At 44.6% G+C, this 121,896-nt stretch overlaps 2 protein-coding genes and 1 pseudogene across 4 annotated transcripts; 1 reads left to right on the top strand and 2 right to left on the bottom strand.

Moving 5' to 3' along the window:
• Nucleotides 1-506: 506 nt before the first annotated feature.
• On the bottom strand, nucleotides 507-24,039 carry LOC139234794 (uncharacterized). 3 transcript variants are annotated; one of them, XM_070865488.1, is made up of 7 exons: nucleotides 23,817-24,039; nucleotides 13,575-13,839; nucleotides 13,419-13,478; nucleotides 9,509-9,646; nucleotides 7,841-7,987; nucleotides 6,113-6,173; nucleotides 507-1,143 (listed from the first exon to the last, which is right to left on the bottom strand). In XM_070865488.1, the coding sequence occupies exons 2-7, from the start codon at nucleotides 13,737-13,739 to the stop codon at nucleotides 1,031-1,033; spliced, it is 684 nt and encodes a 227-aa protein (XP_070721589.1). In that variant the 5' UTR covers nucleotides 13,740-13,839; nucleotides 23,817-24,039; the 3' UTR covers nucleotides 507-1,030. The 3 variants fall into 3 exon arrangements, with proteins under 3 accessions (XP_070721589.1, XP_070721596.1, XP_070721604.1); XM_070865495.1 differs by having other exon boundaries at nucleotides 23,844-24,039; XM_070865503.1 differs by having other exon boundaries at nucleotides 23,912-24,039.
• A 13,603-nt stretch (nucleotides 24,040-37,642) lies between these two features.
• setd7 (SET domain containing 7, histone lysine methyltransferase) lies at nucleotides 37,643-72,795 on the bottom strand. Its single transcript, XM_070865478.1, has 8 exons — nucleotides 72,641-72,795; nucleotides 70,617-70,746; nucleotides 61,942-62,143; nucleotides 61,039-61,228; nucleotides 50,721-50,802; nucleotides 46,227-46,344; nucleotides 45,972-46,129; nucleotides 37,643-39,746 (listed from the first exon to the last, which is right to left on the bottom strand). Exons 1-8 carry the CDS (start codon nucleotides 72,678-72,680, stop codon nucleotides 39,566-39,568), a joined length of 1,101 nt encoding a protein of 366 aa, XP_070721579.1. The 5' UTR covers nucleotides 72,681-72,795; the 3' UTR covers nucleotides 37,643-39,565.
• Nucleotides 72,796-118,343: 45,548 nt separating this feature from the next.
• On the top strand, nucleotides 118,344-118,544 carry LOC139251940 (U2 spliceosomal RNA; annotated as a pseudogene).
• Nucleotides 118,545-121,896: the final 3,352 nt, after the last annotated feature.

Raw genomic sequence — 121,896 nt, 5'->3', positions numbered from 1 at the left:
TCTACCCCTCCAATTCTATGTCAAAAGGTCATTATTTTAGCTGTCCGATGACCAGTTAGATTAGCAATACCAACCAGGATGACCCAAGGTGCTTCCCGGTCTGGGCTAGCTGGAGCAGTGGTAGAATCACTTTAATTGGCCTCAGCGTCCTTTGTTTAGGGAACATGGCACCTTTCCACACCTGATACCTATCCAGTGACCTATGCCAGTAGTGTGCATGCAGTATCATCGAGAGAGAACAGCTGCGATGACATTGGCTGTTGAACACACTCCATCAAGGCTCATACAATGAATGACCATATGGGTCAGGTATTGGAGTGCAACATCTACCCCAATACTGTACTCTAGCATATAGTCATACCTTTGGGAAATCGGAAGGGGAGAGAAGAGATAGAGGGCAAAAGGAAAGCAAGATTAAAAATAATTTAAGAAATTGGATCACAGATTTTTTTTGTAGCAGGTTTTTTTTTAATATAAATGGTGCAGAACGCTGCATCTGATCACAGAATTTGGAGAAACAAAGCACAATAAAAAACAGTTCACTTATCAAATGCTGTAGCTTAGTTTATAAAAAATTGACGTAAAAACATCGACAGTACTGCAGCTTTAAACATCAAATTCACGAGACAGTTACTGCAGTTGTCAACATTCAAATGGTTCATTTTCACTGGACCGATTGCTCATTCCTCAGATTCATTTACTCACAACACTACTGCAGTTACATATTGCAAACCACACCATCATCCACAGCAATAACATGTTTATCTACAAAAGGATCAAAAATGGAATAAAATGTTATTCAACTGTTCTCTCCACTGCCTTATGTAATATACCCAGTATTGTTGAGAAGTAGCGATTATGACTGCTGGGGCATCACAACTGAAAACTATTCCAGTATCCCAATCTTTAGAGCTGATGAGTATTTTTCGCCAGTTTAAGACACTTTCCTCAAAGCCATAAAATTCATGTCAACATAGTCCGTCTCCTCGTAAATACAGCAAGCAAATTTGTCAGCAACTAAAAGTCTATTTTAAGCAAGTTGGATATAAGTTGCTGGCTTTGATGCAAACTCTTCCTCTTGTGTGTCGATATCCCAGTCGTTGTACCGCACTGGATCATTTAGAATTCGCTGATCACTGCCACCTTGTTTAAAAATAAATTCATATTAATTTGTTTAAACAAATTCATATAATTTCAACCATTCAGTTTAGTTCATTAGCTGGAAGGATATAATGTGACCAAAAGTTATGCAAAAGGATTGGTCTCAATGAATTTAACTCTAGTGGTTCAGTTGGACAAATGCACTGCACAGCAGGACATTGAGTTGTGTAGATAAAGGACTCACATTCAATCCTGGATATGTGGTGACTTGCCCAGTCAAGATCACAATGCAAGTGAGGGCACATAATTGGTTGGACATAGACAAACGAAGTGAGTGGGTAAAACTACGGTAAATAAAGTTCAATGTGGGGAAGTGGGAGGTCATCCACTTCGGATGCAAGACAGACAAATTGGAATATTTTCTTAATGGTGAGAGACTAGGAATGTGGTGACGCAAAGGGATTTGGGTGTATGTGTACACAAATCTCTGAAAACTGGTGCACAGGTTCAAAAAGACTAATGGAATGTTGGCCTTTACCTCAAGGAGGTTGGAATTCAAAAAACTGAAAAAGGGATGCTTTAGTTGTATAAAGCCTTGGTCAAACCCCATCTGGAGTACTGCGCTCAGTTTTGACCATCAAACCTCAGGAAAGATATATTGGCTTTGGAAGAGATGCAGTGCAGATTCATCAGAATGATACCAGGGCTTAAAAGGTTAAATTAGGAGGACAAGTTGCATAAACCTGGTTTGTATTTCCTCGCGTTTAGATGGTGGAGACGGTGATGTAATCAAGATCTTCAAAATGATAAGAGGATTTGAATGGGTAGATACAAAGAAACTATTTCATCTGGTGGAGGAATCCAGAACAAGGGGGCAGAATCTTAAAATTAGAGCTAAGCCATTTAGGAGTGAAATCAGGAAGCAGGATAGTGGAAATCAGGAACTCTCTACCCCCCCAAAAAAGATTGTGGATGCCAGGCCAATTCAAACTTAAGACAGAGATCAACAAACTTTTGTTAGGTGTGGGTATCAATGGATTTGAGGTACAGATCTGCCATGATCTCATTGAATGGTGGAATAGATTTGAGGGGCCGAATGGCTCACTGCTGTTCCCGTTTTTCAAAATTTGAGCTTGTATGGGAAGTGACTTAGCTCCACTGTGATGGTCCATATTTTTGAATGGCCTGCTGGGACTCTGTCAATCTCAGATGAATAATAGCCATGCAGGTGTGATACAAGGCAGCTGCCAGAATCCTTGGAAAATTGTTGTTTGCTGGAGTACTTTTCCAAGGAAAATGAGAGAGAGAGAGAGAGAGAGAGAGAGAGAGAGAGAGAGAGAGAGAGAGAGAGAGAGAGAGAGAGAGAGAGAGAGAGAGAGATTAAAGGGGAGACAGAATCAGTCATTAAACCAACCCTGGCAGTTGCTTGGAGAAAATCATATTGGGGTACCATCACAGATTTCCTATTGCTTAATGAACATTCCAATAACCCTGTTGATACTCTCCAATGGCTTAATGAATAAAAGCCATAAAAAGATAGCTGAAATGATATTGGACACAAGTTCCCAGGTTCAATACTTAAATCATAGAATCTTACAGCACAGGAGGCCATTTGGCAAATCATGCCAATGCTGCTCTTTGAAAGAGCTAGCTAATTAGTCCCATTCCCCTGTTCTTTCCTAATTGCCCCTGAATTTTTTCCTTTTCAAGTAGATATCCCAATTCCTTCTTGAAAATTACTATTGAATTTGCTTTACTAGTACATTCCACATCATAAACTCACTGCTCAAAAAACACTCATCTCCTAATCTCCATCAAGTTAGCTGATCTCCGTCAGGACAATAGGTGGAATACTATAGTTGGCTTTAACCAAGGAGGAAAATAAATCACCCAAGTTATCTGCTCAAATGACTCCTGCTGGTTAGTGCAAGTGTGTGGACAGGATCAGGCTCAGCTGTGATGGTTTCCATAAATCAAACAGGTTGCTGACACTTACTATCTGGACTAACACATGAAACATGGCTACTTCGGTGGGGTATTAGCACCCATGGAACTGTGACCCAGCAGCTTAATCAGAAGAGGAGAAGAAAAGAAGAAAGAAAAACAGGGGGAAAAGCAGCTGGTTACTGGCACCAGGCTTAGAATGCTGACCGATTGTCAAAAAATTTCTATTTTCAACATGGTAAAGGTTGTCATTCGTAAACCCTGATGGCAGCGTGGATTTAGTGCACTTACAAAGTAAAGGCAGGCAACCCTAGGATATTACACATTTAAAAAAAAATGTATTCATTCATGGGATATCAGAGTCACTGGCATCCCTAATTTATTGCCCGAGAGGGTGGTGGTAAGCTACCTTCTTGAACTGCTACAGTCCGTGTGGTGAAGGTACTCCCAGTGGTGTTAGGTAGGGAGTATCAGGATGTTGATGGTGGGGAATTAGGTGATGGCAATGCCATTGATGGTCAAGGGAAGGTGGTTGAACATTCCCTTGTTGGAGATGGTCATTGCCTGGCACTTATCACACAAATGTTACTTACCACTTATCAGCCCAAGCCTGGATGTTGTGCAGGTCTTGCTACATGCGGTTTCATTATCTGAGGAATTGTGAATGGAACTGAACACTGTGCAATCCTCAGTGAACATCCCCACTTCTAACCTTACGATGGAGGGAAGGTCATTGATGAAGCAGCTGAAGATGGCTGGGCCGAGGACACTGCACTGATGAACTCCTGCAGCAATGTCCTGGGGCGAGGATGATTGACCAACAATCACAACCATCTTCCTTTGTGCTAGGGATGACTCCAGCCAGTGGAGAGTTTTCCCCGATTCCCACTGACTTCAATTTTACTACGGTTCCTTGGTGCCAAATTCAACTGAATGCTGCCTTGATGTCAATGGCAGTCATTCACCTCTAGAATTCAGCTCGTCAATGCTTGGACCAAAGCTATAATGAGGTTTGGAGCGAAGTGGTCCTGGCAGAATCCAAATTGAGCATCGGTGAGCAGGTTATTGGTAAGTACCGCTTGATAGTTCTGTCAACGACACCTTCCATCACTTTGCTGATGATTGAGAGTAGGCTGCTGGGGCAGTAATTGGCTAGATTTGCCCTGCTACCTGGGCAGTTTTTCACATTGTCAGTGTTGTAGTTGTACTGGAACAGCTTGGCTAGAGGCGTGGCTAGTTCTGGAGCACAAGTCTTCAACACTACAGCTGGGATTTTATCAGGGCCAATATTTTTTGCTGTATCCAATGTGCTCAGTTGTTCTTGATATCACAATGAATCGAATTGGCTGAAGACTGGCATCTGTGATGGTGTGGACCTCATGAGGCCAAGATGGATCATCCATTTGGCATTTTTGGCTGAAGATGATTACGAACACTTCAGCCTTGTCTTTTGCACTCACGAGCAGGGCTCCGCCATTGCTGAGGATGGAGATGTTCATGGAAACACATCTTCCCATTACTTGTTTAATTGTCCATCACCATTCACGACTGGATGTGGCAGGACTGCAGAGCTTTGATCTGATCCACTGGTTGTGGAATCATTTAGCTCAGTTTATACTGCTTCTGTTGTTTAGCATGCATGTAGTCCTATGTTGCAACTTCACCAGATTGGCACCTCATTTTTCAGTATGCCTGGTGCTGCTCCTGGCATGCACCTCTACACTCCTCATTGAACTAGGGTTGGTTGCTTGGCTTGATGGTAATGGTAGAGTGAGGTAAATGCTGGGCCACGAGGTTATAGATTGTGGTGGAATACAATTCTGCTGCTGCTGATGACCCACAGTGCCTCATAAATGCTCAGTTTTGAGCTGCTCGATCTGTGCTGAATCTATCCCATTTAGAACGGTGGTAGTGCCACACAACACGATGGAGGGTGTCCTCAGTGTGAAGATGGGACTTCGTCTCCACAAAGACTGTGCTATGTTCACTCCTACCAATACAGTCACTGACTGATGCATCTGCAACAGGTAGATTGACGAGGGCAAGGTCAGGAAGGTTTTTCCCTTGTGTTGGTTTTCTCACCAACTGCCTCAAACCCAGTCTGGCAACTATATACTTCAGGACTTGACCAGCTCAGTCAGTAGTGGTGCTACCGAGCCACTCATTGAAGTCCCTCACACGGAATACATTCGGTGTCCCTTGTTACCCTTAGTGCTTCTTCCAAGTGGTGTTCAACATGGAGTACAGATTCATCGGTAGGTGATAATCAGCATAAGATTTCCTTGCCCATGTTTGACCTGATGACTTGAGTCCTCATGGGGTCCGGAGTCAATGTTGAGGACTCTCAAAGCCACTCCCTCTCCTGCCAGTATATCACTGAGCCACAACCTCTGGTGGATCTATCCTGCTGGTGGGAAAGGGGACATCCCTGGGATGGTGATGGAGTTTGGGACATTGGCTGATGGATATAATTCTGTGAGTATGACTATGTTGCGTGACTAGTCTGTGGGACAACTCTTCCAATTTTGGCAGCGTTCCCAGATGTTAGTGAGAAGGGTCAACTGGGCTGAGAGTGCCTTTGTCGTGTCAGAATTCGATGTACAGGTTAATGTTGGGTGGTAATGCTTAGTATGCTTTTTTGCAGTGGTATGATACAACAGAATGGCTTGCTAGGGCATTTCAGAGGGCAGTTAAGAATCAACCACAACATTGTGTGTCTAGAGGCACATATAGGCCAGAGCAGGTAAGGTTGGCAGGTTTCCTTCCCTAAAGAACATTAGTGAAATCATTGGGTTTGTATGACAATCCAATGGCTTCATGGTCATCATCATGGATACTAGCTTTTGGCTACATAGGTGAAGCGATTTCACAGATAAACAGCAGACAGACAACCTAAAATGAGCAAACTCCGACTAGTTTAACCAAGGAATCCAGGTCATAAATGGGCGCAGAAGCCTCATTTGAATATTTAAATCAGCCCTGTGCTCATTTCAGGCCCTGAATAAGCCCAGGTTAAAATTTACATTAAAAAATGCATACAACTTATAAATTGCATATAAAAATTTACCTTGCCAGGTACAGACCAACTCTATTGACTGAGGCTGCTGGTCCTCTGTCATCAATGACTGCTGCAAAACGAAATGGGATTATTCAGCTTCATCTCTACCACTCCATTTAAAGAAGAAACAATGCATTTATACAACATCTTAATGTACATCTCAAAAGGACAACATTTGAAGTGCAGTCACTGCTGATAAATGCAGCAGCCAAATATGTGCACAAGGTCCCACAAACAGCAAGACGAACAAACGACCAGATAACTATTTTTTGCCATTATTAGTCAAGGAAAGAATAATGACCAGGGCACAAATAGAACTCCCTCCTCTTCCTCAAATAGTTCTCCAGCACTATCCCCCTCCATTTAAAATCTGCTGTTGTCACCCTCTTTTCAAAAAAGTCACCCTTGAACACTGTCCTTGCACACCACATCTCATCTCCAACCTCCCTTACTTTTTCCATCTCCCTCAAAAGTTCATCGACCTGAAACATTATCTCGGTTTCTGTCTCCACACAGATACTGCTTGACCTGCTGAGTGTTTCCAGCATTTTCTGCTTTTATTTCTTAAGAGCAGCAGTCTGAATAAACTTTTAATGCACAAACTAGGACATTGAAGAAGAAAAAACTGGGAGGAGGGTCAACCATGGGACACTGAGGGCCATTATTAAGAGCATGAAATTCAGATGTGAAGTCTGTTTACCCTTCAATTTTTTGTTCTGATGAATCATAGAATATTACAGCACAGAAGGCCATTCGTTCCGTTATGCATCTTTGAAAGAACTATCCAATTTACTGCCACACTGCAGCTTTTTCTCCATAACTCTGCAAATTAGTCCTCTTCAATTACAGGTCCAATTGACTTTTGAAAGTTTGCTTCCATCACCCTTTCAGATGTACTCCCAAAACATTAACCTGACTGCTCTTTATAGATGCAAACTAACCTGTGTTTTTCCAGCAATTTGCTTTTATTAACATTGTTTCCTGGTGCACTAATAGAAAGATCAAACATATTGTTAATAAGCCCATTCCCATAGACCTAACTTTGTAAAACAAGATATGGAGTTGCTGTGAAAACAATTACTCTCCCTCCAGAAAATTTAAGTTTGAACCAAAAGACAAAGGAGAGGGAAATAGGTATAAAATCAAGAGGGATTTAAAAAAAATTGATTGAGAGGTACTTATAAAATGGAGACACGATTCCCAGGGGGTTCAACCGGATAAAGCAGTGCACAGCAGAGCTACGATTGACTTCAGTGGACTAGGTTTTTGAAAAATGTGTCAAGGTTGCCCCTTCTAATCACTATTCAAAAACCACTACTAGAAATGTGCACACGTGGGCATTGGGCAAAGGCAGGATGCCACCCAATTTTGATGTCCCCTGTTGTTGAATATCTAAGGAGCAATTGCGGTCCAGATTCGTACATCAAGTCACCCCTTGGGTAAGATACTAGAGGGCAACTGGTTCCATGGAGCCATATCCAAACACCTCAGAGGAAGAAAACTGGTGGGAAAAAAAAAAGAAAAGAAATTCTGCCATCATAGATTTTTCTAATACAAAGCAATTTACTAAATACCCCTGTAAAACACTCAATTTGTAGATTTTGAAATCAGGACATGATTCAGATAAAGAAAATCCACAAAATATGCATCCCACGCATCTAGCACTCTATACATCTCGAGTAACTTTAAACAGGAAGTGTATAATTAAGAACTGTGATTTTCAGACATTAAACTTACCATTCCAGTGGTACTGTCGTAGCAGCCACAAATGGGAAGGCTTCGACAACCAAGAAATGCTATGATGGTTGTCGTCATCATACCAATCACAGATGCGATTAATATGGCCATATTTGCCCCTTGGACAAACTTGGTGAGTATATACTCCTGCAAGAAAAGAAGTGGGCATTTTATTTCCAATTTTGGTAAAAGAGTAAGGTGTGCCCTGATGACCAGTAAATAAATACACTTCATGATGTAGTGTGGAACTATGCAGAGGAAAATCCCACATTCAAGACCGGTTGTGTCTTGAGTCAGCGAGCGCAGCAATGTCCACAGACTAAATAAACCAACCATGGCTCCACTCATTATTCAGTGGCCCTTTTTGGAAATCATCTTGTAAGTTTGTCAGATGAGAACAGTACTGTGATCTTCACTAAACAATCTACACACGCACACTTCCCGCAACAATTAATTCCAATATTTCACACAGAATTAAAGTAATTCTAATAAGTTGTAGTTGCCAGTGTCTGTTTTGTCACCTGCTGATGATGGGCACATTAGCTCGCTTCCAATCTAGTGGTACCTCTCCAGTGCCTAATGACTCCTTCATAAAAGGATAATCAGTGCCTCACAAATCTCTTTCCTAGCCCCTCAGTTCTCTGGAATAAATATCATCTACATTACAGGGATTTGGGGGTTTTAAGTCCTTTAAGCCTCAATCCTTCCATTTCATTTATATCAGTCATTAATTTTACCTTGGTTAACTGGGGAGCACATATTGCTCATGTCTTTCCCAATGAACACCTGGGGGAGATGTAATAATTCCAGAATATTTATTAATTAAAATCAATGAACTAAATGCATAAATTTGTATTTCCTTTTTCTTGCCTTACAGTCCCCGGATGACTGAATGTTTAAGTATGTATGTTGGTGTGAAATGGTCAAGCACATCATGATTTCATCTCTGGAGGATGTGTTTCCTCCCACCGCCCTCTCCCCCAGCAAAGTCAAATTTATGGATACATTCTAAACCACTGACTTAAAAAAAAAAATTCAGTACCTCTTTCTTGCTTTAATATAATTACTCCCAAGATTGAACCACCTTTCAATGCAATATCTACCTTTTGCTTTTCTATGACTTTTCATTTTCCCAGTTGACAACTGAACAAGTGGATTGATTAAATCAAGAAATTCACCAGTTTGATCTGCAGTGAATTTCTTTTCACCAAAGGAAGTAGTCAGATTATATATTTGGTCAGCTAGTTCTCTTCAACCATCCCAAAACAAAAAAAAACAAGAAGAAACTGAGCTAATCCTACAGACAACTTTTCTTTGAGAAAAGTAAAAAGATCTCAATTATGTTTAAATTTCTCTTAAAATACTTTATAATTTTAAAATAAAATATTTAAGAAGTTTCGTTCCTCCCCTCTACTTTTTGCAAGTCACTATTTTGTATTACTCAAGGACCAGACCGATTATATTACAGTGCTATATTTATAACGTACCACAGTGCAGTGTGGGAACTGCCTGCATAACAAAGCTACGTATTTTGTGAAGGAAATAAACCAGAAGGCACATAGTCTTATTACGCATCAGAATTCATATAAAACACTGAAGCTGGTCGTCTGCAGGAAAAGGAACAGCAAGTAAGCCAAAAAAGTTCCACTTAATTTCAAAAAAGCTTACCATGTGAATGACATAACTGGATTTATGTTGGAACACTTCATCATCATCCTCACCATAGTTCAATGTCAAAGCTGCATAGATTATCAAAATAGTTGTTGTAATCCAGGAAAATACAGCTAATGCAACCATACTGCTCACCTAGTGGTAGAATGCAAGGCATTTTGTATGAACAGCACAGCAAGTCTAAATACTGCTATTAAATACTGTATTACTAAAATTGATAGAATATGCATAACATACTTTGTAGCCTTAATACAAGGCTAGCATTTTAGAAATGTAAAACTCAATCTTTCTGAAACCTACTTCACTTCACCTTTTTCTGCTAGTTTTGTTTTTATCAGAAGTTACGGCAGAGTATGGTAGGACAGGGATCGATTCACAACACAATGAAAAAGGGTAATTTTAAAAACTGATTCAGAATTTACCATATTGATTTACAAACAAATACGATTTGTAAAGAGATTAGTTTCTAAATATTGGCTTCAACACCATCTTGTGTGCACAGTTTGCATAACACCTTAGTCTTGCATATTCATTTTCTCAAAGTAAAACAGAAGAATGACTTCATGCTCCTGCCAAATGTGGCAGTGTGTAGAGGATTTAAAAAGTTCTTCCATTGCAAGCCAGGAAAGTGCATGGGGTGGGGATTGGAAGCAGTTCTCTATATTCTTTAATTTTGAGAGTTTCACATTTCTTCAAACATCCTTGGAGGATGTAGGTAGCATCACTTGGTGCACAAATAAATTATTTGTAAAATACAGGAAGAGGAGACAAGTTCTCTTTGGCATTTAACATGCATAATTAGTCTTAATGCTGTAAACTTGAACGTCTATATAAAAAGTAACTTTGGAACCCAGCGAACTAGTCTACAGAGCTCTATATATTCAAGACTAATCATAGCTGCTTCAGGAAACATACACTTTTGTTGTTTCCTGCAATGCAAGGGATTATAATACCCCGAAGACAACAGCCAGAATATTGATTATTCTAAAACACGATATTAGACAGATCCAACAGACTGATGCAGAAGGCTTCAAATTTAATTGAGTGAGTTGAACACAGTAGCAATCTTGTCAGATGGGGGTGGGAGGAGAAATATTGCAAGAGCAGACATCGAAGACGAAGTCCAACACTGCCTTCAGTGTGCCAGTGCAGCCTTTGGCTGCCTGAGGAAAAAAAAAGTGTTCGAAAACCAGATCTCAAACCCAGCACCAAGCTCATAGTTTACAGAGCAGTAGTGATATCCGCCCTCCTATATGCTTCAGAGACATGGACTATCTACAGTAGGCACCTCAAAGCACTGGAGAAGTACCACCAACGCTGCCTCTGCAAATTCATTGGCAGGATAGGCACACCAATGTCAGCGTTCTTTCTCAGGCCAACATCCTCAGCATCAAGGCATTACATAAGAACATAAGAATTAGGAACAGGAGTAGGCCATCTAGCCCCTCGAGCCTGCTCCGCCATTCAACAAGATCATGGCTGATCTGGCCGTGGACTCAGCTCTACTTACCCGCCCGCTCCACATAACTCTTAATTCCCTTATTGGTTAAAAATCTATCTTTGACTTGAATACATTCAATGAGCTAGCCTCAACTGCTTCCTTGGTCAGAGAATTCCACAGATTCACAACCCTCTGGGAGAAGAAATTCCTTCTCAACTCGGTTTTAAATTGGCTCCCCCGTATTTTGAGGCTGTGCCCCCTAGTTCTAGTCTCCCCTACCAGTAGAAACAACCTCTCTGCCTCTATCTTGTCTATCCTTTTCATTATTTTAAATGTTTCTATAAGATCACCCCTCATCCTTCTGAACTCCAACGAGTAAAGACCCAGTCTACTCAATCTATCTTCACAAGGTAACCCCCTCATCTCTGGAATCAGCCTTGTGAATCATCGCTGTACCCCCTCCAAAGCTAGTATATCCTTCCTTAAGTAAGGCGACCAAAACTGCACGCAGTACTCCAGGTGCGGCCTCACAAATACCCTATACAGTTGCAGCAGGACCTCCCTGTTTTTGTACTCCATCCCTCTCACAATGAAGGCCAACATTCCATTCGCCTTCTTGATTACCTGCAGCACCTACAAATTAACTTTTTGGGATTCATGCACAAGGACCCCCAAGTCCCTCTGCACCGCAGCATGTTGTAATTTCTCCCCATTCAAATAATATTCCCTTTTACTGTTTTTTTTTCCCCTCCCAAGGTGGATGACCTCACACTTTCCGACATTGTATTCCATCTGCCAAACCTTAGCCCATTCGCTTAACCTATCTAAATCTCTTTGCAGCCTCTCTGTGTCCTCTACACAACCCACTTCCCCACTAATCTTTGTGTCATCTGCAAATTTTGTTATACTACACTCTGTCCCCTCATCCAGGTCATCTATGTATATTGTAAACAGTTGTGGTCCCAGCACCGATCTCTGTGGCACCCCACTAACCACCGATTTCCAACCCGAAAAGGACCCATTTATCCCGACTCTCTGCTTTCTGTTAGCCAGCCAATTCTCTATCCATGCTAATACATTTCCTCTGACTCCGCGTACCTCTATCTTCTGCAGTAACCTTTTGTGTGGCATCTTATCGAATGCCTTTTGGAAATCTAAATACACCACATCCATCGGTACACCTCTATCCACCATGCTAGTTATATCCTCAAAGAATTCCAGTAAATTAGTTAAACATGATTTCCCCTTCATGAATCCACGCTTGACCAGCTCCAGTGGGTGGGCCACATTGTTCACATGCCTGATGCTAGACTCATGGCAGGCAAGCCCCAGGACGGCAGAGAAAACACTTCAAGGACACCCTCAAAGCCTCTTTTAAAAAAATGCAACATCCCCACCAACTCTTGGAATCCCTGGCCCAAGACCGCTCAAAGTGGAGGAGGAGCATCCGAGAAGACACCGGACACTTAAGAGTCTCTTTGCCGGGAGCACGTGGAAACCAAGCACAAAAAGTGGAAGGAGCGTACAACAAATTAAGCAACCCATCCACTTGTCTCTCCAACCACCATCTGCCCCACCTGTGACAGAGACTGTAGATCCAACATTGGTCTCATCAGTCACCTTAGAACTCATTTTAGTGTGGAAGCAAGTCATCCTTGACTCCAGGGAACTGCCCAAGAAGGAGGATTGGTCCCCATCCCACCACCCCCACTCCAGTCGTCACCAGTTTTCTCATCCTACCCCTTTCAGACACCTTGTTGGGGTACAGAACCATAGATGCTGGTTGCTCACTAGTAGCTCATCTGTATGGCTTTTCATGAGCGAGCAGACTATGGGAGTAATTCAGCCATATGGATGGGAAATTACATTGTACCCAGAGATTCATCCCTCCCCCCATTCCCTCCACCTTCCAAAATAGACTGAATGAATCATTGTTTTCACAAAAGAGATCAGGAATTGAATGCCAAAGATCTGCAGAGCTACCTGACAAAAATTAAAGCCTTAGTATGTCCAAAGCAATCCCTGTGAAGGTGAATTTAGCAGACAGCATTATAGTCCATTTTGAATCTAATTTTAAAAAGGCAAAGAAAAAACAACTACTAGAGGAACAGATTAATTATTACTTTTGAAAAATATCCACTGAGTCAATATATCCACTAAACCCAATCTAAATACACTCAGTTCTTCAAATGGGGCAGGGGGGAGTGCGGTAGAAGAGAGATGGGGGAGTGAAAGTAACTATGAAAGTCTTAAGTGTCCAAGAACATTTGCAAACGTTAAATGAACAAGTCAGCCAATCATCCTCTCAGCCAAAGTATGCCAAGCGGCACTTAAAATGACAGATAAATAAATAAAAACAAAACTAGGCATGATGCTCTTCATGCTGTTTCAGTTAATAAATCATCCAGGATAGTTTTTTCCACATATGATGGCTTAGTGATTTTTTTTCCACTGCAAGAAACTTACAAGAATGGGATTCTTTTTCTGTGAAGAAAAAAGTGCCAGAACTCCTGGAAAGGCCATCGCCTGAAAATGCAAGCAAATGTTTCATCATTGGTTCATGGATTTAAAAAAAAAAACTAAAATCATGTTACATTTAAAATCAAATTCATTTGGATTTACCATGCCAGCCCAGACGGGTATTCTAGTTCTACTGAGCACTGAATTTTTCCTAAAAATTGTATCCATAAAGCCAGACACTACACAGATTGCAGCACAAGCTATCTGCACAATTCCCAGGATAATCATACCACGCTGATCAAATATGAAGTATCTGTAACGCGCCATTGTCTGAAGACATAAAGGTGGGGAAAACTACCCACAGTCTCACTGATAGTCAATAATCCCAATATCTGTAGGTTCAAATCAAAGTGGTCTTCGACTCAGCCTAGGAGGGGAAAAAAAAAAAAGGGGTTATATATCACACTTATCTATTTACAAACTAAATTCCTCTGCCTTCATTTGGAATCACCAGGATGATAGCTACAATCTACAACAATTTATCATAGAATAGTATACAGTACAGTACAGGAGTTGGCTATTCAGCTCATGAAAGAGCTGACAGACTCAAAGAGCAATCCAGTTATTCCTATACCCCGGCTCTTTCCCCATATCCCGGCAATTTTCTCTCATTCCAAATATTTATCAAATCCCTTTTGAAAGCTACTATTGCATCTGTTTTCACCACCCTATCAGATAATGCATTTCAAATCCTTGCATAAAAAGTTTTTCCTTACATTGGCAAAAGAACAAGAGGCAATCACCTTTAATCTATGCCTCTCATGATTTTAAACACAGCCATCAAATCTCCTCTTAGCCTTTCTGCTCTAAGGAGAACAACCCCAGTCTCTCCAAGTAACTGATTCCAGAGATGAGGGATTACATTCTAGTAAATATCTTCTATATCATCTGCAATGCCTTCAAGTCCTTCCTGAAGTGTAGTGCCCAGAATTGGACAACATACTCCAGCTGGGACTGAACTAGATAGGTTAGCATAACTTCCTTGCTTTTGTAGTTTATGCCTCTATTTATAAAGCCAAGGATCCATATGCTTTATTAACCTGTCCTACCACCTTCAAATATTTGTGCACAAACACTCCCAGGTCTCTGTTTTGGCACCTCCTTTAAAATTGTACCATTTAGTTTGCATCATCTCTCCTCATTCTTCCTACAAAAATGTATCAGCATTTTTCTGATTTGAATTTCATCTGCCATATGTCCACCCATTCCACCAGTCTGTCCATGTCCTCGTGAAGTCATCCTCACTGTTTACTACGTTTTGTGTCATCTGCAAATTTTGAAATTGCGCTCCGTAACCCCCAAGTCCAAGTCATTAAATGTACATCAAAAACAGCAGTAGTGCTAGTACTGAACCCTGGGGACCACCACTGTGTACCATCCTCCAGTCCGAAAAGCAGCCAGCCATTCACCACAACTTTGTTTTCTATCCCTTAGCCAATTTTGTATCCATGCTGTTACTGTCCCTTTTATCCCATAGGCTTCCATTTTGCCAACAAGCCCAGTATGTGGTACTTTATCAAACGCTATTTGAAAGTCCATCTACACATCATCAACAGCACTGCCCTCATCCACATGTTACCTCATCATTAAAAACTCAATTAAAAGGTAGTCAAACACGATTTGCCCATAACAAATTTGTGCTGGATCTCCTTTATTTATCTATACTTGCCCAAGTGGCTGTCAATTCTCCCTGATTATTGTTTCTAAAAACTTCCCCACCATGGAAATTAAACTGACTGGCTGTAACTGCCAGGCTCATCCTCCTCCCTTTTTGAACAAACGTGTAGATTTACAATCTTCCAGTCCTCTGCCCATATCTAAAAAGGAGGATTGGAAGATTGTAGCCAGCACTTCTGCAATTTCTATCCTTACTTCCCTCAGCAACCTAGGATGTATCCCACTCGGACCAGATGACTTATCCACTTTAAGTACTGCCAGTCTTTCTAGTAACTCCTCTATCTATTTTCTCATCCAGAATCCCAACAACCTCCTCGTTTACCATAGCTTTGGCAAAGTCCTTTTCCTTGGTTAAAAAAAAACTGATGCAAAGTGCACTAACTTGCACTTAGATAGCACTTTCAAAGTAGAAAAACATCTGAAAGTACTTGAGGCACAATCAAACAAAAGTACTTTAGAGGCACAAGCTAAAGAAGAAGGAGAGGTAATCAAAAGCTTATTCAAAGAGGTGGATTTCTAAGGAGGGTCTTAAAAGGGGAATAGAGGCGGAGAGGAGAGTCTAGGCAGCTAAAGGCATAGCCACCAACGGTGAGACAAGGGAGGGGATGCACAAGAGGAAAAGAGAATTCGGGAATGGGGCATGTTGGAGTTGTAAGGCTGGAGGAGGTTACAGACATAAGGAGGGATTTACACACGAGGATAAGAATTTAAAAATTTAAAATTCCAAAATTCCAGACTTTGTGGGACCAGGAGCCCATGTAGGCCAGAGTGGATAGGGGCGATATGGGAGCAGGACATAGTTTACGATAGGATTATGGATAGCAGAGTTTTAAATAAGCTGAAGTTAAGAGCGTAGAGGATAGGAGCCAGCCAGTTGGGGATTGGAATAGTTGAGTTTGGAGGTGACAAAGGCATGGATGTGGATTTCAGCAGCAGATGGGGGCAAGATAGGACAGAGGTGGGTGATTTTTCAAATATTATTCATTCCTGTGGGCATCGCTGGCAAGGCCAGTATTTATTGCCCATCCTAATTGCCCTTGAGATGGTGGTGGTGAGCCATCTTCTTGAGCCACTACAGTTCTTGTAGTGAAGGTATTCCCACAGTGCTGCTAGGGAGGGAGTTCCAGGATTTTGACCCAGTTACAATGAAGGAGCGGTGATATTTTTCCAGAATTCCTTTCCTAAAAAAGGACATTAGTGAACCAGATAGGCTTTTACGACAATCTGATAGTTTCATGGCCACCATTACCAATACTAGCTTTTTATTCCAGATTTATTTAATTGATTGAATTTAAATTCCCCAAGTGGGATTTGAACTTACGTCTCTGGATCATTAGTGCAGGCCTCTGGATTACTAGCCCAGTAACATAACCACTATACTACCATTCCCTACCAATGTGAGGTGTGGAAGTCTTTATGATGGACAGAATATATAAAATATCAGATCAAATAGGACACCAAGGTTACCAACAGTCAGGTTCAACCCAAGACTGTGCCCAAGGAGAGGGTTGGAATCGATGGCAAGGGAACTGAGTTTGTGGTGGTCACCAAATACAATGGCTTCAGCCTTCCCAATGTTTAACTGGAGGAAATTGCAGCTCATCTATGACTAGATATCAGACAAGCAATCTGACAGCATAGAGGCAATGGAGTGGTTTAAAGAGGTGGTGGCAAGTTAGAGCTAGGTGGTGTCAGCATACATGTGGAAACTGACCCCCATGTCTGTAGATCACATCGCAATGAGCAGCACGTAGATGAGGAAGAGGAAGGCACCAGTGATAGATCCTCTGGGGACTCCAGGTGTGACAGTACAGGGACAGGAAGAAATGTCATTGATGGAAATGTTCTGGCTATGGTTCAATAGGCAAAAGTGGAACCAACAAGGGCAATCTGGACAAGAGAGAAGAAGTGTTGGAGTAGGATAGTGTGGTCAACCATGTCAAAGACTGCAGAGAGGTCAAAGAGGATGAGGCAGAATAATGAATCAGTCACAGAAGATGTTGTTTGTGACTTTGGATAGGGCTGTTATGGTGCAAAAACATGATTGGAAATATTCAAACAGGAAGTTGTGGGAAATGTGAAAACGAAGTTAGGAGGCAACAACACATTCAAGGACACAAGAGGAAAGGGAAGTTGGAGATGGGGCAATAGTTTTCAAGGACAGAGGGATCAAGTGGGTTTTTTTGAAGATGGGGGTGATAATGGAATTTTTGAAAGTCGGGGGGGGGGGGGGGTGGGGGCGGCGGGGGGTAGTGCCAGAGGAAAGGAAACCATTTACAATGTCAGCTAATTTGGAGCCAGGAAGGGACATTAGTCAGTAGTTTAGTGGGAATAGGTCAAGGGAGCAGTAGGTGGACCTCATAAGACAAGACAAGATACTCTCAATTCTATGCTCCTCCAACTTGTGGGAAAAACATAGGGACCATACTGAGGGAATGACTGGGATGGGAAAGAGTAAAGGTTTTGCTGAGGACAAAGGTGGCGGTAAGGGAGTAATTAAGCAAATCAATGGTTGCAGAATTTCGTAGCAAATGGGGCAAAGGCTAAACAGTTTGGAGTTGTAACTAACTTGGATGCAGGGAAAATTAGAGTTTTTTTTTCCTGGGGTGGACACAAAGGGACATGGGGTTGAAGGGGATGGAGGCAGTGAGGGATACAAGGAAGTGGTCAGAGATAAAATTGTCAGTGATAGAGAACATGAGATTAGAAAGGTCATGGGAGATGACAAGGCCGAGGGGTGGCCATTAATGTGTTATATATGCAGACTATAGATATACTCTGTGTAGTCACTGTATATAGAAACATAGAAAATAGGTGCAGGAGTAGGCCATTTGGCCTTTCGAGCCTGCACCACCATTCAATATGATCATGGTTGATCAGTTGCATAAGATAGAGACTTGTTACCTGATGTACTATCAATAAGGTTTATACTGTGTATATACTATGCTAGCACCACTAGAGGGTGCAACTGATGGAGACCAGGGTTTCCTGCCCCTGTGGTAGAGGCTGTCCACCAGAGGGCACTACAGTGGGAGACCTGAGGGTCACCTGCATAGGTGTGCAGGGCCCAGTATAAAAGCCTGCCCACCATGCTTGTGCCTCACTCTGGAGTTACGAATAAAAGACCAAGGTCACTACAGTTTGAGTACAACACATTGACTCGTGGAGTCATTCAGAAGTACATTACAGACCTAACAATATCGATAGGAGAGTTTATTTAGGAGAGACTTAGAGGGGTCAGTGAATTCAGACAATAAAGATTTTAAAGGAGAAACAAAAGGCGGGGGGCGGTGGGGGGAGAAAAAGAGGGGAGAGGGATGGAGATCAAGGTGCAGTTTGGTAATAAAGGTCACACTGTCACCATAGCAGTTTGGGCAGGGCATGTGGTGGAAAGTATAGCCAGGCCAGAAGGCTACCGTAAGGGGTAATGTGTCGTCAAAATGTCAATCCAATCATCTGCAATAAATCTAGAGGATGACAAGTGTCTTGTTCATAAGTGAACAGATGCTCTGGAGGGTAGTGCAGGGGGCGTCAGGGGGGCCAAGACACACAGATTGTTAATCTGCTGGAACGCCCAAGAGGGCAAGGCGTGGGCGTAGTGTGCAGGACAGGAAGAATTTTAATTGAGGTTAATTCCCAGCAGGCACACTGGGTGGAAAAGTCGGCGAGAGAGAATGGGGGCAGTTGGGTTGCTGTTCGTAAAGAGATACCTGTACACAACAATGCTGATTTATCTCAGTGAAGCAACGACATTCCAATTAAAAAAAACAAGATGTAACACACAGGCCGTTACTGCTGTATTTCATAGGAGATCTGCGCTTCAGGTTTTTCAATTTCAATCATGAGATGCACAATAAGCAAGGCCATCAATTTAAGATTTTTCTGAGAAAAAGGTGGAAGGAACTACTGAATGCAATCCCCAAACACCAGTAATAATCCAAGAATCCTGTTTAATACAAGAGAATATGATATGGCGTCATTGTAAAGCAGTAGCTCTGCTCAGAACTTAAATGTTATTTGTCTCAAGTTATACTGTTGTTACATTTGTGACATCAAGCGTACAAAATCTCAATCAAGATTCAGAGTTGGTGTAATAGAGCTAAGTTGTTCTTCATTTTGGATTCACAAAGGAAGAAGGTAGGTTGTTGTAATTACTATATGCTTTTCAAATGTTACAGGCTCCAGTGTTTTTTATACAAGTTTAGGCTAGTTATTCAGACTACTATTGTTTGCATTAGCATGAGGTGGGAGCTTTGTATGTGCAGATGCAGTGAGTGCACATGCACCACAGACAGGTAATTTCCTCAGCACAGGGTTTCTATAATTTTTAGTGACCCACTGAAGCCATTTCAAAAGTTATTTTAAAAGTGAAATGGCAACTGTCAGAGCATGAAATCAAGATACAGTATCTGAAACAGATGGTAGAAACCGTACAGAGCAATATAAATTCTGAAGTCAGCACATTCATATGTCATGGGGCTGTGAACTGGTTATTAGAAAGCTTGAATTACAGCTCAACATCCACTGTTCAAAATTAGGACAGTGCCAAAAACCATTTCATTGCAATTACAGCAATATTAATTTAAATCGAAGAATGCTATAATTTAGTGATGTTTTTAAATAAATCTATTGTTTGTGTTGAATGACGGGTGACTTATAGGAAATACTCAAGGAGGGAGAAATTTTGGGTACTTGTACAAGGATATAGAACACCTTGCTCAGAATTTACCCAAATCTGTTTCTATTCCCGCCCGATATTTATACAGCAGATAACCAGAGAATTAAATGTCAGGCAAACAGATTTACTTACATTAAGTACATCTGAACTTGGTTTTGATTTAAAGTCTCCAGGTATTGTTTTGATGATGACTGTTAAATGTCAGTTTAAGTTTCTACTGGGTCCCTGGCTTTACCACCAAGCTCACACTTAATTTTCACTGAACAACAAAAATTTTGCAGCTGTAGCATGTGTGCTGATATTCCCATAGAATGGTGGAACATGGTTTAGCATAGCCGACTTCAGGAACTCACCATTTGGGGAAATTACGGCACACATCAGATTGCAACATTCTGTAGGAATACCAGAACACACAGTGCAGCTGTGACATTTGTGTAGTGAAATGCAAGATTATTTATCATTTTATATATTTGTTTTAAACACATCAACCCCTGCAAAATAGGGATTTTTCTTGTCTATTTTGTATAGATGGTTTGAAAACAGTTGGGATAAAATGGCGGTTGATTATTCTCCAAGTTTCAAAATGGAAAGAGGAAATCAACTGATAAAAGGATTCTTTTTAAAAGCTGGAAAAATGGGTTTTTAAAAAAAGGCATTAATTCAGAACCTTGACAGACAGGTGTAATTTATATGGCAATAACAATCATGGAATACAGAGCCGACTGCATCTAGCAGTTGTGAACTAACTGCTGGGTGCAGGCAGCTCTGTGTCCATAAATTGCCAAGTAATTAGAGCATCAGTTTTAAAAGCACAATTTGGAATTTGCATCATTGTCACAGGGTTAAGACATAAACTGTTGCTTTAACAAATAAATGTTACATTAAATCAAATATGGCCAATATCATCTGCAAGAATTGTACTTGAATGTCAAAAGCAAAAGACATCCTTATAATCCAAGGACTTCATGTTATACATGACAGGGTCGCAGAAATTTAATGAAAAACCAATTACCATGAGAGATGGTGTTTAGAAAGATGGTAAAACAGGAACAGGAGTAGCCCATTGAGCCCCTCGAGTCTGTTCCGCCATTTAATGAGATCATGGCTGATCTGCAAACGAACTTCATGTACCCATCTTTGACCCATATCCCTCAATACCTGTAGTTAACAAAATCTATCAATCTTTGATTTAAAATTAATGATTGATCTATCATCATTTGCCTTTTGTGGAAGAGAGCTCCAAACATCTCCCGCCCTGTGTGTTAGAAGTGTTTCCTAATTTCACTCCTGAAAAGGTCTAGCTCTAATTTTTAGACTATGCTCCCTAGTCCTAGAATCCCCAATCAAAGAGTTTCCCCTTTGTTCTTTCTTCCCCTCCCCCTTTCCGTGCTTGTTAAGAATCTGTTCTTTCCGAGCACTCTCCAGTTCAGACAAAAGGTCATTGACCCGAAATGTTAACTCTGCTTCTTCTCCACAGATGTTGCCTGACCTGCTGAGATTTCCAACATTTTCTGTTTTTATTCCAGATTCCAGCACCCACAGTATTTTGCTATTAAACCAATGGAAAGAGTTTCTCTCTATCTACCTGTGTTCTCTTTAATGGCCCAGAAATTCCTGCCTCCCGGGTCTGTACTGACCCGGGAAGGCATCGCAAAAGCCGGTTTTCAGCACACAATGGAAAAGCCAGCTTTCAGCGCATGCGCAAATCGGTCAAGCTGCTCACAGTACTCCAGGTGTGGTCTAACCAGGGTTTTATAGCTGCAGCATAACTTCTACCCCCTTGTATTCTAGTCCTCTAGATATAAAGGCTAGCATTCCATTATTTTCTGTACCTGTTCATGACATTTTAATGATCTATGTACCCAGACACCCAAGTCTCTTTAGACCTCCACTGTTTTTAGTTTTTCACTATTTAGAAAGTACCCTGTTCTATCCTTTTTAGGTCCAAATTAAACCACCTCACATTTGCCTACATTGAAATCCATTTGCCACAGTTTTGTCCATTTACTTAATCTATCAATATCCCTTTGTAATTTTATACTACAACGCACACTGCCCACAATTTGCCAAGAGGAACTGTAAAAACTATGCAATCTTTTCAACAGTTCACCAATTTGTAGTCGTGCTCTGTCCAATTTAAATCTATCTTTCTTTCTTTCTTTCTTTCTTTCCTTCCTTGCAAAAGCTTTCCAGGTTGTGTTCAAGCCTCACTTTAGATTTGAGCACACAATCTAGGCAGGATTGGTAGAAGTCAGATGAGACATTAAACCAAGGCCTTTACTGGCAGGCTGCGTGCTGCGTGCTTAAACCATTTCGGTATAAAGAAGCAGATAATAGTACTGTACCGTACAGCTTTTTGCATTAGTTTGGAAATGGTAATGTATAGCATTGTACAGGGCCAGAGTTAGGCTCCCAATATCACATGGAATCTACCTTTTTAGTGATGGCAATACTGAACATACACCACCCTAATCACACAAACTTTAAACAAAGTAATTGGGAAGGATTATATAGCACTGTCACACAAACATCTGAAGCACTTCATAAAATAAATAAATAAAATATTTTGAATGTGTACTGATTTATGTAGCTAAATACAAACATTTTGCAACCACATCCCAGAAACCAACAATTAAATGAATAAGCAGTTTTTTTTGTTGTTATTGGTTAAGGGAGTAATGTTGGCCAAAACACCTGGAATATTGTGTACAGTTCTGGTTTCCTAATCTGAGGAAATACATTCTTGCTATTGAAGGAGTGCAGCGAAGGTTCACCAGACTGATTTCCGGGATAGCAGGACTGACTTATGAAGAAAGACTGGATCGACTAGGCTTATATTCATTGGAATTTAGATGAATGAGAGGGGATCTCTTGGAACATATAAAAATTCTGACAGGATTGGACAGGTTAGATGCAGGAAGAATGTTCCCGATGTTGGGGGAAGTCCAGAATTAGGGGTCACAGTCTAAGGGTAAGGGGTAAGCCATTTAGGACCGAGATGAGGAGAAACTTCTTCATTCAGAGAGTTGTGAACCTGTGGAATTCTCTACCACAGAAAGTTGTTGAGGCCAGTTTGTTAGATATATTCAAGAGGGAGTTAGATGTGGCCCTTACAGCTAAATGGATCAAGGGGTATGGAGAGAAAGCAGGAATGGGGTATTAAAGTTGCAAAAATGATCAGCCATAATCATACTGAATAGTGGTGCAGGCTCAAAGAGCCGAATGGCCTACTCCTGCATCTATTTTCTATGTTTCTATGTTTCCTCAAATAGTACCATGGATGGAAAACACATTTGACACACAAAATCTTAAATGTTCAGATAATGTTTTTAAAATCCAATACATACTATTTCCTAAAATCGTACAATATATATTAAAAAGATCACATTAGACAAATAAGTTTGCTGTTTTATAAATATTCACAGTTAGACTGAATTGCTGAGATATGCTAATGTTGAATTTGGACTGCTCTATGCATTTACCAAGCGTTTAGAAATTTAGAGCGATTTCTTGAGCTACACAGCTGATAAAAGGTTTATAAATACACAGCTTTTGACTATTTACTGCAGAACACCCTGAAAAAAGGTGATTTCATTAAATTCGATGTTATTAGATCCATCCTGTTGTCACTAGATTCTTAAATTCAAAAAAGGAGGGACAACTCCTGCTGTTGCTTTAAAGCAGGCTTGGAACGGTGCACGAAGAAGTCACCGCCTCGGTTTTCAAAACAAAAGCAGCATTATAAAGCAAACAAATCCTATTCTTCAAAGCCTAGCCCAGCCTCACCCACCTTCGCTCCAATCCCGGTGAGGAGCGAATTGTCGACGATCACCCCGGGAGCGCGCGCGCCACCGCTACTCCTTCCCCCTCCTCCCGAAAACACACACCTGCAACACACTAAACTCGCCTCAAAACATCAACACACAACCCACTGCCGGGGCGCAACACTTCGAGCGAACCTTCATACTTATGTATCAAGAAGCAAGTACCTCACAATGAATGCACGAGCGGCTTACTTTTCCAGACTTATACTTTATTTCCTTCTAATGTTCACCAAATTATAGTTTTTTTTTAAAAAAATTGCCTGTTTCTCTTGTAGAAGCTGAAGAACTTTTTAAATCCCCTCCTTTCTGGCTACACCAAATGTCCCTCTCCATGCACTCGACACGCAAACTCTCTGGACTCCATTACCAGGTCCTTCCTCTGTTCACAGGTGCACTCAGCTCAGCAGGAACACCTCTTTAACCCTGTCCAACCCACTTCTGCCCACAGCCACACCTTTCCTTGCTGTTGCTGTCACTTTCTAATTCTCTGATTTCTAGGTTTTATTTCTTATTTTTTGGGGAGGGAAGCGTTTGTCACAATCTGTTACTAATAAATTAACTTAAAGGGTGCAGAAACATCATGTCCCAGTGATTTTTCACTCCTGTTAGTAGCACTGTTTTGCATTGAACTGATTTGCCTAGTTTCTCACAGATTAGTTAAGGTTGGGTCCTCCAAAGTAACGCCCACAGAAATGATCACAACATTTTTGCTAAAGTTTTTTTTAAACATTTTAAATAATGATTTAGTTTGTTTCCCCCTCTAGGTCTCCTGGATGAAATACCATTCCTGGGTGGAGTCAACTTCCTCCCAAGTCTCTGCAAACTACACGCTATTGTTCACCCAGATTCAATGATGTCACTGAATTTTATCTTCCTGTTCTTAAAGAGAGGGAAAAGATCATGCCCTCCATTCGATGTTGCTTCTGCCAATGTTAGGAACTATTCTGTGGGGAATCACAGGCTCAGACTCTTGCCCCAGTACCTCACTCCGCTGAATATTAAGTTCTTTTAAATCTGATACTATATTGGGCATCATAAACCATAATACTCCATTGGGGATCTGGGGTGGAGAGTGTTGCACGGAGCAGTTCCGTCAAACCATTTTTTAAGTCGCTTCACAGACTCCCAGGCCGCCTGTAACTTCTGGAACGGCATGAGTCTATTTTTCATATTTACATAAAGTGTGAGAGATTACAGCCTGTTTCACTATTTGAAGTGACTGCTCAACTTCTGCCTCCACTTTAGTCCCAAGCTACTGATTTTTGGCCAGTCAGTACAGAGGGGAGGGCCGGCGTCAGAGGATCTCCATGTGGGTCTGCTGCTGGGCCTGGCTAGGGTGGCCATACAAATGTGTCTGTGGGGGTGGTCGCTCTGTCGGGATAGCCTTGGAGAAGGAGCACATGGTGTCCAACGGTATGCTTGAGGCCTTCCGTGACTGGTGGGCGCCGCAGGGTCTGGAATGTATAGTAGACATGTAGAGTGTAATAGTATTATTTACGTTTGCTATGTCTTTTATGATTTAGTCTTCTATTAGTTGTACCCCTTTAAAAGGGGAACGTTTTTTTGTTTGCTTTGAGGACACTGAGGCAATCCAGTGTTTTCTTATCGTTTAAATTAAAAGAGCAAACCTATAATAGTAAATTACAGGCATTGTAGAAAACCATGACTTTGTCATGACAAATAATCAACAACTTTTTACTCAGCAGAGTCTTTAAATTGTTATTTCTTTTCATTATATCTAAATCTAGAATCAAAGGGGCCAAAATTGCCCCCTAAACAGGGTGCACTTACCGTTTTATAAGTGTTCTGTCTGCCCCAATGCATGGGGCGGTTAATCTGCCGAAATTCAGGACTTTATTTTTTCTGGTCGGAGTGGTATTGCAGTCGTCAGCGGGGCAGAAGTGTGGGCGGGTCAGAACGGCCGTCACTCCAAGTCAACAGCAAAACTGTCGCGTCGCGCTGACGCATCACATCCCTCCGGGGAGCGGGCGGGTAAGTGGAGCTGAGTCCACGGCCAGATCAGCCATGATCTTGTTGAATGGCGGAGCAGGCTCGAGGGGCTAGATGGCCTACTCCTGTTCCTAATTCTTAGGTTCTTATGTTCTCCCCTTCAGTTAAAAGGGGAGGGCTGCTGTGAATTCTGCAGCCATTTCACTGGCAAACACTGAGCCACCAGGGAGGATTTTGGCTGAGCCAGGGTCCTGGCACCCAAAAAGGGGGTGCCAGGCTGCCTGTTGCAGGCCCGGCCGAACCCGTGGGCATAATTGTCAGCCTGACCTGGTAGTCGGCCGACAATAAAAAAATAACCGAGTCGCCGGCAGCGTGATCTCCCCTTTAAGGGCGGATGCGCTGCCCAGCTACAGACAGCTCCCCGCTGGGGAAAGCTATCAGTGACACTGACCGGCGATAGCGCCGCTCCCGCAGGGCAATTTCCCGCGGGGATCGGAAAGGGGGTCACCACTGGTCGGTAAGGGGTCGGCGCGTACCCGATGCGGTTGGAAAATGGCCGGTGCGGAAACCCGTTCCTGACACTTCCGGTCCGGGGGCAATTTCGGAAGGGTCGGCCCGTTCCTGCCCCCGGTCAGTAAGGACTCTCCGCTCCATATAGAGGGGGGCAATTTGGGCCCCAAAGACTATATCTTCTTTGCAAGTCCTTAATGCAGCATTTTAAGTTATTTGAACTCCACTTTTTTTTTGGAGCATTTTTCCAATAATTTTCTCCAGGATTCATTCATGTTAACGTAGGAGTGTTTCTAACAAAATAAATTATCTTGCAGTCTTAACCAAGACTAGAGTTTAGAAGAATTTTTCCCCCGAAGTAGTAGATATGAAAAAATAAACAAAATAAAAAGGTTTCTGCTGATTTGATTAATTCTATTGAAAGTGAAACAAATAAATAGCTAATATGAATTAGATTGAAGGTGAAAAGGATTAGAGATACAAGTGATTAAAACACAGGAACCATAAATTCTACAGGGTACTTAGAGTCTATAGTCTCAGTGGAAAGTATCTGGTCAGAACAATGCAGATTGGTATCTCGGTTTTAATCAGATTACTTTGGAACACATACAGACAGAATGTCTTGGAAACTTCACCTGGTTATTCCTTTTTTTTCAGAGATTGGGCAAGAGTTAATTTAAGTGTGAGTCAGACAATTTATTGGAAGAAACCAGTTTGGAGGATAAGTAGCCTTTTCTTGTTCAATAGTTTGTTATAGCAATTGACTGAGTTACAAACTCATGCATATATTTATCAACGACTTCAACTGTGATCTCACACTGGATTTAGTCTACCGTTCAAATTCAAGGGCTTCAAGAGAGAGTTCAATCTACGGAACTTGGAAAAAGTAAAATTAAGTGCCAAGTGCAATTAAGTTTATCTTAGGATGAGTCAAGTCACCATCCCCCTCACACATGTTACTACACTTCACTGTCTTTGTTTAACCCCTAGTATGGAGCAAATCTAAATATTTTAATTTCAAATAATAGCTATCTTGAAAATCATTCATGATACAATATTTGCTACAATTCAAGGGACTAATGAGGGCAGGTAAGTTGAACACTGTCTTTTCAGCTCTAGGAGCTGCATTTAAAACTGTCCCCAAGAGATTAAACTTACCCTGTTCACAGTGGGCAGAACCGTATAAACTTTCCATAACCAGTCTTTCACCACTAATTTTGTCTCATGTAGAGAGGTTACAGGAATGGCTTGTTATTGGTGTACGCAGTTAATTTATTTCAAGGCACTCAGCATTTCAGACAGTAAGAATCGCTTCTTGATCTGGAGACTTGAGCACATAATGTAGGCTGACACTCCAGTGAATACTGAGGCAATGCTGCACTGACTGAAGTGCCGTCTTTCAGAGGAGACCCCGTCTGCCCTCTCAGATGGGCGTAAAAGATCCCAATGTACCACTCGAAGAGGAGTTGGGGAGTTCCCCTGGTGTCCTGGCCATCATTATTCCCTCAACCAACACCTAAAATAGATGATCAGGTAAGTTATTTATTTCACTGCTGTTTCTGGGAGCTTGCTGTGCACAAAATTGGCTGCACAGATCGGTGACAGCCTGTCTGGAGAAGTGCAGCCTCCGCGTACAGTGCTGCTCACACAATTCTAGGGAAGTGACTATGAGCTGGGTAAGGCCTTTTAGAAACCCCTTCACCTGTGGGCACGAGAGGCCCAATTAACATTCCTTGTGGTTGGCCAGCCTGCTGCTGCTCTTGTTGCTTCTCTTCATGCACTGAGTCAGGATAGAAACACAGAAACATAGAAAATAGGTGCCATTCGGCCCTTCGAGCCTGCACCGCCATTCAATGAGTTCATGGCTGAACATGCAACTTCAGTACCCCATTCCTGCTTTCTCGCCATACCCCTTGATCCCCCTCGTACTAAGGACTACATCTAACTCCTTTTTGAATATATTTAGTGAATTGGCCTCAACAACTTTCTGTGGTAGAGAATTCCACAGGTTCACCACTCTCTGGGTGAAGAAGTTTCTCCTCATCTCGGTCCTAAATGGCTTACCCCTTATCCTTACACCGTGACCCCTGGTTCTGGACATCCCCAACATTGGGAACATTCTTCCTGCATCTAACCTGTCTAACCCCGTCAGAATTTTAAACGTTTCGATGAGATCCCCTCTCATTCTTCTGAACTCCAGTGAATACAAGCCCAGTTGATCCAGTCTTTCTTGATATGTCAGTCCCGCCATCCCGGAAATCAGTCTGGTGAACCTTCGCTGCACTCCCTCAATAGCAAGAATGGCCTTCCTCAAGTTAGGAGACCAAAACTGTACACAATACTCCAGGTGTGGCCTCACCAAGGCCCAGTACAACTGTAGTAACACCTCCCTGCCCCTGTACTCAAATCCCCTCACTGTGAAGGCCAACATGCCATTTGCTTTCTTAAACGCCTGCTGTACCTGCATGCCAACCTTCAATGACTGATGTACCATGACACCCAGGTCTCGTTGCACCTCCCCTTTTCCTAATCTGTCACCATTCAGATAATAGTCTGTCTCTCTGTTTTTACCACCAAAGTGGATAACCTCACATTTATCCACATTATACTTCATCTGCCATGCATTTGCCCACTCACCTAACCTATTCAAGTCACTCTGCAGCCTCATAGCATCCTCCTCTCAACTCACACTGCCACCCAACTTAGTGTCATCCACAAATTTGGAGATACTACATTTAATCCCCTCATCTAAATCATTAATGTACAATGTAAACAGCTGGGGCCCCAGCACAGAACCTTGCGGTACCCCACTAGTCACTGCCTGCCATTCTGAAAAGTACCCATTTACTCCTACTCTTTGCTTCCTGTTTGCCAACCAGTTCTCAATCCACGTCAGCACCCTACCCCCAATCCCATGTGCTTTAACTTTGCACATTAATCTCTTGTGTGGGACCTTGTCGAAAGCCTTCTGAAAGTCCAAATACACCACATCAACTGATTCTCCCTTGTCCACTCTACTGGAAACATCCTCAAAAAATTCCAGAAGATTTGTCAAGCATGATTTCCCTTTCACAAATCCATGCTGACTTGGACCTATCATCTCACCTCTTTCCAAATGCGTTGCTATGACATCCTTAAGAATTGATTCCATCATTTTACCCACTACCGATGTCAGGCTGACTGGTCTATAATTCCCTGTTTTCTCTCTCCTTCCTTTTTTAAAAAAGTGGGGTTACATTGGCTACCCTCCACTCCATAGGAACTGATCCAGAGTCTATGGAATGTTGGAAAATGACCGTCAATGCATCCGCTATTTCCAAGGCCACCTCCTTAAGTACTCTGGGATACCGTCCATCAGGCCCTGGGGATTTATCGGCCTTCAATCCCATCAATTTCCCAACTAATAAGGATTTCCCTCAGTTCCTCCTTCTTACTAGACCCTCTGATCCCTTTTATATCCGGAAGGTTGTTTGTGTCCTCCTTAGTGAATACCGAACCAAAGTACTTGTTCAATTGGTCTGCCATTTCTTTGTTCCCCGTTATGACTTCCCCTGATTCTGACTGCAGGGGACCTATGTTTGTCTTTACTAACCTTTTTCTCTTTACATATCTATAGAAACCTTTGCAGTCCGTCTTAATGTTCCCTGCAAGCTTCCTCTCGTACTTTATTTTCCCTGCCCTAATCAAACCCTTTGTCCTCCTCTGCTGAGTTCTAAATTTCTCCCAGTCCCCGGGTTCGCTGCTATTTCTGGCCAATTTGTATGCCACTTCCTTGGCTTTAATACTATCCCTGATTTCCCTTAATAGCCACAGTTGAGCCAGCTTCCCTTTTTTATTTTTACGCCAGACAGGGATGTACAATTGTTGCAGTTCATCCATGCGGTCTCTAAATGTCTGCCATTGCCCATCCACAGTCAACCCCTTAAGTATCATTCGCCAATCTATCCTAGCCAATTCACACCTCATACCTTCAAAGTTACCCTACTTTAAGTTCTGGACCATGGTCTCTGAATTAACTGTTTCATTCTCCATCCTAATGTAGAATTCCACCATATTATGGTCACTCTATCCCAAGGGTCCTCGCACAACGAGCTTGCTAATTAATCCTCTCTCATTACACAACACCTAGTCTAAGATGGCCTCCCCCTTAGTTGGTTCCTCGACATATTGGTCTAGAAAACCATCCTTTATGCACTCCAGGAAATCCTCCTCCACCGTATTGCTTCCAGTTTGGTTAGCCCAATCTATATGCATATTAAAGTCACCCATGATAACTGGTGCACTTTTATTGCATGCACCCCTAATTTCCTGTTTGATGCCCTCCCCAACATCACTACTACTGTTTGGAGGTCTGTACACAACTCCCACTAACGTTTTTTGCCCTTTGGTGTTCTGCAGCTCTACCCATATAGATTCCACATCATCCAAGCTAATGTCCTTCCTAACTATTGCATTAATCTCCTCTTTAACCAGCAATGCTACCCCACCCCTTTGCCTTTTATTCTATCCTTCCTGAATGTTGAATACCCTTGGATGTTGAGTTCCCAGCCCTGATCATCCTGGAGCCACGTCTCTATAATCCCAATCACATCATATCTGTTAACATCTATTTGCACAGTTAATTCATCCACCTTATTACGGATACTCCTTACATTAAGACACAAAGCCTTCAGGCTTGTTTTTTTAACACCCTTTGTCCTTTTAGAATTATGATGTAGTGTGGCCCTTTTTGTTTCTTGCCTTTGTTTACTCGGCCTTCCACTATTGCTTTTTACCTTTCTACCATCTGTTTCTGACTCCATATTACTTCGCTTTATCTCGGATGAAGTGTAATTTCCAGATGAAGCACTGCTAGAGAGCCGAGGATAATTGGGCTAATAGGTTGATTCAACTCAATTTCCATTAAAAAAAATCATGAATTCTGCTCTCATTTTTATATACTTTGATTTGATATGGTTTATAATTAAATAGCAGAGAAATGGAGTTGGTTCAAACATAAGAGTTTCTGTACAGCAAAGGCTGAAGAGCTGAGAGTTGCAAAACCAAGATGCAATTGCACCACCACTGGCAGGAAGGTGTAATTACAGCGTGACAATTTCCACCGGCAGTTTCCATTATAAATGTGGACATAAGAATTTATTATGGTAAGAAGTCGACAAAAAGTGTGACATAGGAAATAAGGACAGAAAGTGGACATATGTAATTTTTTAATGTATTATAGATAGACAAAAAAAAAGTTATTCTTCTGCATTAAGTTAATTAGAGATCAACAATAGTATAAATCAATTTGTCAAAACCAAAACATGACTATATAATGCTTCTCCCACTCGCATCTTACAACCAAAACAATTTCCAACCTTACCCAGAAAAAGTGCACTCACTTAAAAATTACACACATCCACGTGGTTATTTTGTATAAAGGTGCTTATTTGTGGGTAGGTTAGAGCTGCACATCAACCTTTTTCAAAAGAAATCTCGCCTATTTCTGGCGTGGGTGGTAAAAATGGGTTTTCAAATCGCCGGCTTGTCACCCATTCTCAAAGACCCTTGTCTCCATTTTTGAAATTGGGCGTGTCAGCGAGCAATATGAAAGGGCAGTAGCATTAAATCTCTCTGACCTTCTGCCGTAAAGTGTCACCATCCTTAGCAACGGCATGGCAATGCTCGATTCTCACGATTCAGGAGGTCAAGGGTCATCATGACATGCGCAGAAGAGGAGACAGATAGAGAGGGAGCTGAGAGGGAGTGAAGGCGTGTGTGGGTATGGTGTGGCTACTTTGGGAGGAAGGAGGGAGAGTTGAGCTTTAAGCAAATTGGGAAAAAAAAGTTAGCTGTTACCAGCCAGATATTTTCCCGAATTTGGTGCCTATAATGGAGGGAGAGGAGGACGCTTTGGAGACTGATGCTGGTGAGAGCAGTGAGCTGGGAGAGGAGCACATTGGAGAGCGCAAAAGAGTGAGGAGGTTCTCAGATGAAGCAAATGCCTCCCTCCTGCAGGAGGTCGAGTTACGCTGGGGTGATTTGACCCAGGGAGGGTGTGGGAAGCCCACCCCAAAGGCTACCAGAAGATAGGGGCCAAGATAGCCGAGGTGTTCTCGTTGGCGACCAACGAGGTGCGTGAGGGCAACCAATGCCGCAAACAATGGAATGACCATGTCGGATCCGCAAGAGTATTACATTTATTTACATGTACTTATGTAGTTATAGAATTTGACTTGTAAGAGTCATCAGATGTGAGGTCTTTCACTTTTACCGGGAATGTTTTACTCAAAGCCTGCGGTCACGGTGTTCTTCTTTCGGTAAAGAATGATAATTATCACAATAATCATGATTACATCTGTCGGTTATATGTTGTATCAATCTCTGTGACAGTACTTAGCAGACCACCTATGATCTTGCAATGATATCACGCAATGATTTCATGCCATGTCAGCCTGTTACTTTTTGTAGAAGAAGCTATCGACGATGAGGTCCGTGCAGAGGCGAACGGGTGGGGGGGGGGGGCCACCAGTTCCCAGCGACATCACTGAGATGGAGGAGCGGGTGCTCACACTCGTGGAGAAGCACACCCGGATGACCACGCAAGCATCTGCAGACCCTGAAGTGATGCGACGTGAGTAAAGTTTACACCATTGCTTGATGTAAAGTCAATAGATACCACACCCTGTCATATCCAAACAATCATATGATAGATGATTTATAAAATTGTCATAGAAATAATGCTGGCCTAATGAAAATGATTGCAATGCACCATGTGTTGACGGTCATGAAATGTGATGTCTGTGATGATTTTGAGAGCGGTGGTGCTTTTGTCGTGCATATGCTGTGTGTAGTACTGGAATCACCTTCTGACCCTAGCACCCCCTTCTCCTCTAATAACCTAATTTGTGTTTTGCAGCTCAGCCAGCAGCGCTGCCTCAGGCAAGACCACAGAGGCCAGAAGGTGGGGGCATGTGGCTGGACTCGCCGGACAATCCTACATCTGGTGCTGAGGAGCTCCGATTCTCGGCCATCAATCTGCTGGATCTGTTCTCTATAGATGAGAGCACGGACTTCGAGGAACCTGCACTGCTACGCTCCAGAAGCCATTCCACCCCAAGGCCATCTAGTGTTCCTCCGGTCATTCCCGCCTCCACTCTGGAGTTACCGGGCCCAAGCACTTCGCCACAGGGCACCCAATTTGTCCCCGCGGAGGTTTCGTGGATGCGGCAGCTTTGTTCCATGAGTGCCACATGAGAGCGGAGAGATGATACAGTTGTCCAGGAGGACTGTAGACATTGGTGACCAGATCCTCGATGCATTGGAGGGCATATCCCGACAGCTGGCCACCAAGACTGAGTACATTCCGCGGATAGCGGAGGCCCTGGAGGCGATTGCCAGGAACACTGCTGCCACAGGCCTCCCAGAGCACGGCACTCCACCCTAGGTTCCGCACCATCACTACGAACGACAGATGAGAGGCAGGACCAAGATCCTGCTTCTGGATCCGAGAATGTTCCCACCTCGGCACCCCGCGCTCCTGTACCCGTCCAACCACCGCCTCTGCCTTCATCCCCCCCAATGAGGCACCGCCTGAGGAGCTCTTCAGCCAGGCACCGTGGAGTGAGGAGGGGAAGGGGTAGAGGTGGGGAGAAGGAAGGGGGGTGGGGGGGCGGGGGGGGAAGGAAAGTGAGGTGCATGTCCGCAGGTGATGGCTGTGATATATCTCCATCTGGGTGTATGCGATTTGTTGTAATGTTGTATGGGGGAGGGGCCACCCTCCTGTTTTGCATTTGTATTCTGTGTTGCTGGACATGTTGACCATTTGATTGATGTCAATGGTCGAAAAAGTGGGGTGGGGGCAGGGGTGGGGTGTTTTTGCCCACTTATGATTTCAGACCAATGGTCGTATAAAATGTTTTTTATTCAACATAACCTTGTTGCGCATTGTCTCAGATAGCAGGACCATTACACACTGTTGATTTCTTGACATGAAAGGGTTAAATAAAACTTAACTTCAATCAACTTAAACTTTAACTGGCACCAAGGTGATGCCCACCATTGATGTCTGAGCTGCACACACAGCAGTGTGTCAGCGTTGTCACTCACAGCAACGTTCTTTTAGGCAAATCGTTCAATTATGAGCTCCTGACTTAAGAATCTTGCAGCTATGTAGCCACCACGGGCCCTTTTCTGCAGTCTGGAGAGGGGCGTGGGCATGGTTGCATAGCCAGCCTGATTGTCTGGCCCTAACTCAGCGTCCAGCCCCTCTTGTCCTCCTCTTCCTCTCCTGATGTGGACCATCAGTCCCTTCTGGCAATTCTTGTCCCTTCCTGATAGCCAGTTTGTGCAGCATGGAGCACACAACCACGAATTTAGCTACTTGCTCAGGATTATATTGTAGCTCCCCTCCTGGGTGCTCTAGGCATCTAAAGCGCTGCTTAAGAACAGTTATTGTTTTCTGGACCAGATTGTGTGTGTCTCTGTGGCTCTGGTTGTATCGCTTCTCGGCCTCGGTGTGGGTGTCACGCAGGGGCGTCATCAGCCAGGTGGTTAGGCCATATCGGTTGTCACCAAGCATCCAGCATTGTCCTTGTGGCTGACTCTTAAACATGTCAGAGACAGCGCTCTCACGCAGGATGTGAGCCTCATCGAAGCTGCATGGACATTTGGCATTCACTGCTATTATGATCTAGTTGGACCTTCAGGGAGTGAAATCCTTTTCTGTTATGAAAAAGCTCTGGGTCCTGAGAAGGTGGCCACATGGTGATGTGAGTGCACTCTATTGCTTCCTGCACCCTGGGGAACTTAGCAACGCGGTAGAATGCTCAAGCCCTGTCAGTCTGAGCCTCCGTAATCATGAGGAAGCTGATAAAGTCCATCCTACGTGCGTACAGGACCTCCGTGACCTGTCTAATGCAGCGATGTGTGGCATGGTGAGACAGAGGGGAAATCTCGACAGCGGAGGCCCGAAAGGAACCAGATGCGTAGAAAGACAGTGCCACGGTGACCTTGACCTTTACCGACACTGATGTCCTGATGGCAGGCTACATATCTGGCCTGATGAGCTCACATATTTCATTGATCACCACCTTGTGGAAGTGCAGTCTCCGAAGACAAGTGTGCTTGGACACATTGAGATAAGACCGCTTCTCCTTGTAAGTGCGGGGTGTGTATGGTCTGGACCTCCTCCTCATTCTGGCACATCTTAAATTGGGAACATAATGATGTGCATTCGACGAGCCATTTGCACTCTGCAGCATCTGCGTATTAATCGATGCAGGCTGAGAAATGGCTGGCTCCATTCCAATGAAAGTATAATAGTGATTGATCAGATGCAATAATTTCCACACTAAAATACATCAACAGTAAACCCCAATCATCCAGAGTCTGAAAATATGTCACACCACTGTGATTCGTTCAGAATAGTTCCACTTTTTCTGAGCAGTGTTTTGGGCGAGCGATATTGTGGGCGAGATGTATGCGAGATGGTGAAAGTGACGCCGAGTGATATCCTGGCCGTTAGTTTCGGCAAATGTGATCTTTACGACCAAAAAAAGTGGGCGGTCGGTATTATTGAATCTCAGTGGTAATTACATACGGAAAGTAACGCTGGGCGATATTATGGGCGTTGGTTTCACCCATTCTGATGATTCCGCCCCAAAAAAGTGGGCGGGCGGTAATATTTTTTCCCGGTGTTACGTACATGGGGAAAGTAACACTCGACAATAAGTGTCCGAAAAATGGTCGTCAGTTTCCATTTTGTGGCTAAATGGGCGATATCTGGGCGTTCTACCTCATTTCAGCGGTAAAATGGACGTTAAATGGGCATTATGCATGCAAAAAAAGTGTAAAATCTAACCTTTAGTTTCTAGTGCCGTTTCTTGACTTCTGATTTTGCCATTCTGTAGGTAAATGTTATCCATAAGATGGTAGAAGTGTCATCCCAAGTATAATTGATATGCAAGAGATAAAAACAACACTTTCTCTCTCTGCCCCTTGCCAGTCCCTCTTAAATTGCTAACTAGATAGGCAGAGCTTTCTTCCCATTGAATCTCCCCATTACAGCAGAGAAGGCAGCCATTCGACCTGTCGTACCTGTGCCAGCTCTTTGAAAGAGCTGTCCAATTTTGTCCCACAAACCCAGCTTTTTCCCCACAACCCTGCAAATACATATTTTGAAATTTCCTATGGAATCTAATCCCACCACGCTTTCAGGTACTGCGTTCCAGATCATCATAACCCTGTTTGTGAAATAATTTCTAATTTCCCCTCTAGTTCTTTTGCCAATGATTTTAAATAAAATGACCTCTGTTTTTTTTTCTTCTCTCAGAGGGTCGTAAATCTGTGGAATTCTCTGCCCCTGCGAGCTGTGGAGGCTGGGTCATTGAATATATTTAAGGTGGAGATCGACAGATTTTTGAATGAAGGGAGTGAAGGGTTACAGAGGGCAGGGAAGTGGAGCTGAGCCCAAGATCAGATCAGCCATGATCTCATTGAATGGCGGAGCAGGCTCGAGGGGCCAAATGGCCTACTCCTGCTACTATTTCTTAGGTTCTATGTTCTTACTTGCTAGAGGAAACAGTTTCCTGCCTAATTGTTCTATCAAAACCCCTCATATTTTAATACACTATGAGGTCTCCCCTTAACCTTCTCTGCTCCAAGAATAATCCCAGCTTCTCCAATCTCTCCACATAACTGAAGTCCATCATCCCCGGTATCATCCTGGTAACCACCCCTGTACACTTTCCAAGCCCTTGACATTCTTCTTTAAGTGTGGTGCTCATAATTATACACAATACTCCAGCTGAGGCCTAACCATATTACAGACAATATTTAAGTTAGCAGTAGTGGAAAATGAAATGGACAACAATGTTATTTTCTTCACTTAAAGGCCATCTGATCTTACCACTGATTAAGCACCTGGGTTCCATTTGGTCTCTTCTCTGGAATGGCACAATTGAGTTTTAAAATGTCACTGTGAGAAAATTAAAGATACAATCCTATGTCAACATACCTGTGGCATCCTCTTGAATCCACATCCTCCCTTTTCTCTATTGAAGGTACTGATTTATCTTTGGTAGCATTTAGTGGCATTGACATCCCTCTTGCAGCTCACCCAAATGTTTATTCTTCATTTGTGAGCCAGACAGCAAATGGCAGCAGACCATTTGACCATCAGAAAGTAGACATTACAAACAAGCCCACTCATGGCTTTGCCTAATCTCCACATTAGGAGATTGGGTACTATAGCTGATTTTTTTTAATCCCTTCTCCTCAGGCTAGGGATGTTAAAACCAACTGTGTTACACCCACTTTTGCTTTATCTGAGATCAACTAACTTAGCACAGAACAGGGATTGAACTCTGGTCCTTTTTGGCCTGTATAACTCAGTACCACACCACACGGCTTATTTATCCAATGGGCTATTAAAATATCCCCAAACTATAGAATTAGTAGCTGATAAATCCACTTTGTAACTTACATTTTTTTAAAAACAGAGCACAGGATCAACAATGGCTTAGGTGGTGAAAATAGTGAATAGTCCAGTCAGTTGTTAGCTTTGAGCATTTATTGCCACTGACAACCTACTGCTATAATATGAATTCACTCAGTAATGCATAATTTCTGCACCAGGTTTTGATGTTCAATATGTTGACAAGTCCACAAAGACCATTAGTGATGTATACAGTACTACAATGCTGTAGAAATATCAAAATGTACATTATACTTATTCTGAAATACTGTAACCTTCATTTTCATTTCCAAATCAAATTAGACTGATCTGAAGCAGACGAATCAATTACAAAGGTGGGGTTTAAAATGAACAGGCATTTCATGTTTGAAAACACACCATGCACAATCATTGAAATATTGACATGTGTTATATTTTTTTCTTCACGATTTGTTCTTCACATGTTGTAATCTTCATGGTAAAAATCCATTTATTCACAATTTACCACTTTTGTGTTTAAAAGGACCATTAGAAAACAATTCTTCTTCTCCTATAGTTTTAACTTCATAGATTGACTACAGCATAATCCAGTTTGTTTAAACGAAAACATATTATCAATGCTTTCCCACTCCCAACAACCAAAACAATTCCCATGCTTACCCAGACACTCTTATAAAATGCACACATTTTCATTTACTACACTGAAGGAGGATACACACATCAAAAGATTTTAGGTGAATCTGTAAACTTTTGGCATAACTCCATTCTCTCATACTCTCACCAGTTAAGTTTTTTCGGTTTCATTAGCAAAACCATGTAATTCTAGTAAGGCTGCAAACGGCAGTTACAAAACACAATGGCTTAACTAGTCAAGTTTTCAGGAAATGGCACTGTACTAAAACACAAAAGTTTAGTTTGTGCTACTGTTCTTTAGAAAAAAATACTTGCGTGTGGCCAAGATTATAGTTTTACAACTAAAGCAAGATTAAATGTTACTTGAAGTGATATTGCCACAACACAAAAATGCTCTATTTGGATAATGCCTTGGTTGCTGGCTTTGTTTACTCAGTGTAATGAAGTGAACAACAGAAAATGGAAAATTGACATCTCGCACCTTATCAACTATGCCCACACCAATCACCATGAGTTAAGCTGCTGTATCTAAATGCCAAAGAGTGCAACAGTCAGTATTGCCAATAGCTGTATTTAATATATTGGTATTAAATACCATGTAAATGAGGGCAGAGGAAAAATCATATGTAAGCTAATACACTTCAACATTATTTAAAAATATTCTTAACTCATCACCGACTTCCACCAGTAAAAGACCTATAAGTACCAGTACTTCATCCTAGCGATGTGCAACTCAAAATGCTTTCTCCAGACACAAACTAACATTCAGAGGACAACATATATCGAATTGTACTAAGTGTTTTTCATAATTAAAGTAGACAGGGTACAAAAATTGCACAAGCCTGTGTTAAACTTCACTGAAACCCCAGTGACAACACTGAATGATGCTGATTGTGACTATTGGTTACTAAATCAGATTAGCTAAAAATGTAACAGCTTTAATTGATAGTATTTGGACAAAGTTTAGGAGATGAACACTGTAAACCCATAAACAGTACGCATAGTGTTAGTTTTGGCTAAAAGCCCGAGTAGAGCAGACCACATTAATTTGAAACAGTTAAAATGGCCAAAGAACAAATAGCTGTCTGTTAACCAATTTAGAAAAGTATTCGCTGCTCATAAGACTGCTAAGTATGACAAGCTACACTGTACAATTATTAGATTAATATTCGTGTTTACTTGCTACATCGCAAACTTATATGTGCTAATGGCAAGTGTCTTGTATATTGCATTTTGCAAAAAATAAGCCTTGAATAATTAAAAACAAGTTGAATGATACTTCATAGAACAGGGGATTTTAAAGATCCAAATCTGGCAGTTCCATGTAGCTTTAGTGCATAGCTTCTTCTGCTTTCGCTTCTTGCTTAAAGAGAAAGCTGCATAAATGTCATTTCTGCTGAACATGTTGGAAGGCCTGCAGCTCACGCTTGTACCAGTCGGGAACTCCTGGGCCACCCTTGCCTGCAGAATAGTGATCGTATCCATAAGCTACTGTCAGTTCTTCATCCCTCTGTACTGCCTGGATGGTGCGGATGCTTTTAACAGGCCCAAATCGAGGATGAATAAACCTTGACAGAAAAGTTTACAGTGATGTACCAAAAGTTATGTTTTTATCCTTTTATTAATAAAAAAGTCATTTAATTTAAGTATGCTGCACTTTAAAGCAACAGCTTCTCTATGCCAATTCCATTGAAAGGAAAATAATCATTTGTTGTGTTTCACAGTATCAGATTTGTAGTACAAGTATCACTGCCAATTGTCAGGAAGCTCTACAGCAACAAACATCAGCAAATGACCATTATGTAAGTGAGAATTAAGAGGTTTAAGTATATTTATGGAAAGGAAATGTTTTAAATTCTAAATTACGAATTATTAATTTTTCTTGTTTTTTTTTACTAGCATCATGCGTTTATTATTCATTATTGGATCCCATTTTAAAACATACAGGAAATCACAGCAGTTTCATTATTCAGATATCAAAACCTGCTGTTGAATGTTTTTGAGATCCTACAATTTTTAAAGCTTAGTATGCCCATATCTCAGAAACAATAATTCACCTTTTAAAGGTGATTAGGGAAACTCAGAACAGCATGTTGGTGCTCTAAGTTCCTACACAGAGACGGAGAAATTTGAGCAGCACAGGTCTCCGGCCTGAAATAGGCGGTGCAATTGCAACGCAGATTTGAAGATGTCGGATTTGGGCCTCATCTACATGAAACAGCCGATCAGCTTGCCAGTCAGGGCCTTAGAAATTTCAGATGTCTCACCGAGTTGGCCAACAGATAGATCCCGGAGAGGTAAGGAGTGGCATGAGCCAAGGCCAGCAGTGGTCTGCAGTGCTTTTGAGGAGCCAGGAGGAGAACTCCAGCTCCTCCAGAAATTAAACTGTACAAAACCTATTGTGTTCCTATTGCTGCACACAGGGAGGTTAAAGTAACAGTGACCTCAGTCTTTATTAAGACACTCCAGTGTGAGGAACAGGCCTTAGGGGCCGGCTTATATACAGTGCTCCCAAGGGATGCTGGGATCCCTTGAGACTTCAGGGGATGAGCTCCCTGGTGGTGGAACATGGGAGTGCATGCTTTACAGATACACAACATCACTCGCCCCCCCCCCCAAAGTCAAAGTGAAAACTATTTACAAGGTGAGGCGGTCGGGAGCCTTTCTTTCCCTGGTGGACCGCCTCGGTACAAATGTCTGTTCTGGTGTGTTGGCTGTGCCCTTGCTGGGCTGGCGTGTTGTTGGTCCTGCAGGGCTGCTGGGTGAGCCTGGCCATGCTGGGCTGTTGGGCGTGATGGGTTCGATTTCCTGGTCCGGCGTGGTGTTGTTGATCCTTTGGGTGTGTGTTGTGGGCTCGAAAAAGGTGGTGTCTGCTGTGGGTTGTTCAGGGCAGTCTGTGAACCGCAGCCTCGTTTGGTCCAGGTGCTTTCTGCAAATTTGTCCATTGTCTAGTTTGACGACAAACACCCGACTCCCTTCTTTAGCTATCACCGTGCCCGCGATCCACTTGGGACCATGTCCATAGTTTAGCACATACACAGGGCCATTCAGATCAATTTCCCGTGACACAGTGGCGCGACCATCGTTTACATTTTGTTGCTACCGCCTGCTCTCTACCTGATCATGCAGGTTGGGGTGAACCAGCGAGAATCTGGTTTTAAGTGTCCTTTTCATGAGCAGCTCAGCCAGGGGCACCCTTGTGAGCGAGTGGGGTCTCGTGCGGTAGCTGAGCAGTACTCGGGACAGGCGGGTTTGGAGTGAGCCTTCTGTGACTCGTTTAAGGCTCTGTTTGATGGTTTGTACTGCCCGCTCAGCCTGCCCATTGGAGGCTGGTTTAAACGGGGCCGAGGTGACATGTTGGATCCCATTGCGGGTCATGAATTCTTTAAATTTGGCACTGGTGAAACATGGCCCGTTGTCACTGATCAGTATGTCAGGCAGGCCGTGGGTGCCAAACATGGCCCTCAGGCTTTCAATGGTGTCGGTGGTGGTATTTCCCGACATTATTTCACATTCAATCCATTTTGAAAAAGCATCCACCACCACCAGGAACATTTTACAGAGAAACGGGCCCGCATAGTTGACGTGGACCCTCGAATATAGTCTGGAGGGCCAGGACCACAAACATAGCAGTGCCTCTCTGGGCGCGTTGCTCAACTGAGCACATACGCTGCATTGCCGTACACAGGACTCTAAGTCAGAGTCAATACCGGGCCACCACACGTGGGATCTGGCTATCACTTTCATCATTACTATACCTGGGTGTGTGCTGTGGAGATCCGAGATGAATGTCTCCCTGCCCTTTTTTGGTAGCACTACGCGGTTACCCCGCAACAGGCAGTCTGCCTGAATGGACAGCTCATCCTTTCGCCGCTGTAACGGCTTGATTGGCTTTTGCATTTCAACGGGGATGCTGGCCCAGCTCCCATGCAGTACAAGTTTTTTTTACTAGGGACAGCAGAGGATCTTGGCTGGTCCAAGTCCTAATCTGGCAGGCTGTGACAGGTGATTTATCATTTTCAAACGCTTCCATGACCATCAACAAGTCTGCGGGATGTGCCACCATCAACAAGTTTGCAGGCTGCGCCATTTCCACCCCCGTGGTGGGCAATGGTAACCGACTGAGAGCATCCGCACAGTTCTCGGTGCCTGGCCTGTGGCGGATGGTATAGTTATGCGCTGATAGCACGAGTGCCCACCTTTGTATGAGGGCTGAGGCATTAGTATTTATCCCCTTGTTTTCAGCGAACAGGGATGTGAGGGGCTTGTGATCGGGTTCAAGCTCAAATTTGAGGCCGAACAGGTACTGGTGCATTTTCTTTACCCCGAACACACACGCTAATGCCTCTTTCTCGATCATGCTGTAGGCCCTCTCGGCCTTAGACAAGCTCCTGGAGGCATAGGCGACAGGTTGCAACTTCCCCGTAATACACACCCGACTCTGTACGACGATGCGTCACATGCTAGCACAAGTCTTTTACATGGGTTATACAATACAAGCAGCTTGTTGGAGCATAAAATGTTTCTGGCTTTCTCAAAAGCAATTACTTGTTTTTTTTCCCATACCCAGTTCTCACCTTTGCGCAATAACACATGTAGGGGCTCTAAAAGGGTGCTTAACCCCGGTAGGAAGTTACCAAAATAGTTGAGGAGTCCCAGGAACGACAGCAGCTCCGTGATGTTCTGTGGCCTGGGCGCCTTCCTGATGGCCCACAGACGCCAAGACAGAGGCTGAATGCCGTCCGCCGCGATCTTTCTCCCCAAAAACTCCACTTTTGTTGCCATGAAGACGCATTTCGACTGCTTCAGCCACAGCCCTACGCGATCCAGTCGCTCGGCGGTGTCCCGACCCGTGAGCACTAGGTCATGCTGAAAGACCACTATGTGTGGTACTGACTTGAGTAGGCTCTCCATGTTTCTCTGGAAGATCGCTGTAGCCGACCGAATTCCAAACGGGCATCTGTTGTAGATGAACAGTCCCTTGTGCGTGTTGATGCAGGTGAGGCCCTTTGAAGACTCCTCCAGCTCCTGCGTCATGTAGGCCGAAGTCAGGTCGAGCTTGGTGAACGTCTTGCCTCCTGCCAGTGTCGCAAATAGGTCGTCTGCCTTAGGTAGCGGGTATTGGTCCTGTAGCGAGAAACGATTAATAGTTACTTTATAATCGCCGCAAATCCTGACCATGCCATCACTTTTGAGTACTGGAACAATCGGGCTGGCCCACTCGCTGAATTCCACTGGGGCAATGATGCCCTCGAGTTGCAGCCTGTCCATCATGTGAGGTGCCGCTTGCACCTTGTAGTGAATGGGTCGTGCCTCTGGGACCAAGTGGATCTGCACCTTCGCCCGGAAAAGTTTCCAATGCCTGGCTCAAAAAGGGAAGGAAATTTGTTAAGAACCTGGGTACATGAGGCCTTATCGACATGTAATAGCGCTCGGATGTCATCCCAGTTCCCGCGGATTTTGCCCAGCCAGCTCCTTCCAAGCAGTGTGGGGCCATCGCCCGGGACAATCCAGAGTGGCAGTTCATGCATCGTGCCCTCGTAGGTGACCTTGACCATGGCGCTGCCCAGGACAGTGATGAGCTCTTTGGTGTATGTTCTCAGTTTCGTGTGGATGGGGCTCATGGCTGGTCTGAATGCCTTGCTGCACCACAGTCTCTCAAACATTTTTTTACTCATGGTGGATTGGCTAGCGCCAGTGTCCAGTTCCATGGCTATGGGTAAGCCATTCCATTTTACATTTAGCATTATAGGTGGACGTTACATCAAAAATGTGTGCAGCCCATGTACTTCAGCATCTGCCTCCTCTCTCTGAGGCTCGAAATTGCTTTGATCCAATCGTCCTCTGCCACGTGATGGTTAGCGGGTTTTACGGAGCTTACAGCTCGTTTCCAAGCTCGTTGGAGGAGCCCCATTGTTCCACAGCTCTTGCAAACATACCCTTTGAAGCGGCATGAATAAGCTGAATGGAAGCCTCCACAACGCCAACAAGGTGTGAATTGCCTTGAATTCATCCTTTGTTGCGGACTCTGAGTCATCCGGGTCACCTGAGGCCTGCTGGCAGTTGCAGATTCATGGGTTCTGCCCTGTACATTTCTGCTCACAACACAGTTCCAGTTAATTTATGAACATTGCTAGCACTTGTGTGCTGAGAGATTTGTTTGTTGTTATCATTGGTGGACATAAATGCCTGTGCTATTGCAATGGCCTTACTGAGGGTCAGTATCTCTACAGTCAAAAGTTTTCGTAGGATGGTCTTGTGGCCAATGCCCAGTAAAAAAAAGTCTCTGAGCATTTGCTCCAGGTAGCCATCAAACTCACTTTGTTCTGCAAGCCGCCTTAGCTCGGCGACATAGCTCGCCACTTCTTGACCTTCAGATCGCTGGCACGTGTAGAACCGATACCTCGAGTTAAGATGCTCCTGAACCAGTGTACACAGCTCCTCATACGACTTATCTGTGGGTTTCACTGGAGCCAGAAGATTCTTCATGAGGCTGTAGGTCAGTGCCCCGCAGACTGTGAGGAGGACCGCTCTCCTTTTTTCAGCGCTTCCTTCTCCGTCCTAGTCATTGGCTACAAAGTACTGGTCTAGCCGTTCGACATAGGCTTCCCAGTCCTCACCCTCCGAGAACTTCTCCAGGATGCCCACAGTTTGCTGCATCTTTGTGTTGGATTTGTATTCTCGTCACCAGTTATTGTGTTCCTAACACAGATGAGGCTGCACACAGGGAGGTTAAAGTAACAGTCACCTCAGTCTTTAATAAGACACTCCAGAGTGAGGAACAGGCCTTAGGGCCGGCTTATATACAGTGCTCCCAAGAGATGCTGGGATCCCTTGGGACTTCAGGGGGTGAGCTCCCTGGTGGCGGAACATGGGAGTGCATGCTTTACAGATACACAACAAAACCTTTTCTACATTTTGTGAGGGGCCACCAGCAATTCTTTTAAGGACCACTGGTTAGGCTGAAGACATGGGACAACTTGGCGGGGTGGGGGGGAAGGAGAAGAATGCATGGCACCAGCTGATGACCAATTTCAATTGATATCCTACAACCGCCGTTGGGTGCCCTGCATATGTAAATAGGGGTCCTAACGCCGTTTCAGGCTGGACGTAGGCGGCTTCCAATTTGGCAACTACTGCCTGCTCATGGAGATCAGGCACACGAGATCGTGATCCAAAACTCTTCCCTCCAATCTTAACCTGTCCCTAAAAACATGGGCGAAACAAGGATGAATTTCTCCTGTTGAGTTGAAAATCTTGGCTGTGCTATTTCACAGAATGCACCAAGCAGAGAACTTGGGCTGACATGTGACAGATAACATTTGTACCACCTCCATCAAGAAAAAGTCTAAGCACCTCCCCTTTCAATAGCTGTACCATTGCCGAGTCTCCCACAGCATTGAAACGGCCCAAACCAAACTTACAAATGACATTTTCTTCAACTGTGGCCATGATGCATTATCCCTTCTTGACTTTTCTGTAGCCTTGCGCACTGTCACTGTGGGAACCCTATTGGAATTTTTTTGCAAAAACAGGCCCAGACTAAAATCTACCCCAAACTGGAGATTATGTAGTTAATTAAAACAAATTTAGAATTAAAGTACAAGATCAGTTTTAATTATTACCTTCTCTCCTCAAAATGAGAACCAATTATTTAAAAAATGTAGATGATGCATTAACAACCTTCCTCTTCTCTCCCCCCGCCCCCCCCCCCCACCCCCCTGCCGGCCGCACCAGTAATACTTGCACTTGTAAAGTTGCAGCTGACCCATAACATACTAACAACTACTTACGTGGCATAAATGCAATTGGGAGTAAAGGAGTGATTTGCTTTGTGCCCCATTGACGCACAGTACTGATTTATACTGTTGTAAGGCACAGGGACATCTAATACAGTATCACCATCCAATGATATCGTGTTGCCATTGAGAGACCAGTCTCTAGAATCCACCTGGCAAAATATATAAAACATATTTGTTAATTTCTTTCAAACAAATGGACTTGTAACTTCTACCTTCATTAGAAACTTTTGAAAATGTGCCTCTCACCTCTTCATGTGTTATCCGTACTCCATTGTAGAAAGCCATGACTGTATCAGGCTCTGCTGCTACTTTTGCATACAAACCTTCCCCAGCATTAGGAATAAGAGATTCTGCAACAAACACCCTAATTCAGGAGAAATAAGAAACATTTACACATGTCCTTTGATAAAATACAATATTATGCAATCGCTTTCATATATTCAAATTATAATTAAGTATTTGCTTTGTACAATTGATAGCAATTATCTGGTTGAACTCGACCAGCTTACTTTTACAAAGGAGAGGATATATAATTAAAGATATGAGGGAGGGAGCTAAAAGGCTGTAACTTTGTTTAATAGCACAAATTCCACTCCTTGCTTTTGTAACCACATCTGAAACTACACAATGATAAACGAGTTGCAAAGGTAACTTCAAAAGTTTTTAGAAGAGGGACAACTCTGACAAAAGCTCAGCCTTGTTACTTATTTTACTTCAATATTCTATACACATCCTTTGATGAAATATAGTTCACTAAGATTCAGAGAAAATCCATCTCCTGAATTCAGTAGTCTAAGGTTATGCTGAGCAGTGGACTTGCTGAAAATGATCTTTTCTATACTACAATAGTTCACAATACCCATTTTCCAAAGAGATAGGTGCAGGCTATCAGTCATCAAGTAGATTCTCTTGCCTGAGAAGCTCTCTCACAGACAATGTCATCATCTTGAGCCCATCTTTTGTACACAGACATTTTAACATCGATCGATAAACACGGAAATTACAATAATTAAAAAAGTATACTTGAATGCACTAAGCAATCTGGTACAGAGTCATACTGACCAGAAAGGGCCCAGGTTTTATTCCTAGACTGTACTATTAGCTGATCTCAGCTACGGCAGCATTGGGGGCACACAACTGGTCTCTCTGTCCCTCAGTTGAAAAACAGTATCAGCCAGAACTCTTACTCCTAATTGCTATACAGTGACCCTGACTGGAAAGTGCATTGTGAAGGCAGGATCAGGGTTGATTGTGATGCCACCTCCACACTTGAGCACACAATCGAAGCCGACACTCTAGTGCAGCACTGAGGGAGTGCTGCACTGAGAGGAGACATTAAACTGAGGCCCCATCTGCGCACTCAGGTGGACGTAAAAGATCCCATGGTACTATTTTGAAGAAGAGATGGGGAGTTCTACCCGGTATTCTGGCCAATATTTATCTCTCAACCAACCCCTCAATCACATAGATCAGGAGTTGAAGCTTCTGGTTTCTATGGCTCAGCTAGTTGTTGCCTTTACCAGCTAAACCATGGGAAAGATGGAGTTTAAATCCATGGAAATATTAATTTTCCACACATTATTTGTTAAATCATGTTCCGAATATTACATCTATTTCCAGTACTAGGATCATCAAAAGTTAAGCGGCAGCATGGAAAACATGCAAAACAAAGCAAAATGGATTTTACACATTCTGAACTGAACTTTCTATTTGTTATTGTGGTTAAGTTGCTAATGGTCCTCAAGGATTGACAACTCAAATTAAATGACTCACCATACCCTCCCCCCCAAAATGTATGATTTCTCTTTTTAAATCCACCTTGTTGCTCACCAGTGCCACACTGCATCTTATACCTGAAAAGACAGGATGATCTGGAACAGGGACTTCACCATGGCCTGTTGTCAATGCTGCTCCACGACTGATTAGAACCCAGTACACCAGGACCAGCCTACAGGCTTTTTGTCTCTTCTAACCCGTACCCAAGGATGAAATATTACACTCCTGTAAAGTGCATAATTTCTTGGTGTGATCATAAACTACATCCAAGACGAGCAATTTGAACATCCGTCTGGACAGATTCAATCTCATGCACTCATAATTGACGTCTAATATTCTATTGAGAAAGCCTGATGATCACTCCTAACCCTAAATGTGAACTGTGACAGCTACACAATTTCTATGATGTGTAAACATAAATTATTCTGTAGAGGAGCATACTGCCTTTGATATACAGAACTACACCGTGATTAGAATTACTGTGTATCATTTAACAAATGTCAAATTGTTGAAATTATTATAGGTGCTTTCACATACATAGGGGTAATTTTAACTTTCAGCGATCACATAAAATGGGCGATATTGGTTTCGCTGCACATGAAAGCAGAAGGGGTGTATAATGGACAACCGATCTGATATCGCCCTTTTAACACAAGCACCAAAAGTTAATTACCCCCATAATGTCTACAGTAATTTGGCATCATCTAAATAATTTCTAATTTTACTTTGCTCTTAATCTTTCAATCCAGGTGGTGTCCTACACTTCAGGCCTTGTATCTTTGCCAATTAATAGAAATTTGAATAATTCCCAAACTATCTTGTTAATTGAAATCTCAAACCCATAGAACAACAATTAAACTATGAATCCATATGGTAATATATGAATTTATGAATATCCTTTTCGTAACAAGGTGATGAGCTAGCAATGTCATGTTCATTTATTCAGCACATGGGTTCAGTGTTAATTTGGAATCAGTGGGGTAGATTTTCGTCTTTATTGCTTGGCCGCAGAAAGGAAAATTGGATCGGGAGCATTGCATGTCTAACAGAATCTGTCCGATTTCCCTTCCATTGAAATGAATGGAAGGAAAGTCCGATAGATTCTAAGGAGTGTGCAATCCTCCCTGCCCAATATTCCTTTTTGGATTCTTCCCAGGCAATATTCAACAGCCAGGTGGTGAAGACAAAGATCTACCTCAATCACTTTACAAAGCAATAGACAGCTTCTAATCAAATAAAGTACTGGAGACTCTTCTATGCAGAATATACTCAGGAATTCATAAATTTAGATCCCCTTTTGTCAATATTCCTGCTTTGAGCAATGCAATTTTGTCAGAGGATACTAGTACAACTAATTGTTACAATTTGCAAACATATTAAAAAACATTAATTTAAATGAGAATTACCCATTAAGAAGTAGTAAGCCACAATTAACCACATTTAATCTAACAAGAAAATGGATATTACTCAAAATCATTAATTGAAATGTTAGAGTAAGATTCTTGTAATTAAATCTGGTTTGTCTTCAGTTAGGAATTTCAGAATATTTAGTAAGAAGCTGATTGAGCTGTGCTTCACATGAAGTACAAAGTAGAGCTGAGCCGACAGAGTAAAGAGGAGTAAAGTTAAGAACATAAGAAATAGGAGAAGGAGTAGGCCCTAGGACCCATTGAGCCTGCTTTGCCATTCAATAAGATCATAGCTGATCATCGACCTCAACTCCATTTTCCCGCCCGATCTCCATATCCCTTGATTCCCCTAGACTCCAAAAATCTATATAAAGTTAACTCATTACCTGCGGCAGAGAAAGGGACATTAAAATAATTATGCCTCATAGAAAGCCACAGAAAGAAATTTAGAAAACACCACATGAGGGAAAACTGAAGTTTTGGAGAAAAGGGGTTACTTTATCAACAGTCTTGGAAAACCGAAGACTGACCAAAGAGAGGGAAAAGAAAGAGACCCCAAAGGTAGAGTCACAAAAACATGAGTACATTCAGAAAAAAAATGAATGCTGGAATTCTGGGGAAAATGCTGAAAATACACAGAATGTCTATGTACATCTGAAAATTTTAAAAAGACTAGTTAATGTTTTGGGATAAGACTTGCCTTTGTCTTTTCAGCTGCTGATGTACATGCTGTGCATTTCCAAAATTTGGGGATAAATATTAGTTCTCGTTGAGACACATTTATGGTCTTAAAACATACGCAATGAGGGCCAATTTCGGGGTCCGATGCCCTAAGCTCCAAGAACACATGAAAGATGTCCATGCCAAAATTGGGACTGGTCTTTATTTCAGGCATCTGGGGCAGCCACCTAAAACAGGTGCTAGGCCCTTTGCATGTGTTAATGAAGGGATCAATCCCAGTTTTAGGATCCCTCAGGGAACCTGGGCTGCCCTGAGCAGAGGAGACATCGGGTCTGCTCTGCTCAGGTTTTCCAAACGTGGATGTGGTCTAGTAAGCGGTCAGCACCAAAATGGTAAGTTTTATTTTAGGTTTGTTGTGTAGCCAGGAGGAACAGGAGTGCTTCAAAGTACTCCCGAGGGACTTGGTCAGCCGGGATCGGCCTGCCTTCCATTCTTCTCTTCCCCAGGACTTACCTTTGCACCACTGCCAGCGAGGCAAGTGGCCCGATACTGATCTTTATAAAATGGGTGAGCTCACCTAAATAAAGTTAAAGTTAATGATGCCCAATCTTAGGCCAACCTTGGGCCTGCTTGCCACCCCTGGTTGGGGTACGTGTTCCATTTTAAGCTGGAAAAATGGGTCCAAAGGAATTTCCTCCCCTTGCTGTTTTTAATGTTATGAATACATTAAACTGCTATTTTAATGATATGAGCAGTTATTTCATACTGATAGGAATGTCACTCACTAGATGGCAAATGATGTTTTCTTCAACTATAAATAATTTCAACATTTACAATTAAAGTTGGTTTATAAAAGGGGAGAAATTTGAATAACCTTTCATTTTCATAAGGGTCAGGAAGGAGACAATTTGTAGAAATGCAAAAAGAGGTGGACTTGTCCCAGCTGTAAACTGGACCTGTTATAGAGAAAAAAGGATATTAAGTTTAACAGTTGTTCATATTTGCAGGCAACATTTCTTAAATTCTCCATACAAATCGTTTAAAATAATTATCAGCTTCTATGGACATCTTTATTAAATATCATGCCTTTGTTACCTACCTCTAGAATCGACTATTCCAGTGCTGCTTTGGCCGGCCTCCCACTTTGCACCATCCATAAACCTGAGCTCATACAAAACTCTGCTGCCCGTATCCTAACTCACACTAAGTCCTTCCTAAAGTCTCTGACCTACATTGGGTCCTAGTTCAGCAATGCCTCAATTTCTAGTTTTCAAATCCCTCCATGGCCTCGCCCCTCCCCATCATTAACCTCTTCCAGACCTACAACTCTCAGAGATCTCTCTGCTCCTCCAATTCCGGCCTCTTGCTCATCCCCGATTTTAATCTCTCCACCATTCACGGCCGTTCCTTCAGCTGCCTAAGGCCTAAGCTCTGGAATTCCCTCCTTAGAAACCCATCTAACTTCCTTTAAGACACTCCTTAAAACCTACCTCTTTGACCAAGCTTTTGGTCACCTGTGGCCACATGTCAAATTTTGTTTGATAATGCTCCTGTGACGCGAAGGGACATTTTACTATGTTAAAGGTGCTATATATTGTTGTCGTAAATATCAAAACTACTCCAATTTAGGACCCTCTATGTATTCTGCTTCCTACGCCAATGCAAAATATGTATCAAACTGTGCATAGAAATGAAATTGATCTATGGGTTATAAATTGATATAAGGGATACCTAGTAACACTCAAGGTTCTGCAGTTGTTAACAATCTGCCATACTGGGTAAATTCTATATTCAAATAGCTTACCATTGTTACACTGAATATGGTGTAATAAATTTATGTTCCATTAACAGCTTCATTTGATTTTATTCAAAATTATATATAGAGGGATTATACTCAAAATTATTCTGATCATCGTTCATTCGAGAGAGATAAACTGTACAAATGAAATACAGAAAGATTTTAAATTGTTCAGAAAAGAAAGGAACATAAATTTCAATGATTCCATGCACCAGTGTGGTTTGTACAAAAAAAAACTCCCCACAATCCTATTATAAGACATCATGATTAGGCGAGGACGATGAGACTGCCCAGGTACATGTGTTACTCTTGGCCTCCTATTAAATATTGTTCTGTGATCATAGAATGATGCAGCACAAAAGGAGGCCAGTCAGCACATCGTGCCTGTACTGGCTCTTTGAAACAGTTATCTAATTAGTCCCCTACTCTTTCCCCATTACTCTGTAAATTGTTTCCCCCTCTCATATTTAACCAATTTCTATTGAATCTGCTTCCACCATCCTTTCAGGCAGTGCATTCCAGATCACAACAACTCGTTGCATTAAAAAGAAACCTCATGTTGACTCTGGGTCTTGTATCAATCACCTTAAATCTGTGTCCTCTGACTCTTCTGTCACTAGAATCAGTTTCTCCTTATTTACTATATCAAAACCATGCATGATTTTGACCACCTCTTAACAAATCTCCTCTTAGGAGAACAACCCCAGCTTCCCCGGTCTCTCCACATAACTAAAGTACCTTATTCCTGGTAACATTCAAGTAAATCTCCTTTGCACCCTCTCTTAGGCCTTAACATCCTTCCTAAAGTCTGGTGCCCAGAATTAAACACAATACTCCAGCTAAGGCCTAACCGTTGCTTTTGTACTCTATTCCTTTAATAATAAAGCCAAGTGTCCCATATGCTTTTTTAAAATAATCTTCTCAACTTGTCCTGCCACCATCAAAGATTTGTGTAGGAACATAGCAACAGGAGTAGGCCATTCAACCCCCCTACCTGCTCCGCCATTCAATGAGATCATGGCTGATCTACGACTGAATTCCATATACCTGCCGTTGGCCCATATCCCATATACCGTTGGTTAACAGAAAGCTATCAATCTCCAATTTAAAATTAACAATTGATCGAGCATCAATTGCCGTTTGCGGAAGAGCGTTCTGCACTTCTATCACCCTTTGTGTGTAGAAGTGTTTCTTAATTTCACTCCTGAAAGGTCTGGCTCTAATTTTTAGACTATGCTCCCTAGTCTTAGAATTCTCATATACAATAGCTACTCTTGCACTTGAGTTGCTACTATATAAAGATTATAGAGGCACTGGGTGCAGTGAAGATTTACAAAGATGATACTAGAAATGCGAGGGTATACATATCAGGAAGGATGAACAGGCTTTTCTCTTGAAAATAGGCTGAAGGGTGATCTAATAGAGGTCTTTAAAATTATGAAAGGTTTTAATAGCGTGGATAGAGAGAGAATGTTTCCACTTGTGGGGAAGAGCATAACTAGAGGCCATCAATATAGGATAGTCACCAAGAAATCCAATAGGGAATTCAGAAGAAACTTCTTTACCCAGAGTAGTGAGAATGTGGAACTCGCTACCACAGGAAGTGGTTGAAGTGCATAGTATAGATGTATTTAAGGGAAGGCTAGACAAGCATATGAGAGAGAAGTGAATAGAGGACTAGGCTGATAGATTTAGATTAGGAAAGATGGGAGGAGGCTCGAGTGGAGCATAAACGGCGGCATGGACTGGTTGGGCCAAATGGCCTGTTTCTGTGCCATAAATCCTATGTAATCCTATGTAGTGGCTACTTTAGCTAGTCTTGCAGGGCACTCCACCAACTGTAGCAACTCAGCCACATGCTGCTGAAATACACTCCAACTGTGGCAGTCTGATTTAATTCATTGCCAGATTTAAACTTTATCAACATTCCACTGGCAACCCAGTTACAAGAGCTGATCACTTTAGGTTACTGGGGCCATGATTTCAGTTTTAGTCTGGTTAGACCAACAAGAAACTATGATCTATTTTTGAAGAAAAAAGTCCCACATTTTCAATTTTAGTCAGCAACATACATTTAGGCTGTGCAGGTTCCAGGTTTAGGCATGCGCGAAAACCCGGAGCTTGCTATCTGTCATTCTCTTGACAGATCTTCTGCTCAGCGAATGCCCATAAAATTCCTATGCCTGGTAAAAGCAAGGGTCAGGCCTGCTTTTACCAGCATAAGAGTTTTAAAAAACACAAAAATATTTTTTTAATTCATTTAAACATTAAAACACATGTACAATAAAATAAGATTATTTTTAACCCCTTTAAAACATTTACATTTTTAAAAATTGTTTTAAATGTTTAATTATATTGTACTTTAATTAATTTTAAATGTCATTTTTTTGTAATTTTTGTTATGTTAAATTTTTTTTAATGATTCATGCTTATGGGGGCACAGACCTACACACAGTGTCCCAGGAGCGCAAGTCTCCGTGGATCCCGAGGCAGAAGGTAATTTCGTAGATATTTTGCTGGTCGGAAGCATCCGCTCACGGGAAGCCTCCGCCCACAAACTCAGCCCATTGTGTCAGTGGATCAAACAACCAATGTGGACTGGTTCTTTAAAGTGACCATTTGGTACACTTTTCAATGAACACATGGTATAGACCGATTGCAAGTACCCTTGCACAGTGAGTTTCTTTTAAGTTTTCAAACTCCTACCTTATAACTTAGGACATCTGTAAACTACATAGATACAAATTTCCTTCCAACTACGGTATAATGGAGAAGAGCACAGGAAGACTGCAGTATTTTTAGAATACAGGAGGAAGAAATAGGCTGATTACTATATGTAACGATGTAAGTATGTTTAAAAAAGAACATGCTTCCAATTCTGTTACACACAGTGACCGAGCACTTCCTCCTCCATATGTATAGCATTAGGAGTATGAGCTTGGAGAGTCTAGAACTTGGGGTCATAGTTTCAGGTAAAGGGGTTAGATATTTAGGACTGAGATGAGGAGAAATTTCTTCATTCAGAGGATTGTGAATCTTCGGAATTCTCAACCCCAGAGAGCTGTGGATGCACAGTCAAGACTGAGATCGATATATTTTTGGACAATTAGGGAATCAAGAGATATGAGGATAGGGTGGTAAAGTGGAATTAAGGTAGAAGTTCAGCCATGATCTTACTGAATGGCGAAAAAGGCTCGAGGGCCGTATAGCCTACTCCTGCTCCTACTTCTTATGTTCTTAGACTAGGAGTTAGCCTCTTCCCCTGTGGATGGACTCCCATCTCTGATTTCCAATGCTGTACAAAACTCTCACCAATGTCTCCAAGGAGGCACTTGTCCATGATGATTGCCACTGGGCAACTACATCAGATACAAGATACCTCTTGGGCGATGTCCTTGAGTGATGGAGAGACAACCAATGTCGCGTGATGATGGGCTAGTGGCGAAGAATGTGTGGATTCAATGGAAACTGTAGTTGCGAACTGATTCAGAGTGCAGGATGATTCCCCACTGGACCGAGACAGCAGGGGAGTTCGGCAAGCTCAAGTGACTGAACAGTCCTATATAGGATCATACGGCTCACTTCTGTAGTACGAGGAAGGGTCTTGAAGGGTCAGACGCCTTAAATAATGCCAGCATGGGCAATCCCGATTGGAATCCTACCTTAGTGGTTCAAACAGTAAGAGAACCAAACACTTAAATATAGCAGCTTGGAATTTGCGAACACTCCAAGACACTTAGTCAATAAGTAGACTTGAAAGGAACAGCATGCTGATTGGTAGCGAATAAGTCAGTATTTGAGGAAAATGCAACTCCTATGTCAATCTGACATCTATTCACCTCAACTACTGCCTGTGGTAGCGAGTTCCACATTCTAATTACTCTCAGGATAAAGAAGTTTCTCCTGAATTCCTTTTTGGACTTATCTTTATGGTCCCTAATTCTGGTCTCGGTTGCAAGTGGAAACATCTTGTCTATGTCTACCTGATCAATCCCTTTCATAATCTTGAAGACCTCTATCAGGTCACCCCTCAGTCTTCTCTAAAGAGCCCTAGCCTGTTCAATCTTCATGGTATAACTTCTCAGTTCTGGTATCATTCTAATATATTTTTCACACCTTCTCCAATGCCTCTATATCCTTTTTATAATATGGAGATCAGAACTGTTCACAGTACTCCAAGCGTGGTCTAAACAAGGTTCTATACAAGTTTAACATAACTTTTCTGCTTTTCAATTCTATCCCTCTAGAAGTGAACCCCGGTGCTTAGTGTGCTGCTTCAAATGGTCTTATTAACCTGCAGCTACTTTTAGATGTGTATCTGTACCCCCAGATCCCACTGTGCCTCTACCCCATTTAGACACTAATTTTCAAAGGAGTGCGTGGCCTCTTTATTCTTCCTACCAAAATGTACCACCTCACACTTATCTATACTGAAGTTCATTTGCCAATTACATACCCATTCTGCAAGTTTATTAATGTCTTCCTGTATTTTGTCACTATCCTCCTCTGTATTAACTACAACCTCCAATTTGATGTCATCTGCAAATTTTGAAATTGTACTTCCGATTCCCGCGTCCAAATCGTTTATGTAGATGAAGAACAACAGTGGTCCCAGCACCAATCCTTGTGGAACCCCACTTCCCACCATTTGCCAATCTGAGTAACCACCTTTAACCTCTACTCCCTTTTCTGTTTTGTAGCCAGCTTGCTATCCATTCTGCTACTTGTCCCCTGACTGCACATGTTTTGACCTTAGTCACTGGTCTACTACGCAGTACCTTATCAAAGGCTTTTTGGAAAGTCAAATATCTTACGGACTACTCTTACTAATTTTCAGCAATGTGGTTGAATCTTAACTGCTCTCTGAAATGGCCTAGCAAGCCACTCAGTTGTACCAGACTGCTCCAAAAAACAAAAATAAAAAAAACTGGACGGATCACGCTGCATCGACTTAGGCATCAGCTTCGGACATGACAATGGCACAGTCGACTTTGCCTGCGGCAGTTGTTGAGAAAACCTACTTGACATCATCTTCACTAACATCTGGGGACTTGTGCCAAAATTGGGAGAGCTGTCCCAGAGACTAGTCAAGCAACAGCCTGACAGTCATACTCACAGAATCATGCATTTCAGTCAATGTCCCAGACTCCTCCATTACTATCCCTGGGTATGTCCTGTCCCACAGGCAGGACAGACCCACCAGAGATGGCGGCACAGTGGTATACAGTCGGGAGGGAGTGGCCTTGAGAGTACCCAACATTGACTCCGGACCTCATGAGGTCTCATGGCTTCAGGTCAAGTATGGACAAGGAAACCTCCTGCTGATTACCACCTACTGCCCTCCCTCAGCTGATGAATCAGTACTCCTCCATGTTGAACACCACTTTGAAGAGGGCACAGAATGTACTCTGGGTGAGGGGCTTCAATGTCCATCACCAAGAGTGGCTCGGTAGAACCACTACTGACCGAGAGCTGCCAGACTGGGCCTGCGGCAGGTGGTGAGAACCAACACGAGGGAAAAACCTACTTGACGTCGTCCTCACCAATCTACCTGTCACAGATGCATCTGGCCATGAGACTATTGGTAGCAGTGACCACCACAGTCCTTGTGGAGACAAAATCCCGTCTTTACACGGAGGACACCCTCCATCGTGTTGTGTGACGCAACCGCCATGCTAATTGAGATAGATTCAGAGCAGTTTAAAACTGGGCATCCATGAGGTGCTATGGGTCATCAGCATCAGCAGAATTGTATTCCACCACAATCTGTAACGTCATGGGCCCAGCATATCCCTCACTCTAACATTACCATCAAGCCAGTGGGCCAACCTTGGTTCAATGAGAAGCACAGAAGAGCATGCCAGGAGCAGCTCAGATATACCTAAAGATGAGGTGCCAATCTGGGGAAGTTACAACACAGGACTACAGCATGCTAAACAACGGAAGCAGCCTGCTATAGACAGGGCTAAGTGATCCCACAACCAAAGGATCTGATCAAATCTCTGCCATCCTGCCACATCCAGTTGTGAATGGTGGTGGACAATCACACAACTACTATGATGAGGAGGCTCCATGAATATCCCCATCCTCAATAACGTCGGAGCCCAGCACGTGAGTGCAAAGGACAAGGCTGAAGCATTCTGAACGACCTTCAGCCAGAAGTGCCAAGTATATGATCCATCTCGGCCTCCTACTGTCCCCATCACAGAAGCCAATCTTCAGCTAATTCGATTCACTCCACGTGATATCAAGAATGGCTGAGTGCACTGGATACAGCAAAGGCTAAGGGCACGGACAGCATCTTGGCTGTCGTGCTGAATACTTGTGCTCCAGAACTAGCCATGCCTCTAGCCAAGCTGTTCCAGTACAGCTACACCACTGGCATCTACCCAACAATGTGGAAAACTGCCCAGGTATGTCCTAGTCACAAAAAGCAGGACAAATCCAATCCAGCCAATTATCACCCCATCAGTCCACTCGCAATCATCAGCAAAGTGATGGAAGGTGTGGTCGACAGTGCCATCAAGCAGCACTTACTCACCGATTGGGTTCCACCAGGACCACTCGGCTCCAGACCTCATTACAGCTTTGGTCCAAACACGGACAAAAGAGCTGAATACCAGTGGGGAGGCGAGAGTGACTGCCCTTGACATCAAGGCACATTTGACCGAACGTGGAATGTTCGAGTCAATGGGAATCAGGGGGAAAGCTCTCCACTGGCTGGAGTCATACCTAGCACAAAGGAAGATGGTTATGGTGGTTGGCGGTCAATCATCTCAGCTTCAGGACATCGCTGCAGGAGTTCCTCAGGACAGTGTCCTAGGCCCAACTATCTTCAACTGCTTCATCAATGACCTTCCCTCCATCACATGGTGAGGCATGGGAATGTTTACAGGTGATTCCACAGTGTTCAGTTCAATTCCCAACTCCTCAGATAATGAAGCAGTCCATGCCCCCATGCAACAAGACCTGGATGGCATCCAGGTTTGGGCTGATAAGTGGCAAGTGACATTTAACATTACAATCACAGAATCCCCCAACATCAACATCCTGGGAGTCACCATTGACTAGAAACTTAACTGGACCAGCCACATAAATACTGTGGTTACAGCAGCAGGTAAGAGGCTAGGGGGGCGAAATTCAGGTACACTCCATTTGGGGGCAGTAACTGATTTGGGGTGGGACTACCTGCGGCCGGCAGGGAAGTCCTGCCGTAAAATTCGGGTTACCACCCCTCACAGGAAGTGCAGCACAATGTCCGGAACGCTACGCGGGCAGGACTGACAGTGTTACGCGGTTCTCCACGTAGCACTGATGCGCTTCAATGTCCCTCCCTTTCTGTTAAAGGGGAAGGCCGCTACAAACTCTGCAGGCCATTTGATAGCCTCCACTGGACCACCAGGACTGCGTGATGCCTGGCCGCAGCCCGGCACCCAAATGGAGTGTTGGGCTGCACGATCGCGGCACAGACTACGTGACATTGATGGAGCACAGCCCGATCGGTGAGTCGCCCGAAGAAAAAAAGTGGGGTGCGCAGTGCAGTGCATCTCCCCTTTAACTTCCGCCCCGGGAGTGGAGGTCGGTCTAGTACGTGACCTGCGAGGCTGGTGCAGGCATCGCCCATGGCAGCCTCGTGGGGTGTTAAGCAATTTCTGCCACGGGACGCAAAGAAGTCGCCGCGCATGGCGGTGACGTCATCGCCAGAGGCGCATCGGCCCGGTGCGCACGCTACCGTGTTCCCGCCTCTGCTAACTTTGCTCAATTTCACGGGAGACGGTAGCCATCCCCTCTACCCCAGCGGCGAAAACAGTTTTGTGCGTCGCTAACGGGAGGCGCAGAACAGAGCAATTTCGGCCCTTAGGTATTCTGCGGTGAGGGCCTCACCTCCCGACTCCCCAAAGCCTTTCCACCATCTACAAGGCACAAGTCAGGAGTGTGATTGAATAGTCTCCACTTGCCTGGATGAGTGCAGCTCCAACAACACTCAAAAAGCTTGACACCATCCAGGACAAAGCAGCCCGCTTGATTAGCACCCCATCCACCACCTTAAGCATTCACTTCTTCCACAACCGGTGCATTGTGGTTGCAGTGTGTACCATCTACAAGACGTACTGCAGCAACTCGCCAAGGCTTCTTCGACAGTACCTCCCAAACCCACGACCTGTACCACCTAGAAGGACAAGGGCAGCAGGCACATGGGAATACCACCATACACTACCCTGACTTGGAAATATATTGCCGTTCCTTCATCGTCACTGGGTCAAAATCCTGGAACACCCTCCCCAACAGCACCGTGGGAGTACTTTCACCACATGGACTACAGTGGTTAAAAAAGGTTCTTCTCAAGGGCAATTAGGATGGGCAATAAATGCTGGCCTTGCCAGTGATGCCCACATCCCAGGAACGAATAAAAAAGTTTAGATATTTTTCTATTACATCTTTGATTAAAGATTTCATCGTCTTTCCTCCCAAATCTAATTGGTCAATTAGTTAATAGGTCAATGCTTCTCTGGGCTGATTATATATAGGAATCACATGAGATATCCGCCAGTCCTCTGGCATTATTCCCTTTCTAATGAAAACATATACATACATACATACTTATATATATATATATATATATATTATATATATGTAATTAAGCCTCTGCTATCTCTTCCTTAACTTCTTTTAACATGCGTGGATGCAATCCATCCGGACCAGGGTTTTTATCCTCTAAGTTTGATTAGTTTATCAATTATCTCCCCATTTTCTATCTTAATTATCGCCATATCCTTTTTGATCTCTTCTAATGTCTGGTAAATACTGAGTAAATTAATGATTTAATATTTCTGCCATGACCTGTGAGTTTATCGTGTGTAACCCTTAGTGGCCCTATCCAGACTTTTCTTTTGTTATTTAGGTGGCTGTAGAATATTTCTTTCTTTTTATATTCCTTGATAATTCCATTTTGTAGTTTTTCTTTGCCTTCATAATTCCCTTGTATTAACTGGAGATGAGAAAATGATAGACTTAATATTGACAATGAGGAACAAAATATCATCTTCCTCCTCCCCCTTCGTTATCAGCACAGGAAACCCGGAATTAGCTCATTTCCTGCCCTCTCCATAAATTCTTACCAGCCTGTTTAAAGTGCATTTATAGAAGATAGAGGTAGGGGAAGGAAATAAAAGACATTATTTAAGCCATAACATATTTTTACATCCACCAAATATAGAATTTTACAATATTCAAATTTAGGAAATGCCACATTCTTGACTTGACGCACCACCTTTCCTTTTAACCAAAGCATAAACACTCAGAATTTCCTAAAAATATAAAGATTATTGAAAGCATAAGTGGCATTAGTAGATCACATGATGAAACAATGCAATGATAAATCGATATGTCTTACCATCCGGTACCAGCTCGAACTGGGGTCTCCCCTCAATTACACTTTTAAAAGTTGCCAGGTGCCCTTCGATAATCTCCCCATCAACAAATTTTCCGAGCAGCGCTATCCTGCCTTCAGGATAAACATAAGCTATTTTATCACCAGTCATCTCCCCATCTTCATTCACCTCTCCGACAAGGCAGCCTCCATCCTGTCACACAAAATAACATGTACTTGATTCATAATACACAACGTTCACTGGTGTAATGACATTGTATTTTCTCCCAAATCTTGGAAACATAGGGTGAGAATTTCCTCAGAGCTGTTCACGCTTTGCCACCTCAATTTCACTGGAAGTGCTGCCAAAACCCTGTTTCTGTGCATAATGGAGTTTCCGCCAGACTTCTGGTAAAGTTATGGCAGCAGAATTGAAACAGCTCTGAGGAAATTCCTAGCCATAATGGAAAACATTTATACAAGACATTTATGGCCATGAAATCACCAATGCAAGGCAACTTTTTTTGCCAGTTTTTCCCCATACTTCTCGAGAAGACACGAAACTCTTGCTGGTACACAATTCTATGCACACTAGCAATCATCCAGTTCCTTGTCCAAGTGGTCTTTCTATACGTGTGAGCATATACAGCAAGCATTGGCAGGCTATTTACCACGTGGGGCATTACAAACAAGCCTATACAAACCTTCAAGTTGGTGTTACTCTACAGCAATCAGGAATGGAAATCACGGTTAATTTTTCTTCCTCCCTAATCTAGGTGCGTTGAGCCCAATTAAAGCAACCAAACTGCTGCCCCTGGCTGAGGTCAGATAATTCAGCAGAGACTGAGGATCAAACATGGGACCTTCTGGTCTGTGTGCAAGATAGTCTTGATGTTTAAAGCCTTTGGCCATTTAACTAAAGCTTACCGAAAAATACATCCAGCAAACACCCCATCGAACATTGTCCCTGTATTGACCCCTGAAGGTCAATTGTCCCTTCGAATCATATTCCTGAGCTAAGCCATTCAATTCTCCATCAATGTAGGTACCATGAAGGGTACTGCCGTCCTCATAGGTGTACACAGCTTGCCCTTGTAAAGCATCATCAACGCAGTTCCCTTCCAGGGTGCTAAATAATAAAAGGGAATATATTATTTCACACTTTTTTTCAAGACACCGGTTTTGACGACAAGAACAATTGATGGATTCCCATCAAATATTCATCTTGGTGATGAGTAATTTTGATTGGTTGTAGATGTTCATGTGTTTGAAATGACAAATATGTACTGGCCTGGTTGCACTTGCTGTTATGTTTTTACAAAGCTAGCTGCAACCAATTAAACATTAATTAGTGTGAGTAGGCATACATAATAACAAAAAGCAAAAAATCATTATTAGGAAGTGAAACAGATTAAGCCTAATTAAGAAGGCATTTCAGTCTTACTTGGACACTGGATCAGATTTGCAGCCTAATGGGAGTGACTGGCACAACAAATTTGACGTGGTGATACAGGATGGTTTACTTGATCTCTAAACCGATCACTTCTAATTTTCTTAAATTTGGCTGTCTTATTTCCAGATAAATCAGAACACCAGAGGCAGGATTTTTCTATGAATATATACAGTGGTTTATAACACGCAGCAGTGGTAAATCTGCATAACCATGAGTAATGCAATTTTCTCCCCCACTTGAGCACTAGAGGTGGGTATTTTACCAGTCTAGGAATTATTTATGGCTTTCATACCTTACACGTTGAGTAGGGTTTGTGGACCTGAATCCACCTTAACAGAAACACACAGATACTATCTCTCACAGAGATCTTTTATTTAACCAGTAATACATCGATTTAATGAACACAACTTGACCTGTCCTGGAGTCTTCAAATGCTCTGTGGCCGAACCGATGAGCACTTGAAGTCTGTTGAATCTTCTTTCTGTTAGACTAGGACATGTTTCTCCTAGTCGACTGTAGTGAAGGGGCTAGGTATTGTTAAGTTCTTATATTCTTTGAGTCCACACTTCCCTCGTGATTTTCACATGCACATCTCAATGACCAGTTCCTTCAAGCAATGTTTTTTTTCTTCCAGGAATTTTCTTGCCCTCATCCCCTAGAAGTACAGTGTCACAAGTGATACCCTGTCCAAATGCCTCTTCCTCATGTTTGAGCTTAGAATGTGAGGCTATTTCAGCAAAAGTGCATCACAGCCACACTGGATCTTCTCATCTGATTGTTATTAAGTGACTGCTCAATCAGCGGGAACTCTCTGATTTTTCCCCTTCTAACCCTGTGTAAAAATCACTTTGTTATTAAAATCCCGGTTCTAAAATGATCTTGGCAAATCCATCACTTGTGCATTTTACAAATTGCAAGAATGACTCCTGCCATCAAGGGTTAGCAGATGAATGCAGAACGTGTTGTGACACTGAGCCTTACAGCCCATGAAAGACAGATCTGTGCTGAGTTAGCTAATCTCAACCAAAACAACACAGGCTAGACTGGGTGGCGATAAACTGCCTGAGGTTCCTATTCCTTTCTGCTGTCCAGTCACTCCTGCTGGAAGTGCACATGTGCTGTTTGGGGTGGACAGGATTGGACTCAACTGTGATAACTTCCACAGTCAAACAGCATAATACCCAATACATAGCCTCACACATAGAAATGACCAGAGGATCACTGGCATCTGTGGAACTATAACCTAGTTCCAGTTAATCTTTTCATGAGGGAAGGGATAAAGGGTAAGGAAACATCTGCATTGAGACAACATTCTAATATAATATACAGCCACTAGAACAAATGTGATCTGCCAAAGTGTGTGAGGATCCTGAATTGTGTCTGTCTTCACCCCAGAAGCTGACACTGAGCAGTAAGGCACTTCCACAGACTGGATAATTTTTTAAAAGTCTTCAACAGGGATATAGGTATGTGGGAAAAGTACCAACAATGATGGCCACATTTTCCTTGCTTTAGCTTATACAAAATTGTTCTCCAGCTGACAGCTGCTTGGTGCTAACCTCTTCAGCATCAAGATGGCTCCCAATCTGGGATGCTGGCCTCATGCTCTGCTAACCTACCTGTGGAAATCTAACACTTGCAGGTTCAACGGAGATTGCTGTTTCCCACACTACAGAATAACCTGTATTATAGATAGGTTGTAGGAACATAGGAACACAGTCCAGTAGGATGTGAATACAGCAGCAATAACAGCAGAATCCAAACCTTGCAATTACTTGTGAACTCGCTGGAGTCTCAACAGGTTGGGTGACTGAGTGAATCCCTCCCCACACACTGAGCAGGTGGACGGTCTCTCCCCAGTGTGAACTTGCTGATGTTTTAGCAGGTCGGAACTAGGAGCATGTGTGTGCACTAAGTCTGTGCAGTAGAGCTTGGTCTCCAGTCATCTTGGTTAACCCTTGCCACTGGATCAAGACCTAGCTCTGTCAAGCCCATGTGGTGGCTGGTGTGCAATGGCCACCCCATGTTAAAAGAATCCATGCACAGGCATCTTCCACCTTTCAGTATGTAGTTCGGGATCTAGAATGTCAGGTCCCTCATTGAAACACCTGTGAACTCATCCCTTTTTGGAGTGGAAGCGGGTCATCCTCGATAGGAGGGACTGCCTAATACTAGGAACAGGAGTAGGCCATTCAACTCGGAGCTTCCTCCGCCATTCAATTAGATCAGAGCTGATCCGAATCTTAACTCCATCCATCTGCCTTCATTCAGTAACCCTTAATACCCTTGCCGAACAAAAATCTGTCAATCCCAGTTCTGAATTTTTCAAATGATCTAGCCTCAAGAACTTTTGGATGAAAGTGTTTCAGATTTCCACTACTCTTTGCATGAAGAAGTGCTTCCTGACATCACCCCTTAACAGCCTAGCTCCAATTTTTAGGGTTATGCTCCCTTGTTCTAGACTCCCCCAGGAAATAGTTTCTCTCTATCGACTACATCAACTCTTTTGATCATCTTAAACACCTCAATTAGACCACCCTTCAATCCTCTATATTCAAGGGTATACAAGTCTAGTCTATACAACCTGTTGTTATAATTTAACCCTTTTAGGTGGGAGGGGAGAAGAGGAATCATTTTGCACATGTATTAGCTACTTCCCTGGCCACTAGGACTAAATGTGGAACCTTTGATCTTCCAGCAGTGGAGGCGATGCTGGCCACTGCACCAGTGGTGTGTGCCTGAAACTACCAGCAGTTTATTTTCTTTCACAGATCACACAATGCAATCCAAGCATTGAATATCACCCAGAAAAAAAAACTAGGTGACGAAGCAGCAGGGCTGAAAGAGAATCGGGAGCCACAAATTATGGCAGGCAGCTGAGCAGCAGAAAGATGTCAGGAATTTAGCAGCACTCCACAAAGAAACAAGCAGCCTGCAAGTAGGTAAACATTGATAAGTGAGGCATTACTATTGCCTAGTTAAATTTCAATTAATTTAGGTGAAGTTTAAGAGAAAATTGGTTGCAGGGTTTAGGCAGCCGACAGCTCTCAACTGTGTGATTTTTTTTCCTGTTCAGCTAATACTGTGTGTGTGTGTGTGTGTGTGTGTTTTGCACCAAGTGGGTATGGTTAGTTCAAGATGTATTCTCTACTTTTGGGATTTTATCCACCTTATTAAACTCTGGCACTGGTTTAAAAAAAACACCTGTATGATTTGATCAGGCAAAGAGGGGCACTTCACTTCTCGCTTCCCCCGTCATACACCCCCAATATTGGTAACATGTTGGTATTGCATCACGTGCGCAGTGATGCAATAACTTTCTGAACCTTTTAGGGTCTGCAGTTTCTTTTTAAAAAAAATTATTTTTGGATCAGTGCAGACATCATTTTTGGTGAGATTACATCTCCAGTTTACCAAAACCCACTCCAGATCAAGTAACCGAATTCTTAATTTAAAAAAAATTCCACAGTAGCAAACAAAACGATGCAGTCAATTTACACTTACATTTACTTCTAGAAATTGGGTATACCACCTCTAAAATATGGGGGGGGGGGGGCATTTTATACCCCAATTATACTGCATATTTGGCGATGTGACAATCGTTTGTACTGTATTGATTCCAACATGCAATATGATGCTGTTGCTTTCATGATATTTACATTCCAAATTGGGAATAAGATATTCAGAATAAATCGGCTAATTGAGCAGTAACATTATTGATCCCTTCCCTTAAAAGAGAATAAACAACAATTATGTTGTTCCCTATATGGGAGGGGTGCAAATGCCACTGTTCATTTGCCAGAGCCCATCACTGACTGGCAACTGGAAATCTCTCCCCCGGAATCTGAATGGATAAAAGTGCATTTATAAACAGCATAGAATGTGCAGTACTCAAAAGGGATAGTGACGTGAAATCAAAATGGGCATAAACATTGATCACAACATGTTTGTTAAAAAGTATATTGACCTTAATGATTAGTTTATATAATTCTCCAGAAAACAAACATTGCAGTCCAGCTGGTTTTACTGTTTCAAAACACTAAATGGTACCGCACTGTGTTATTTATATAGTGCCAGCAGAGGACAAAATATCACACTGGACAGATTTGAACATCACAAGATAGCTACAACTGCAGTATATATTTTTTAAATTGTAAATTGTCAAACGAAAATGTTTTGTTTCATTATTTTTATTCCTTCTTTTCCACCCCATCCAAAGTAACGAGTCAACTTATCTATATCGGCAGTGACTGCGTAACTGGCCGTCTCATATCTTAAGAGCTCATATGATCCTCTGGTTTGTGTCTCGCCACATCTTAAACACATGACCTCATTGTCCTCAGCCCTTCAACATCTGCTTGACTGCCCTCCTCCAGCCTCGCTCGGGCAGACTACGCGCTTGACTCACTGAGTGGGTCATCTGCAGGATGGTGTGAGGCATCTGGTCTGCCACTAGTGTTGATCATTTTATGAACTCGTAAGCACATGTGCCTAACTGCTCTTACACTCCGAATCAAGTAACCAAATTCTTAATTCATGGAGCCATTTCCAGAAATCTGCCCCTTAGTATAAAATGGCAAAGACCTTCATGCGCCAGCGTTTCCGGGAATGGAGGCGAGTGGGTTGGTGCGAGGAGAGGGAAGTCATTGGCATGGTCTGGACCCTTGGGTATCGACCTAATTTTCTTCTGCGTGACTCCCTGCCTGCTGGAGTCAGCTCCAGTTTGTTGGTTTTACATGCTGTAGCTCTTCTCGCACTGTGTCTTGTCTATCAGCCATGGCTCAGCTGGTAGCATTCTCGCCTCAGAGTCAGAATATTGTGAGTTCAAATCCCACTCCAGAGACTGGAGCACAAAATCCAGATTGACACTTCAATGCAGTGCTGAAGGAATGCTGTATTGTCAGAGGTGCTGCCTTTCAGATGAGATGTTAAACTGAGGACCCGTCTGCCCTCGCAGGTGGGCATAAAAGATCCTATGGCATTATTCAAACAAGAGAAGGGGAGTTCTCCTCAGTGTCCTGGCCAATATTTTATCCCTCAACATCACTGAAAACAGGCTATCTGGTCATTACCTCATTGTTGTTTGTGGGAACTTGCTTTGTGCAAACTGGCTGCCGTGTTTCCTACATTACAACAGTGACTGCACTTCAAAAGTAGTTGGCTGTAAAGTGCTTTGGGATGTCCTGAGATAATGCAAGTCTTTCTTTGTATATGCCTTTTATTTCCTTGATTTATCTCATTATGCCCATTTTTGTTTCCTGCACATATCACTTCTACATTTTAACCATTTCCTCATCCCCACTGTAGCACTTTATTGGTCATTTGATGCATGTTGTGGTGGTGTATGTTGCCCCCCCCACACATTACCATTGTTCTGTTCCTATTTAACCACTGCTCATCTTTAATACATTTCAGTTCTGAGGAAGGGTTTATACCTGAAAAGTCAACTGGTGTTTTCTCAACTGATGCTGTCGGACCTGTTGAGTGTCTCAAGTGATCTGTTTTCTGCTTCAGATTTTCAGCAGCTGCATTATTTAGCTTTTTGTTCGAAGACCTTTATAGTCTTCCAGATCAAGTTGAATAGCCATTTCTCAAAATATTAAAGGATCCTTAATATCTTTTAAATTTCTGCATGTACATAATACAAGACCTGAGAATAGTATGTTCTACAGGAGAATAGCATGTTGTTCACACTATCGACAAGATTGACAGGAGAAAACACAAGTGCTTTTCTGCTTAGTAATATTGTAAGTCAGCTTGGACATTCATTTCTGACCCACTTGTGAGTGGCTAACAACTGAAATATCTGGATAAAATTATCAGTATCATCCCACTTTTTATAATTTGGAATAAAATTGGAATTTATAGAAATGGTGGGTCCGGAAATCCGTGACACCAATTACCAGACACACTATGGATACATATTTCTTTGCCAATTTGAAAGTATAACAACAGTCATTCTCAGCCTCTAATTTCAGTTAACTGGAACACTGGGAGGTAATTTTATCCTAGCCTCCCCAGTGAGAAACTGATGGGATTGAATCAGATACTCGTTTTACACCCAGCTTGATTTTACTTCCCACTGACTTCACTGCCCTTTACTCATCTTTCCCTTCAGTTGCCAATTGCACTAGGTTCATCTCTGCCTCTTTTGATTTGGTTGAGGTTACTTCCCCCACCCCATGCACCCAAAAGCAGGTGATGAGAGGCTCCCTTATTCTTAACCGGTTTCCTTCATCACCTCCTTTCTTCCCTACTGATCTGTTTCCCTCAAAAATGCTTTGTTTGCTCTCAAAATTCATTTTTTAAGAAGGAAATAAAATTAGAATAAAGAAACCGCCCATCTTTCTCTCTATTTATTTTCTTCCTTCCTTGTCTCTCATTTTCAACCTATGCGTGTGTCCCTCCCAATGTGTCTCAACTCTGTTTAACAAGTGTAAGTGGTTAGTACTGATTTTTAAAAAACTGTCAACAAAACATAGAGGAGATAATTAATTAGTGTTCAACTAGTGCCTTTTTTGAATGAAAATACTTTGTCGTTTTTGGAACACAAAATCTCTCGGGTGTGCAATTAGTACACTATAATTTTTCAATCTTTCTCATACATACACACATTTTTTAAATACTTAAATATAAATGTTTCCTCAATAAACTTTTTGAAATTTGCCCTCTTGTTTTTTTTAGAATGAGTTCATCATCATCTCATCATAGGCAGTCCCTCGGAATCGAGGAAGACCTGCTTCCACTCTAAAAATGAGTTCTTAGGTGACTGAACTGCAAGCTAAAGAAAAATACTCCATCAGCAGCTGGGAAGTTAGGTACACTTACATGCTCAAACTGCACAACCAAATTCAGCTCAGGGGTGCAGCTCTGGGCAAAAGTGGAAGCCCAGACTTTTGGGAATGGCTGAGGCTTTTAAGTGAAAGTACTAAAAATGTAATGAATAAATGTAATCATGTTATGACATCTGTATTTCTTTGAATTTTTCATTTTGTTTAAATTCTTATCTTGGGGATTTAAAATTTCAATTAATGAGAAAAACTTGAGAAAGCATTTGGAGTGATTTGTGGCATGCAGTGGCCAAATAATAGTGATGGGGTTACCTCGGTAAAACCCATTATAAATGGGGACATGGGAATTTATAATGTGAAAAAGTTGACACAAAAATTGTGGCAAAAATATAATGGGAAGTCAAGATTTGCATTCAGAAAATAAGTGCAGATACAAGATATAGATAAATATAAAAATTAGACTAGCACTTGCTTATTTTTTGTGTCTTCGGACCAAATTGATTTATTAAAATGTAAATATACAATATGTTGCTTCCGTCACTTCTATGTCATAAAACATTTTTCTTCAATGTACTGCAGCTTTAACGATTTACCTTCCTTCCAATCCCACAATTCAATCAATGCCTTCTAATTTAATTATTGAACTGATAGTCTACACTTCTCCTGCACAATGCATTTTGTCTTAATGTGCCCAAGATTACTTCGTGATGCTGGCTGTGTACACAGAGATTTGGATCCCCGATGGAGACATCTTGATATAAACAAACCTCTTGTTGGCAAGGGAGTACTAACACCATTCATAGAAAAGTCATTCTTCCCTTCCCTGCCTCACTCTTAAAAGATAATCATGCAAATCAAATCCATTAAAAAGAGAAGGGGAGAGAAGAGAAGATCTTCCTCGGCAGCTGAACATTTTTCTAATTCAACTTCCATGAATCAGCACTATGATATCATCATGGATATGTGTCACAACATATATAGACATTATTTTCAGTCCAGGCAATGTTCCAAGGGAGGAATTTGGAGGGGCACACGATGGCAAGCACACACAGCCAAAAACAGTTTAAAATTTAATTGAAATAAAACATCCAGTGATGGTTCAACTGACACATAAATCACCAGTATTGATATCTATAAATCCAAAAGCTTACCAACACCAAGTCCAACAGCAAATGGTTGAACAGGGGAGCACCCTTTTTCCCAGCAAGCAGATCACACCATTGCAAACATTCCAAGTAATAGATGACAAAGATCTTCCTAACTTAGGTTAGGAAAAAAATTACAAACCTCTCATGGTATAAATATATCTTAACAAAAGTGACAAGCTTTAAATTGATGGACTTGTGATTTTTTTTTACCTGCCATCAAAAAAATAGAACTTCCCGCGACCATTCTTCTCACCGTGTACAAAATGCCCTTCAAATCTGTCACTAGAGGAATAGGTAACTTTACAGAACCCATGTGGCTGGTTATCTTCATCCAGGGGACCTACAATAGGAACATTTTAAACTTACTGAGCCTCTGCACAGACACACACAAACAAAAAGTAAATTGCATTATCTTAAATCCAAAAATGCACATCACTGCAATATTCGCGGCTGACTAAACAGCAGGATTCTGTTCACATAATCAGAACATAAGAACATAAGAAATAGGAGCAGGAGTAGGCCACATGGTCCCTCGCACCTGCTCCACCATTTAATAAGATCATGGCTGATCTGATCATGGACTCAGCTCCACTTCCCCGCCCGCTCCGCATAACCCCTTATCGTTTAAGAAACTGTCTATTTCTGTCTTAAATTTATTCAATGTCCCAGCTTCCACAGCTCTCTGAGGCAGCGAATGCCACAGATTTACAACCCTCAGAGAAGAAATTTCTCCTCATTTCTGCTTTAAATGGGCGGCCCCTTATTCTAAGATCATGCCCTCTAGTTCTAGTCTCCCCCATCAGTGGAAATATCCTCTCTGCATCCACCTTGTCAAGCCCCCACATAATCTTACACATTTCGATAAGATCACCTCTCATTCTTTCTGAACTCCAATGAGTAGAGGCCCAACCTACTGAACCTTTCCTCATAAGTCAACCCCCTCATTACCGGAATCAACCTAGTGAACCTTCTCTGAACTGCCTCCAAAGCAAGTATATCCTTTCATAAATATGGAAACCAAAACTGCAGCAGTATTCCAGGTGTGGCCTCACCAATACCTTATATAGCTGTAGCAAGACTTCCCTGCTTTTATACTCCATCCCTTTTGCAATAAAGGCTAAGATACCATTGGCCTTCCTGATCACTTGCTGTACCTGCATACTATCCTTTTGTGTTTCATGCACAAGTATGCCAAGGTCCCGCTGTAAGTGCTCAAGAACTGTGACTGTTTTCTCATCCGAGGGTTGGAGAAGGAGACTTTTCTGACTGAGTTATTTATCATGAATAAAAACAGCATTCAATGTCAAGAGGGGGAAGATTTTTACGTGTCTCACAGTAGCAATGTTGCGTGTCCCACAGTAACATTTCAAATGGGAAATCTTTTTAAAAATCCATTCTTCTTAACTACTGATCGGCGCAGAGAATCGTATCTCAAATTGGCCACAACATTGACAAGCACCTTCCCTTCTCCCCCTAACCCTGCCTCAAAGACTATCCAGATACTTAGGACTCAAATGCTGCTGTGATTTAAAGATTACATTGTAAAAATACAATAGAAAAGAAAGTTCCCCTGCTCCGTCTCCCCCCGTCCCCCCTCCGATTGTGAATATACAACAAACTATAACACAATCTAGTAGTTTCTGACTATGCTGGCTGCATCACAATAATCCAGGTTACATAACTATTAAAGTAACACGCTACATTTTTTTAAATCAGTGAATTACACTTTTTAAAAAAATACTCCATTTAATTCCTCGGAAAGTCAGGAGAATAGTTTCTGATGGGATCTTTTCGACGTTCTTTTAGCAAATAAAAAACTATTTTTGAACCAAATTCTTCGTTATTTTCTGCCATCATGGGCAGCAAGTTACTTATCTTACAGAATTAAATGTTGTGCATTTTGTCAATTGTAACAATAAACTCGTGGAAGATCTATCTGCGATAAAATAAACTTTTCAAAACCATTTAAAAAAAAGTAAAAGCACATTAATTAACTGTCTCTACAAATGTTGTTCTCTCGCCAGAACACATTTCCGATTGTTTCTTTTTAAATGCACAAAATAAAACAATGGCTTTAAAAACAAACGCGTAGTTTTGCGCCGATCTGCACTGCACTGTCCCTCCCTTCTGGCTCGGGTGGTTTTGCTGGGCGATTAGGACGCTGCGCTTTCCGCCCGCTCCTGTACACGCCCGCTCAACATTTGCACTGTCAACGGCGCGGCGGCGCCGCTTACCTTCCACCGTCTCCTCCACATTGTCGTCATCACTGTCCATAGCGCTGAGTGGGACAGTCGGTGTTTGGAGAATGCCTCGGCAACTGAGGTTGTTTTCTGTACGTGAGGCTGGCTCAAACTCTGCCCTGCGATTCTGCGAGTTATCGAGGGTGGTGCTGCCGTCTAAACAGCGCTCAGAGGCTGACATCATCCCCAGCTGCTCTTTTGACTGACAGCTGCAGCCTTTTTTTAAACCCCCTCTGACATCTTCCCCAACTGCTCCTTTGATTGACAGCTTTAACCTCTTCCCCTCCCTCACACAGCACAGTCATACACTGCAATAAAACAAAGAGGCTTCATCAACCTTTCCCCCTCACCACCCTCTTACTGTAATACAAAAGCAAAATACTGTGGATGCTGGAAGTTGGAATAAAAACAGATAATGCTGGAAATCTCAGCAGGTCGGGCAGCATCTGTGGAGAGGAAGCAGAGTTAACATTTCAGGTCAGACGAAGGGTCATCGACCCAAAATATTAACTCTGCTTCCTCTCCACAGATGCTGCCCGGCCTGCTGAGATTTCCAGCATTATCTGTTTTTATCCCCTCTTATTGTAGTTGGTGAGTCAGGATGAGGCACAGTTGCATGGGTGCCCACAGCCACACATGCAACCAATGAGGGAATTAGGGGAAGCGCCTTCCCCTCCCCCCTCCCCCCGCTTACTCCCAATATTTTGGGCGTACATTATCGTCCTCCTGTGCCATGTTTTAGAATTGCACCTGTCTGTTTACCCCCATCCCAGCTCTACCAACAGCCCTTCACTAAATTGCAGATAATTCATACATGCCTGGCCACATGCTACCCAACAAACAACTGCTGTTGGAAGCCTTGAAGGTAAGTAATGATAAGTACAAAAAGCAATTCTCATTTTAAAGCATTTCTAGGTGTTTCTCAGATGATCTCCAGTGATTACAAACATGTGACAAAATCATGTTACAAACTGGAAATGTCTGCTAGTTTGCAAGGCTTTTAATATATTCAGTGTATCAATATTTGCAGGAGTAACTGGGAGCATGTCAGTACTTGCTGGAGTTTGAAAATGAATTGATCTATGAAAAAAAAAGCCTGCTTATTAGGCCTAATGACCACTTCCTGTTCTCAATAATTCTGATACATTCTAAACAAAAGCAGAAAGTGCTGGACACATGCAGCAGTTCAGTCAGCAGCTGTAACAAAGGTTAATGTTGTGAGTGTGAATCTTCATCAGAATTAGAATTGGACAGCTGGAGAAGCCATTTTGTAATTATGTGCAAAACAATAAACTTTCTAGGAACACCAAAGGCCAGGACGACCAATACATTTGCTCCTTTTGAAAGATCAATTCCTCCCATCACCTTCCCAAAATATCCCTCAATTCTTTCTCTTTCCAAAAATACACCTAATTGTTTTGTGAACTTATTTATACTATTCACTTCGATGGCCTTCCCAGGCAATTTATTCCCAAACTCTAAGGCCTTAAAATTCTGTGGGGTGCTCTAGGCCTCCCACTGGAACTTGAGTGGGTGACTGGCAGAACCCCAGAGAAATGGTTGCAAGCATGTGTTTCCAGCCAATGGTTCTAGTGATCTCCTGCGAAGCTGCAGGGTTACGGATCAAGAGCTGGAAAGTGGGATTAGGCTGGATAGCCTCTTGTTGGCCGTCATGGACACGATGGGCCGAAATGGACTCCTTCCGTGCTGTAAACTTCTATGATTCTATGATTCTATTCCTACAGAATTTCAGGGTCTATTATACTTTGGAGGTCAAGAATTCAAATATGCTAATGTGTTTCCAGCTAATGAGGTCCACAGCCCAAGGCTGGAGTTTAAAATGCTGGAAATGTACTATGCAAAGGGCATCTCATGCACCTTACACTACTTGGTTACCTATAGAGGGTACCCACCAGCCTATCAAGAGAGGTTGCTAAGTCAACCCTGTAGCATAAATGACACGCGGTCTTACTGTCAGAGGTAATGAAATTGTTCTGGAACAAAGCTTTAACAGGTTGCCTCTGACCAAAATTGTTACTAGTGGCAAGCTTAAACTATGCACACCAGCAGCCATTTTGAGGTCTGACCACAGTTGTCCTGATCCATACAGTCCAGTAACATGCATTTAGCATTGCTGGCCTATACAAACCATCCCACTCTTTCACATACACACATCATGAAAACTCCTCCTTCATAGGCAGTCCCTCGGAATCGAGGAAGACTTGCTTCCACTCCTGAAGTGAGTTCTTTGGTGGCTGAACAGTCCAATACAAGAGCCACAGACTCTGTCACAGGTGGGACAGATAGTCCTTGAGGGAAGGGGTGGGTGGGACTGGTTTGCCGCACGCTCTTTCCGATGCCTGCGCTTGACTCCTGCATTCTCTCGGCGTTGAGACTCGAGTTGCTCAGCGCCCTCTCAGATGCACTTCCTCCACTTAGGGCGGTCTTGGGCCAGGGACTCCCATATGTCAGTGGGGATGTCGCACTTTATCAGAGAGGCTTTGAAGGTGTCCTTGTAGCGTTTCCGCTGTCCACCTTTGGCTCGTTTGCCGTGAAGTAGCTCCGAGTAGAGCGCTTGCTTTGGGAGTCTCGTGCCTGGCATGTGGACTATGTGGCCTGCCCAGCAGAGCTGATCAAGTGTGGTCAGTGCTTCAATGCTGGGGATGTTAGCCTGGATGAGGACGCTGATATTTGTGCGCCTGTCCTCCCAGGGGATTTGTAGGATCTTGCGGAGACATCGTTGGTGATATTTTCCAGCAACTTGAGGTGTCTACTGTACATGGTCCATGCCTCTGAGCCATACAGGAGGGCAGGTATTACTACAGCCCTATAGACCATGAGCTTGGTGGCAGTTTTGAGGGCATGGTCTTCAAACACTCTTTTCCTCAGGCGGCCGAAGGCTGCACTCACGCACTGGAGGCGGTGTTGGATCTCGTCGTCGATGCCTGCTCTTGTTGATAGGAGGCTCCCGAGATATGGGAAGTGGTCCACGGTGTCCAGGGCCGCGCCGTGGATCTTGATGACTGGGGGCAGTGCTGTGCGGTGAGGACAGGCTGGTGGAGGACCTTTGTTTTACGGATGTTAATCGTAAGGCCCATGCTTTTGTACGCCTCAGTAAATACGTCAACTATATCCTGGAGTTCAGCCTCTATATGTGCGCAGACGCAGGCGTCGTCCGCGTACTGTAGCTTGACGACAGAGGTTGGGGTGGTCTAGGACCTGGCCTGGAGATGGCGCAGGTTGAACAGGTTCCCACTGGTTCTGTAGTTTAGTTCCACTCCAGCAGGGAACTTGTTGACTGTGAGGTGGAGCATGGCGGCGAGGAAGATTGAGAAGAGGGTTGGGGCGATGACGCAGCCCTGTTTGACCTCGGTCCGGACGTGGTTTGGGTCTGTGATGGATCCATTGGTAAGGATCACGGCCTGCATGTCATTGTGGAGTAGGCGGAGGATGGTGATGAACTTTTGGGGGCATCCGAAACGGAGGAGGACGCTCCATAGACCCTCGCGATTGACAGTGTCAAAAGCCTTTGTAAGGTCGAAGAAGGCCATGTATAAGGGCTGGCACTGTTCCCTGCATTTTTCCTGTAGCTGTCGCGCTGCAAAAATCATATCCGTTGTGCCCCGTAGGGGACGAAATCTACACTGTAACTCCGGGAGGAGTTCCTCGGCCACGGGAAGAAGACGGTTGAGGAGGACTCTAGCGACAACTTTCCCAGTGGCTGAATGTAGGGAGATTTCTCTGTAGTTGCCGCAGTTGGACATGTCCCCTTTTTGAAAGATGGTCACGATTACTGCATCTCTGAGATCTCCCAGCATGCTCTCCTCCCTCCAGATGATAGAGATGAGGTCGTGTATTCGCGCTAGCAGTGCCTCTCTGCCATACTTCAATTCCTCAGCAGGGATTCCGTCCGCACCCGTCGCCTTGTTGTTTTTAAGCTGTCCTATGGCTTTTTCTACCTCGTGCAGTGTTAGGGTCTCACTGAGGTGGTAGCGGGTAGCATGCTGCGGGATGGAGTCAAGAACACTCGAGTCAAAGGCAGAGTCTCGATTGAGGAGATCTTCGGAAGTACTCCTTCCAGCGGGCCCTGACTGCCTCGGTGTCCTTGATGAGTGTTTCCCCGTTCTTGGCCAGCAGTGGGGTGGGGCCTTGGGTGTTTGGCCCGTAGATGGCCTTGACTGCGATGAAGAATCCTTTCACATCATGGCTGTCGGCCAGCTGCTGTATCTCCTGTGCTTTCTCCATCCACCATCTGTTCTTTAGGTCCTGGGTTTTTTATTGGACCTCAGCCTTGAGCCGTCTGTAACCCTGCTTTCCTGCTCCTGCGTTGGGATGTTGTTTAAGGCTCAGAAATGCCCTGCGCTTGCGATCTATTAGCTCTTGGATTTCTTCATCATTCTCATCAAACCAGTCTTGGTGTTTCCTGGTTGAGTAACCGATTGTCTCTTTGCAGGCACTGGTTATGGAGGCCTGGAAGGCAGACCAAGCGCTGTGGGTATTCTGCGTCTCGGGGTTGTCAAGGCACGCCAGGTTAGCTGTGAGGCACTGGCTGTATAGGGTTCCCTTAACTGGGTCCTTAAGTACTCCGGCATTGACTTTTTTGCGGCACTGCTTCTGCTGCCCCCTCCCCTTTGGGGCTATGTTGATGTCGATGACGGATCGGATTAGGCGGTGGTCCGTCCAGCAGTCATCGGCTCCTGTCATGGCGCTGGTGATGCGCACATCCTTGCGATCCCTGGCTTGGACGATGACATAGTCAAGCAGGTGCCTGTGCTTGGAGCGAGGGTGTTGACACTATTGTGTTCCTAACACAGATGAGACTGCACACAGAAGGTTAAAGTAACAGTGACCTCAGTCTTTAATAAGACACTCCAGAGTAAGGAACAGGCCTTAGGGGCCTGCTTATATACAGTGCTCCCAAGGGATGCTGGGATCCCTTGGGACTTCAGGGGATGCGCTCCCTGGTGGCGGAACATGGGAGTGCATGCTTTACAGATACAAAACATCACTCCCCCACCAAAGTCAAAGTGAAAACTATTTACAAGGTGAGGCGGTCGGGAGCCTTTCTTTTCCTGGTGGACCGCCTCGGTACAAATGTCTGTTCTGGTGTGTTGGCTGTACCCTCGCTGGGCTGGCGTGTTGTTGGTCCTGCAGGGCTGCTGGGTGAGCCTGGCCTTGCTGGGTTGTTGGGCGTGATAGGTTCAATTTCCTGGTCCGGGGTGGTGCCGTTGATCCTTTGGGTGTGTGTTGTGGGCTCGAAAAAGGTGGTGTCTGCTGTGGGTTTTTCGGGGCAGTCTGTGAACCGCAGTCTCATTTGGACCAGGTGCCTTCTGAAAATTTGTCCATTGTCTCGTTTGACTACAAACACCCTACTCCCTTCTTTAGCTATCACCGTGCCCACGATCCACTTGGGACCATATCCATAGTTTAGCACATACACAGGGTCATTCAGATCAATTTCCCGTGACACAGTGGCGCAACCATCGTTTACATTTTGTTGCTGCCGCCTGCTCTCTACCTGATCATGCAGGTTGGGGTGAACCAGCGAGAGTCTGGTTTTAAGTGTCCTTTTCATGAGTAGCTCAGTCGGGGGCACCCCTGTGAGTGAGTAGTGTCTCGTGCGGTAGCTGAGCAATACTCGGGACAGGCGGGTTTGGAGTGAGCCTTCTGTTACTCATTTGAGGCTCTGTTTGATTGTTTGTACTGCCCGCTCTGCCTGCCCATTGGAGGCTTTTTAAATGGGGCCGAGGTGACATGCAGTGCACAGTTTTTTACTAGGGACAGCAAAGGATCTTGGCTGGTCCAAGTCCTAATCTGGCGGGCCGTGACAGGTGATTTATCATTTTCAAACGCTTCCATGACCATCAACAAGTCTGCAGGCTGCATCACCATCAACAAGTTTCCAACCCGTGGTGGGCAATGGTAGCCGACTGAGACCATCCGCAAAGTTCTCGGTGCCTGGCCTCTGGCGGATGGTATAGTTATACGCTGATAGCGCGAGTGCCCACCTTTGTATGTGGGCTGAGGCATTAGTATTTATTCCCTTGTTTTCAGCGAACAGGGATGTGAGAGGCTTGTGATCGGTTTCCAGCTCAAATTTGAGGCCAAACAGGTACTGATGCATTTTCTTTACCCCGAACACACACGCTAATGTATCTTTCTCAATAATGCTGTAGGCCCTCTCGGCCTTAGGCAAGCTCCTGGAGGCATAGGCGACAGGTTGCAACTTCCCCGCAACGTTAGCTTGTTGTAATATACACCCGACTCCATACGACGACGCATCACATGCTAGCACAAGTCTTTTACGTGGATTATACAATACAAGCAGCTTGTTGGAGCATAAAACTTTTCTGGCTTTCTCAAAAGCAATTACTTGTTTTTTTCCCCATACCCAGTTCTCAGCTTTACGCAATAACACATGTAGGGCTCTAAGAGGGTGCTTAACCCCGGTAGGAAGTTACCAAAATTGTTGAGGCGTCCCAGGAACGACCGCAGCACCGTGACGTTCTGTGGTCAGGGTGCGTTCCTGATAGCCTCTGTCTTGGCGTCTGTGGGCCGAATGCCATCCGCCGTGATCTTTCTCCCCAAAAACTCCACTTCTGTTGCCATGAAGACGCATTTCAACCTCTTCAGCCGCAGCCCTACGCGATCCAGTCGCTGGAGGACCTCCTCCAGGTTTTGTAGGTGCCGACTGTGTCCCGACCCGTGACCAATATGTCGTCCTGAAAAACCACCGTGCATGGTACCGACTTGAGTAGGCTCTCCATGTTTCTCTGGAAGATCACTGCAGCCGACCAAATTCCAAACGGGAATCTGTTGTAGATGAACAGTCCCTTGTGCGTGTTGATTCAGGTAAGGCCCTTCGAAGACTCCTCCAGCTCCTGCGTCATGTAGGCCGAAGTCAGGTCGAGCTTGGTGAACGTCTTGCCTCCTGCCAGCGTCGCAAATAGGTCGTCTTCCTTAGGTAGCGGGTATTGGTCCTGTAGTGAGAAACGGTTAATAGTTGCTTTATAATCACCGCAAATCCTGACCATGCCATCACTTTTGAGTACTGGAACAATCGGGCTGGCCCACTCGCTGAATTCCACTGGGGAGATGATGCCCTCGAGTTGCAGCCTGTCCAGCTCGATTTCCACTCTCTCTCTCATTATATGAGATACGGCTCGCACCTTGTGGTGGATGGGTCGTGTCTCTGGGACCAAGTGGATCCGCACCTTCGCCCCAGAAAAGTTTCCAATGCCTGGCTCAAAAAGGGAAGGAAATTTGTTAAGAACCTGGGTACATGAGGCCTCATCGACATGTGATAGCGCTCGGATGTCATCCCAGTTCCAGCGGATTTTGCCCAGCCAGTTCCTTCCAAGCAGTGTGGGGCCATCGCCCAGGACAATCCAGAGTGACAGTTCGTGCACTGTGCCCTTGTAGGTGACATTGACCATGGCGCTGCCCAGGACCGTGATAAGCTCTTTGGTGTACGTTCTCACTTTCATGTGAATGGGGCTCAGGGCTGGTCTGAGTGCCTTGTTGCACCACAGTCTCTCAAACATCTTTTTACTCATGATGGATTAACTAGCGCCAGTGTCCAGTTCCATGGCTACGGGTAAACCATTCAATTTTACGTTTAGCATTATAGGTGGACATTTCGTCGAAAATGTGTGCAGCCCGTGTACTTCAGCATCTGCTTCCTCTCTCTGAGGTTCGCAATTGCTTTGATCCACCATAGACCGATCTTCCTCTGCCACGTGGTGGTTAGCAGGTTTTGCAGAGCTTGCAGCTCATCTGCAAGCTTGTTGGAGGTGCCCCATTGTTCCACAGCTCTTGCAAATATACCTTTTGAAGCGACATGAATAGGCTGAATGGAAGCCTTCACAACGCCAACAAGATGTGAATTACCTTGCATTCATCCTTTGTTACGGACTCTGAGTCATCTGGGTCACCTGAGGCCTGCTGGCAGTTGCAGACTCATGGTTTCTCCCCTGTACATTTCTGCTCGCAAACACAGTTCCAGTTAATTTATGAACATTGCTAGCACTTGTGTGTTGAGAGATTTGTTTGGTGTTATCACTGGTGGACATAACTGCCTGTGCTATCGCAATGGTCTTGCTGAGGGTCGGTGTCTCTACAGTCAAAAGTTTTCATAGGATGGTGTCGTGGTCAATGCCCAGTACAAAAAAGTCTCTGAGCATTTGCTCCAGATAACCATAAAACTCACATTGTCCTGCAAGACGCCTTAGCTCGACGACGTATCTCGCCACTTCCTGACCTTCAGATCGCTGGCACGTGTAGAACCGATACCTCAAGTTAAGATGCTTCCGAACCAGTGTACACAGCTCCTCATATGACTTATCTGTGGGTTTCACTGGAGCCAGAAGATTCTTCATGAGGCTGTAGGTCGGTGCCCCGCAGACCGTGAGAAGGACCGCTCTCCTTTTTGCAGCGCTTCCTTCTCCGTCCAGCTCGTTGGCTACACAGTACTGGTCCAGCCGTTCGACATAGGCTTCCCAGTCTTCACCCTCCGAGAACTTCAGTTTGCTGAATCTTTGCGTTGGATTCGTATACTCGTCGCCAGTTATTGTGTTCCTAACATAGATGAGACTGCACACAGGGAGGTTAAAGTAATAGTGACCTCAGTCTTTATTAAGACACTCCTGAGTGAGGAACAGGCCTTAGGGGCCTGCTTATATACAGTGCTCCCAAGGGATGCTGGGATCCCTTGGGACTTCAGGGAATGCGCTCCCTGGTGGCGGAACATGGGAGTGCATGCTTTACAGATGCACAACAGCCATGATGCCTTGTATTTGTCCCTCTGGCGGAACAAGGTGTTGGTGATGACAAGTTGTGCTCTAGACATTTTGTCAGGAGTGGGGCACCGCTGGAGTTGGCTTTCCCTACCCACTCTCTGCAAATCACGCCCACGCCACAGAAGTCTGTGTCCTTGCCAACCCTGGCGTTGAAGTCACTGAGGAGGATCAGTTTGTCGCCCGCAGGGACGCAGGACAGGGATTTTTCGAGGTTGGAGTAAAAACCCTCTTTGGCCTCATCAGTTGCTACGAGTGTTGGGGCGTACGCACTGATGACTGTACTGATGACATAGTAAGGTAAGATGGCCACCGAGGTGGTAGTTCCCTTGGGAGCTCCCCCGTTCCAAACAACTCCCACCAGCTCTCGGCAACTTTCACCCCCTCCCGTCGACTAAACCTCCACTAACCAAATAGACACTAATAGGGAGTCCTAAGCACATAAACCCAAACCCTTGCCCTACTCCCATCCCTGCGAGTTCCGTGAGTCTGGGCCATTCAGGCCTACCTCAGGCTTCCCACCACATCACCCATCGGCACCTCTGACGACCTCCTCCGGCCTCCGGTGACCCCCGACGACCTCCGCTGACCTCCGCCGACCACTGACGATGTCCGGCATCCCCCGACGACCTCTGGTGAGTTTCTCAAGTTCGGGCCATTCGGGCCTACCGCAGGCTTCCCACCACATCACCCATCGGCGACCTCCGACGTACTCCAACATCCTCCGGCGACCACCGACGACTCCGGGCGACCTCCGACAACCTCCAGCGATCTCCTCGACCTCCGGAGGCGGCGTCCTCGACCTCCACCACCTCCCCCCTCCAGCAGTGATCTGATCGGAACACCTCCAGCAATGGCAGATGGGCCTCTGCTCCACGACGGAGTCTGGGCCACCTCGACGATGGCTGGACCTCCCGTGGCGACAGACGACCTCCTCCTCAATGACGACCGGGTCCCCCTCGCCCATGTCGGCGACTGGCCTCCCCTCCTCCTTCAGCAATGACTGGAGCTCTCCTTCCCCACTGGCGACCTGGCCACTTCTCCTCCTCCAACACGTGGTGGGTTTCATGGCTGTGATCCCCCTGCCCTCCCACCCTGAACCCCGGTGGGCCACTGACCCTACCAATGCCTGCCCCCAACCAGGCCTCGGACCATCAACCACCAAGGGCGCTACCCAGCGCCGAGCCTGCGGCCAACATCTCGCCGTAGGCAACTAGGTCCATATAGCAGTGCCTGGTCTCCAGTCATCTTGGACCCCCTTGCCACTGGATCAAGACCTCGCTCAGCTAAACCTGTGTGGTAGCCGGTGTGCAATGACTACCCCACGTTAAAAAACTCACGCACAAACATATTCCCCTTCGTTAACATGAAGTTCGGGTCCTGGAACATCAGGACCCTCATGGACAACCCCAACAGTGACAGGCCGGAACACCGCACTGCTAAAGTTGCTCGGGAGCTCAGACACTTTGATATCGACATCGCCACCCTTAGCGAGGCCCGGTGGGCAGGGGAAGGCCAGCTCCAGGAACAAGGTGGAGGTTGTCATGTATCTTACATTATTATATATAACTGTATCCTAACATGCTATACATGACTGTAATAAGATATGACCTGTAACCACCAGCATACCTTACCACCAGGGGTGCACTTGCAAGAGACAGGTATATAAGGACAGGTCTCAGGCAAGTGCAGCATTCCAGAGCTGTGAAATAAAGGTGCAGGTCCAGAGTGACCTTGACTTCACTACATGCCTCGTGTGAATCTGTACTGAGGGGACAGGACTTTACAGTGGCGACGAGTTACGGGATTACAGAATCCACAGAATGGCGAACAACGGATCAGATGAAAAGTACAATGCGGGAGACAATTGGGAGGACTTTATAGAAAGGCTCCAGTAAAGCCTTGTAACCAAAGACTAGTTAGGCGACGATAAGGCAGACAAGAGAAGAGCCCATCTCTTGACCAGCTGTGGCTCAAAAACATACGCTTTAATGAAGGATCTGTTGGCACCCGAGAAACCAGCAAGCAAGTCGTTTGAAGAATTGAGCACACTGTGAAGAGACTACCTGAAGCTTGCGAGCAGCCTACACATGGCCAGACACAGGTTCTACAACTACAGACACTGTGTGGGCCAGAGCATACCCGACTTCGTGGCGGAACTTCGGAGGTTGGCTAGTTTATGTGAGTTCTCCGATGAACTGAGAGAAATGCTGAGAGACTTTTTCATTGAAGGAATAGGCCACACAGGCATATTCCGAAAGCTCATAGAGACCAAAAACCTGACCTTAAAGGCAGCAGCACTGGTTGCACAGACATTCTTGGTAGGGGAAGAAGAAACGAGGTTGATTTACAATGCAGGTACGACAACTAACGAAATATCGGAACAAGAAGTTCACACCACTAAACAAGCTGCTACCCCCACACACAGACAAAACTGAGAGAACAGGCTCTCGACAGCAGGCAGAAGCCATCAAGGGCCACAGGAACGGTCGTTCACACCTCATCAACCCACAATGCGAGCAATCAACTACAAACTGAGAGAAGCTCAAGAGAGATCAGCCAGTCGCAGCACATTCTTTGGGAATATTTTGAACAATCGAACAGGTCTGTGCTGGAGGTGTGGAGGTGGGCACTCGTCAAGGGGATGTCGATTTCAGCAGGCTGTTTGCAGAAATTGTGAATATACAGGGCATCTGGCCCGCATGTGCAAAGAAACGGCAGCTCGGCTGGTATACGAATCGGATGGGTCGGAAAGCGGACCAGAAGATGGTGGGGACAGTACCCGGGACACCGATGTACAGCGGGTCAACACGATCACTGGCCGCTGCTCCTACAACAGGATGCCTCCTATAATGATGAGGGTCTTACTCAACGGGATATCTGTCAACATGGAGCTGGATGCGGGAGCGAGTCAATCTCTCATGGGCGCTCAACAATTTGAACAACTGTGGCCGCATAAAAGAGACAGACCAAAACTCACAAGGGTTGACACCAAACTAAGGACCTATACCAAAGAAATCGTACCAGTCCTCGGCAGCGCCATGCTCTCTGTCACACACAAAGGGACAGTGAACCGACTTACCCTGTGGATTGTCCCCGGAGACCCCCCCAGCACTGCTGGGGAGAAGCTGGCTGGCAAAACTAAACTGGAAATGGGATGATGTCCATGCCATGTCATTAGAGGAACGGACCTCCTGCTCAACAGTTATAAAGTGATTTGAACATCTCTTTCAGCCAGGTGTGGGCACTTTCAAAGGGGCCAAAGTCAAAATCTACATCACACAGGATGCTAGCCCGGTCCATCACAAGGCCAGAGCTACACCCTATGTGATGAGGGAAAAGATTGAACACGAACTAGACAGGCTTCTGCGGGAAGGCATTATATCACCTGTGGAATTTAGCGAGTCCCATCGTCCCAGTCAAGAAGCCTGATGAATCCGTACGAATCTGTAGAGACTACAAATCTACCATAAACAGAGTCTCCCTACAGGACCAGTGCCCAGAGCGGTGGACTTATTTGCCACATTGGCTGGAGGTAAACTTTTCTCAAAATTAGACCTCACATCTGCGTATATGACGCAAGAATTGACTGAGGAATCCAAGCTACTCACCACCATCAACACACATCGAGGCCTTTTCATGTACAACCGATGCCCATTCGGCATCAGGTTGGCAGCTGCCATATTCCAGCGCAACATGGAGAGTCTGCTCAAGTCCATCCCGGGAACGGTTGTATTTCAAGATGACATACTTATCACGGGCAGGGACACCGACTCCTATCTCCGTAATTTGGAGGAGGTACTAAAGCGGTTGGATCGGGTAGGCCTACGAGTTAAGAAATCCAAGTGCCTGTTTCTCGCACCCAAGGTTGAATTTTTGGGCAGAAGGATTGCCGCTGATGGAATCCGCCCAACAGAGTCCAAAACAGAAGCAATTCACCTGGCACCCAGGCCCCGGAATGTCTCAGAACTGCGCGCCTTTCTCGGGCTACTCAATTACTTTGGGAACTTTATGCACAACTTAAGCATGCTGCTGGAGCCTCTCCATGTGCTACTCAGGAAGGGGTGCGATTGGTTTTGGGGGGACGCCCAGGAACGCACCTTCAATAAGGCACGCAACCTTCTGTGTTCCAAGTGTTTTGACTTTCTTTGACCCAGGTAACAAGCTAGTTCTCACATGTGATGCGTCAGCGTATGGGGTCGGGTGTGTTTTGCAACATGTCAATAGTGCGGGCAAATTACAACCCATAGCTTATGCCACCAAAGTCACTTTCGCGGGCGGAGCGCGGGTACGGAATGGTAGAGAAGGATGCGCTCGCGTGCATGTACGGTGTCAAAAAGATGCACCAATACCTTTTCGGGGCCAAGTTCGCGTTAGAAACCGACCACAAGCCCCTCATGTCCTTCCGATCCAAGAGCAGGGCAATAAACGCCAACGCCTCGGCGCAAATTCAACGGTGTGCACTCATGCTGGCGTCCTACGAACTATACCATAAGGCACAGACCAGGCACAGACAACTGTGCCGACGCGCTCAGCAGGCTACCCCTGGCGACCACGGAAGGGTCTGACGAACAGGACTGTGAAATAGTCATGGCAATCAATGCCTTTGAGTCCACAGGTTCGCCCATGACGGCTTACCAAATCAGAGCCTGGACAGCCAGCGACCCCACGTTATCCTTAGTAAAAAGATGTGTCCTAACCGGTGACTGGGCAGAGGCTCGCGATGCATGCCCCGAGGAATTAAAACCCTTTCACAGGCGCATGCATGAGCTATCACTACAAGCAGACTGCCTGATGTGGGGCAGCCGAGTAGTCATGCCTCTGCGAGGCAGAGAGGCATTTGTCCGGGAGCTCCACCGCGAGCACCCGGGGATCGTTCTCATGAAGGCCATAGCCAGATCCCACGTCTGGTGGCCTGGTCTTGACGCGGACTTGGAGATTTGCGTCCGAAGGTGCACCATTTGTGCGCAACTCAGCAATGCCCCCAGGGAAACTCCACTGAGCCCCTGGCCTACCAAACCGTGGTTGCGGGTACATGTAGACTATGCGGGCCCATTCATGGGCAAAATGTTCCTCGTAGTTGTAGATGCATTTTCAAAGTGGATCGAATGCACCATTTTAAACTCGAGCACAACCTCCACCACTGTGGAGAGCCTCGCAACCATGTTTGCAACGCACAGAATCCCTGACATATTGGTCAGTGACAATGGTCCACGCTTCACCAGCGCAGAATTCCAAGATTTTATAATTGACCACGGCATAAATCATGTCAAGACGGCACCGTTCAAGCCGGCCTCCAACGGCCAGGCAGAGAGAGCAGTGCAAATCATTAAACAAGGCATGCTTAAAATCCAAGGTCCCACGCTGCAGGGTCACCTGTCGCGACTGCTGCTGGCATACAGATCTCGTCCGCACTCATTGACTGGGATCCCCCCCCCCACGCAACTGTTGATGAAAAGGAGTTTAAAAACAAGGCTCTCATTAATCCTCCCAGACATGCACAAAATCGTTGAGGCAAAGTGCCGTAAGCTGACTGAGTACCATGACAGAAATTCGAGGGGGAGATGGAATGAGATAGGGGCAAAGTGTTTGTATTAAACTATGGCAGGGGTCCCAAATGGCTTGCAGGGACAGTAACGGGCAAGGAAGGAAACAGGCTACTGGTAGTACAAATGGACAATGGCAAAACCTGCCGGAGGCATGTAGACCAAGTCAAAAGCAGACTTACCAACAACACTGCGGAACCAGAGGCAGACTACAATGTGGAACTCGCACCAGACCTGGTGGACAGATAGAGGGAAGAACCTGAGGAAAGGGCAATCCCAACAGACAGCCCAGGCGAGTCAATAACAATCACACCAATCGAAACAGACAGCCCAGGCGAGATACCAGCAACCACACCCAAAGAAAAACAGACACCAAGGCAAACAACTGAACCACAACTCAGACGCTCCATGCGAGAACGTAGACCACCTGAGTGACTGAACCTATAAAGACAATAAGACCTTGGGGGAGGGTGATGTCATGTATCTTACATTATTATATATAACTGTATCCTAACATGCTATACATGACTGTAATAAGATATGACCTGTAACCACCAGCATACCTTACCACCAGGGGTGCACATGCAAGAGACAGGTATATAAGGACAGGTCTCAGGCAAGTGCAGCATTCCAGAGCTGTGAAATAAAGGTGCAGGTCCAGAGTGACCTTGACTTCACGACATGTCTCGTGTGAATCTGTACTGAGGGGACAGGACTTTACAGAGGTTACACCTTCTTCTGGAAAGGGAAACCAGAGGAAGAACGCCACCTCCACGGAGTTGGCTTCGCCATCAAGAACGAGCTGGTTGACCGCCTCAAAGACTCCCCCTGCGGGGATGACGAAAGCCTCATGACTCTTTGAGAAATGGCAGATGTGCAAATCTCACCCATGCACAGTTTCCGGTCATTGCTGAGTCCAACCTAGAGTGAAATGGGGCAAATTCGACACCATGAAACAGAGCAATCTGAAAGGAATTTGAAAAGGGATGGGAAAGAAAATGAATCGAACACAGCTTCAAAATGGGAGGGAAAGCAACAGAATATCAAGAGACAGCTAAAGTTAACGTCAAATCAGGCCGAAGAGTCTCAGAAGGAAGATGTAATATTAGGGGCAATTTTAATCCTGTCTGCCAGGTGGACAGGCAGTTAAATTGCCCAGGAGACATACCATCCCTTTCTGCAGTCTTCCATTTTAATCTGCTCTTCTGAGTAGATGGGAAGGACACTTGCCAGAAACTCTTTAAATATGCAAATCCAGCACCAATAATGTCCAATTGCCTGACTGCTATTTTAACCAGCGGCTGAGTGGGGAAGCTGTTGAAGTTTTTCCGCCAGATGAGCCTAGCGGAATGAGGAAAGCAAGCCAGAAGTCAAACAAGTACGCTTTAAAACTTCCTTTTATATTCCTTGTTTAGGGACGTTTAAGAAAGAAAGAAAGACTTGCAATTATATAGCGCCTTTCACAACCACTGGATGTCTCAAAGTGTTTACAACAAATTAAGTACTTTTGGAGGGCAGTCACTGTTGTAATGTGGGAAACGCAGCAGCCAACTTGCACACAGCAAGCTCCCACAAACAGCAATGTGATAATCTGTTTTTGTTATGTTGATTGAGTGATAAATATTGGCTAGGACACCAGGGATAACTCCCCTGCTTTTCTTTGAAATAGTGCCATGGGATCTTTTACGTCCACCTGAGAGAGCAGACGGGACCTCGGTTTAATGTCTCATCTGAAAGACAGCACCTCCAACAGTGCAGCACTCCCTCAGCACTGCACTGGAGTATCAGCCTAGATTTATGCGTTCAAGTTCCTGGAGTGGGACTTGAACCCACAACCTTCTGACTCAGAGGTGAGTGTGCTACCCACTGAGCCACAGCTGACACTGGTTTAGGCCTCCTGTGCCCCGGGCTCTCCCAATCGATCATCAGGCCCTCTAGAAAACCCTTCCCCGCAACATACCAGAGTGCCAGCGACCATTCCTTTGGTCTCCAATGGAGGCCTCTTGCCATCCAGTATTGCATTCCTGCCCACCAATCAGCTGCTGTTTCCTGCTGGTTCAAGTGGTCAAGCATGTGGGCCTCACGTTATTGAAGTCAGGACGCCCACTTCAACTCCCACACCACCAATTCTGCCCCCGAGTTAAAATCCAGGCTAGCTGTTTCTGAAGTCTGCATTGAACTTGGTTGGAGATCAAAGAATGGACATTTTGAAGAAAGAATGGGGGAAAAACCAAAGAAAGGTTAGGATTATACTTTTGGTTCAGCAAAGTGTGTGTCCCAATGTGTGTTGGAGTTTAAAAGCCGAAGGTGCTGGAAACACTCAATAGGTCAGGCATCCGGTTCTGATGAAGAGTCATAAGATCTGAAACCTTAAGCCCTTTTTCTTTCCACAGATGCTGCCTGGTTTTGTTGACTGTTTCCAGCATTTCTTGTTTTTATTTAAAATTTCTAGCGCGACAGTATTTTGCTTTATGTGGTTGAGTTTCACTGATGTGGAAATAAATAGTTGAGCACTTAACGTTGTATTTTACCTTCTGTAATTTGAGTATGGTGAGCCTTTTAAAAGCATTGACTTTTCCACAGGCATGAGTCCATGGGCATTACTTGGCCTCCGGTATTTCACCCGAGGAAGGAAGGAACTTGCACCTTTCCGAAACAATATAGCATCTTTCATGACCTCAGGATGTCCCAAAGTGCTTCACAGCCAATGAAATACTTTAAGTGTAATACTGTTGTAATCGTAGAAGTGTACAGCACAGAAGGAAGCCAATCGGACCATCATGCCTGTGCCGGCTTTTTGAAAGAGCGATCCAATTAGTCCTACTCCCCTGTTCTTTCCCCATAGCTGTGTGCATTTTTCCTTTTCAAGTATACAATTACCTTAAATTGGTGTCTTCTGGTTACTGACCTTCCTGCCAGTTACTCTATTAAAACACTTCCTCATTTTCAACGCCTCCATTAAATCCACCCCCCCCCCCCCGCCCCCACTTAACCTTCTCTGCTCTAAGGAGAACAATCTCAGCTTCTCTAGTCTCTCCACATAACTGTAAGGTAGAAAAACACAGCCAGTTTGTGAGCAGCAAGTTCCCACAAACTGCAATGAGATAAATGACCAGATTATCTGTTTTATTGATGTTGGGTGAGAGATAAATGTTTGCCAACACAACAGGAGAACTCCCCTGCTCGTCTTCAAAAAATGCCACGGGTTCATTTACAGAGACTTGAGAGGGCAGGTGGGTCCTCGGTTTAACATTTTGTCTTCTCTGAATGACAGCACTTTTGACAGTGCAGCTCCCTCCTTTGTACTGCACTGAAGTGCCAGCCTACTTTGTGTGCTCAAGTCTCTGGAGTCGGGCTTGAACCCACAACCTTCTGACTCAGCAACGAGGGTGCTACAACTAAACCACAGCTGACACTGTCACCCAAGTGACCATTCTTCACGAGTGAGCCCAAGGACAATTGATAACATTCAACAGCTGAGGTAATCGCAGCAAATCCTGAAATCATCTGCACTCTTTGAGAACGATTTGCTGTACTGTAATCAGTGCAGGACATAAGAACATAAGAACATAAGAACATAAGAAATAGGAGCAGAATTAGGCCATTTGCCGGTTGAGCCTGCTCCGCCATTCAATAAGATCATGGCTGGTCTGATCATGGACGCAGCTCCACTTCCCTGCCCGCTCCCCATAACCCTTTACTCCCTTATCGCTCAAAAATCTGTATATCTCCGCCTTAAATATATTCAATGACCCAGCCTCCTCAGCTCTCTGGCGCAGAGAATTTCATAGATTTACAACCCTCTGAGAGAAGAAATTAATTCTCATCTCAGTTTTAAATGAGCGGGCCCTTATTCTGAGACTATGTCCCCTAGTTTTAGTTTCCCCCATGAGTGGAAATATCCTTTCCACCTTGTCGATCCCCCTTGTTGTCTTATAGGTTTCGATAAGATCACCTCTTATTCTTCTGAATTCCAATGTGTATAGGCCCAACCTACCCAACCTATTGAACAAGTACTTTGGTTCAGTATTCACTAAGGAGGACACAAACAACCTTCCGGATATAAAAGGGGTCAGAAGGTCTAGTAAGAAGGAGGAACTGAGGGAAATCCTTATTGGTCGAGAAATTGTGTTGGGGAAATTGATGGGATTGAAGGCCGATAAATCCCCAGGGCCTGATGGACTACATCCCAGAGTACTTAAGGAGGTGGCCTTGGAAATAGCGGATGCATTGACCAACATTTTCCAACATTCCATGGACTCTGGATCAGTTCCTATGGAGTGGAGGGTAGCCAATGTAACCCCACTTTTTAAAAAAGGAGGGAGAGAGAAAACAGGGAATTATAGCCTGACATCGGTAGTGGGTAAAATGATGGAATCAATTATTAAGGATGTCATAGCAACGCATTTGGAAAGAGGTGACATGATAGATCCAAGTCAGCATGGTTTTGTGAAAGGGAAATCATGCTTGACAAATCTTCTGGAATTTTTTGAGGATGTTTCCAGTAGAGTGGACAAGGGAGAACCAGTTGATATGGTGTATTTGGACTTTCAGAAGGCTTTCGACAAGGTCCCACACAAGAGATTAATGTGCAAAGTTAAAGCACATGGGATTGGGGGTAGTGTGCTGACATGGATTGAGAACTGGTTGTCAGACAGGAAGCAAAGAGTAGGAGTAAATGGGTACTTTTCAGAATGGCAGGCAGTGACTAGTGGGGTACCGCAAGGTTCTGTGCTGGGGCCCCAGCTGTTTACACTGTACATTAATGATTTAGATGAGGGGATTAAATGTAGTATCTCCAAATTTGCGGATGCCACTAAGTTGGGTGGCAGTGTGAGCTGCGAGGAGGATGCTATGAGGCTGCAGAGTGATTTGGATAGGTTAGGTGAGTGGGCAAATGCATGACAGATGAAGTATAATGTGGATAAATGTGAGGTTATCCACTTTTGTGGTTAAAAACAGAGAGACAGATTATTATCTGAATGGTGACAGATTAGGAGATCAGGGAGGTGCAATGAGACCTGGGTGTCATGGTATCAGTCATTCAAGGTTGGCATGCAGGTACAGCAGGCGGTTAAGAAAGTAAATGGCATGTTGGCCTTCATAGCGAGGGGATTTGAGTACGGGGCAGGGAGGTGTTACTACAGTTGTACAGGGCCTTGGTGAGGCCACAAATGGAGTATTGTGTACAGTTTTGGTCTCCTAACCTGGGGAAGGACATTCTTGCTATTGAGGGAGTGCAGCGAAGGTTCACCAGACTGATTCCCGGGATGGCGGGACTGACATATCAAGAAAGACTGGATCAACTGGGCTTGTATTCACTGGAGTTCAGAAGAATGAGAGGGGATCTCATAGAAACGTTTAAAATTCTGACGGGTTTAGACAGGTTAGATGCAGGAAGAATGTTCCCAATGTTGGGGAAGTCCAGAACCAAGGGTCACAGTCTAAGGATAAGGGTTAAGCCATTTGGGACCGAGATGAGGAGAAACTTCTTCACCCAGAGAGTGGTGAACCTGTGGAATTCTCTACCACAGAAAGTTGTTGAGGCCAATTCACTAAATATATTCAAAAAGGAGTTAGATGTAGTCCTTACTACTAGGGGGATCAAGGGGTATGGCAAGAAAGCAGGAATGGGGTATTGAAGTTGCATGTTCAGCCATGAACTCATTGAATGGCGGTGCAGGCTCGAAGGGCCGAATGGCCTATGCCTGCACCCAGTTTCTATGTTTCTATGTTTTTATGTTTCTCCCCAAGCTCTCTCTCTCTCTCCCCCTCCCCAAGATTTCTCGTTCTCTCCCCCTCCTCAAGCTCTCTCTCTCTCTCCCCCCTCCCCAAGCTCTCTCTCTTTCTCCCCTCAGAATGGCAGTGACTAGTGGGGTACCGCAAGGTTCTGTGCTGGGGCCCCAGCTGTTTACATTGTACATTAATGATTTAGATGAGGGGATTAAATGTAGTATCTACAAATTTGCGGATGACACTAAGTTGGGTGGCAGTGTGAGCTGCGAGGAGGATGCTATGAGGCTGCAGAGTGACTTGGATAGGTTAGGTGAGTGGGCAAATGCATGGCAGATGAAGTATAATGTGGATAAATGTGAGGTTATCCACTTTGGTGGTAAAAACAGAGAGACAGACTATTATCTGAATGGTGACAGATTAGGAAAAGGGGAGGTGCAACGAGACCTGGGTGTCATGGTATATCAGTCATTGAAGGTTGGCATGCAGGTACAGCAGGCGGTTAAGAAAGCAAATGGCATGTTGGCTTTCATAGCGAGGGGATTTGAGTACAGGGGCAGGGAGGTGTTACTACAGTTGTACAGGGCTTGATGAGGCCACACCTGGAGTATTGTGTACAGTTTTGGTCTCCTAACTTGAGGAAGGACATTCTTGCTATTGAGGGAGTGCAGCGAAGGTTCACCAGACTGATTCCCGGGATGGCGGGTCTGACATATCAAGAAAGACTGGGCTTGTATTCACTGGAGTTCAGAAGAATGAGAGGGGATCTCATAGAAACGTTTAAAATTCTGATGGGTTTAGACAGGGTAGATGGAGGAAGAATATTCCCAATGTTGAGGAAGTCCAGAACCAGAGGTCACAGTCTAAGGATAAGGGTTAAGCCATTTAGGACCGAGAGGAGGAGAAACTTCGTCACCCAGAGAGTGGTGAACCTGTGGAATTCTCTACCACAGAAAGTTGTTGAGGCCAATTCACTAAATATATTCAAAAAGGAGTTAGATGTAGTCCTTACTACTAGGAGGATCAAGGGGTATGGCGAGAAAGCAGGAATGGGATACTGAAGTTGCATATTCAGCCATGAACTCATTGAATAGTGGTGCAGGCTCGAAGGGCCGAATGGCCTACTCCTGCACCTATTTTCTATGTTTCTATGTTTCTATGTTTATCTTCATAAATCAACCTCCTCATCTCCGGAATCAACCTAGTGAACCTTCTCTGAACAACCTCCAATGCAAATATATCCTTCCTTAAATATGGAGACCAAAACTGTATGCAGTACTCTTGGTGTGGCCTTACCAATACACAGTACAGTTGTAGCAGGATTGCTCTGCTTTTATACTCTATCCCCTTGCAATACAGGCTAACATTCCATTTGCCTTCCTGATTACTTGCTGTATCTGCATACTAACTTTTTGTGTTTCATGCACAAGGACCCCCAGGTCCCTCTGTACTGCAACACTTTGCAATTTTTCTCCATTTAAATTGCAATTTGCTTTTCTATTTTTTCTGCCAAAATGGATAACCTCACATTTTCCCACATTATACTGTATCTGCCAGATTTTTGCCCACTCAATTAGCCTGTCTATATCCCTCTGCATATTTTTTGTGTCTCCTCACAATTTGGTTTCCCACCCATCTTTGTATCATCAGCAAACTTGACTACATTACACTCGGTCCCTTCATCCAAGTCATTAATATAGATTGTAAATAGTTGAGGACCCAGCACCGGTCCCTGCAGCACCTCACTAGTCACTGTTTGCCAACCGGAAAATGACCAATTTATCCCGACTCTCTGTTTTGTTAGTTAGCCAATACTCTATCCATGCTAATATAGTACCCCAACCCCGTGAACTTTTATGTTGCGCAGCAACCTTTTATGTGGTACCTTATCGAATGCCTTCTGGAAATCCAAATACACCACATCCACTGGTTGCCCCTTGTCCACCTTGCACGTTACATCCTCAAAGAACTCCAGCAAATTTGTCAAACATGATTTGCTTGATTGAATTATGGTATTCTAAATGCCCCACTACTGCTTCCTTAATAATGGACTCTAGCATTTTGGACCCGGTCTTATCTTTCTTTCATAACCCAGGGTACCAAGGACAATGTCAACTGACATCAGACTGGTAATCAAGCGGGCACCTTTCTCATTTACTCACTTCCTTATGCAGCTGAGCCATCAGGGGAGCCTCACTATATATATTTGAATTATAAGGGTATTGGTGTGCCCCATCCAATTAATTTAGATTTCAGAACATTAATTAGCAACCATCTAAAAGAGACACGCTACTATTGTAGTAATCTGTAATCCACTGATCACAGTGGCGGAAAATACAATAATGAACTTTGAAAACAATTACCCATTGGCACAATAATTATTATGTCGTGTGATGTTCAATGATAAAGCAACAAGATGTAGAAGGGTGAAGTTTGTGTTTATTTTCCACACCGGGTAGTTTTTAATTATTTGTTTGCTGTTTAATTAAGCTGCAGATCATATAATACATTCACACCTGATTGCGTTCCACAGACAACACTGTTAAAGAAATGACTCGAGTGCCCCGATGATTCAGCTGAGTCATATAGGCCCCAAATTCAATCTCCGATTTGTGCCGTTTGCTGATCTCAGTCAGGATGATGGGAGGGACTCCAGAATTAGCAGCAGTACCAATTAAAGAAGGGAGCTACGCTCCCCACATCTGATTGCAAATTCTGATTCAGATGAGATGTTAAACTGAGGCCCCCCGTTTACTCTCTCAGATGGATGTAAAAGATCCCATGGGACTATTTCAAAGAAGAGCTGGGGAGTTCTCCCTGGTGTCCTGACCAATATTTATCCTTCAACCAACATCATTAAAATACAGATTATCTGGTCATTATCACATTGCTGTGTGCAAATTAGCTACCGTGTTTCACACATTACAACAGTAAATATACTTCAAAAGTACTTTGTTGGCTGTAAAGCGTTTGGGACATCCTGAGGTCTGAGTTTATCATATGGTGAGTCAGACAGCCTAATATCACCAAAAGGGTCCCACAACATGCATAGGACTCTTATTTAAATATTTTAATCTATAGATATCCTGAGTGCTGAGAAATATAGAGTAACCCAATTCAATCTGGCAGGTGGCACACTTCTGGCATAGAATTGCACATCATAATGGATCCTTAAGTGTCTGTTTTATGCTGGAAAAATTGACACAGTGTCATTGAATTTCTGGGCCATTAACTCTTTTCTATTCTATTTCATGGACACTGCTGGACGTCTTATCATACCACACCGAAGTGTCATTATTCATGTGTAATTCATGATAATGATTGTTGACATCTATTTGACCAATGGAAACTTCATAGTTGAGCTTGATCTTCTCCTCACCCAGTGCACACAACAGACAATTCCAGCAGACGTTGTTAGAAAGAAAAGAAAGACTTGGCAGTCTCCAAGCTGCTGCTTGCGAGGGTCAGATCAAGAGACTGTGATCTTCAGGAAGGCTGGCTTCCTCTTCCAAGTATCTCCACATTTCCACCACTTGAAATTAAGGGAAAGGCACATTTTAATTTTCTTTAAGCTTTTAGTGTGAAGGGAGAGGTAGAAGTGATTGGTGAAAATGGCAGTTTGTCATGCAGAGTGTGTAGTGCGAGACAGAAGTAAAAGGGAATAAGAGGATAATGTGTGAAGAAATCTTGCGTGACGTCTCCTCTGGTGTTGCTACTCTTCACGACCATGACTCTCCCCTGCCTGTGATGGCCAATGCCTTTTCTGTTAAGGTGAAGAGATTGTGCAGGTGGGCTCAGCCTACTTCAGTGGCAGCCTCCTGTCTTAGATTAAGCATGGCCTTCTCATGCAAGAAAGGAGTGTGTGAATGATGGTCTCACGAGTTGTTTAAAGAATGTGCCTATTATGATAGAATAGTTGGTATGCGGTGTGCAAGTTGTGAGGTGTGGGGAAGTGAGGGTTGCAACAGTGGAGAGAATGAGGAAGAGATCATGTAGCAAAGCGTGGTGCAGTGATTGCTGCCTCCAGGTAACACCTTTGCCGCCATCGGGAAGAGGTTGCAGAGGAGGTTAATGCCAGAAGCATGGCTGCAATGCTGGAAAACATTCAATGACCTCACCAAGATTATCAAGGTAAGAATACTTCTCTCTTATTCTCTGCTCATATTTCTACCGCCTCTAGCCTCACTGCTCACAATACTCCCCTCCCTCGCTTCTTTTCACTTTCTTACAATTACTGCATCACACCACTGCATGTCCTTCTCATACTCAAATTTGAAAACCTGAAGTGTTATAGCAAAACCATTATTTGAATTCTTTCTTCAAAATAAACATGCCACTGCTGCATCCTTCCTCCCAAGAAACAGTAAATGTTTCCATTCTATCTACTGGCATCACAAAATCAGGATCTGAAACTTAGAGCTACTTTATGGAACACAACCAAATTAACCCATTCAACTCCTCTTGGTTTTGTAAATGTGGCAATTTGTTGCCTTTCACTTATTGTAAACCTGCCTCTGGGAATTGAGGGAACAGATGAAAATAAAATATTTAGTTATGCACATATAAGGGGCGAAATTGCCCCGCGTCCCGATTGGAGGTGGCAACCTTCCGGGGCCGGGACTTTTGGCGCCCGGCACGGAAGTCCAGCCCTGATGCTAAATTGGGCCTACCGTCCCTCCAAGGAAGTGGAGCACAATCTCCGGCACTCCACTTCCTGTAGGGGTGGCAATACAGCGCTGAGTCAAGTGCTATGCACTCTGCACGCCCTTTGGTGGCCTGCAGGGCAGCGTGAGACCGGATCTGCAGCCCGACACCCAAGATGGAGTGCTGGGCTGCACAATGGCGGCCTGGACCACACTAGGCATTGGTGGCCCGGGGCGCTGGCCCCTTCCCTTTAAGGGGCACCCCAGAGCAGATGTCTGCCAGCTTCATGACCCGTGAAGCTGGCATTGACATACGCTCGCACCAGCCTCGAGGCCCGGGGGGGAACTTCTGCCTCGGGGTAGTAAGGGGTTGGCTTGGGAGCGGTGAGGGGTCGCCGCGCACAGCCCAGGGCGCTAACTGCAGGCCATGCGATGCCAAGGCAGCGCCTCCGAAACCTCACGGGCAATTTCCTCGGAGGCGGTAACGGCCCCCTCCACCAGGCAAAAACTGCCTTGCGTCCAGTTAGCACCCCCCGAAGGCGCTAACGAGGATATAAAAAGGGGCAATTTTGCCCCCATAGAATCATAGAAATTTACGGCACAGAAGGAAGCCATTTGGCCCATTGTGACTGTGCCGGTCGAAGAGAAGATCTTGGTTCGTAGTATTGTACGTTATGGCACTTCAAGTGCATATCCAAGTACTTTTTAAATGCGATGAGGATTACTGCCTCTACCACCCTTTCAGGCAGTGAGGTCCAGACCTCTACCATCCTCTGGGTGAAAACAGTTCTCTCAAATCCCCTATAATCCTTTGACCAATTACTTTAAATCTATGCCCCTGGTTATTGACTGCTCTGCTCAGGAAAATAGATCCTTCCCATCCACTTTATCTAGGTCCCTTATAATTTTACACACCTCAATTAAGTCCCCCCTCAGCCTCCTCTGTTCCAAAGAAAACAACCCCAGCCTCTCCAATCTTTCCTCATCGTTAAAATTCTCCAGTCCTGGCAACATCCTCGTAAATCTCCCCTTTACCCTTTCTAGTGCAATCACATATTTCCTGTATATACGTTCTGTGTATATATCACATTGTTCTGCAAAAATTGTGATTTTTCTTTTCGTTTCTAGTACCTTCATGTGGATTGATTGTGAAATTGCTTCATACCCATACAAAGCCACTCACCAAAATAAGTTAGCAATGGTGACTTTGGTGTGGAAAAAAGCCCCACACTGCATGCGATTTAAACAAGAAGATGAACTCCAGATTTACAAAATATTTTAAAGCTCTATCATTCACCAAACCAGCTTTTCATGCTTTTGCTTCATGTGAACTTGCCAGTGTACTATAACACCCCAAGTACAACTTTGACAAAACTGTAACTGTGTTTCTTGGATTGCAGTGTTGTCCAAACCATTAGCCACTAATGAATTAGTTAGGATGTGTTTGAGTTAATTTTAAAATACATGTTCACTACACAATTGATAGATTTTTAATACAAGAATTACTGAAAAAATATGAAATAGGTTTATCTATATTTAACAGGCCCTCTAGATCAGCGTTCCAATATGTTAGCCACTCGCCACATGCGGCTAGTTGCATATTCGTGTGTGCTTAAACCTGTTTATGCATTTGTTGGTGTTATGTATTTATGTAGACCTTACCCAAATGTAAGACTTGCCACTAGAGGACACACCTGTGGGAGACCTAAGGGTCACCTGTGCACCCTGGGGCAAGCAGGTATAAAAGGTGACTCACCATGCTGCTTCCTCACTCTAGAGTCTGAATAAAGAGACCAAGGTCACAACAGTTTGAGCTTGCGATATAGTCCTGTGAATTTATTCTGAACATAACAAATTGGCGACGAGTAATGGATCACAAACTTTCACGCAGTAATGGCTGCCGTTGGTATTCTTGAGAGAGTTGTTGAGGGTGATGATTGGGAAGCCTTCGTGGAGTGCCTCGACCAGTACTTTGTGGCCAACGAATTGGACAAGGCTGAGACGGTGACCAAGCGCAGGGCGATTCTCCTCACCATATGTGGGTCATCGGTATATGGCCTCCTTAAAAATTTGCTGGCACCGGTCAAAATAATGGACAAATCTTATGCAGAGCTGTGTACGCTGGCTGAGGAACATCTCAAGCCAAAGGAGAGCACCCTGATGGCCAGGTACCGCTTTTACACGCACCGTCGTTCCAAGGGCCAGAACGCGGCGAGTTTTGTTGCCTTGAGGGGCAGTGCGAATTTGCAGGATCTTTGGGGGAAATGTTGCGGGACTTTTTCGTGCTTGGAATTGGCCACGAGGTCATCCTTCGCAAATTGCTGTCTGCCGAATCCCTAGATCTGAGCAAGGCCATCACGATAGCCCAAGCCTTCATATCCATGAGTGATAACACGAAACAGATATCTTCACAAAATCGAAGCTCACTGGCAAGCACCGTGCACAAAATAATGTTTTCAGCAGGCAGAATGGCACAGGGCAGGGCCCACCCAATTGCAGAGGCCAGACCTAGGCCTAGAGTGACTCAGAGTCCACTGAGGGGCGTGAATGCGTATCCATTAGCACCATGTTGGCGCTGCGGGGGCAGTCATAGAGCTCATCAATGTAGATTCAAGCCCTAAGTATGCAAGAGTTGTGGAACAATGGGGCACCTCCAGCGAATATTCAGACTCACCACGTGGCAGAGTCAGGAGAGGACGACTGATCCAGCGAGGATCACGATAAACAAGCAGGAGAGGCAACTGAACCTGAGGATGATGAGGACGTATACAGGATACACACCTTCTCCACCAAAAGCCCTCCGATAATGTTAAAAGTTGAACTTAACGGCACTCCAGTCATCATGGAACTAGACACGGGGGCGAGTCAATCAGTTATGAGCCAGAAGGTTTTCGAGAGGCTGTGGGGCGACGAAGCACAGCGACCCGAGCTGATCCCGATTCAGGCAAAGCTGCGCACCTCCACCAAGGAACTGATACCAGTTATTGGTAGTGCAGACGTAAGAGTATTCCATGAGGGAGCGGTGCATGATTTACCACTGTGGATTGTTTCAGGTGATGGGCCAATGCTGCTTGGCAGGAGGTGGATGGGGAAGATTCGATGGAACTGGGAAGACCTCTGCCTACCTTCTCCGGCAAACGAGGCCTCTCTTTCTCAAAGGCCGAGCAAACCCCCGCTTCCAGCTGAACCAGGCATCGAAGTGCAGATCCATTTGCAGATCCCTGAGGCACAGGCTGCTCATCACAACCACGAGGAGGTAAAGTTCAACCGAGCAGAGGTACAGGCACGGTAACCACCACCCGAAGCTAACGACCCTTTCGCAACAATGGAAGAGGCTCCAGGTCGACCATGCAGAGTGGGACTCCGGCCGAAATTATCTGAATGCGTCTTCCCGACGCCAGAGGCAAAATATCTGGGGAGGAAGATCACGGCAGTCGGCATCATGGACACAGACGAGAGAACGTCCAGACCACGGGACAAAGGTGCATCCAGACCACGGGACGAGAGTGCATCCAGACCATGGGACAAGAGAGCATCCAGACCACGGGACGAGAGAAAGTCCAGACCACCGGACAAAGGTGCATCCAGACCACGGGACGAGAGTGCATCCAGGCCACGGGACAAGAGAGCGGCCAGACCACGGGATGAGAGAGCGTCCAGACCACGGGATGAGAGGGCATCCAGACCACGGAAGGTCGCCACAACGGAACGGAGGAATGTTTTTGCCCAGCAAGGAAGACAATTGGGTTTGGGGCAAAGCTAAAGGGTGGCTGCGGTGAAGGCCAGCACCCACTACGCTCAAATAAATTGTGTGCACATGTAACCCTTGCGAGCGGTCTATTGCGGTTAATGATGTACCATTGTATGGGGTTAAGGGTACCTTACAACAAGCCAAAGCAGCGGCTAACACCAACCGATCGTATAGGTATCTGACAAAGTACTTGTAACAAATAATGTGTGTAAAGTCCTGTCCCCTCAGTACAGATTCACACGAGGCATGTAGTGAAGTCAAGGTCACTCTGGACCTGCACCTTTATTTCACAGCTCTGGAATGCTGCACTTGCCTGAGACCTGTCCTTATATACCTGTCTCTTGCAAGTGCACCCCTGGTGGTAAGGTATGCTGGTGGTTACAGGTCATATCTTATTACAGTCACGTATAGCATGTTAGGATACAGTTATGTATAATAATATAAGATACATTACATCACCCTCCCCCAAAGTCTTAATGTTTTTATAGGTTCAGTCTCTCAGGTGGTCTACGCTCTCGCGTGGCGCGTCTGAGTTGTGGTTCAGTTGTTTGCCTTGGTTTTTCTTTGGGTGTGGTTGCTGGTATCTCGCCTGGGCTGTCTGTTTCGATTGGTGTGATTGTTGTTGACTCACCTGGGCTGTCTGTTGAGATTGCCCTTTCCTCAGGTTGTTCCCTCTGTCTATCCACCAGGTGTGGTGCGAGTTCCACATTGTAGTCTGCCTCTGGTTCCGCAGTGTTGTTGGTAAGTCTGCTTTTGACTTGTTCTACATGCCTCCGGCAGGTTTTGCCATTGTCCATTTGTACTACCAGTAGCCTGTTTCCTTCCTTGCCCGTTACTGTCCCTGCAAGCCATTTGGGACCCCTGCCATAGTTTAGTACCAACACTTTGTCCCCTATCTCATTCCATCTCTCCCTCGAATTTCTGTCATGGTACTCAGTCAGCTTATGGCACTTTGCCTCAACGATTTCATGCATGTCAGGGAGGATCAATGAGAGCCTTGTTTTTAAAGTACTTTTCATCAACAGTTGCGCGGGGGGGATCCCAATCAGTGAGTGTTGTGGAAATGTATTTTTATCTAAGCTGATACCATACGGTATTTGTGTGCCTTTTGATTAAAATGGAGTCCTGGCCCTTCCAGAACTTTCTGCATTTTAGCAGCCAGCTTGCATAAACAGCTAAACCTGCTGTTAGATGGCTGATGGCCGTCAGACAGCTAGGAGACAAGTCATGCTGAGACAAGTAACCCCCCATGGTGCTCTCCTATTGTCTACACTACAGGAGTTCCATGTCACCCCACCCTTATCTTCTAGCCATTATCTCTTTCCTTTACCTCATCCATTTGAAGCAAACAGGTAAACTGACCAGGAAATTGGATAATCCTGACACAATACAAGACAGGTGATAGCCCATTACCTATGACTCATGGAGTAATGGCCATTTGGCTTTCTGATAACCCTGACAAAAGGAAATATCTTGACACCATGTCAGGACCAGGATATAGTAATTAACTCTTTATCTGTATTCACTGACTGTGAGACAGAGCAATACACAGGGAGAGGCCAGAACTTGGGTTTTACTGTATAAATATCTTGTGAAGCTGTACCATTGCGGAGGTGTTCATTTAGCCCTTGACTGAGTGAAACCTACCCCTTGCGAGCAAGTAAATTAAAAGGGAAACTTCTATCGGAGCTGTAAGTGTCGGAGTCATTCTTTTCGGAGGTCGAGATTTCGACAGTTATTGGAGATTCCACCGAGATGCATACTCTCTGTCCTGTGAGTAAAACGGATACAGGCATAGTGCCTCTCCAGTGAAAGGCTTCGGTGGCCAAACAAGGTGAGCCTTTGCTCACAAGAGGTTTCTTCACTGTTGAATCGCAGATGTAATCTGTTGTCCACAGCTGAGGTACTGCATCTACAAGACTCGGCATTTAAAAGTTAAAGGTATTTTTTTTATAACCATTTCTTTCTCAGCTCGCCAGCAGAAGAGAACAGGTTCTGGAAAAAACCTCGAGACAGCCCGGGGAAGGTTTCAGTAGGTAAGGAAGCGCTAGTCGATCGAAAAGGGTTCCAGGTTCTTATGTGATAAGATTTTTATTGTTTTTAATTCGGAAGGGGTTCTTATGTGATAAGACTATTAAAAAAAAAAGAAAAAAGAAAGCGCTAATCGATCGAAGGTTCTTATGTGATAAGATTTTTATTGTTTTTAATTCGGAAGGGGTTCTTATGTGATAAGACTATTAAAAAAAAAGAGCGCAATCGATCAAAGAGTTTGGGTACGGAACCTTAAGTTTTATCAGCTGTTATTAGGATAAGTTAAGGACTCGGTCTGTAGTGGCGTATAACGCAGACTGAGAATTTGTTTAGAGGTTATGATTTGTGTACTCACGGGAATATTGTTTGTTGTCCTTGTATTACTGTTGTGTGCAATACCTTTGTGAGTCATTGCCATTAGAGAAACGGGAAGAGTCACTAGGGAGAGTTGTGATTCGAAAAAAAAAAGGGAGAGTTGTGATTAAAAAAAAACACAAGGATTGATTAAGAAAGAAACAGTGACTGATTGATCAACTACGATTGGTTCGTGCCAACATATCTCACACACCCAGACTGAGCCCGAATTAAGAGCCTTTTCAGGCCACGTAACGGCCAGGAGAAGTGGGCGTAGAGAACTCGGTTGGCCGAAAGGATTGTGAGATCAGAAACTGTGGAAAATCTTAAATCATCCAGAATAGGTGCCGGAGCAAGTTAAAACACCACAAAAGGCACACCAGCCTATGTCATGCTCCAGAATTGTGGTCAGTCTTCAATTGACCAAAGAAACAAAAACCAGTAAAGTGGACTAAGGGTGAAAACAGGCCATTTCCACCCGATGGTTCATTTAATTTAGAGAGAACAACTTGTCTCCAGGAGTGTCTTATAAACAGAGATCCAGGTAGAAAAAAAAAGGAAAGTAATAGAAAAGGCCTGGGTTCCGATTCTTCAAGTCCATGTAAAATTAACAGAGGAAGTAAATCAAATGAAAAAAAAAAGAGAACCTGATAGTGACTTATGGATTCAAAAAAAAATGAAGCTAGCAAAAGAAAAAGCTTTATTGAATGGAGAGAGACTTGTGAATGTCTTGTCTTTGAATGAGAGTGCGTGAATGTCTTGTCTTTGAATGAGAGTGCTTCTGTCTTTTTTCCTTGTGTCTGGAAACCTGTTTGGAAAAGTTGTGGAGCTGCCTGTTTGTTTTAGCTCCACCCACTTTTTCAAACAAAGTGAAGTTTTTTTAACCCTTCATAGTGTTGTCCTGTATGTGGGAAGTTTAAGACATTTTAAGTTAGAAGCGCAGGTGTGGATTTATTCGGATGAGAGGTTACGGAGCCAGGAAATGCACAAAGGATAGGTTTGTTGAGACATGGTCCCGGTGGTTAAAAGTTGTAATGCCTTTTTTTTAAAAAAGCCTTTGTGGGTCTCTCGAGGTGCAGGCTGGGGGAGTACACTCTCATTGTCCTTGGTGTAAATTCTTGGTACAAAAGCTTCTAGCTCAGTAAGAGGATTTTTTTTGATAAAGAGTGGCAGTACAATAGTTGAATTGGGATTTTGAGATATTTCAGGTGATCTCTTGATCAACATTTTGGGTGTATTGGAAAAATCTTGGGTTTGGAAGCCTTTTAATAAGATTAGAAAACAAGTACTTTACATTCTGTGATCTGTGAATCACTATAAGCATAAATGAGAAGTCCGTGTAACACACAGATTCGTCCAGTTCAGAAGCCCACACAAATGGAGGTTTGTCCATGACCTACGAGCTGTGAATGAATCTACTATATTCTCACAATGCTTAAAGGATGTGGAATGAAGTATCCCGGAATGCTTTCCAGAACCTTAAGCAATCCCTCACTTCAGCACCAGCCTTGGGATTACCAGATTACACTAAGCTATTCAACTTATTTGTGCATCACAAGTCGGATTTTGCACAATCTGTTTTGACTCAGTTACATGGGGACAGGCAGCGACCGGTAGCGTATTTCAGTACCCAACTAGACCCAGTGGCACGCGGACTACCAGGATGTCTTCCTTCGTTGGCAGCAGCTTATTACACTGTACAACAGGCTCAGACAATAACTCTAAATCATCAGACCATTTTGTATATCCCACACTCTGTCGAGATTTTACTTACTAAATGTGCCACCCAACACCTAACCTCCGCAAGAACCACTAAATACGAGGTCGAACTGTTATCAAATCCGAACCTTGTCATCAAAAGATGTACTACCTTAAATCCAGTCACTCTACTCCCCACGGAAGACGACGGCGAACCCCATTCATGTGAAATGGTAACCGAATTAGTGACTAAACCACGTATCAATCTAACAGATGTACCAATGTGTAACCCTGATCTAATGTACTATGTTAACGGATCAGCCCTACGAAATGATAGGGGCCAACTGAGAGCAGCTTATGCAATTGTAACTCAGTTTAATGTTGTCGAAACAGCCTCTCTTCCAGACTCCGTTTCAGCCCAACAAATCGAATTGTTTGCGTTAACTTGAGCCTGTATTCTAGCTGAAGGACACACAGTTAATATCTACACTGACTCCAGGTATGCTTTTGGGGTATCACATGACTATGGACAAATTTGGAAGATTCGCGGGTACCTGACTTCTTCAGGAACCCCTATCAAAAATGCAGAACAAGTGGAAAATCTCCTGCGAGCCATTCAATGCCCCTTAAAACTTGCCATTATCAAATGCCAAGCACATACAGGCCAGTCGAATGAGGTGGCACTTGGGAATGCCAGAGCTGATAATGCAGCTAAGTCAGCAGCTCTGTCAAAAGGGGGGATGCAGGTGTCATTGTTCCCACTAAGGAAAGAAAATTGCTCAGACCCGCCACCCACTATTAATGACGTGCTGGCCTTTCAGACACAGGCCAGTACGGAGGAGGTGGTGACCTGGACGAAGGATCAATGTTATAAAAATCCAGAAGGAATATGGGTTCACCATGACGGCCGCGTGGTGGCCCCTAGATCCTTACTTCCATGGATTGCCCGATGTGTTCATACATTCACACATGCAGGCAAAGGGGGATTGGCAGATTATATTTTGGCAACTTGGTATGCACCAGGTATTTCGGCAATTGCAAAACAAATCTGTGAAAATTGTGTTACCTGTCAGACAATGAATCCGGGTAAGACGGAAAAAGTAGAATCTGCCTCCCACCCAAATCCAGTCGGGCCTTTTGTACATTTACAAATGGATTTTATTGAATTACCTATGTGTATGGGATTCAAGTATGTATTAGTTATTGTAGATGTGTTCTCTAGATGGATTGAAGCCTTTCCATGTAAAAAGGCCGATGCCACTACTGTTGCTAAATGTTTGTTAAAAGAAATTGTACCGCGCTTCGGAATCCCTGCTAAGCTTTCTAGTGATAACGGGTCACATTTCACGGGAACTGTCATAAGAGAAATGTGTAAAGCTTTACAGATTAATCAACGTTTTCATTGCAGTTATCATCCACAATCAGCTGGACTTGTTGAAAGATATAATGGAATGCTTAAAAATAAGCTGGCAAAACTATGCAATGACACTGGACTGAAATGGACAGAACTGCTGCCCTTAGCTTTGATGGTAATGCGATCTGCAACCAACAGAACAACAGGCCTGTCACCACATGAGATAGTTATGGGACGTCCCCAACGACTACCCTTTACAGCACCATTTACTGCAAAACAGATGGACATCCACAAAATGGAGGAAAATATGTTGAATTATTGTATTGCACTAACCAAATGTATTTCCAGCTTTCATTCACAGGTAAAGGAAGCTCAAGTCAAGCCAGCGGAAGGGAAGTGTCATAACCTGGAGCCAGGGGAATTCGTTTACATCAAGATTTTTTAAAAGGAAAAGCAGTCTACAGCCAAGATTCGAAGGACCATACCAATACTGCTGGCGACCAATACTGCAATCAAGGTAAAGGAAAGACCAACATGGATCCACGCATCCCATTGCAAACGGGCACCCGACCAGGAGGAAGGGACGAAGGAATCAGAGGAACAGAAAAAGGAAGACTGAATAAGGAACTGTATGGACTATGGGGACTGATGGTGCTGGGCTTGACAGGGTTTTACTTCACATTATTGATCACACCAGGGGTACAGACCCGCCACCGAAGGGAATTGCACGTAAACGTATTTATGGCACTGAGTCATAGGTATGCTCAAGAAAGAAACTTGTCGAGTTGTTGGATATGTTCCCATGTACCTGTCCACTCCAGGGGGGTATTCCCCTGAGATCTGTCCCCTTTAACGAATCAGAAATGGTAGCTATTCGAACAGTGGCTCTCCAAAATCGTATGGCCTTAGATTATCTCCTAGCCAAGGAGGGAGGGACATGCGCATTAATAGGTGAAGAATGCTGTACATATATCCCAGATAAATCAGAAGATATCGGCAGTCTAGCTGAAAACATCAGGAAAAAGGTAATAGAGTATAAACAGACAGTTGGCCAGGACGGTATCACCTTGTGGGGTTGGGCATCAGGATGGTTGGGAGCCCTGGGGAAATCTGTGGTACAGGGTTTGATCATATTCCTGCTGATAGTCTTCGCCCTGTATCTATTATTTGTCGTCATTAAGTGTTGCTGTGCCAGGGTTGGAGAAACTATGTTACCTACCGAGACCACGGCTAGAGTTATGGTAGCAACAACTGCTGAAGGCTCTTGTGTGGAAATGGAAATGGAGAGAATGTACAAGATCAGAATGGATTGAGTTGTCCTTGTGAAGGACAAAATGGGGGAATGTGGAAATGTATTTTTATCTAAGCTGATACCATACGGTATTTGTGTGCCTTTTGATTAAAATGGAGTCCTGGCCCTTCCAGAACTTTCTGCATTTTAGCAGCCAGCTTGCATAAACAGCTAAACCTGCTGTTAGATGGCTGATGGCCATCAGACAGCTAGGAGACAAGTCATGCTGAGACAAGTAACCCCCCATGGTGCTCTCCTATTGTCTACACTACAGGAGTTCCATGTCACCCCACCCTTATCTTCTAGCCATTATCTCTTTCCTTTACCTCATCCATTTGAAGCAAACAGGTAAACTGACCAGGAAATTGGATAATCCTGACACAATACAAGACAGGTGATAGCCCATTACCTATGACTCATGGAGTAATGGCCGTTTGGCTTTCTGATAACCCTGACAAAAGGAAATATCTTGACACCATGTCAGGACCAGGATATAGTAATTAACTCTTTATCTGTATTCACTGACTGTGAGACAGAGCAATACACAGGGAGAGGCCAGAACTTGGGTTTTACTGTATAAATATCTTGTGAAGCTGTACCATTGCGGAGGTGTTCATTTAGCCCTTGACTGAGTGAAACCTACCCCTTGCGAGCAAGTAAATTAAAAGGGAAACTTCTATCGGAGCTGTAAGTGTCGGAGTCATTCTTTTCGGAGGTCGGGATTTCGACAGTGTGGACGAGATCTGTATGCCAGCAGCAGTCGCGACAGGTGACCCTGCAGCGTGGGACCTTGGATTTTAAGCATGCCTTGTTTAATGATTTGCACTGCTCTCTCTGCCTAGCTGTTGGAGGCTGGCTTGAACGGTGCCGTCTTGACGTGATTTATGCCGTGGTCAATTATAAAGTCTTGGAATTCTGCGCTGGTAAAGCACGGACCATTGTCACTGACCAATATGTCAGGGATTCCGTGCATTGCAAACATGGTTGCGAGGTTGTGCTTGAGTTTAAAATGGTGCATTCGATCCACTTTGAAAATGCATCTACAACTACGAGGAACATTTTGCCCATGAATGGGCCCGCATAGTCTACGTGCACCCGCAACCACGGTTTGGTAGACCAGGGCCAGGGGCTCAGTGGAGCCTCCCTGGGGGCACTGTTGAGTTGGGCACAAATGGTGCACCTTCAGATGCAGAGCTCCAAGTCCGCGTCAATACCAGGCCACCAGACGTGGGATCTGGCTATGGCCTTCATGAGAACGATCCCCGGGTGCTCGTGGTGGAGCTCCCGGACAAATGCCTCTCTGCCTCTCAGAGGCATGACTACTCGGCTGCCCCACATCAGGCAGCCTGCTTGTAGTGATAGTTCATGCTTGCGCCTGTGAAAGGGTTTTAATTCCTCGGGGCAGGCATCGCGAGCCTCTGCCCAGTCACCGGTTAGGACACATCTTTTTACGAAGGATAACGTGGGGTCGCTGGCCGTCCAGGCTCTGATTTGGCGAGCCGTCATGGGCGAACCTGTGGACTCAAAGGCATTGATTGCCATGACTATCTCACTGTCCTGTTCGTCAGACCCTTCCATGGTCGCCAGGGGTAGCCTGCTGAGCGCGTCGGCACAGTTGTCTGTGCCTGGTCTGTGCCTTATGGTATAGTCGTAGGACGCCAGCATGAGTGCCCACCGTTGAATTCGCGCCGAAGCGTTGGCGTTTATTGCCTTGCTCTCGGATAGGAGGGACGTGAGGGGCTTGTGGTCAGTTTCTAACGCGAACTTGGCCCCGAAAAGGTATTGGTGCATCTTTTTGACGCTGTACACGCATGCGAGCGCCTCCTTCTCTACCATTCGGTACCCGCGCTCCGCCCGCGAAAGTGACTTTGGTGGCATAAGCTATGGGTTGTAATTTGCCCGCACTATTGACATGTTGCAAAACGCACCCGACCCCATACGCTGACGCTTCGCATGTGAGAACTAGCTTTTTACCTGGGTCAAAGAAAGTCAAAACACTGTTGGAACACAGAAGTTTGCGTGCCTTATTGAAGGTGCGTTCCTGGGCATCCCCCCAAAACCAATCGCATCCCTTCCTGAGTAGCACATGGAGAGGCTCCAGCAGCGTGCTTAAGTTCTGCATAAAGTTCCCAAAGTAATTGAGTAGCCCAAGAAAGACGCGCAGTTCTAAGACATTCCGGGGCCTGGGTGCCAGGTGAATTGCTTCTATTTTGGACTCTGTTGCGCGGATTCCATCAGCGGCAATCCTTCTGCCCAAAAATTCAACCTTGGGTGCGAGCAACAGGCACTTGGATTTCTTGACTCGTAGGCCTACCCGATCCAACCGCTTTAGTACTTCCTCCAAATTACGGAGGTGGGAGTCGGTGTCCCTGCACTTGATAAGTATATCGTCTTGAAATACAACCGTCCCCGGGATGGACTTGAGCAGACTCTCCATGTTGCGCTGGAATATGGCAGCTGCCAACCTGATGCCGAATGGACATCGATTGTACATGAAAAGGCCTCGATGTGTGTTGATGGTGGTGAGTAGCTTGGATTCCTCGTTAATTCTTGCGTCATATACGCAGATGTGAGGTCTAATTTTGAGAAAAGTTTACCTCCAGCCAATGTGGCAAATATTTTCTCCGCTCTGGGCAGCGGGTACTGGTCTTGTAGGGAGACTCTGTTTATGGTAGATTTGTAGTCCCCACAGATTCGTACGGATCCATCAGGCTTCACGACTGGGACAATGGGACTTGCCCAGTCGCTAAATTCCACAGGTGATATAATGCCTTCCTGCAGAAGCCTGTCTAATTCATGTTCAATCTTTTCCCTCTGGGCTCTGGCCTTGTGATGGACCAGTCTAGCATCCTGTGTGATGTAGATTTTGACTTTGGCCCCTTTGAAAGTGCCCACACCTGGCTGAAAGAGATGTTCAAATCGCTTTATAACTGTTGAGCAGGAGGTCCGTTCCTCTAATGACATGGCATGGACATCATCCCATTTCCAGTTTAGTTTTGCCAGCCAGCTTCTCCCCAGCAGTGCTGGGGGGGTCTCCGGGGACAATCCACAGGGGAAGTCGGTTCACTATCCCTTTGTGTGTGACAGAGAGCATGGCGCTGCCGAGGACTGGTACGATTTCTTTGGTATAGGTCCTTAGTTTGGTGTCGACCCTTGTGAGTTTTGGTCTGTTCCTTTTATGCGGCCACAGTTGTTCAAATTGTTGAGCGCCCATGAGAGATTGACTCACTCCCGCATCCAGATCCATGTTGACAGATATCCCGTTGAGTAAGACCCTCATCATTATAGGAGGCGTCCTGTTGTAGGAGCAGCGGCCATTGATCGTGTTGACCCGCTGTACATCGGTGTCCCGGGTACTGTCCCCACCATCTTCTGGTCCGCTTTCCGACCCACCTGATTCGTATACCAGCCGAGCTGCCGTTTTTTGCACATGCGGGCCAAATGCCCTATATATTCACAATTTCTGCAAACAGCCTGCTGAAATCGACATCCCCTTGATGAGTGCCCACCTCCACACCTCCAGCTCAGACCTGTTCCATTGTTCAAAGTGTTCCCAAAGAATGAGCTGCGTCTGGCTGATCTCTCTTGAGCTTCTCTTAGTTTGTAGTTGATTGCTTGCATTGTGGGTTGATGAGGTGTGAACGACCGTTCCTGTGGCCCTTGATGGCTTCTGCCTGCTGTCGAGAGCCTGTTCTCCCGGTTTTGTCTGTGTGTGGGGGTAGCAGCTTGTTTAGTGCTGTGAACTTCTTGTTCCAATATTTCGTTAGTTGTCGTACCTGCATTGTAAATCAACATCGTTTCTTCTTCCCCTACCAAGAATGTCTGTGCAACCAGTGCTGCTGCCTCTAAGGTCAGGTTCTTGGTCTCTATGAGCTTTCGGAATATGCCTGCGTGGCCTATTCCTTCAATGAAAATGTCTCTCAGCATTTCTCTCCTCAGTTCATCGGAGAACTCACATAAACTAGCCAACCTCCGAAGTTCCGCCACGAAGTCGGGTATGCTCTGGCCCACACAGTGTCTGTATTTGTAGAACCTGTGTCTGGCCATGTGTAGGCTGCTCGCTGGCTTCAAGTGGTCTCTTACCAGTGTGCTCAATTCTGCAAACGACTTGCTTGCTGGTTTCTCGGGTGCCAACAGATCCTTCATTAAAGCGTATGTTTTCGAGCCACAGCTGGTCAAGAGATGGGCTCTTCTCTTGTCTGCCTTATCATCGCCTAACCAGGCTTTGGTTACAAAGCTTTGCTGGAGCCTTTCTATAAAGTCCTCCCAATTGTCTCCCGCATTGTACTTTTCATCTGATCCATTGTTCGCCATTCTGTGGATTCTGTAATCCGTAACTCGTCGCCACTGTAAAGTCCTGTCCCCTCAGTACAGATTCACACGAGGCATGTAGTGAAGTCAAGGTCACTCTGGACCTGCACCTTTATTTCACAGCTCTGGAATGCTGCACTTGCCTGAGACCTGTCCTTATATACCTGTCTCTTGCAAGTGCACCCCTGGTGGTAAGGTATGCTGGTGGTTACAGGTCATATCTTATTACAGTCATGTATAGCATGTTAGGATACAGTTATATATAATAATGTAAGATACATGACAATGTGTTATCAGACGGGGTCAGGTGTGTGTTGTACAGCAAGCCAAAGTAACCGGCGAACCCCAACCAGTTGTATATGTATCTAACAAAGTATTCGTAGCAAGTGAGATGTTATGGCACGGGGTCGCGAGTGTTGTGAAGCAAGCAAAAGTAACGGGCGAGCCCCAAACGATTGAACAAATAAGTTAAACAAAGCAGCAGCTTGTGTTCACCGGACTAAAGAGACGTACCAAAGAGTGTCCCAATATATGCTCGAGTCAGACAAGCTGTTCATCCCACAAGCTTGGGAGAGCAGAGGCACCATTATCAATGCGTTGTTTCGAGAATGTCCAACACTGTCTGTGCACTGTAACATGATCCGCCATGGGTCAGGCACAGAGAGCAGCACCCATGCTCTCAGTTGGCCACCGTTGCCCACCCCCGGGGTGGAGACGGCGCAGTTTGCAGACCCACTCGCGGTCGTGGAAGTGCTCGAAAGCGAGGCGTCAACCGTAACAGCCCCCCAGCTTCGGACCTGGACCAGCCAGGATCCCATGTTACCGCCTGCCAAAGGTGAACTGCTAGCCGGGATGTGGCAACCTATCCACCGCAGAGACGATAGACCGATCCCAACGTTGCAAAGCAAGGTAGGGCGGCTGCACACAGTCGGTGGTCCAGGGCCCTCCTACAGCCCAAATCACTAAACCGAGCACCACGCGTGTTATGGTAGACCCCCTACAGACCCGGCTATCCTGGATGCTACGCAATCGCCAGACAGAATCACTCAGAACCGAGCCTTCCGCATGCCATCAGCAGAGAATGCACCATAATTACATGGCCCCTCCACGCGACATCAGAATGTAGACCATGTTCAGGGCCCCAGTTGGTCCGCTAGCACCACATTAACCAAGGGGGGAATGGAGTGTATGTGATGAAAACGGAACGTTTGATTGTGAAACCATCTACCAGGCTAACGAGTAAAGCAGTTGGACAAGACCAAACTGCGAACGACAGATAACCAGGAACCACTGTGAAAGGCCCTGGCCCCCAGCGACCCACTAACACGATCAACTTCGCCGTCAACCACGAGGATGAACCCACCATGTCAGGACTTCAACCCAGGCGATTGACCCGGGGGCGCGGGGCGCCAGATCGCCTCAACTTGCAAATAACTTGCACAATAAGACTTTGGAGGGGAGTGATGTTATGTATGTGTGTAGACTTTACCCAAATGTAAGACTTGCCACTAGGGGGCAAAGCTGTGGGCGACCAAAGGGTCACCTGTGCACCCTGGGGCAAGCAGGTATAAAAGGTGAATCACTATGCTGCTTCCTTACTCTGGAGTCTGAAATAAAGAGACCAAGGTCACAACAGTTTGAGCTTGCGATATAGTCCTGTGAATTTATTCTGAACATAACAGTTGGTTTATCGCATTTTTATCACATAATACTCCTATGAAGCGCCTTGGGACGTTTCACTACGTTAAAGGTGCTATATAAATACAAGTTGTTGTTGTTGTTGTAAAGCTAAGATGAAAAGCTGAGTGTGCGAGTTGCTTTTGTACATTGTATGTGTTTTACTTCCCTGTTTACTGCCAATTGGTTTTCTGCTAAAATTGTGTGTAACATGGGTGAAAATCAGCACCACGGAAACATGAGATCATAGGAGGGAGCAGTCGTTGTGGTCAGCTAGACCAGAGTAACTACTCCAGGCCAGCAGAAGAAAGCAAGCTCCACGAATAACGAGCAGCTCCAACAGGGCACGTCATGATAAAGGCAAGCGTCATCCAGCTGTGTTCTGGATGGAGAGCAGTGGCGGGTGTCGTTGTTTGAGTCAACATTCTCAGCAATCACTCTGATGAAGTTAGAGTACTGCTCACAATGGCTGGACAAAAACGAGAAGCTGCACTAAGGTGTGGCGTGTCTGATAAATTCTGCCAGAATTTATGGTGAAGTAGAAAGATTGCAAATTTTTGCACTGAGCGCTGCTGCCCATGTCCTAACTCGCACCAAGTCCCGTTCAACCATCACCCCATGTGCTCGCTGACCTACAGTGATCGGTTAAACAATGTCTCAATTTTAAAATTCTCACCCTTATTTTCAAATCCCTCCATGGCCTCATCCCTCCCTATCTCTAATCTCCTTCAGCCCCACAATGACCCCCACCATTCCGAGATATCTACGTTCCTCTAATTCTGGCCTCTTGACCATCCCCGATTTTAATTGCACCATCATTGGTAGCCGTGCCCCAAGCTCTGGAATTCCCTCCCTAAACTTCTGCCTCTATTTCCTCCTTTAAGATTCTCCTTAAAACCTATCTCTTTGACCAAGCTTTTGCTCATCTCTCTACCCTAATATCTCCGTATGAGGCTCGGTGTCAAATTTTGTTTTGTAACACTTCTGTGAAGTGCCTTATGTGTCACTATTCTAAAGGCGCTATATAAATACAAGTTGTTGTTCTAGTTGTTTAAGTAAATATGCAATGTGAAGTACTTTTATCTGTATTGACTGTAATGCGTTTACGACTAAAATTAGTGCTATAATATTGTCTCTGTAGCTACGCTTGTGGCTAGTCAGCAAATTACATTGGACAACACTTAAAAACTGCGCTATGTGAAGGCTTATAAGGCTGGAATTTGATCAAAAACCGCCACCACCGGATTACCGCCCCAAAAAACACTAAGATTATTCAATTGAGAACAGTGGAAAATTGATTAAAAAATTGAAAAAATTCCGCCCGGCGGGAAAAATCGGTGTTCTACGTGGATTCTTGGCAGAAAATGCGATCCTGGTCAAATGGAGCGGTATTTAGTTAAAATGCAGTCCAAATGTTGGGACGGGGGAAAACACAAAAAATATTTTTCAAAAAAACTAAAAATCAAAAATCGGAAAACATACACAGGACCCTTTTCCAGTGAAACGCTGCAAAAGAATGTAAACAAACATTTTGCAGGGTTTCATACCTACTGCTGATCGAAGGGCTGCTCCAGCTGGTTTCTCCTGGACGGTGTTTTTTTCCAGCAACTACGGAACACCGCTACCACCAAACTCGGGCGGAAGCGTTTTTTTCAGTGTTGCCCGCCAGCGGTCCGCTCCCCAGCGGTATTTCGAAACCACCGGCGGAACTCTTTGATCAAAGTTTCCACCAAAAAATAGGAAAACTCGGTGGAAATGCTGATCAAATTCCAGCCCATAGTTACTTAGTAATTTTATTAACTGGTTAGTTAATAAAGCCACTTTATAAAAATAATTAAAGAGGTTAATGAAACATTTGCCAATATCTCTAGAGGGCTGGAATACAAAGAGGTGGAAGTTATGTTACAGCTGTACAGAGTTCTGGTTAAATCCTACCTGGATTACTGCGTTCAATTCTGGGCACTGCTCCTCAGGAAGGATATATTGGTTTTGGAAGGGGGGCAACACAGATTCACCAGAATGATACCGGGGCTAAAAGGGTTACATAATGAGGACAGGTTGCATAGACAAGGCTTGTATTCCCTTGAATGTAGAAGATTAAGGGCTAATCTAATTGAGATGTTTAAGATGATTAAAGGATTTGGTAGAATAGATAGAGAGAATCAATTTCCTCTGGAGAGAGAGGCCAGAATAAGGTTTAATCGTAAAATTAGAGTTAGGCCATATAGGAGTGAGGTCAAAAAGCACTCTTCACACAAAGTGTAGTGGAAATCTGGAACTCTCTCCCCGAAAAAACTACTGAGGCTAGGTCAAATGAACATTTTTAAATTGCGATTGATAGATTTTTGTTAGGCAAGGGTATTAAGGGTTATGGAACTAAGGCGGGCAGATCGAGTTAAGATACAGATCAGCCTTGATCTAATTGAATGCGGAACATGCTCGAGGGGCTGAATAGCCTACTCCTAGTTCAATGATGCAAAAAGATTAATTTGAATGCTAATTTGCTGAATCTAAGATTTCTGCAAAATTGCAAATAAAATGTAAACCTGCACTTTTTAAGATATCCACCCAGACGTGTTGTAGGGTGAGTCTGTCCTGTGGTTTTACCTCTGGGTTAGTAGTTAGCTGTGAGGGCCCTTTCTCAGGCTCTGCCTCTGGACAGGAATGAGCTTGCCCAGTGAGAAAGGCAGGGAGCGGAAAGAGAACTTACGGCCTGCCAAGAGTCATGGAAGCTGCAGACAAGAAGTAGGTCTGGTTTCTAAGAAAAGCTGGGAGCTTGGATCCAGCATACGAGTCAGAAATGAGAGGACCTGATCCATGAGATAGACCCCATCCTTTAAAACAGAGTTGGGCATTAGGAACTGCGCTCAGTGAAAGAGGATAGGAGCTAGAATTAAACCTCTAAACTATGAAAACCTGTACATTTCATGGTAAACATATCAGTGTCTCTAATGCCATACAGTGAAACATATTTATCTGTGTGCGATAGTGTAAAACAGGTGATAGTGAATTGGCTGTAAAGTACTTTGAGATGTCTGGAAGTCGTGAAAAGCGCTATATAAATGTAAGTTGTTGTTCTTCTTCAGTAGACCATCTAAAAATTGAATACAGTTAGTGAAGGGGAGAAGGGGTTTGAATGAGGGTATATTAGACACTCTGAAGTCGATTTTCACGCATTTTGCTTGGCGTTAATTGAGTGGCAATGGCCTCAAATGGGGTCAGTAGCCTTACCACCCAGTTAACACTGGCGATGCAGCCAGCACCATTTTAAAAGAAGCCTACCTCTGGGTGTCCAAAGCGTCCTCCTGTTTCAGGAGATAGAAACTCGATTTCCATATTAAAAGGGGCCTATGACGTATATAGGACCTCAATTGCCAGCTGAGTCACAACTGGTTGGAGCATGCATGGTGCAGGCTTTGACCAGTTCAATGGAAGAGGACCAAAGGTACAACTGGGATTTCCTCTGGGATCCCACCCAAAATTGAGTGGTGGAGAATGAAGGAAAATGTAGGCAGTGAGACAGGCAGCCGCATTACCGCCTGAGTTGTATTTCCCTCCCACGATCCTTTTGGGTTTGCCCTGGGCTCTCTTTCCCTCTTCCCCCGCTCCCACTGACTGACTGACTGACTGCATGTAAATAACGACCTACCGGGGGCGGGGGCGCGGGCAGTTGGATCGGTAGGTCCCGGGTCCCTGGTGGGTTTCACTCCTGGTCTGCTTGTGGTACCACTGCTTCCCAGGGCCACCATCCGGAAGGTGGGTCCCAGGAGGCAGCGGCAACATCGTTGAGGTCCACCCCGCTAGCCCTGTGGAGGAAGAGGACATTGTACCAGCTTCCCTTCCCTCCAGTCTGGACCCTAACACTTCCCTGCTAAAGGCCACATGTTCCGACCAAGATCTTCAGTGAGACGATTCCAATCTTTGGCGTGCTTCTGCTCATTTATGGAGCTTCGCCGGTTCTTCCTGTGCTGCTGTGGTGTCCCTGCCTCATTGAGATTCTCCTCTTTGCCATGGCAGACTTCTTTTTGGTGGCAGGAATCCTCCTGAGAGCCCGCCATGCATCCTTAATGAGGCCCAAGTTATGGAAATGAGTTGAGGTTGGGAGTGGTGGGGGTTTGGGGGGGGGGGGGGCGGAGTTCAGAGGGGCGAGCAGAACTTTGCCCCAAGGAGGAGTATCCTAGTCTACATTTACTCTCTAATAACAGGTAGTGTGTATAGCCTGAACAAACCTAATTAAAGTTGCTTTCACGCTATGCGGGCCGAAGTTCAGATCAACCTACTCTGCCAGTCTTAAGAGCTAAGACGCAAATCCTGTGCGGGATCACCTGCATACTCTGGACAGAAGCCCATGCCTGAAGGAATACTTCAGTTGCACCCACCCCAAAAGGAGCCCTGAAGATCAGAGCAGTGCCATGCTGTTCTGGGGGTGGCAGTGAGATCCAGGTAGGGCCCAACGAAAAGGTCGCTTTTATTTTGCCTCCTTCAGTTAGGGTTGCCAACATTGCAGCATTACCTCGCTTCTCGGCCTTTTGGCTAAGATCATGCGTAACTGACCTGACAGGGGAGTAACAATGACCCCAATGTGGTTCTCCCTGGATCAGGAAGGTGGTTCTCCTATGCTTTTTGGAAATAGGAGGTGTGTGGGGTTGCTGACCCATCCACCTCCATGGCACGAACCTGGTATTGCAGTACTTCCAGGAACGGTGCTTGGGCTCTAGGCCTTTTGGCTAAGAGCATTAGCGCAGGGTGATCCTTGATGTGTGCAAGGTGACCTCTGGCGTTTGTGATCTGACAAAGAATTGGAAAGATTGGCTACAATTTTTTAAAAATTAAAAAAAAAAATTTAAAAAAAAATTTACCTTGGAGTCTTCATGAATTAGAGATTCATCTCCAGGATGCTGCTGTGAGCAATCCAGGAGAAAAATCATTGGGGCATAAAAAAAAGTGTTTTTTTTCCCCTCTCATTTTCTTTGTACACTCGTTATTAATGATATAAATATTCGAGATTGGTAAAAATGGCTGGACTGGAGGTTGGAGGTCATGTGATGAAACCTCCAGGAATGCATCCAACTAGAGTTGGCAACCCTATCTTCAGATCCCAGTGGAGCCAATGGGCTTCTGTTTAAGGTAATCGATCCTCTCAGGGATTGATTACCTCTGGCTGCTGAAGGTTTGGAAGCTTGTCTTGCGTTCTCAGCGGGATTCACAGCATCTCTCACCTTCCCCTCACTGGAATTTTGCAGGCCTTGCCAAATTGGGCAGAATGCCAGCAGAGCCGGTTCCAGTACACCGACCAGTGACCTGCCACACCTTCACCTTTACTTTCAGGGCCTGATCAAAATTGCCGTTCCTGCGAGTGGAGCCGACACTGAAACTTGATTTCCCTCACTCCTTAAAATAAACAAACACAGCTCCCTTATCCCAATGGCACCATGGGAAATGTGTGGTCTGCAATTCTCTTACTGGGACAAGAAAGCCAATAGAAACACAGAGAGGCGGTCCCAAACTTTTGCGGGCTGTACAAAAAACGCTCAGTGAGGCTACTGAGACTGCCTCCCCACTGACTGTAAAAATAGGTGAGTGGTATACACATCTTCACAGTGTAGCCATCTCCCCTTCCACCTGGTGATTCAGAAACAGGCAGAGCTTTCTGATAGGCTTCATCATTATAGTCAAAATACTAAAGTTTATAGGGCTGGATTTTCGGCTCGCTAGCGCCTCAGTTAGCGCCCCAGAGGGGCGATAAAGAGTGTTTCGAGGCGTTATGGCAGGCATCCAACTTTTACCGCCCGGCCGGCAAATTCAGCTCATCGTGGTTTGCAGGGGCGCAAAAACGTACCGCCCCACCCTCTACTTTCACTGAAATCATGACGTCAATTGTCGTGCAATGCTCCGCTAGGGCACCAGATCCAAAATTCAGCCCGAACGCCTCATTAAATGCCCACCCCAGGAAAAGTCTATAAAAACAGACGTTCCCAGGCTGCAGCAGGTGTTCCTGGCGGCGTATTTAAATGGAGGGATGAGGATCCTACATTGACTGTGACGGTTGTGTAATATAGAGCCCCCTGAGTGGACTACTGCTCCACCTAGTTGACAACCAATATAACGCAACTACTCATGTAAATATAATAAAAGGATCATTTGACAAGGTCACATGACAAGTTCCTGTAGAGCCATCTTGTGTATGTGTGTGTTTGTGATGTCGTAAAGAATATATCACATTGGCGATGAGGATAGGATAATCGGATTCCCTAGCTGAAATTTTTGTTGGTGGCTGATTCCTGCCAAACAACAGAGAGACTTTGAGAGGTTCTTTGTTTTGTAACACAGCTAAAAATCCAAGGTAAATTACAAGCACACTTGTTGACATTGCCAGAGTCCAGATGGCTGTGCCTATGGAATAACAGGACACTTGGGTGAGTTTCATCATGACCGAGAGACTTTCGGAATGTATGTGGAGCGGCTAGAAATGTTTTTCACCGCAAATAGTATCGTCGAAGTCCCCGATGATGAAAACAATAAACGGGTGGTGTTAGGAAGAAAACAAGCTATTTTCTTGACTGAAGCAGGACCCAGAATGAAACCCTGAAAAATTTGCTTGTTCCCGAAGCACACACCACTGACGGAGATTCTAACTGAGTTAGAACAGCACTACAGTCCTGAGCCCCTGGAAATTGCTGAAAGTTATCGTTTTGGAACATGAAATCAGTTAACTGATGAGAGTATCAGTGAGTACTTTGTAGCATTAAAAAAGCTATCCATTCACTGTCATTTCTTGAACTTTCAGGACTGAGCATTACGTGACCACTTTGTTTATGGGATGAAAAATAAAGCGATCAGAAGAAAGTTGTTGACAACCCCTAACTTGACTTTTGATTTAGCGTGTCAGACAGCTATGTTGGTGGATATGGTCAACCAATACTCCAGAGAATTTCGCACCATTTCCAGTCGTCCGACAACCAAGGTGAATCGCCTGCAGATTAAAAGTAAAAGGCATTTGGGCCCCAAGGCCTCAGCAACTGGTCAAGGTAACAGCGCATTGAAGTCGTGCTATCAGTGTCTGGGACAACACATTGCAACAAAGTTGTCCATATGTGAAGACAGAGTTGGGGCAATGTGATGTAGTGTCTGTGGACTAGGGTTGGGGCAATGCCATGCAGTGTCTCTGGACTAGGGTTGGAGCAATGTGATGTAGTGTCTGTGGTCTAGGGCTGGAGCAATGTGATGTAGTACCTGTGGTCTAGGGTTGGGGCAATGTGATGTAGTACCTGTGGACTAGGGCTGTGGCAATGTGATGTAGTACCTGTGGTCTAGGGCTGCGGCAATGTGATGTAGTACCTGTGGTCTAGGGCTGCGGCAATGTGATGTAGTGTCTGTGGTCTAGGGCTGGAGCAATGTGATGTAGTACCTGTGGTCTAGGGCTGCGTCAATGTGATGCAGTGTCTGTGGTCTAGGGCTGCGGCAATGTGATGTAGTACCTGTGGACTAGGATTGGGGCAATGTGATGCAATGTCTGTTGACTTGGATTCAGGTAATGTGATGCAGTGTCTCTCGATGACATATAATGCAGTAGTGCTGGTCCTTCAAATAAGCCTGCACTATGTGACCTTACTCATGTCACGCTGCACCCTCCCCTGCTGCTAACAAGTCGTCTGTTGTTTTCTACTTTGCAGATGAGGATTCCGAGGTGCCACATCCTCCTATGGAAGCCTCCACATCAGCCCATCGTGTGTGGGTCGAGGAGGACGATGAGGGCCATGTTGAGGACCCCCCACGGGAGGAACAAAATCATGAAGCTGTTGCGAGGGTGGGGGGGGGGGGGAGGTGGTGGGGTGGAGGGAATGGAGGAGGGCAATGCAGTCACCACCTCTTTTAGCTGCGGCCACAAGTTCCTCGGGGGAAGCCACATTCACAGGCTGCGTCCAATCCGAAGCAGCGGGTCCAAGTCTCGTGCAGCAACGCAGCCCCAGGGTTGAACCCCGTGTGCCATCTCTTCAGAGGTTGAGTCGGCAAAGCCAGTCTGTTGAAAAACAGGCAGGCATACACTTGGATACGGTGGGACTGTC

Source organism: Pristiophorus japonicus, chromosome 2 (assembly GCF_044704955.1).
Source record: "Pristiophorus japonicus isolate sPriJap1 chromosome 2, sPriJap1.hap1, whole genome shotgun sequence".
Taxonomy (NCBI): Eukaryota; Metazoa; Chordata; class Chondrichthyes; family Pristiophoridae; genus Pristiophorus; species Pristiophorus japonicus.
This window is presented reverse-complemented; position numbering and strand designations above follow the sequence as displayed.

Coding starts and splice junctions, on each gene's coding strand:
- LOC139234794 (XM_070865488.1), bottom strand. CDS start 13,739: ATGGCGCGTTACAGATACTTCATATTTGATCAGCGTGGTATGATTATC. Junction 6,174..7,840: donor ACGACAGTACCACTGGAATG/GTAAGTTTAATG, acceptor TTCGTTTTGCAG/CAGTCATTGATGACAGAGGA. Junction 1,144..6,112: donor GTTGGTCTGTACCTGGCAAG/GTAAATTTTTAT, acceptor TTTTTAAACAAG/GTGGCAGTGATCAGCGAATT.
- setd7 (XM_070865478.1), bottom strand. CDS start 72,680: ATGGACAGTGATGACGACAATGTGGAGGAGACGGTGGAAG. Junction 61,229..61,941: donor TTTGCTGGATGTATTTTTCG/GTAAGCTTTAGT, acceptor TTTGTGTGACAG/GATGGAGGCTGCCTTGTCGG. Junction 39,747..45,971: donor CCCAATTGCATTTATGCCAC/GTAAGTAGTTGT, acceptor TTTTCTGTCAAG/GTTTATTCATCCTCGATTTG.